Below are 144,179 nucleotides of genomic sequence, written 5' to 3' on the forward strand. Positions count from 1 at the left end.
AATGGCGTCGCTGCATAACCTACAACTCGCTCTATGCAAAATGTTTAGTTCGCTGGATCTGAGATTAAATGCTGCTATATGGACCGACTAAAGCTGTGTATCTGTATCCCATGCAGTGAAGCCTGCATGGTGGTGCCGTCTCCATAATCCGATTGTGTGCTGAGAACCATTGCCATGATGGCCAGTTTTCTCCATGCCATGCTTAAAGTCTTGTTTTCACCAAATTAATCGGTTAAAGGTGCCCTAGAATGATTTGAAACAATATTTTAAAATTTTCGCTGCTTATTTAACATGAAAACCTGTCAGTCACTCTAATTGACGGAGGTGTAGAATATATGCAGAATAGAGCATTAATCCTTATACTAAAGTGTTGCTATAAGTAGGCTATTATGGAAATCAGTTTTTGCAAACTTATTACATTGGGCTTTATTCAATTCTGAATCAAATAGATGTAAATAGCTGATGATTATTTTATTTAGTTTTAACAATTTCTTTTATTACTGACAATATACCAATATCAAACTCAAGTTCACTGATTTGTGGTACTTTATTTCATGCTTTAACACTTAAATTTTCAACTTCATTTTTACATAAGCAGTAGATGCATTCTCACTTGTTGAATGGTTATGTAACCTCATGGGGGACGCTGTCAGATGTCCTGTAAACAGCACATTCAGGGCTTTTCAGAGATAGCTTACCATTTGTTTTGAGGTTTCACCAGGAATTATCTAATTTAGCGCACTTATGGAAATATGATATTTTGTAATTATTTAAATTGTACATTTTTTTTTTTTTTTATAAGTTAACAATAATAACATTTGATTGTTACAAAACATTGATTTCATGACCACTAGATTACACCAGGGGCCCGTTCTTTGTAACTCGCTTAATACATCTGAGATGATTTGACAGATCCCAGATCTTTTAATCCCGATAACTGATCTCTGGCTAATTTGGTTCGTCAAACGAATTTGCGGATTGGATTAATATATCTGGATTAAATTATGTGAGATCACTGCTCGTGCCTGTGTTCCCTGATGATCAGCAATGCAGCGATTGGCTGGCGTCAAGACAACCTAATGAGATCATATGATTAAAAAAGCCACCTGGCAAAAAACTTGTCAAAGAAAAGAAAAAAAGAAGCTTTATAAGGAAAGACAAACCAACATAAAAGTTAGATAAATTAAATGTGCACTGTTTTGATGAACATGATTCCTAATTATTTATATTCACGATTTTATAATATTTGTACACACTTTACATTTTTATTTTAATGTTGTAATTTCATTTTTATTTTAATTTGAAGCAGATTTTTTATGTGACAATATTAATTAAAGTTTCTTAACAGTCAAGATCAAATTATCTGCATATCTTGCACTGCATTAAGCCATCCCATAATATCCGTCATCACTCACATTAATGCACGACAAAGATTAACTGCACATTTGGAAAAATAGATGCATTCAATATAAAAATAGATCTCTCTTCTATAATAATTGGTATGAAAACAACATTGTGTTAGTTAAACAACTTTTAAATTCAAACTGTATTTTATTATCTTATAGTGAATTTTTGGATAAATTTGGGTTTCCAGTTACACCAAAAGAGTATGCTGTTGTATTTGGTGCCATACCTCAACAAGTTATACAATTTGTAAGAGCATATGGAAGTGATTCTTCTGAGTCAGTAAATGTTCAAGACAGCATGTTTTAGGAGACAGTGACATTCTGAAACACAGTTGTATTAATGGATACTATAACAGGTGAAACAGTTTATTGTGGAACAGTGTATTTAGGAATATAAACTGGAATAAAGCTTGGTGTATTTGTGAAGCATACAAGTAAAAGAAGTTACATTTAAAATGTTACATGGTATATATCCATCTAAATTTTTTTTAGAGAGGTTTAATTTAGATATTGATTATTCATGAGATTTTTGTTCAATAGAAAAATAATCTATTATTCATCTCTTTTGTGATTATATATATATAGGCCTACACAAAGATTTTTTGGGTGGACATTGAATATTTCATTAGAAGGAAAACAAATGTTATATTTAAATTAAATCATTTTCATATATGTATATATTATTCCAATGAACGTGATAATAATAATTTCACCTTTATTGTACAACTTTTTATTATTTTGGGAAAATTTCATACACAAGAAGAAATGGTCAGGATCTAAGCCACATTTTATTCATTTTCTTCAGGAGACTAAGGACTATTGCACCAGTTTAAAGAATATTATGAATAAGACTTGTAATATTCTTAAAGAATATATTTTTTTAATTAATTTATCAAGGTTTGTATACTCTGGCATTTTTTTTGTTTCATTGTTTTTAATTTATTTTTTTATGTGTATTAATATATTTTCTCTGCTGTATTTAACATGTTTTTTTTCTGGCAATAAAAAAAAAAAAGATTAACTGCACAATGTAAACCTCCAATACATCTATAAAGTAATCACAATTCACAAATAAATCTCTCAATAAAATGACTCTGTCTATAGTATTATACACAAATTTTACGCAACATTAAAATATTATTTTCAAATAAACTTTTATATGTATAATTATTTTAAATTATTATTGCCCCAAGTTCAGTAATAACCTCTTGTAATAAAGTAGCAGTGGCTGGGACAGATTTTAAGTATCACCTCAAGATGCGATCTAATCCTGTTTACATGAAGTAAGCTCCCGAGCAGGTTTAAGCTGACGGACCTGTTGCTATGACAGCAAGTCCAGGGGCCTGTACCATGATGATAGATTAACAAACTCAGGGTTACAGGATTAGTTTTGAGTTGACAAAACCAAACCAATCTTTTCAGGCTTTGTTGGTACCATGATGCTGATCTTCAGCTTTCTGTGTCAATTCAGGCTTTAATCCTGAGTTAAGGTGACATCAGCAGTGAACAGCCAATCATACGCTGGGGATCACCGAGATTCACTTCTCACCAGAGAAGCAACAAGATTAATTCCGCTTTTCTGCAGAATATTACATTATTGAAATATATTAAGAATTTAAACAAACTTACACATCAAGAAGAAAATAGCTATTTATGAAAGAGGACAACTAAAAGAAAAAATATTATACGTCAATGCAAGTAAAAGTTATGAAGATAGTTTAGTTGATATAGAGAGAGAATTGAACATTTAGCTCAGTCAGCTTTTTAATAGATTTTTTAATAGCTTTGCTTATTTGTATGACTATATAGGCTATTAATATTAATTTTAACAAAGTGCCTATTAATTATAAATTTACTAAAATTATAAATGTGTAATTGATTAAGGGTATAATAATTACATAAATTATATCTAAATCATTCAACATTAATATTATTATAAATAAGCATTGTTAAAAGCCAGATGTTTTAGTCTTTAAAAACTATTTGCTATGTAGTGACCTTTAATTTGGAGTAGAAACAGGGGGAGTGGCTTTACTGCATCAGAAGTGTGTAACTTTACAACTTTACTCACAGCTGATTGGTCCAATTTCAGTTTGAGATCTCATATCCAGAACATAACCTGCCCTTAGCTGTGGAGCGCAAGTTACTATGGCGATGAACACAGCTAAAAGCCAAACCACTTTAATGGTACCTAAAACCCAGGATTGGCACAAACTAAGCTTCAACATATCTGGCTAGCCAGCTAAACCGGCTTCATGGTACAGGCCCCAGGATGAGCTTCGAAGAACCAAACAATCCGAGATCAAGCCAAATCGTCAACAATAAAATCCAGCTAACGGCCCCCTGGGGCCTGTACCATGATGGCAGTTTAACAAACTCAGGGTTACAGGATTAGTTTTGAGTTGACAAAACCAAACCATTGTATTAAAGCTTTGTTGGTCCCATGATGCTGATCATCAGCTTGCTCTGTCAACTCAGGCTTTGATCCTGAGTTCAGGAGTTTAGCTGTGACATCAGTAGTGAACAGCCAATCACACGCTGTGGAACTGAGATTCACTTCTCGCGAGACAAGCAGTGAGATTAATTTCTCTCTTCTGCAGAATATTATATGTTTGAAAAATATTAAGAATAAAAAAAATACACAGCAAGAAGAAAAGCTGTCTATGAAAGAGGACAATTTAAAGAAAAAATAGTATACGTCAATGCAAGTAAAAGTTATAAAATTAGTTTACTTGATATAGGGAAAATTGAACATGTAAGCTCAGTAAGCTTCTTTAAAAAAAAAAAAAAAAACTATTTTTAACAAAGTGCCCATTGATGATTGATTAACTAAAATGAGAAATGTGTAATTGATTAAGGGTATATTACATAAATTATATCTAAATCATTCATAATTATTTATTTTTTTATAAATAAGCATTGTTAAAAAAGCCAGACGCTTTAGTCTTTTGCTATGTAGTGACCTTTAAACATTTGCTATGTAGTGACCTTTAATTTGGAGCAGAAACAGGGGGAGTGACTTTATTGCATCAGAGGTGTGTCACTTTACTCACAGCTGATTGGCCCAATTTCAGTTTGAGATATCTTATCCAGAACATAACCTGCCCTGGAGCAGGTTAGCTGTGGAACCTAAGTTACCATGGCGAGGAACACAGCTAAAAGCCAAACCACTTTAATGGTACCTAAAACCCAGGATTGACACAAGCTAAGCTTAAACAAATCAGGCTAGCCAGCTAAACCAGCTTCATGGTACAGGCCCCTGGTGTCAACTTATGAAGACAGAACATATGAATAAAATAAAATAAAATTTTTATTTTTTATTTGTTTCTTATGCCTTAACAATAACATGAAAAAATACTAATTCAAAAGGCTTTGTTTTCCTGGGTCTTAGGAGGTTAAAATGCAAAGTAGGCTACTGAACATGAACAAAAGCTCTGTAAACAACACATTGTGTGTCCCATCAGGTAATCAAAAGTTTGCCGACTTGAACACTTGGGCCAAATACAGGAAATATGTCACGTTTATTATTTTAAACTTTGTTTATTGTTGTGTCAAAACTTATGGCCATCTCAGTTAAAATGCATTGAACTCTTTGCCAGCTTTAAATGGCAGGGTGGCTAACATTTTTTTTTTTTAATGAGCTATTCATTCCAAAAACGTTGGGACAGGTATAAGAGGCCGGAAAAGTTAAATGTACATATAAGGAACAGCTGGAGGATCAATTTGCAACTTATTAGGCCAATTGGCAACATGATTTGGTAAAAAAGAGCCTCTCAGAGTGGCAGTGTCTCTCAGAAGTCAGGATGGGCAGAGGATCCCCAATTCCCCCAATGCTGCGGCGAAAAAAAGTGGAGCAATATTAGAAAGGAGTTTGAAGTTATCATCATCTACAGTGCATAATATCATCCAAAGATTCTTAGAATCAGGAACAATCTCTGTGTGTAAGGGTCAAGGCCGGAAAACCATACTGGATGCCCGTGATCTTCGGGCACTGCATCACATACAGGAATGCTGCTGTAATGGAAATCACAACATGAGCTCAGGAATACTTCCAGAAAAACATTGTTGGTGAACACAATCCACCATGCTATTCGCTGTTACTGGCTACAACTCCATAGGTCAAAAAAGAAGCCATATTTAAACATGATCCAGAAGTGCAGGCGTTTTGTGCACAGGAAGATGTGTACAGTTGAATTGCCTTACTAGCAAGCCCTGGACAACCCTTTGACCAACAGGTAGAGGAAATAGTAGACAGGTAAAGGTAACTTAAAGATTGTATTACTTTTGGTATGTTCACCATCCAGAGGCTTATTTTAACGGATTTGTTGATATTTATTTATTTTTATCTCACTAAAGATACAAGAAATTCCTGACCTATCTACAGGGTCTTTACACTCGACATTAGAGCGTTGGGCTCTCAGTTATAGGGAAGACTTGCCAACACGTGGCAATCTAACAAATAAACAACTAGGCTGCAATGCGTGTTGTGAAAGACCATCAGGGGGCAGTAGTATTCTTTTACTTAAGCTTCCACATGAATCTGCCAGCGTCCTGACATAATTTAAGTAGGCCTATTAATGTATTATCAATATAACGTGTGTGTAGCACTCGAACATTTGCTTGTAAATAACATGTTTACATCTGCGGACTCACTGACTAAACAGATGGCTAGCTCTGTAGACAAGACTCGCATTGTGACTCGTGTAAACCTTCATAAAAATTAATTCAGAATGTGTACAGGCTAAAACAGACCTTCACTCTTTTTCAAGAGGTGGCAATATGCTCTTCGAGCTGGTTAACAACACAAAGCTTAATCTGGAATGAAGAATGGGGTCACAGACTTTAAGCCCATCGGCAAGGTTGCCAAATACTCTTTTCCCCTGCGGGAATTGACTACTTTTAACCTGTCGTCACCGGATAAAGGTTTAACATATTACATTATATTTGACTAAATGGCTGTATTGAAATGTTTTATAGAGCGGGAAAAGATAACTGACTGATGTTAAGTTTTGTGAAGGAGGGCCACCAGGAGCCTTTGAGTAATACTGCTACTGTTTTATATATAATATTTATATATAGAATTTGCAATATACACTAAATACAGTTTGTTCTTTTAGTAAGCTAAGTTTGCCGCATAGCTCTTTAAGTTATGAACATTTAGCTAGCTAACCTAAAAAATAAACAGATCTTTTATAACCATGTCAGATATTTTATTTATTTATTTATTTATCTTTCTGGACAAATATTCTCTGTAACATAGCCTAACAGGATAACATTTCAAAAACAAACAAAAAAGGGTGGTAGTGAGAGTTGATGTCAAATGATGTCGTTTTCTGAAAATGGTCTCAATGGAACTGGTGTCTTTTTTTGGGGAGTTGAGAGAGAACATACTGATGGGTGGAAGATGACTGCAGGGACATGGTAAATTAAGAAAAATGAATTCTCTTTATGGTCAAAATGTGTAAGTGTCATAAACTTTTGTTGATCAACAAGCTGTTTTTTTTTTAGATGACCCAAAAGCCTATGGGGAAATCCTTTTTTTTTCTGAGAGAACCTGTGATGCTAACTGCCAATTTGTCTGCAAAGTGACATTATACCTGCACCACTTTATTGGGCTAGTTTTGTTAAACAGACCTGGCAACCCTACCCATCAGGTCTGATTCAACAGGAGTCCTTGAAATGTGACGGGTCCTTTAAATCACACTTAAGCCACGAAATGAGCTAAATTTCATAAGCTACATGTAAGTACTCCTTAAAGAATCAAGCCATAATTTCAATATACATTTAGATTGAACACCGAGCCTCTGTTTTGACATCAAAATTAGTCTGTAAAAACATGCATGTGGTAAAAATAACAGGCCTGTGGTACAACACTCGTCTTATCAGGATGTGGGCTTGGCATCAGCAATGTGTGAAAGTAGAAGGGAAACTATTGGGGCGAGTGTTGTTGACACAGAAAGTGGTTTCTGTATGTTTAAACACTGTTTTTCCTTGATCAGAAAATACACCAGATGACTGCTCCAGGCACTATGGAGCTCCACAGAGGCAAGTATATTTAAAATGTTATTTTGAGACAATTTTTTCTTCAAACCGTTGTGAAACTTTGACATTAAATTGTTAATAATACAGTATTTTCTGCAGATTAGGTCATGATAGTATTGCATTAATGTGAACATAATTTTTATTTTAATGTATTTTTTATTCACTGCCGTTGAAGAATTGCAGTTTCCACAATAATGATAATAATAATCAGCACTGTTTTCAACATTGAGAATATAAGAAATGTTTCTTGAGCAGCAAATCATCATATCAGAAAGATTTCTGAAGTAATGAGTAGTGATGCTGAAAATACAGCTTTGAAATCACAGGAATAAATGCATTTTAAAATATATTATTATTTTATTTATTATGTTATTTTTATTTTTTATTAAATTTTATATATATTTTTAATAATATTTCACAAAAAGAAATTATGATTTTGTTTTTAAAAAAGAGACTTCTATATAAATCTTATCAACCGAACAGTAAAGTATATTAATATCTAAAAAGGCTAATGCTGATGTTGAATGTGAATCTATGCCAAAAATAAAATATTCTTATGACATATACCGCAAAATATAACATAAAATAACTGTGCATGTAGTAGCTCTTCAAGGTATTGCATCTAATATTTTGTATCTTGCAGTTAAATGTTTTCTGTAACAACACTTGAACAGACATCAGGATGTGGTTTTTATTGTAGATTTCCGGAACACTGAAACAGCCACAAGTCTTCTAACTTGCACGAAAACCTGTTGCAAACTGCTTTTAACATCTATGATTGTCAAGTTATAGATAATGATTTTCCTATTTTGTTTTTCCCCCCCAGCTTTTGCATTCCTTTGCCTAGTGTTTTCAGTGGGTAAGTGAACTACCTGTCCTTCAAGTACCTCTCATGGAGCACATTGTTTTTTTGTGCAGGCACATCGGCCCTATTAGAGAGCATCCGAACAAGCACTCTTTTGAGAGGAAAAACAAGCTTTAACTAAAATAGTAACCTCAGGCTGCTTCTGAATGAATTCAGAGTGGTAATCATAATAAGAAGAACACCGCACTGAACTTCTGCTTCACTCATCCATCTCAGGTGCGCAGAGTAATCACCGACTGACCTGCTATCTGGATGTTCTAACACACCACACACGTGAGGGTCCGTGCACTCACATCATTCTCCCCTCCATCTCCAGTGATGAAGACCTTTACCACCAAAGCTTATCGGAAGATGACTGCAGTAGTCTTCGAAAGATGAAGGAGAGGTGTGTGTGTGCATACAGCATATATTATATTGTTTTACTTTTATACTATTTTACTCACACTTTTATTAAAATATGTCAAAATTATTTAAAAAAATACAAATAAATAATTGATTCCTAGAACTATAACTTTCCCCAGAAATCCAACTTTGAAGATTTTGCTTGGATTGGAAGTCAGATCATCAAGGTACCAAAGATTTCTACCTTCTATAGGGCAGGTCACACCATCAATGATAACTAAAATTGATATATATATATATATATATATATATATATATATATATATATATATATATATATATATATATATATATATATATATATATATATATATATATATATATATATATATATATATATAAAAGCATCCACACCAACTCAGAATATTATTGTTTATAATAAGTGTGCTGCAGTTTAGTCATCTGACACTTTAAATTTGGGGGGATTTTGATTGGCTCTCAATGTTTATTTTTGCTCAATGTGTTTGTTAATTGTCAGTTGTCTATGCCTATACCATGAAGCCGTTTTAGCTGGCTAGCCAGATATGTTTAAGCTTAGTTTGCGCCAATCCTGAGTTTTAGGTACCAGTGAAGTGGTTTGGCTTTTAACTGTGTAGAGCGCAAAGGTACTACGACTAACCTGCTCCAGGGCAGGTTATGTTCTGGATAAGAGATCTCAAACTGAAATTGGACCAATCAGCTGTGAGTAAAGTGACACACCTCTGATGGAATAAAGCCACTCCCCCTGTTTCTATGTCAAATTAAAGGTCACCACACAGCAAATGGTTTTTAAAGACAAAAATGTCTGGCTTTTAACAATGCTTATTTATGAAATAATAATTTTGAATGAGTTGTATATAATTTATGTAATTATTATACCCTTAATCAATTACACATTTATCATTTTAGTTAATCAATCATTATTAGGCACTTTGTTAAAAAATTAAATAAATAGCCTGTATAAAGTCATACAAATAAGCTTTAAATCAATAAAAATAAAACTATTAAAAAAAGCTTACTGAGCTTAAATGTTCAATTTTCTCTATATTTTAACTAAACTAACTTTATAGCTTTTTACTTTCATTGACGTATAATATTGTTTCTTTAAGTTGTCCTCATTTATAGCCAGCTCTTCTTGCTGTGTAAATTTGTCAAAATTCTTAATATTTTTCAATCATGTAATATTCTGCAGAAGAGAGAAATTAATCTCACTGCTTCTCTCGTGAGAAGTGACTCTCAGTTTCACTGGTCCACAACGTGTGATTGGCTGTTCTCTACTGATGTCACAGCTAAACTCCTGAAATCAGGATCAAAGCCTGAGTTGAAAGAGAAAGCTGACAATCAGCATCATGGTACCAACAAAGCCTGAATACATTGGTTTGGTTTTGTCAACTCAAAACTAATCCTGTAACTCTGAGTTTGTTAAACTACCATCATGGTACAGGCCCGTGGTGAACTCATCTTTTCACTCTTTTTTTATTATGATTATAGTTATCGTTCTTGGTCTGAATGGGTCTTAAGATTTTTTTTTTTTTTGACCACTCTAAATGTATTTATTAAGAAAAACTCTTACTGACAGAATTGTTTTAATTAATTGCAGTGCATTGGATGAAATGGATGTCTCCGTGTATTCACAGTTCACATTAGCATCACCTGACACCAACTAAATTTGCTGTTGTTTAGGTTGGAGCTGATGTCTGCTAATGAGGGCAGTGTTGAGCATTTCGTTCAAACGGTATTGACGTACTTGAAGGACAAGAGTTTAGACGGTCTAGATGTGTCTTGGCTGGACAGCCCCACTTCTGACGTATCTAACAGAAGCAAAGAGCTGTTCACACATTTTCTGAAGGCAAGGACTACCATTTTCATACAAAACACCATTTAATGACTTTTGCTTTAAAAACAACAAATATATAAATCTTATTTTATTTATAATTTTCCATGTTGTCTGCAGAGTCTAAAACACAAGTTTGAAGAAGAAACAGATCCTCTGCTTCTGTCAGTGACTGTACTGGAGGCCACTGACCACAGTGCAGTCAGTTATGATGAACAAACACTTTCACAGTGAGTATTGTTCTTATGCATCAATCATATTGCACTTGTGCTCAGAGTTTTGTGTGTGTGTGTGTGCTTAATAGTTTCTTTCTTTTTAACAGGTATGTGGACTTCATCTCCATTCTGCCTGCTCATCTTGAAAAGGATGGACCATACATTGTAATTTGCTCACATTTATTACAATTTGCTATGATAATCATACATTTTTCGGGTTTATTATATATGGCATCCCACATGATGTAAACTAACAATAGGCCAAACACCATTTCTACCACTAAAGCATTTTCCAAGAGGAAAAATCATCGGTCTGTAACTCTTTTGTAGCATTTGTAATTCTTGTGAATTTTTGTATTAGGCCCTGGACTGTAAAACATTTCAAGTTGGTTAAACTTGGAAACGAAAGATCACCTGTGAACTTAACTTAAAAATGTTTACAGCTGATATTATGCGTTTTAGATGATCGGATGGTAGACGTAGACGAGGGGGACACACACCCATTTACCCCTGGTATTTTAATCTGTCTCTTGTCCACTTTCAACGACTTATGTCCTGATTTTTTTTTTTTTTTTTTTTTTTTTTTTTTTTTTTTTTGAGGGGAGTGTTCAATCCGACAAGCGGGATAAACGGTTGTTTTTCAAACTCCCTCTGCACGCAATTGGATAGTGCTACCACCAACCAGAGCAACATGAAGCGGAGCTAGTTGATAATTAAACTTTTGCCGAATCTGGTCGGCAAAACTCAGAAACACATCTTCCTTTCTTAAGAATGACTTCAGTGCTGTTCTTTTCTCAAAGAAAAGCTTAACTCCAAGTCTTCCAGAGTCACAGCCAAAGCTGATTCGAAAGACCGCCGTTCTCCAGCTTCTTTGTTTACAAGTAGCATGTGGAACCTCCGCAACTCTGCCGTCGCATGTTAAGCCCGCCCACCGACTCTATACACGATGTGATTGGCCTGACCAGAGTTTTTTTTTACCAGCCACAATTCAACAGAGAGTTGCTAAATGACACTCGCTGCAAATTAGATTTGCTGCCGCTAGTGTGAGTCTAGATCTAGGCTAATCTACGCAACAAAACCACCCCGTTTTCAAATACCTCTAGAAGTGGTCGAAAGTGGACAAGCTCAAAACAACCCTGTTTACACCTGTATTTAGTGTCATCCACTTGTGATCATATCGACCATAGCTCTGTTCCCTGTTAACTGGGTAGGACATTAGCATGTCAACTCTGTTTAACTCGTATTTCTTCTACTTTATAGAATAAAACAGTCCAACACTGGCAGGAACAGCAAGTTGACCTGCAAAAGCTCAATCTAGTCATGCCTGGTTTTCTCCGGAGGTCACGTCGAAGGCATCATCATAGACATCTTCCCAGACATGATGACTTGAATTCAGAGGAAGGAAAGAAGGATCACATCCATGTTTTGGGCTTATACATGGGTGTTCAGGTAGGCTATAACCATAGATGGCATTAGCTTAGAATGAATTATTAGCTGCCTCGGGGAGAGCTTAAGCGAAATGGTTTAACGATCTGAAACTCTTATCCTTTCAGGTGTGTCAGGCCATTAAAAGTGGACGAGAGCAGTTTATTACTTTACCAGTTCTTTCAGAAGAGCATAGTCTTTTCAAGGAGGTGAGTGAAGTATAGTTTTAAAGCAGTGACATAATGTAAAAGTTGTAAACTACTAGACAGATAATCAAAATATAAGTACAAGAAATTATATTGCATTTCTTATTGAGCAGGTGCTCCAGAATGGCTTTGGTGGTGTAGGGGTTGTCTTCATAGATCCAGACGTCTTCGCTAACTCCTTATGTGCAAACATTACTCAGGATGAATGGGCAATTTTTGAATCAAAAGTGATTATGTCACATCATGGGCGTGATGATCATCATCATCATCATCATGGAAGGGACCGTCACCACAGCCGCCAGCATCATCATCGCTCTTCCCATCTTCCTCATGGCTCTTCCCATCTTCCTCATGGTAGCCATGATATTGGTCACCATCACCACAGACATGGGCATCATCGCCATGAGCGTCATCATCGCCATGGTCATCGTCATCATCCTCACCATCACGCTCACTCTCACTCTCACCATCATCCAATAACTCAAAGCAACATGACCCGGGAAGAACGGCAAGGTGTAGAGTGAACTTGCATAGGATAATGAGATGCATGCAAATTTTGTGTTTGAACCTTGGCAAGTTTAAGGTTGAAGCAAAATAATACAAAACTAATACAATTTGTTTTAACTAGTATATCTATATGAATAATACAAAATTTACAATTTAAATATTACTTTTTCTGCATTACTGTAAAGAGAATGAGCATTTTTTTTTTAGCATTAATTATATCAATGACATTGCAATGGTAATGTAAAAAAAATTGTAGTGAGAATTTTTATGCACTGTAGAACTAAAAATTATATTTGCATTTCGAATAATTTTGTTTTGCATTATGGCAAGGTTTTGTTTGTTTTGCAAAAAAAGTTTTTCATGTTTTCAATAATTGCTTATTATCAGTGGTGGAAATAGCTGAGATCCATTGGGGGGACCCTAATTGGGTAGATAGCAGGACATTTTAAAACCAAAAATCCAGTTATATTTAAGTATGACATTTGCAGTGTTTGGAGGCTATTACGTAGGTAAAAAAATGGACATCATCTACATTTTTAACTAGAACTCCGTCCCTCTTTAAAAATCTGCTTCTTGGAAGCCCCCACCCATTTTCCAGCCCTGATTATTATGAGAACTTAACAGTGTAATCATTTGTGTGTGTGTGTGTGTTAAAAACAGATATTATGTTATTGTGTGTTAGAGAGCTTGATACCAGATCATTACAGCATAATGAAATAAATATGTAGCCCAAAAGTCTCAGAGGTTTCAATTTTTTTTCTCTTGGGCAATAATGCAAAGATGTAAGAGATTCATTTAGCCTACATGCTTGCGTCATTAAGCTCTACAGCTAATTGTAATTGACAGAAATGACAGTTTCACCAACAGCTTTTTAAAAACAGGTCTGGATGAACCACACTACAGATCGAGCTCTTGAGGGCGACTGGCTTCTGCGCTCAGGACTGGTAGGTGAAGGCATGGCTGGCCCAATGGCGGTGAGATCTGCTTTAGTTTATGCATGAGTAGATTTATGAGGCTATTACTTGGACGTCCTGGGGTATATCACACAAACACACACACACCTGGTTCTCCAGCTGCCTGTGGCTCAGAAGTGCAGTGGCACAGTGGGTATGTACAAGGATCCTGCTGTTTCAGGCTTTAATTGGGAGCATTTGGAGACTCATGTAAATTACAGGCCATTCTCTCCTTGTGTGAGAACATGTTCCTTAATGTCTATCTCAGCATCACAGGCTGATGATTGTCATTTAGCATATTTTAGAGAAGACTGTGTTTGTGTTTATGCACATTGCACCTTTAAAAAAATAGTGGATTTATTGGTAAATCTATACAATTTGAGTGTGACTAATTTGATTAATATTTTCTCCCATAAAACCAATTTTGCTCTTTATTTTATTTTCATGAATTAAGGAAGGGTTGGAACACCAGAGGCAAAATATCGTAATTTTAAAAAAATAAAATTAGATGGTGTTTTTTTAAGATAAATAAAGGTTTTTGTTTGTTTTGTTTGTTTGTTTTACACTGATCACAGAAATCAAAAGGCAAGTGTTTTATTATTTAGCCTACATTATCAATTCATTTTAGATTTTTTTTTTTTTTTGCACATTTGTTAAAGAGGTGATGGATTGAGAAATCAACTTTCCCTTAAGCTTTTGATTTATAAAAGGTCATGGTAATATAGGAATATCATCTAAGTTTCAGAGCTGAAAACTTCCTTGTTAGTCAAAGAAAAGCTTTTCTAGACACCAGGCCCATAAAATGATCATCTATACATCATTGCACAACGAAACTAGCCTAGAAATCTAGACGCACCCTAAGCAAATTTAATCTGCTGCAAGTGTCTAGGAACTCTCAATACCCTTCTGAGCTGTATTCCCCTCACTCTGGATGGGCCAATCACATCGTGTATAGAGTCGGTGGGCGGGGCCATAATGACGACGGCCGAGTTGCGTTTTGCGTGCTTCTGTTGTGTAGTAAACAACACAGAAACTGGCGAACGGCGGTGGTCTTTCGAATCAGCTTTGACCGCGACTCTGGAAGACTTGGAGTCAAGCTTTTCTCTGAGGAAAGAACAAAGGACGGCACTGGAGTCATTCTTAAGAAGGGAAGATGTGTTCGGAGTTTTGCTGACCCGGATACGGCGAATGTTTAATCTATCAACAAGCTCTGTTTCACCTTCGTTGCTCTGGTTGGTGTAGCGCTATCCTATCGCGTGCAGAGGGAGTTTGAAAGACAACCGTTTATCCCGCCCCTCGGATTGAGCCCTGTCTATGGTGAGTTTCCAGACCAAACATCTTGATGTGGGTCTGGCTTGTCAGGCTACAGCGAAACATGCCTCTACAGAATAATGCAGCCTTCATGTGCTATCGGAATTATCGTAAATGCCAGTAAAAACTGCACATGAACCCCCTCTGATGTCGTGTTTACCAGTGGTAAGTTTGGAAATAATTTTGATACCCAAGTTCCCAAGATATAGGCGTGGGCCGCGTGGCATAACCGTTAAAAATGGCATATGGGAGACGAATTTCTGCTGTGGCAGGTGTTATTCGTTTTTTTCCCCGCAAAGTTTTATTGTCTTGTCTTGTCGTTAAAGTAGCACATATTTACATAAATTGATAATCATTTGAAGCATATTGTGTATTTTAAACACATTGAAAATCGCATAGTTGACCATTATTGCAGAATAGTGAGCAAGTTATCTAGATAGTGTCGTACTATACAAGTATGGTTGAAAACTATTTACATTTTAGTCTTTAAGCAGCCTTACTGTGTCTACATTATGCCTTTATTGTGAATGTGATTATAAACAATATGCTTTCGTGTTGTGCTGCTAGCGTTTGATTCTATGATTTTCTGGGACCGGGGAATGACTGAAATGGTTATAGTGTTAAAATAAAAATTTCCCAAGACGCACAAATGAACCACCGGGATGAACCTGGCGTCCTCCATTCTTTCCGACAACAAACATGAACATGAACATGAACACAACAAGCTCATAATCACGACTTCTGAAGTGTGAAGTAGGAAACTTCTGATAGCACGTGTAATTCAGTGCTCTGCCCACCGACTCATGGAGCTTTTCAAAGCTCTAGCCAGTAACAGTAAACGTGTGGAAGAAGATAGCAAGATATTGTGGAAGAACACAGTCGCTGCATTTAAAGGTGCACTATGTAATATTTTTGCAGTAAAATATCCAAAAACCACTAGGCCAGTGTTATATATTTTGTTCAGTTGAGTACTTGCAATATCCCAAATGTTTCCAACTATTTGTAAATTGTGAGAAAATTGCTATTTTAACCAAGGACGTTTCAGCATAGCGTTTGAGCGAGTCGCCTGTCAATTGCGTCATATCTGCGTTACCCTCGGTTTTATTCTGCAGAAGCACTTTTCTCTTAGCAGTGTGAACAAGTCACAGCAGCGCCGAGCGAACACACAGAGTAACGGCATAACAATTTTAAACACACTTAAATGTATCTAATATGATAAACATAGCTGCTTTACCTTATAATCATGACCGGAAAAAGCGGAAGTGCGTGCACCCGGGGACTGTGTCCTGTCCCGTCATAAAAAAATCCTGGTACTCGCGAGCCGTGTGTTTGTATAACAATCGCTCCAGCGGCTGTGCTCAGCTCCAAAACACTCGGTCCTGCTCTGCTTTACACTACAGTAACGTTAATAAACGCATCCATCAACATGATTTCTGCCCGAGTCCTATTTTCCACTGGCTGTGAGGTGAAGACCACATGTCTCAAGATACTGCGCTCACACTTGGCATCATCAAACTACACATTTGTTTTGAAGAGGCGCCCTACAGTGGACGGAAAGTTGCATAGTGCACCTTTAAGCTTCCTTCGGATCATAATATTAGGAATGTGTGATGCTTCATTTATTTTTAATGAAGTTTTAGCTCACGTGGGGAAGACATTCGTGTGTTTGCTTCATTTCACTGCAGAATCGTTTGTAAACAAGCCTCAAGTGCTGGATTTGCAGACATATTGAGATTAAAATACAACTTATATGGGATCCGACTTATATGGGATCCGACAGGAATGGTGCAACACACTTATGTGAGTAATATGTTTTTATAGGTGATAGTATTGCTATGTTATAGATTGTTTTGATTATGTGTACCCAGGGCTGTGTGTTTTTTTTTCCGACAGGCTCCGAAAACATAAGCCTATCGGCTAGCCGATGAATCTCAAATAGTGAAATAATATTCCTTTTTTTTTTCTGTTCACTCTTGACTTGACATTTGAAGGGCGCGGTTCGTGCTTATATCCACCAATCGGTGGGCCATGTAATACAAAACTAATATTCCAATAATTCGCAGATGGATGATAAATAAATCCTTGTGTTTGTTTGATAAAGACGTTTATGAGCCCTGTGATCGAGCCGCTTTCAAATCCCTCCGTCATGCGAACTGAACTGACAGGGGAGCTGAAGCTTATTAAATATGAAAATCTTATCCAATCCTGGCCTTGGACGTTAGTCTCCAGTGTGTCACTCCCATCAAAACCCAGCATTCAGAAGAGAGCCTCAAAACCAGTGTAGAAAATAACCTATTACTTATTAGTTATGATGTTTTTGAATGTTAAAACTACAAAAACGTCAGTAGTTGGTGTCAGACAACAGTATAAAACATAAAATAGCCAGTTCATGACATTTTTAAACCTTGGGAAAACAAAATGAGTACAGGGACATGGTGATGGAAAAAAATATGAGATGGGAGAATTTTTTTTAAATGCTTTTGCGCTTAGTCGCAAAATGTTTTGTTCACCCAAGAAACTTTGCACTCGCTCGCAAAGAACACAAATGTTTTGTAAGTATACGTTTTGTATCTATATTTATCCAATTTCCATCCATTTATCCATCCTTCCATTTGTATCCATCCATCCATGTCAGATGAAGGTGACAAGAAATTGTGCAGGCATGATAAAATAAAATGAAAATGTGCAAAACAATTTAGATTCAAACCATTTAATATTATTTAATTGACTATTCAATTATGCCTTTTATTTTGAGTTTCTAGTTGACATCTTTTTCATAACGGAAAAGCGACACATTTGTCATGATACTTGACAATAACCCTGCAGTACAGCTTGCCTTTAACAGTTTAATGTAAATTATTTCCCCTCATTTATCTCGTCTGCATGACATATTTGACTCAAAATGTCTTTAAAAAAGTTACAAGATTATAAATCAATATCCAAGCGTGAGCAAATGATCCATATCCTACTTTTCACAGCTATTAAATTAAAGTTCATGCCAGGACACTGTGAAATAGCAAAAGCAGGCAACAATTTAACTTCTGAACCATTTGTCCATTTTCTGTCAAGTGAATTAGAGAAGGGGAAATTGGAAACACAAGATAATTGTCTTTTGGAGAACGTTTTTGCCTTGTGTCATTTTAAAAAGATACAGTATAGCTCCAATGAGTGTTTGAAGTTTATTAATCTATAAAACTCATACGCAAGGCTGAAAACAAACCAACAGAACTGAGATATGTTCCTCTCTGTCCTTTTTATTAAAATGGAAATTCTAATTTGTAGCACCCTAACAAGCAGCTGACCATTACAGCATAAACAAACCACTTCAATTTAGCCAGACTTGCAGATGACACATAGAAACAAATCTCAAACAGCCTTTGGACAGTGATCAACTAGTGTGATTCATCTTAAAGATCTTCTGCTGACACAATCTATTGTTTACAGAATATGGTGCTATAAATCTTTGCGCAGCGCTGGCCATTACAAACCAACTCTGGACATTGCTGGTCACTGTTGGCTAATATTATAATTTATGTCGTCCATTGTCTCACTCCACTGGGCTGATTGCAAATAAATGTTCCATAAATGGTATTAGTAATTTAGGCCTAAAATTGCAAAGCCTCTGCATTTGGTCAGAGGATTCTTAATTACTTAAAGTCCACTTCAGCAACTGGGCCATGCATCATATAGCACACAATTAAATCTGTTGTCTGTTTGCTCCAATATGAGAAATTATGAGTTGATCCTGTAACAACATTCCTCTTTAAAAAATATAGTCCCAAACCAACTCATAAGTTATCCATAAAATCAGAGGGAAATGATAGGAGAAAAACAATGTAGAAGCACCTAACCCTTAGACTGGGTAAACCCAGCCTGATCTGCCGGTGATTTGATTTCGCCCGGCAACTCAGTCTGGAAACCCATTTCTACTGCTTCTGTTACACTTTTGCGGTAACCAATCACAGACTGGCTTATCCACCTGGTGGGTGGGTTTAACATGATGACAGATAGAGAAACAATGGGTCGTTGCCTGTTGATCACACCTCTTCTGGTCTGGTTGGTTGAAGGACTATCCAATTGCGTTATTCGAATAATGCCAGTTGATCACGCCTCTTGTGCAGTAGAAAATACAGAGCAGATTCCAGACCATTGTTCAATCTTAAATTTAGCTTGGTCTGGTGATAGCCAGACAACCTAACACTGGTTGTAAGTCAAAACTTTTAAACTTTGTCCTTCAAATCTGATTGGTTGATTGGAATGTTGTTGCAAGAACAAAGATGTTGATCCAGGGGCATGTTGTACTTTGTGAATTCATTGTGATTCATGTTCACCAGCAAAAACACACAATACAAGTTTGTCTACAAGGTCTTTTTAAAGGAAGTGTATGTAAGATTGTGACCAAAACTGGTACTGCATTCACTTTCAAATGACTGTAGAGCGGTGTGCAGAGCTGGCAACCCGGATGCCGAAACACTACTGACTTTGTGATGGGTAGAGAGGTGGAGGGTGGAGCTTCAGGCCAAAACACAACATGTCAACATCAACATCAGTTAATCTCTCAACATTAGTTGAGAGATAAAACAACAACTTTTAAATGACAATATCCTGGTACTTCTACCCAAAAAAGATGTCCACATACAGCCAGTTAATAAAAATAAATAAATCTAAATATTCAAAATAAATACATTAAAACTACATAACCTAAAATGGAAATGTAACTGAAATTAGGCCAATATATTGGGCGAGATAAATTCTCTTTGTATTATTTTTAATGTTCTCTCTCCTAATCCTGTACAGCGTGACCAGGTGATGATTAATATTATTATTAATAAACTTAATGAACTCATTAATTTGTTCCTGGACTATACCTAGAACGTAATGTTTCTGCATTCAAGTAGATTGGAATTGGTGGCGTTTTCAAGATGGCTGGAGAGACTGACTTACCTTAAAGCAGGGCTGGGGAACGTTGATCCTAGAGGGCCACTCTCTTGCAGAGTTTAGCGCCAACCCTGAAAGAAAAACACTCACCTGCCTTTCACTTTAGTAATCCTGAAGACCTTGATTAGATTCAGGGCTGGAGCTAACCTCTGCAAGAGAGTGGCCCTCTAGGATCAACGTTCCCCAGCCCTGCTTTAAGGTAAGTCAGTCTCTCCAGCCATCTTGAAAACGCCACCAATTCCAATTTTGAATGCAGAAACATTACGTTCTAGGTATAGTCTGTTCAGGGTTATAGCATACTTTGATATTTCACACCTTTTTTTTTCCACACCTTTTTTACACGTAACAAATTCTCTACAAAGTGCCATCTGCCTGATTATGCACAGTGTCTCTGCCTTGACCTTTTAAAAAAAAAAAAACCTTTCAGCTTAGATCTAAAGAATGACGTTAAGAGAAATCCCTGAGAAAAGAACCCATCATCAGAGAAAAAAGAGCTGGCTTGGGGTCTTTTTAAATGTCGTTTTTTCAGTTGAGCTGAAATGATTGGCAGATGTTAGTGATATCTTCTTGTAATTAATGCACAGTCTAGCCCGGGCTTTGTTCATTGGCCGGACAGAAATTTAAACGGACTGTGTAAAGCTGTAAACAGGCTCCCGAGGGATCTCATTATGAACTATATGAAGAGGTCAATGCACACTCTGTCGCCTCCACGCATGTTAATATTGTAACATGCTTGTAGGTGCTGAGTGGTTGATTATGTAGTGGGGTGATTTCCATTATTACATTGACTCCAAAAACAGGGCTAATCAGTGCGGTTAGCCGTGTGTTTGTGTGAATAATAGCATAGCTGTTTGATGCTAACCAGCGTGATTCTGCTTTGGTGTGTGTGCCTGCATGTGTTCCCATCAGCAAATCTGACCAGCACGCTTATCTTACACATGCACACACATATGGTATCCACTATTACTGCCAATCACAGCTCTATCTCATTATATCGTTCAGCTTATATTTTGTGGTTGGCTGGATCCAATAGAACGCAGTGAGCACAGGAGGCAATGGAGGTGACACGGTGAGCCATGCAGCTATTTACTTTAGAAATGATTTCAGCTGCATCACGTGTGGTCATGGCGATGGATTCTGTGGACCACAATCTGTTCTACTAAAACTAACTAGTCAGAAACACCATCAAGTAATCAATAAAAGTTCATTTTCTCTGACCTTTAGGCCCGGTAATGAGGCAGTCATTTGAGTGCTATAGTGTTAAGTTATGTTAACCAGCAGTAGCAGAATATTTAGCTAAATTGCAAAATTTAATCATGCTTTTTTCATTCACCAAACAAGTTAAATTTGAATGAATTTAATAGAGCGCAGCAAGCACATAGGCAATACGTATATCAAAGACTCCTTTAAAAGGGACTTATATATGTATGTGTATATATACAGGTCCTTCTCAAAAAATTAGCATATTTGATAAAAGTTCATTATTTTCCATAATGTAATGATAAAAATTAAACTTTCATATAGTTTAGATTCATTGCACACCAACTGAAATATTTCAGGTCTTTTGTTGTTTCATTACTGATGATGTTGGCATACAGCTCATGAAAAACCAAAATTCCTGTCTCAAAAAATTAGCATATCATGAAAAGGTTCTCTAAACGAGCTATTAACCTAATCATCTGAATCAACTAATTAACTCTAAACACCTGCAAAAGATTCCTGAGGCTTTTAAAAACTCCCAGCCTGGTTCATTACTCAAAACCGCAATCACGGGTAAGACTGCAGACCTGACTGCTGTCCAGAAGGCCATCATTGACACCTTCAAGCGAGAGGGTAAGACACAGAAAGAAATTTCTGAATGAATAGGCTGTTCCCAGAGTGCTGTATCAAGGCACCTCAGTGGGAAGTCTGTGGGAAGGAAAAAGTGTGGCAAAAAACACTGCACAACGAGAAGAGGTGACCGGACCCTGAGGAAGATTGTGGAGAAGGACCGATTCCAGACCTTGGGGGACCTGCGGAAGCAGTGGACTGAGTCTGGAGTAGAAACATCCAGAGCCACCGTGCACAGGCGTGTGCAGGAAATGGGCTACAGGTGCCGCATTCCCCAGGTCAAGCCACTTTGGGCTACAGAGAAGCAGCACTGGAGTGGTCCAAAGTGCTTTTTTCGGATGAAAGCAAATTTTGCATGTCATTCGGAAATCAAGGTGCCAGAGTCTGGAGGAAGACTGGGGAGAAGGAAATGCCAAAATGCCTGAAGTCCAGTGTCAAGTACCCACAGTCAGTGATGGTCTGGGGTGCCATGTCAGCAGCTGGTGTTGGTCCACTGTGTTTTATCAAGAGCAGGGTCAATGCAGCTAGATATCAGGAGATTTTGGAGCACTTCATGCTTCCATCTGCTGAAAAGCTTTATGGAGATGAAGATTTCGTTTTTCAGCACGACCTGGCACCTGCTCACAGTGCCAAAACCACTGGTAAATGATTTACTGACCATGGTATTACTGTGCTCAATTGGCCTGCCAACTCTCCTGACCTGAACCCCATAGAGAATCTGTGGGATATTGTGAAGAGAGAGTTGAGAGACCCAAGACCCAACACTCTGAATGAGCTTAAGGCCGCTATCGAAGCATCCTGGGCCTCCATAACACCTCAGCAGTGCCACAGGCTGATCGCCTCCATGCCACGCCGCATTGAAGCAGTCATTTCTGCAAAAGGATTCCCGACCAAGTATTGAGTGCATAACTGAACATAATTATTTGAAGGTTGACTTTTTTTTAATTAAAAACACTTTTCTTTTATTGGTTGGATGAAATATGCTAATTTTTAGAGATTTAGAGATTTTGAGGTTTTCATGAGCTATATGCCAAAATCATCAGTATTAAAACAACAAAAGACCTGACATATTTCAGTTGGTGTGCAATGAACCTAAAATATATGAAAGTTTAATTTTTGTCATTACAGTGTGGAAAATAATGAACTTTTATCACATATGCTTTTTTTTAAGAAGGACCTATGTGTGTGTGTGTGTGTGTGTGTGTGTGTGTGTGTGTGTGTGTGTGTGTGTGTGTGTGTGTGTGTGTGTGTGTGTGTGTGTGTCAGTACACTGTAAAAATATTGTTGCTTTAACTTAAAATAAGTAACCTGGTTGCCTTCATTTTGAGTTTATTAAAATAAAAAATGTGAGTAGATACAATGAAGGAAATTGGGTTAATAAATAGAAACTCATAATAAATAATAATAAAAAACAAATTACCCAACATGCTTACAAAATCTTTTAATAATATTTGAATAAAGGTTGTTGATTCTCAAATTTTTTTATTGTATTAACTAAAAAATTAAGGCAACCAGGTAACTTTTAAAATATGTATATGAAAATACTTTAAAAAAAGCATATTTAAATATTCATAAAATCATGTTTTACACAGGTCAAAATGAGTAACCATAAGAAAGCTTCTGGCAGTCATGATTAAAAAAAAAATCATAATATAAAAAACGCTAAAACAAAACACGACTTGTTTGAAAATGTGAAATTTATTAAGTTGTGTATTCAAAGTGAGTGGAAAGTATTAATATTTGTCAGGCTACTCCAGAGCCAAAAAGAGTTTGTGAAAATGAATTTAATAAAACCAATACAAATATTACATTTCTAAACCGTTGTACCAACTCTTATCATATTAGGCTTTCTTGTTTGTTCCTTATTTGAACTTATATTTATATTTAAAAATCGACTTGGCCTTTTCCATTTAATAAGAGTGAATTAAATTCCAGCGCTACAGTGTAAGAATAGATCAAATAATTATGTTCTGCAGCGTCTAGACCACTGGAGGGCACTGTGGTTCTGTAAAGGTAACCTGGATATCTTGTTGAGAAACGCGCTTTGAAATCTTTCATGAAGAGGCTTTGTATCCTGAAGGAATTACCGCCATAAACTTAGGAAACATACGGTTTAAAAAGTTTGCTTTTAAATCACAGATGTAATCTCAATAGTATACGGGTGTGCGCGAGATGGCTTACAGGCGGCATCTGTCTGTGTTAAATGCACGTGGGTTCCCGAGAGATGTCAAAAATGCAAATACAAATCAGGTAAAATCATCTAATGACAGGAAACATTTGATCGCTTTGGTGCATTTTGGACACGAGGAGTAGGGATGATCTAAGTGAGGGGACTCGGGAGGGGTACAATGAAGCACAGGTGTTTGAAAGGCCCTTTTATCTTGTGAAAGTACGAAAGTACACAACTATCCCCTGAGGTGCGTGTGTGTGTGTGTGTGTTTTAACAACAATCACACTCGGGTGTAGGCAGGGGAGACCGAGGAGGGTTGTAACATGGGATCAGTTGGAAGGACACTGAGAGGTCAGAAAATAGCTGTGGTAACGTCATTAATATCACACAGTCCCATATCTTCTTTTTGAGCTCACAGGATTGTATGTGATTGAGCAAATCTGTAGATTTTATGAGCAAAAAGTGCTTTTCAAGTAAGAAAGTAAAAATTTTCATCAAGATTTTTTTTTTAATTGTATACAACTATTCAACTTAGCTACACGGAAGTAGCAAATTAGTTTAATTGATTGTTTTATGCTAACTTCAAACCCACATGCTAAAACGGTTAGTTTTTAGGGGTGAGTAGCCTAGTTGTAACAAATTATTATAAATGTTACAACCAACCTAAGATGATTCCAATGACCGTTATCAATCACAACTCACAAGTTTTTTTTTATTGTGTATTGAGGGATTTATTCAGTAAATGTTTCCATCATAGATTATCTTCTTATCAGATCAAAAATATCTGCCTCAATTGAACTCACTATTTGTTCACATTATATGCATCTTGATGTTTCCACACCCAGCGTTTTTTATGCAATATATCAAAATTCCCATAAAAATAGGTGGAAACATTGTGACTGAACCCTTATGTAACAGGAATACACAAACACTCAGGCAGTAGTGGGGTAGGTTGTAACAACAGAAATCGTTCTATTTGACATTAACTCACATAATCTGTGATTGTGTTGTACATGTCCAATTGAGTTATGTAGCAGACAAATATGGCTACCATGTAATGGTATCCAAAAAAGCATGAGCAAGAAGCACTTCCCTAAAATATAAACAATATAAAACTGTTTATGACAAAATAAGTTTGACCGAATTGACCATATGCATGGCTACTTCCTGGTTATTGATAAGCTAGCTGCTAAATTAATGCTAGGCCTGACTATCAATTGACTACATTTTTTTACAATTTATTGTGCACTAGTTCGATTCAGTGAACAAAATGGGAGTTTTCACAAGTGTGCCGGAATCAGTGAGCTTCTGTAAGTGATTATAAAGGGAGGGAGAGTGTGGGGCTGGTGTCAGTGTAATTCACAATACAAAAGTTATTGTTTTTCATGAGACTTTGTAAGTACTTCATACTTCACCTTGACAATTTTTTTTTCCCCCTAGTGATGTTATATTGTTTAATATTTATTCAAAAGCAAAATGTGTGGAAAAATGTTACTGGAAATGGCTAATATGAATTCCAAGCAACCAAGTGAGGGGTAACACATTTGCCCACAGACATCACTTTTTAATTTTGTATTATGAATCAGATGTGCTTGTATCGCTCACAGCTTTTTTTATTGAGGTGGAAACTTTATAAAGGAAAGAAATTGCACACAGACAGAAACATTCAGGAGCTGCTTTTCAACCTCTGTCCCGTGAGATTTATAAATAAAACACTCTGAAAGCTACATTTCTCAGCAATAAGGTGATAACTTTGCTGTAGTCAAACAACAAGATTCCCTATTAGGATACTATTAGGGTCTACCATGTTCATAGTAAAGCAATCACTGACAATTATTTTGGTTGGGAATTATTGTAGACACAGATATCGGATACCAGACGTGTCTAAAATGAATGTAAACACTAAACAGGCTAATGCACAGATCTGTCACATCATGCCTGTGTCACGTGAGCAAACATTTTTTGGGGGTCCACATTTACCTGCAGTCTGAACATCGACTTTTATATCACATGAGGCTACGAGAGAGGATTTATGAATGGCAGTGAAGAGATGTAACTGACGCTGGTTGGTCACATGATAATGATAACATAGCGAATGTACTATGTTCAGATTACATTCATATTAAACACACTCATATTAAATAGAACATACTTTTTTATCAGCCGTGAAGTAATCTGAATGAGTACCCACTCATGAGAGTATGCGTTTTTGGATGCAGCCGTAGAGAGAGGTAATGGATGTTGGTCGTGTTTCATTTTATGAATGTTATGATGAATGTTATGTTGTTGTATTTTTTTTAAACTATAATTTATATTTTTTGTATATTAAAGACTCTCCCTTTTGAAGAGTGTGCCTTCAAAATTTGAGGGAGGGCTGTGAATGAGCATTTTACTTGTATGTATTGAACGAATACGCCCAAAGACTTTAGATATAGGAAGACGGTGCACTCTGATCACTTATGAATGGTAAAAAGTGCAACACCTGAGATGACGAATAAAAGCCCCAAATTCGAAATAAAAGAGCCAATCGTTGGTCGGTAAAGTCATTGCATCACTGCAGTTGCCGTTAGAAGTTCTGGTTGCTATAGAGCTAGGCAGGGTTCTGAGATGCGCGGTTATAGGAGGGCTGCGCATTAGCGTTGTACATGCTGAAAAATTCAGGTTTTCTTTGTCAGGATTTGAGCGTTTTGAAACAAAATATGAAGCTGTTGTCAGATTTCATTGATGATTGCAAATATGAAGTTTAATCATAAGCTTGATGAACAGTTTTGGAGAATTTGATGTTTCCCCATTCAAAGAGATAGGAGCTGCACTTGCATGTCTGAGAGGCGTTTCAAAGATGGCCGCCGAGTTAAACGACATGTTTTCAAGGGACTTTGATATGCCCCCCTTCACTGAATGAGTTGGTATTTTGATTCAAAGGGGCAATAAACGAAACATGTTAATGAACTGGGAGTTGTTCATTCGTCGACTGAACTGTAGGAAGTTCCTTTCCCTTTCTGAACTGTAGAATTAGTTCCTTCTGTACTTCCTACAGTAGGGCTGTAGGAAGTCACTGAATCATTCATTCAACCGATTCATAACTCGCATAACAAACTCAACATGAACAGCATATGTCGAGTTTGTTATGCGAGTTATGAATCGGTTGATTGAATGATTCAGTGACTAATGTACAAGAAATTAAAGAAAGAAAGAAAGAGGACTGGCCAAAGAACAAACAAATCAATGAATGAAAAAATCTTTTTTGGTGAATGGGTTTAAAAGATTTCCATCTGAAATTAATCAAAATAATATTCTCCAGAACTAAACCAGATGTTGCCAACCTTTTTAAACCGAGGAACTCTCCACCCTCTTGTCCAACCCAAGAACAACATAACATTAAAAGGCAAGAGATTATTTGATGACTAGATATAATAACTTTTATTAATAATATTGGCAAATCACACAAAACAACATTTAGAAATATTTACTGTATAGATAGAAATTTCAGCATGTCTTACATTTGCTTATACAGCATATCTGTCAATTCAGCCCCCGGTTGAAAAACCATTGGCTGAATTAAGAGTATGTCCATTGATCATCCTCGAGAAGAACATTGATTTGATGTCCATCTGTTAGAACTTTATCGTAGAGATCGTACAGTATTTGACATTAGGTTTGCTAATGGAAAGAGCATGCTGTTAAAACACATTCAAGTCAGTGCAGATGCCATATTTTTTATGTGACGTGACAGACAGAAGTACAGTCTGTTCAATGTTGTTCCGATGCGAACCTGACACACTTTAAATATGTCTTTTCTGTCATCAAAACACATTAATTTAAATGTGCCAGATATGATGCTTAATTGGATAAAAGGCATTGCACTTTTTTAAATGTTCCCATTAGCATGTCATGCAATGCAAAAATGCCTACATACGACATCTTATTCAAAGTTTGGATGAGACTTGTGAGAATGCATGGATGAGTCTGTTATGCCATGTGTGTCTCCATCTGTTATCATGCGTGTGTGAGAGAGACAGAATTCATTTTTTGACATTTATATGTGTGACTGAGGGACAAACAAAAATAGTACGTGTCAGAGAGAGTGGTGATATACTCATGTTGTTATGTGTTTTTTTTCTTCTTTTCTGACAGAGCCCATCTGCACCAAGCCATTGTCTTCATTGCGCCGTAAAGATGAGTTCTCGGCTGCTTGCTGTGTCATGGCATTTCAAAACCATCAGAAAATCACTACCGATCAGAGAGGAACAGGAAGACAGACATGTCAGATCTAATGTAAGATATGCATTATGTCTCACACAACATATTTTGTTAGCTCAGGTTGCGTTCTTGCATTACAAACAACTGGACGGAACATAATGGACGTTTATAAGCACATTGCCTCCCGGACACTGCATGCTAGAGATGTTTATCCCACCCCAGATTCATCATGATTGGTCCATTGTTGTACAACCAATATTGAGCCGCAGTTTTTATTTGTTTTTACTTGACCCTGCAAGTAAATGCTGCAAAATGCAGCAAGATTTTAACCTTGCAGTGATATGATGATGCTCCTTGTGCAGATTCTGTAACTATTTCGAAATGGCTTATGTTTCCTATTAGCGGTCATTTAATGACTGTTCAATCAATTTGGGTTATGGTAAAATTCTTAAGGGTTATGCATGTTTAGATCTGGCATATTCACAATACAAGAAATAACCAGCAAAAAAGGGCATAAAGAGATTTGAGGGTTTTTTTCTCTGCACAATAAAAGTCAGGAGCGTCCAATTTCATTTGGACCCCAGCGTTCTTCCTTTGTGTTCTGTAGAGCAAAAAAAGAACAGCATAATAAAATTGGTCCTGAAAAGTCTGCATACGCATTTGGTTTTAACTCCTTGGAGCGATAATGAAAGGTGTCTTGACAGCCCCAGTTACTTCCTATTTTTACTGTATGGAAATAAGTAGCTTGGTTATTCTGTTGAATAACCCATTTTTGTTCCATAAAGTAAAGTAAAACATACAATAATTGTGTGTGCTCTATTCCTTTAAAAAAAGTCAAATATTTGCAGCTAGTCTTTAATGACAACAATGTCATTACTGATGATTAAGTGGTGGTTCAGAATCTACCAATCCACGAGGTCTCGCTGATGGAGCTCTTAGGCCCTGTTTACACCTGGTATTAAGATGCATTTTGGTCAATCAGATCACAAGCAGACAATGCTAAATACAGGCATAAATAAGGTCTAAAACTTTTTGAGCGTGTCCACTTCTGACGTGTCCACTTCTGCCAGAGGTAGCCAAAAACACATTCGACTGGATTGCTTTTGTGGTGTAAACAATGTGACTGAATGTGTTTGAACAACCACAATAGACCGCCTACTCTACGCCTACTGACTAAATGCATAAACATAATTTGAAGCGCACTAGCCAGGCGGGATTTAAACTTTGTCGGTTGATGACCCAAGTCTGGTTTAGATATGAAAAACTTACCAAGCACGATGTTCTCTCAGGTTCCTGTTTTCTAACACACTCATGGCGTTCGGCTGGTCTCGTGGCTCTCAGTGCAGAAATGAAAGCTGATGCTCTCTGTGCTTTTCCGTCATCTCTGGGCTCGTTCATATGTAAATTCGTTTCAGCTTATTTTGTCCGTTAGATCGAAAGATCTGAAAAAGCCATGCATTTACATGTCCAATAGACCCTCTTCTCGAAGAAATCAGGACAGAAGTGGTTGAAAGTGGACAAAAGAGACAGGAATGCCTCTTCTTGTGATCCGATCGACCAAAATGCATCTTAATACCAGGTGTAAACGGGGCCTTAAAGTTTCAGTATGTGGCCTTTTGGCCTAGCGGTGTTTTGAATATACAACACCTCCCCTCGCCGGCACTATAATTTGTTTAGATGTTGATTTATGAACTAATTGCCTATAATTGCTGCTTAGCACCACTATTAATCCATGATGTGTGGTTCCAGGAGCACATTAGCCTGGATTTATATAATGAAGTAATTAGTTCAATTATAGAAGAAATAAAAGGAAGGAAAAAGGATGAGGACGAGAAAGGGGCATGTTTTTTTTTTAGAAGAAGAGAAGCACTTAAATGATAAAAAAGAGGATCCCAGTGTGTGCGAGGGATACTTTGCTTGCGTGTGAGCTCATTTCCTGCTGCATTGCTCATCTTGGTGAATTAGTTCCTTCTGTACTTCATTCCAAACCATTCCGCGCGCTCTCCCATGTGTTTTCTTTGCCATACTCGCCCAGTCTATCCTGTCTCTCCGAGGTTGCCGTACAGACTGCATTGTCTGCAGGCATTGTCATTGTTATTAGCCTTGTGGATTGCTTCAGGGGGTATGTGCAAGCTCAGGGGAGAAGGAGCCAGGCTGGATAATTAGTTTTTCCTCAATGCCAGACGAGCGCGCCGCCACTGTCGCGGACTGGAAACAGGAAGTGCTAAGATTGTCAAGGCAACAGCAGCCAGGCTGCATTCCAGCGCAGCCTTCCCTACACACCATCAAATCACTGACAGGACAATGGCAGCGGTCTCGATGGAGGTAACAGATTGCTGTCATTATGTTCTGTCAGGTGCTTTATTGCAGAAATGTCTTTATGAGAGGCAGTGAGAACTGTCTGCGTTGAAGGTGTCAGCATGTGCGGCTGTCTAACTGTAGTTTAAATAGCACACTAGATGAGATAACAGCCAATAAGAAGACACTTTGAGACAAGTAGCATGGGTCATACATAATCAGCCATCAAAGGCACGTTTAATAATGAATTTCATACCGATGAACACGCCTTCATTATTGTCCTGGACATCCATTACTCCGGTCTGCGTGTGTCCTCTGGGTGACGTTTCTCAGATGATGTCACACACTGAGGAGGGGACAGTGACGGGGTTGATGCCCAGACCTGGATTTGGTTCTGTTGCCATGGGATACATATATGCTAATAAGCAAGATGGCCACACTCATGAGGAGTGAGCTGACAAATCCAAACAGGAGGCCGTAAAGTAGAGGCCGTGCTCTGTTTAGCAGATGGGGCTGATAAGGTGTCACTGGTTGCCTTTTCACCACCAAGTCCATGTCTTTCCAGGTGAACCCTCTGGCTGTTAAGCAATCAGTGACAAGAGTTGTTAGCATGAGTCATTGTTTTTCAGATAAGATACAGTTGCTTACAGACAACTATAATCAATAATAGTTCTTAAGCTGACAGATTAGATAATGATATTGTGTTTAAAATATTGTTTATTGTAAAATGCATTGCAATTTTTATAATTTTTAGAGGGTTTAACAATAAGTTAAACCAGGGCCAGTGTCAGTGTGAACAAGTCCAGTTGCACAGTCAGGCTGATGTTTGCGTTCATTGATCATACTGTAAATGTGCCTTGAAGATTTAAAAATATTTTTTTTCTGTGATGTATTGAACGTAAATGGGTTGGTGTATAATCTGCTGATGTAAAATTTCACTGAGGTCAAGTTATGTAGTTGTCGGAACGGTGGAAATGATTCATAAGGGTTTTGGAATATCAGTTTAGCGAGGGTTGAAAAATGTTAAACAAATCATAGTATGTTATTGGTTTCTGGTAATTTTTTTTATTTGTGATTGCAAATTGTCATTGCAATTTGTTTTTGCAAAAAATCTTTCCTAGTGGCAAATATCAATTACTGTGTAATTAAAAAAATGAAGTAGATTTAAATTGAATTATAAATGAAATATTAAATAAAATTAAGAGAAATAGATTACTATATTTATCATCAAATGTACATTTTCTGTGTCTAAAAAGACAGAAATAACACTTTTATATATACACTTTGTATACCACCATTGAAAAGTTTGGGGTCAGTATGTTTAAAAAAAACTATTAATACTTTTATTCAGCAAGGAGACATTGACGCATTCTGATCAAAAAGCCAGTAAAGATTTTTAAATAAATTCTAATTCAACAAATGCTGTTCTTTTGAATTTTCTATTCGTCAAAATTGATCACAGTTTTATCAGAAATGTTGAGCAGCAACTGTTTTTAACATTGATAAGAATAAATGTTTCTTGAGCAGCAAATCATCATATTAGAATGAATTTTGAAGGATCATGTGACACTGAAGACTGGAGTAATGAAGCTGAATAAATTACATTTTATAATATATAATAAAATAGAAAAACAGTTATTTTAAATCGTAATTATATTACTGTTTTCAAACTGTATTTTTGATTAAAACAAAACTGTAGCCTTTCTCAAGCTTCTTTTACAAACATTACGAATCACCATGGCCTGGTTTCACAGAAAGGGCTTAGATTAAGCCAGGATTAGGCCTTAGCTTAATTAGCACAATTAAGTAGCTTTAATAAACATGCCTTAGGACAAAACGCCTTGTGTACACCTTGAGACAAAACAATGGTTGTGACACATTTTAAGATATGTCAGTGCAAGTTGCTTTCAATTAAAACAACAAACAAATATATAGTTATTTAAAAAAAAACTATAATGGTGAGGCAAGTTCAGCAGAAACTGATTCTAATCAGCCAAACTAGTTTATGTTTATTCATCAACAACACCTAATCAGTGCTCAGAAACTTCTATACCATGAAGCCGGTTTAGCTGGCTAACCAGATATGTTTAAGCTTAGTTTGTGCCAATGCTGGGTTTTAGGTACCAGTAAAGTGGTTTGGCATTTAGCAGTGTCCATCTCCATAGTAACTTACGCTCTACGGCTAACCTGCTCCAGGGCAGGTTATGTTCTGGATAAGAGATCTCAAACTGAAATTGGACCAATCAGCTGTGAGTAAAGTGACACACCTCTGATGCAATAAAGCCACAACCCCCGTTTCTATGTCAAATTAAAGGTCACTACACAGAACGTTTTTTAAAGACTAAAGCTTCTGGCTTTTAACAATGTAATTTAAAATAATAATAATTTTGAATGATTTAGATATAATTTCTGTAATTATTATACCTGTAATCAATTACACATGTATCATTTTAATCAACCATAGTACGATTTTTCTTTAAGTTGTCCTCATTTATAGACAGCTCTTCTTGCTGTGTAAATTTGTCTAAATTCTTAATGTTTTTCAATCATGTAATATTCTGCAGAAGAGAGAAATTAATCTCACTGCTTCTCTCGTGAGAAGTGACTCTCAGTTTCACTGGTCCACAGCGTGTGATTGGCTGTTCACTTCTGATGTCACGCTCACAGCTAAACTCCTTAACTCAGGATCAAAGCCTGAGTTGACAGAGAAAGCTGACGATCAGAGGCCTGTTGCATGAAGCTAGCTGAACAAACTCTGAGTTTCAGAGTAGGTTTAGAGTTGACAAATCAAGATAAATCCAAACTGGTTTAGATCAAGTTCAACCCTTTCTCAAAGCTCAGTATAGACTTTCTCTGTCAATTCAGGTTAAATCCAGAGTTTGCGATTAACTCTGAAGCGTGTGCACCTGAAAGTGTGACACATGTGACATGTGCGGCAAACAGCCAATCACGGTGTCGGTTTGATTCACTTCTCTTCTGAAGATTGAGAGATTGTTGTGAAAATGATTATGAAATGAAATGTGTTTTTCAAGGCAGGAATAAACACTGCTGCTGCGGCGAGAGTTTGAGATTGCATGCAGCTGAAAGAATATCTGACTATATCAATTATGTGAATCAAGGAAATATTTGGCTACTTGTCAATTAATATAATATTTATATGAACATATTATATGAATTAAAAGTGATTATAATTCATATAATATAAATATAATAAATAATTAGCACCAAAAGATGCAAAATATTTCAAAAGTTTGTTCATTATAAACGACTTTAGTTTGAACCGAGAGATACAGGGTGTGTGGCTTTATTGCATCTTTACTTTCAGCTGGTCCAGATTGGGTTTGCGATCTCTAACCAAGAATAAAACCGGCTCCAGAGCAGGTTAGCTGTGTATTGTCAGTTACCATGGTGATGAACACTGATAAAAACCAATCCACCTTCTTGAGCCTGAAAAAACCCGAATTTGCTCAAACTAATCTCGAACTTACCTGGGTAACAACTGAAACCAGCTTCATACAACAGGCCACAGCATCATGGGACCAACAAAGCCTGAATAGATTGGTTTTGTTTTGTCAACTCGAAACTAATCATGTAACCCTGAGTTTGTTAAACTACTATAGAGAAACAAGCCCTAGGGATATCCAAACCTGCTCCTGGAGGGCCACTGTCCTGCAGAGTTTATGTCTAGTAAGACCTTGATTAGCTGGTTCAGGTCACAGGTGTGTTTAATTGGGTTTGGAGCTAAACTCCAGTTATTTAATTGACAGTGGCCCTCCAGGAGCAGGATTGGTCACCTCTGTTCTAGGCTAACACTATAAAGCTACGTTCAGACTGTCATTCCAAATCCGATTTTTGTGCATATCAGATTGAAATTTGATCAGATTTAGCTAGTGTGAACAGCCAAAAATCACATGAAATGCGATCCTATTCAAATCACATTTCTGGAAATTAGTTTCTGTCTGACCGGCCTGGTCTGATTTGGTGTGGTTTATGTGAGTTTTTTTCAAGCCATGTGAACCGTTAACTGTAAACTTCAGATGCTTTTTTTTAGGAAACATGCTGAAAGTCGCTTCAGAAACAAAGCTGTGTTGTTTTTAAACCAACGGAGATGACAGCGCGGAAAAAAGCAGCTTATACCAGCCTCACTGCCTCAGAGGACGCAGTAGTCCAGCGCGTTGGCTACACATTTCCATGCTGTAAAACTAAAAGAAGACAACATCTCTATTGCAGAACCCTCCATGTTATGGTTTTTGTTATAGTTGGTTTTGGCTTATGCCTGCAAAACCAATGGAAAAAGAGCAGCATGGACACACAAATCAGATCTGAAAAGTTGCGATACACAATGCGGACGTCAACAATTTTAGATCAGATTCCAATCGGATACACAAATGATTGGATTTGGACCAACAGTGTGAACGTAGCCTAAGAGGACCTCAGGGGGAAAAAACTCGTATAATATTAATGTATTAATGTCCTTGCATAATATCATATTTAATGGCTTAGAAATAGAGACCCAATAATATCTTTCTATAATTTGTCAATCTGCCGAAGCGTCTCACCCTCTTTTGCAGAATACTGCAGCACCGCCTCATGGTTCACATGAACATCATGATCTTCTGGTTGTTGCTTCTCCATTTGGCTAACAAGTTCATGGTAGCCTTCCACATATCTCTGCAGAGCAAGTGTTTTGTCCTGGTTGATGTTCTTACCCACCTCTGTTAGATAAAAACACATGCATTACTTCTAGTCCATTTGTGACCGTTGTCTTCCTCATATGGTTATAACATGAATTAACTTCATTGCTTGATGACAATTATGATGGAGGCAGCACTAGCAGCTGTTTATTTGTGTCATTCGTTTCATATTCGTACAAGACACAAACAATTCTTGCTGCACATTAAGAAATCAAAAAGAGAGTAATAGCCTTCATGAACGCCTTGAAATGAGATTAACTAAGTGTGCAGGGCCCAATAAATGTAGTATGTATAATGAAGCAAGAACAACTGAAGACGACACACATGCCAGAACATAAGTATGCTATTTATTCAAGGGGCTGTCGCTGAGTGGCTACTGCTCATCATAGCCCATTTACAGGCCGGCAATTAAAGCTCTCGTAATTGCCGCATTGTGCATGTCCCATACGCATCGGTTTTTGTGTTTGCAGAGGAATCATTTTTATTTTCTGCAATGCACTGCTTTGACTGAAGGATGTTCTTGGGTTGTTTAGCCTGTCATCCCCCCCCCCTTCTTTTCTGTTTATCCCTTTCTCCCTTTAACGGAGATGATGAAAGGAACAGATGGCGTGTAGTGAATCTGGTGTCAGCTCCAGCGAGCCTGCTGTCATATCGTTTGCACCTTCTCATATCTGATGCCATTCGGCTGTGGAGTCGCCTGTTCGCCGGACCACAATCACTGCCAGAGGAGTGACAGGGTGCAAAGTGCGTTCCATCAGAAATGTATAAAAATAACATTATGCATTCTGCTGAGTTTCATCTTTTGGTGTGCAAGATGAATTACTGAATTAGCTTGGTGCTCGTTGCATCAGTGGTGTGCAAAAACAAAATAATAGAAAATGGGAAAACTTTTATAAAGTGGCAAACTTCATCGTTGGCAAATCAGTATCATGTTCGCTGAGGTTTTGTAGGGGTCCTTAAATGTGAAGTATGTAGTGTTAAAATTAGGGCTGCCCCATAATAGTTGATCAAATGTTAGTTGACAAGATGATAGCCTGGTCCGACCAGACTCTTGTACATTTCATTTTTACAGAGAGTCTGGCTGCTCTCCATTGACAAGCGTTAACTTCCTTAAAGTCAGGTACTCTGTTGAAGTTTGAAACTGGATCTGGGGTGGATCTATCCGGTTAAAATTTGACCTGAGAAATTCACCGGATATACCGCTAACCCAGATGACGTACTGAAGGAAAATTAAAATTGAGCGGAAGTATGAAGGAGGGCGGAGCCAGGCTAACAATATGAGGCTCATGTTCAAAGGCTCATGTGATGATCCATATATTCACATATCATTAATCAACCTCAATCATGGCTTTTCATTTGAAACATGCCAGTATTAGTTTGGCCGCTTATCGCTAATGTTAACGCTAAATTTAATGAACTTCTGCTCCCGTCAGTTCAGTTCGCATGACGGAGGGGTTGTTTTGACAGTGGCAACCGGAATGATTCTCTTGATCACAGGGCCTGTAAACGTCTTTATCAAACAAACACAATGATTTATTTCTCATCCACCCGCCATTATTTGGAATATTATTTTTGTATTACATGGCCCGCCCGATTGGTGGATATAAGTGCGAACTGCGCGCATTTGAACGTTATTCTGTAGAGGCAGAACATTCTAAAATCGATCGTTTTCTGGGCCTGGTGTCTAATAAAGACTAAAAATGAAGTTTTCAGCTCTGAAACTTCCAGGATATTCTTATATTACCATGACCTTTTGTATATCAAAAGCTCAAGGGAGAGTTTAATTCATGACCCCTTTAAAAGAATGACATTTAGTTGAGTATAATTTTTTTTAGATGGGCAGCATTAGTTAAAATAATTTCTTCTATACCCGTTTAGTTTGTAGAGGGATCATTCTAAAAGTTCCTTTGAAATCTGATATTATTACAAGAATAATCTGTATTTATTTATTTTTATTTAATGTTAATTCTGGACGATTTCAAGTAACAATAACTCTCATAAAGATAATTTTTAATGACAAATCAGCTCGACAAAACAGTTGTCTATCAGACAGCATTAAATATATATATAGTGGTAACGATATGTTGTGCATCTTTTACTCAATAGTGTACAAAATATTTTAGTTTGACTGAGTGTGGTGGTGCAGTTCCTGTATGTGTCACTAGCCACATTTCCATTAAATACGTACATTTTGAAAAAATATATCGCAAGAACGGTTATATGCTCTCATGAGTGGGTTTTTCAAAACATTTTTACCATTTTTTTTGACAAAACATTGGATCGGAAACCATTTTGCGCATTTACAGGTCACCTAGCGTACGTAAAAGTAACAGATGATGATTCTGAATCAGCAATTCCTAGTTCAAGGGGCTTTACTTTCCATTAATGGTTGGATAACACGCTTACGTTTTCTTAGATTAAAAATAATGGCTAGTGCGGTGACTGTGAATATACATAACCTTATCAACGTCCGTCACAATGATTTTTGGAATGACTTATTGCGAGAGGAAAAAAATCACGTTTTAGTCGCATAACATTGGTTAACAGAAATGCCGTCATTCCGCAATAGATTTTTCCTGTAATCTGAAATCTGTAATGGAAACCAGGCTAGTGTTTTTGTGTGCAACTGACCTATGGCTATGTCAGTCCTGCCGATCTGTTGCAGTGCACGAGACAGCCTGTCGTAGTATATCTGCTTGCCGTGAATCTGGAGCCAGTCCTTCAGCGCTGAGCGGCAGGGGGGCTTCTGCTCTGACAATCACATACACATGCACAATATCAAACATGCTCCAGACAGGCAGAAGGAAAGCAGCCAGCAGTAGAAGCAACAGCTCTTCAGTTGTTCAGGCAATTAAACAATTCACTCATGTCCCACTACCTCGATAGATTTCATTTCTGATGAAAAGGGATTATTTCAACAATTCATCTGGTTGAAATGTCTCTCGAGTGGACCTCTCAATGGCAGACTGATGTGTGCAGTGGAGATAAACAAATACATTTGGCTGCTTGTGACCTCTTCATTTACTGCAGGATGTGTCATGTCACACATCGCACTGCGGGGATTCATTAGCATAAAACAAATAAGTATCAATTTATTAGAGCCGGTTGAAACTATTTAAAGCAGCCACGTTTGTCTATCATGCTTACCTGTGTTTCTGCGCCTTCTTGACTGCAGTAACTGGTTCCTTTTAGCAGATAGTCGATCCAAGTGTTGGAAGATGTTCTCCTCAGGTTGAGACATGGCCGAGATGAGCTCCTCACACTCACGGTCTGTCAGTAGCTCCACCAGACGCTCCAGCTGGTGAGGTCCAACGTCCTCGGCCACTGTGGCAGAAAAGGAAAAATCAGACACATTTCAATATGGTTATTTGCACTTGAAAGTAGTAATTTAGTTTAACATGACCATTTGTAAATTATATATTTTTTGATTGACTAATCGTTCTGTGTGTGAATGAGTAACCACGCCTCCACCAATTTTTTTGATATGTAAATGTGCACGGTTATATTCTAATGTACACTTGGTTATGAATCGTGAATTGAATCGTGACATATGAATTGGTTGTCTTTTTGAAATGTTTTTGAGATGTTTTCAGAACTTTGGGGTCACTCAGTAGATATTATTTTATTAGGTACTAGTTATTAGATCTGCTTCGCGTGGGGTGGTTCTTCGCCTCTACGCCGTGCATTAAAATCCTTTAATGCATGGCTAGCCGTGGATTATCCCTTACTTATTACACGGCTCTGTGAAATACTTGATTCTGATTGGTCAATCGCGCATTCCAGCGGTATGTTATTTCCAGGTAACACCCGCTCATCCGTAGCCTGACGTGGTCATACTCAATTCTAGTCAGAATATGCCTGACCTAAAAATTTTGTGGGTGAGGCTAAGTTCGGCTGGCATCCAGGCTAGCTCATCCGGGTACTACGAGTTATCTTGACCGGTACTACTTCTATGCTTAACGGTGGCGCCATCTTGTGGCTGTTAAATACTTAAACAGCCATGGCTACAATGGAAGACTTCAAGGCGGGTTTCCTTTATAAAGTTTTAAATATGGATATTTTTCTTACACAAACGCATCGATTCGAATCAGAAGGTTCTAATAACCCATTGGAGCCACGTGGAGCACGTTATTTGAAGGACAGCCGCATTTTTTACGAACTTCAAAAACAGCTACAACTACTGCTGGGATTAACGTTAGCCTGGACTTTTTAAATATAACTGATTGTATTCGTCTGAATGAAGAATGTCATATACACCTATAATGACTTGAGGGTGAGTAAATCATAGGTTTGGTTTCATTTTGGGGTGAACTAACCATTTCAGCATATTTTTAACATTTAGCAGCAATAGATAAAGGCTAAAAGCAGTTTGGAACTGTTTTTCTTTGCGGAAGAGCTAATAAAATATTTAATCTCAAGACAATATTTTGTGTCTAATTTTTTTGAGACTAGTAGCCGTGTAATAAGCGGGATAATGTACACCCAGCCGGTTGTTAAGCAGAATAAACCCCTTCAGAGTGATGCAAGAGGGTCCTGATCACTCTGTCTGGGTTTATTCTGCGATAACAACCGGCTGGGTGTACATTATCCCTTACATATATATTTTTAAAAAGAAGTCTCTTATTCTCACCAAGGCTGCATTTATTTGATCAAAAATTCAATAAAATATTAATATTGTGAAATATTATTTACAGTTTTAACTCTTTTATTGTGTTTTAAAATGTAATTCATGTTTCAGCTTCAGTACTCCAGTCTTCAGTGTCACATCATCCTTCAGAAATCATTCTAATATCATGATTTGCTGCTCTGATATTTTGTGTGGGAACCGTGACAGTTTACTTCAGGATTCAAAATATATGATGGGAGGAAAAATTATATCTTGATGCTTTTGTATTCTCGAAAATGTTTTACATTTCCCCAAAGAACACAAAAAGTATTGCGAGTGAATGCAATATTTCTTGGAGGAATAATTTTTCCTCCCATCTCCATAGAATCCAGATTACAAATCATTTGCTCACAAATTATTTGCTGTCAATTTCAGTTGAAACATTCTTGCTAAATAAGAGTAATTTCAATCTTTCTAAACAAAAAACAAAAAATCCAATCTACTCCAAACGTATGAATGATTTAGATATATGATTACGAGAGAGAATAAGTAGCATACTGAGTAAGTATGCTGGACATTTCTATAGTCAATTTTTAATTTTTCTTATTAGTTAAAGAAACTTTATTTTCTTGTGTGTTTCTTATTTGCATTTCAATGGATCAGTTAATGTAGAGGTGCAGTGCAGTAATAATTTGTCATGTAACGTGTTTCTCCCTTCAATACACACACACACACACACACACACACACACACACACACACACACACACACACACACACACACACACACACACACACACACACACACACACACACACACACAGACACAAATTTGTGCCTGTACCACCAAGTGTACCTGTATCACACTTGACAGTGTTTATGGCAGCTGTTATGACGGCAGCTGATACCATCCTTTGAAGAATCTATAGAACAGCTGTGAATATCATGGGAAAGGCAGACGCGTGACATTGTGGGGAAGAGCTGTAATCAATTAATGGGGATGTGTGATAGGAGACGCATTTCCCTCTCTATCACTGTCACCTTCAGTGAATAAGCCACCCTCTCATGTCAGTACCGCACCGCAGGTGGATCAGTCACGCAGAACTTTGTGTCTATTTGTTATTTGCATCTGCTGTAAGCCATTTCCACTCACCTGTATCGTCAGAGACACTTGGGCTGAAGAAAAGGAGGAGGAAGAAGCTGAGCACCAATACTCGCATTGTAACTGAAATCCTTGAGATGGCAGTTACATCTGTGGGTCTGGCTTTATTTTCAAATTGTCCGGAATCACGAGTCATCATGTGTGGAATTTGAAACTAAACAGTCTGTTCTGTTCTGTGGACTAATGGCTCTATTTGGCCGGTTTTTACTGCAGGAACAGCCAGTGCTGGGGGCTATGATCACTGCGGCCTAAAATAGTCCTCAGCAAGAATGCCTTCTGTTTCTCCTTATTCTCATTCACTTTGTTTCTTCTCCTTGAGGATGTAAATTAATAAACACCATGATTGGGAATGTAGCATCAAGCAATATTTTCAGCAAAAAGATTAATATTTGCTTTAGACATGACACATTTTTCACAGTATTTTTTACAGAATGCTGTTACATTAACTAATAGTACTGACGTTATTACAATCTTGCTCATCCCGATAAATATCAAACATGTTTGATATGATCGGGGCAAGCCCGATTTGATTGAGAGCAGATCGGGAGGTGCAAGATTTGATCTGTGAACGCCTCACATTAACAGATAATCTGCGCCGAACATCTGAACCGATCGAGTCCTGGAAAAAAAAAATTCTCTAAGTCTCGGGAGGGGAAAATCGGGCATGCACAGTATGCGAAAAAATTCAATAATGAAATACAAAAGTAGTGTATTGCATACTTTTATTTTAGAAGTGTTGCAATATGAACAAAAGTGCAATAACATATGGTTTGCAAACACTTTAAACAAATAAGGTGCTTTTTACAGCAGTTAAAAGTTTGTAACAGTTACAATATTTCTTGTAAATATCAACTTAAACATTACTTTAATCAAATTAAATATAAACCAAAACTATTTGCCACTGCCAGGGCATTAAAGTTTTGTTAGGTTTAGTATTTTTTTTAAAACAGGTTATGTCTAGAGCCTCAAGCATAACATTATAACATGTTGGTGCATGCTGGGCAGTCACAAATTTCACAATTTGATTTGATATTTATTAACTTCAGGCCTATACATAGCAAATTGTATGTACTGTACAATGTGTGGGGGGATTTTTTGGTGGTATACATATATTAATTCTGAAGCAATATTCTCATCAGTGTTCTATCAGCTTTTAGGCCCACTTAAATCTGCATATTTGTGATATTCACCCCAGGGTGTTATTTAATTTTATAAAGGCCTTTTTGTTATCTTTCATGTTAAATTCTTAATAATAGTAAAGACACTATAGGCTGTTACCAATCAAATTAAATAATTTAAACTGCAAAAAATACAGCTGCAATAAATAATGTTATAAGATTGATGTTCTAAATAAAAACATGCAATCATACTTTTAAACATGAAACTAAACCGCTAATAGGGGGCAGCAAGTAATCGTCTTAATGAGTGACTCATCGAGTCGTTCATTCAAATGATTCATTCAAAACGCTGAAACATTTAGTAACAAAACACCGTGCTGACTATTTTTGTAGGCGAAATCATGGGTGAAATAGAATAAAAGTAGTTTGGGTCAAAAAATGTAAGTAACTTGATATTAATTAGGCTACTTGTTTATTGAACTACAACCATTCATGCTACACAATTCACGATTGTAAAGTCGACTTGTGTTATTAACAATATCATACATCATAAATATCAATAACTACGAAAAGCTCAGTTTTACCCCAGTATGTTTCTTCTGTGAGTTTATATTGCTGCTCACTTGTTTTGATTTCTCCACGAATGTCTCTCACAAAGAGACAGGCAGCGTGAGTCTAAACGCGACTTTGTTAGGCAGAGATACACTCCATTAGCAATTGCTGTTTACATTAAATATAAAAAAATAAAAATCTGAATCATTCTCCTGTTTTGGATATTTTAATATTTTATTTGTCTCAGACAAAGAATGTCAAGCCATTGGCTTACAAACAGCTGTATTCTCTGTATGTGTATTCAGAGGCAGTGAGCAACAGGCTTTCAATATAATAATAATAATAATGCCCAGCCCTAATATATATGTTTTTTTTATATATATATATATATATATATATATATATATATATATATATATATATATATATATATATATATATATATATATATATATATATTAGGGCCAGGACTCGATTAAAAAAATTAATCTAATTAATTAGAGGCTTTGTAATTAATTAATCGAAATTAATCGCATTTTAATTGCATATAAATATTTGACCTGGAACAATGAGAAGTAACTTTTCACATGGATTTTTAGTATTCCATTGAATAATGACTGAATACATAAGCTTAATCAACAAAATATTATTTATTTATTTCAGTCCAGCAGACCAGCGCAATGTTTGCCATTAAGTGTAGCAAAAGCATATTTGTGATATTTGGGGCTCGATGTGCTGCGGTGATACGCAGATTCCTTGTTGTATAGCTTGCACACAACCATGCTCTTGTCGACACTTCCAGCCTTTAGTTTTTTTTAAACAAAATTTCCCATCCACGGGGCCAAGCAAAGCGGTCTCATCAGCTTCTTCGTTCATGTGTTGTTGTCGTGACTCGTGAGGTGAGCGCTAGTTGGTGTTCCAGTATAATCGGTCCGTCGAAACTCATTCATTGAAAAACGTTCCGCGGTGCAAAAATAAGTGTGGGTAAAATTATGTGTAGCAAAGTTCGATAGTATGAGGAAGGAAGAGGACACGGGGTCGGCTAGACGGTTGATGCTTGTTTATTAACTCAAAACTTTCAATAACACACACTGCGGTGTGGATTCATATAAACACACGATCACTTCCGGGTCGGCACTTCCGGCTTCCGGTAACTCAGTCTCTGGGTGTGTTTGGCATCAACCGTCCGAACTCTCTCTCTCCCGCTGCAGACCTCGCTGAACCACGCCCCCCTTGCCACATACCCCCACCGCCCGACTCAGGCCGGGGAGCCGTCCGGCCTGCAGCCCCCCCCCCCCCCCCCCCCATTTCTGGAGAGGAAATCGGCCACAGCCATCTGAGCACCCGGCCTGTGGACCACCTTGAACTTAAACGGCTGAAGAGCTAGATACCAACGGGTGATCCGCGCGTTGGTATCCTTCATGCGGTGGAGCCATTGGAGAGGAGCGTGGTCCGAACAGAGAGTGAACTCCCGCCCCAGGAGGTAATAGCGGAGAGTGAGAACGGCCCATCTGATGGCCAAACACTCCTTCTCTATGGTGCTGTACTTAGCTTCCCTCTTGGAGAGCTTACGGCTAATGTACAGCACCGGCCGCTCTCCCCCCTCCACCTCCTGGGCCAGGACTGCGCCCAGCCCCCTGTCCGACGCGTCAGTCTGCAACAAGAAAGGGAGAGAAAAGTCAGGGGAGTGTAAAAGCGGCCCGCCACATAGAGCAGCCTTCACTTGGGTAAAAGCCTGTTGACACAGCTCCTTCCACTGGACCGTATCTGGTAGCCCCTTTCTAGTAAGATCAGTCAAAGGGCTGGTGAGGTCCGAATAATTTGGTATAAACCGTCTATAATATCCCGCCAGCCCCAAGAACTGTCTTACCTCCTTTTTGGTCTTGGGCCTCGGACAGGTTGCAATTGCGGCAGTCTTATCAATTTGGGGACGCACCTGCCCATGACCCAAGTGGAAGCCCAGATACCTTACTTCCACCCGCCCAATCGCACACTTCTTCGGATTGGCCGTGAGCCCCGCTCTCCTCAGCGACCTCAGGACCGCCCTCACATGCTGCATATGCCGCTGCCAATCGTGACTATAAATCACTATGTCATCCAGGTACGCAGCAGCATATGCAGCATGGGGACGCAAAATCCTATCCATGAGTCGCTGGAAGGTTGCAGGCGCCCCGAACAAGCCGAAAGGAAGCGTGACAAATTGGTGTAATCCAAACGGCGTGGTGAAAGCTGTTTTTTCTTTGGACAATGGAGACAAGGGGATCTGCCAATAGCCCTTTGTTAAGTCCAGTGTCGAATAAAATCGAGCCGTGCCTAACCGATCAAGCAACTCGTCAACCCACGGCATTGGATACGCGTCGAATTTCGACACCGCGTTCACCTTGCGGTAGTCCACACAGAACCTGACCGAGCCGTCTGTTTTGGGGACCAAAACTATCGGGCTCGCCCAGTCACTGTTGGACTCCTCGATTACTCCCATGTCGAGCATTGCGCCTAATTCTTCCTGAACTACTTTTTTCTTGTGTTCAGGCAAGCGATACGGCCGGCTGCGAACTACCACGCCCGGCTCGGTCTCGATATGGTGCTGAATCAAGTCGGTACGTCCCGGTAGGGGCGAGAACACGTCAGCGAACTCCGCCTGCAATTTCGATAAATCAGTGAGTTGTAACGGTGAGAGGTGATCTCCCCCAGGGGCCAGCGCTACTGATTGCGCTTTAATGCTCGCCTCTGGCCCGAGATCATCCTCTCCCCCGATCACCGTTGCCAACAACACTGATTCCACCTCATTCCATTTTTTTAGCAGGTTGAGGTGGTATATTTGACGTGCCCCGTTCCTATCGGATCGTATCACTTCATAATCGAGCTCCCCTATCTGTCGTGCGACCTCAAACGGCCCCTGCCACTTTGACATTAATTTTGAGCTCGACGTCGGGAGTAGAACGAGCACTTTCTCTCCCGGTGTGAATTTGCGTAGTTTAGTACCCCTGTTATATGACCGGCTCTGGCGGTCCTGGGCTTGCAACAAATTCTCCCTAGATAGCCGCCCCAAGGTGTGGAGTTTTGTTCGCAAGTCCATGACGTACTGAATTTCGTTTTTGGCCAAAGAAGGCCCCTCCTCCCAAGTTTCTCGTAGGACGTCCAGCACCCCCCGTGGCTGCCGACCGTAGAGAAGCTCGAAGGGGGAAAACCCCGTGGAGGCTTGCGGGACCTCTCGCACAGCAAATAAGAGGGGTTCTAACCACCGATCCCAATTTTTGGCGTCTTCCTGTACGAATTTACGGATCATGGATTTAAGAGTGCGATTAAATCGTTCGACCAAGCCGTCTGTTTGTGGGTGATAGACGCTGGTTCGAATGGATTTAATGCCCAATAATCCGTACAATTCGCTTAACGTGCGTGACATAAACGCCGTGCCTTGATCAGTGAGGATTTCCTTCAGAATCCCCACCCGGGAGATTAAACGAAACAGGGCGTCCGCAACACTCTTCGCCGAGATGTTGCGGAGAGCCACTGCTTCCGGATATCGTGTTGCGTAGTCCACGATAACTAGCGCAAAACGATGCCCGCGTGCGGATCGCTCTAATGGCCCGATGAGGTCCATCGCAACTCTCTCGAAGGGGACCTGCATTAATGAAAGGGGGCGCAATGGCGCTTTTGGGGCGGCCAGTGGATTCACCAACTGACATTCCAGACAAGACGCGCACCACCTGCGCACATTGTCATGAATGCCTGGCCAAAAAAATCGGGTCATTAAACGATTCAGCGTGGCCGCCTGTCCCAGGTGGCCCGCCATTGGGTTAGAATGAGCCGCCTGGAAAAGCATTTCCCAGCGGCTCTTTGGTACTAACAGCTGGGTTGTATCTACCTTTGTCTGAGTGTCTTGGGTCACTCGATACAACCGATCCTTGATTATGGCAAAATATGGATACGAGACAGGCAAGGCAGGTTGGAGAGACTGACCGTCAATCGATCGGACCTGTTGGAAGGCATTTTTGAGGGTCTCATCTTGTGACTGCTCCAGCGGAAAGTCATCGCGGTCCGAGAGAATCAGTCTCTCGATCCCGCTCGGTTCCGCTGAAGCTGTCCCCAAGGGTCCCGTCTCAGTCTCCCCAAGCTGCACTCGCGCCGCCCCCCTCCTCGCCTTCTTCTCCCAAGCGGCATCCGCGCATAACGACCCCAATAACGCCGAAAAGGCGGGCCAATTTGTCCCCAGAATTAGCGGATGCCGGAGGTGTGGACTAACCGCCACCTCTATACTATGCTTTTTCCCCCGAAACTGTATCGTGACCGGGACAACCGGGTATTCCACCACATCCCCGTGCACACACCGCACCTTAACCATGCGGCTTGTATCCAATGCCCCAGGCTGCATCAGGCTTTGATGGATCGAGGTTTGGTTACATCCTGAATCCACCAAGGCCTGATATGTACCCCCCTTGATACTCACAGGAATTTGGTACTCTCCTGCCTGATCGGGGGTGGTCCGCTGGACGTTCGGGATCCGGATCATTGTTCCGATGTCCATCATCGGACACCGGTCCACAAAATGATCCGGATCGCCGCACCGCCAGCAGGCCAGCCCAGGCCTACCCGCCGCCCCGGTTGATGAGTTGATGACATCCGCAAATGGCGAGGCGGAGGGCGTTGTCATGGCGGCGGCGCTGTCCTACTTCCTTCCCGGGTTTCGGCACCAGTGTAGCAAAGTTCGATAGTATGAGGAAGGAAGAGGACACGGGTTCGGCTAGACGGTTGATGCTTGTTTATTAACTCAAAACTTTCAATAACACACACTGCGGTGTGGATTCATATAAACACACGATCACTTCCGGGTCGGCGCTTCCGGTAACTCAGTCTCTGGGTGTGTTTGGCATCAACCGTCCGAACTCTCTCTCTCCCGCTGCAGACCTCGCTGAACCACGCCCCACTTGCCACATTATGTTAGTTATTTTTTTGCGTAATTAATTTATATATAATATATATATATATATATATATATATATATATATATATATATATATATATATATATATACATACACACACATATACCTCTTATCTTTGAATGGCTGAGTGCTCTCCACTCATGTTAATTATCTGAACATGCTACTCCCGAACTTTGTTAATAAAACATCATATGTATACCTCAGATATTTAGTAATTCACTAGCCTGACGTGGTTATACTCAATTCTAGTCAGAATATGAGTCTGAAACTGCTCTATTGGGCTGTGGTTATAGGGTGTTTTTCAACCGAACCAGGAAAGACATCAATTGGATAGACCAACAACCAATCAGAGCAACGAAGCGACGCATTGTCAAATGTCAACATAGTTGTGGGCGGGGCTAAGTTCGGCTGCCATCCAGGCTAGTAATTCAGTACCCTCTTCCTCATTTATTTCTTTAAAGTTAGACATCAACTTTCTTATTATTCCTCATTCCTCAATCAATTAATTATAAACAATAAAACAAGACAAAATTATAAAATTATAAAATGTGTGTAACAGAAGTATATTTTTTCTGTAAAGCAATAATTGAGTCTTTGATGACTGAATAAGTGCATTTTTATTATTATACACATCATTGTGTATAATGTCTGATACACAATGATGAAGTGAAATTTCACTCATAGTTACCGTAGACAACAAAAGAATATAAAGTATCATCAGCAAATCTTGAAATGGCTCAGCGATTTATTGCAGATTCACTGTTACTTGATGGTGGATCTGGTGAAGCTGACAGCGATCAACATATACATTTTAAACATTTTGAAAATGATAGTTTTGATAATATTTTTGCAATGGCGAATAGGAACCAGATGCTGAATGTACTGGGAGATGAGCTCTGTCAAGGACAGTGATTATAGCATAAAACATCTGCTTAAATTTAACCTCTCCATGCTCCAAATGGTGTCAAAATATGATAGATTTTTTATTCTTCTGTAATTGTTACTCTAATATTAGGAGAGTTTTATATCATCATGACAGGTAGAGATCCAGCCGTGTTATATATATATATTCTAATATGTAATAATGATTGGCAAACATTCATGGATGGGTTAACGTTGTGCAGTTATATCAGATTTTAGTAAAATATAGTTCTTTGAACAATATCTGAGATCAAGCGTTCTTGTTGAATGCTTTAAAATGCTGTTTGAATTTAATGAGGATATTGAACTATTTAACTGTGGTGTTTGGCAAACTGTCTGGCAGGAAAACCAAAAATCACAGCAAATTAAGTCACTGTAATTCAAACATTGCCTTGATGCAGTTCCAGCTTTTAAAAATGCGATGCCAACATGGTTCACATCAATGCAAAATAGCAAAGCACAGTGTTGTGCCCCAAATTTGTTGCACATTGTTCTTAGATTACTTACTACACAGACCTTTTCAACAGGATTTTTCCCCCTATATATATTTTTGATTTCAAGGACCTCAAAATATGATGACCTTAAAAAAATATTCTTTAATTAATTTTTTCCACAGACCCTCTTGTGGCCATCTTGGTGTCTGGAATACTTCATTTTGATTGGCCTTTCGTTGCATTCAGTATTCCGATAGCTCTCTAGCTGTGGTCTCTTTAAGTAAGCTAACTTACTACAAGTAACCAACCCAAATCAGTATTGCATGTCCATTGCATGTCCATCCATCCATGTATCCTTTTTATTTCTATATTACATTTATGCATTTGGTAAACACTTATTAAAAGCGACTTAACATTTCACTTAAAGTATACATTTGATCAGTTCATGCATTCCTTTGGGAATCGAACCTGGCACTGGTAGCGTATGGCTCTACAGTGTAAGCTACAAGAACGTAAAAATGCATAATTATGTTTATACAATTTTTAACACAAATGGATTGGCAGGTTTTATGTAATTTAGAATGTATAGTTACCCTGTCATTATCACAAAATAAACCCCTTCAGTGTGATGGAAGACCTCTTTGCTTTGCATCAAGGTTTAATTTTTGATAATGACCAGCCTAACACTATCTCTTACATAACTCTCTTTAACAGCATAAAAAGCAAAATGTTCAAACATGACCAATTATTTGAGATGTATATAATAGCATTGTTTCATATAAAGTGCTTTACATTTTGCTGAACCATTTTTCAGTGCTGTTATCTAGATTTAGACCTTAATTTGAGGCCTATAAAAAGGTTTGATCATGTCAAAACATGATTTAAGAAACAAGAGTGTTTCGTTGTACATGAGAAGCCACAGGCGTAACCTTAAGGCAAAACTTAATTTGCATTTATTTTTCATTTTCGAGGAACATGTCTTTCCACAAGGGGAATCAACCAAACAGCTAAAAAAGTTTTTTGCATTGAATGTTGATGAATTTTAAAGCCCTCTTGCAGCACACTTGCATTGCTTTGAACTTGCTTCACCTCTGCTTGGTTTTGTGTGAAATCATTCCAAGATTAACATCATCTCATCCTCACCGCATGAATGCAAAGAGCAGGTCACATATTTGGAGCACATTTGGTGGACTAATTGAAATTCATAAAGCACAACATTCATACTACAAATGCCAGGGCAGCGAGTAAGGGCTTGTTTTATTATAGTAGTTTATTGTCAGGATTAAGCAATTCACACAAACACATTTTGTAAAGTGAGTTTATTAGTGCGGGTTGAGGGCTGAACCAGCATACATAAACACATCCTCGCAGGCTTTGTGAATCTTGCGTGTGTGGGTGTGTGTGTACTTAGCCCGCCTCGGCTCTCTTGACAACAGCAAATGAACAAACATGCCATGTTTTGCAGAGCGAGCTAAAGGGCAGGGTGAGGTACATTGCTTTACATAGATGTTTAGATATGCTGAACTTAAAAGCGTTCCCTGCATAATAGGACAGCCGGGGCTTAACATTCACACCGTTTTGCACACAACTTTCAGTACCTGCATTAATCCGTGCAAGCATTAAGACCATGGCAAATTATACTACAACTGACAACTAGTCAAGCATGCTTTCTAAAAGCCACATGTACTCTTGATATTTGTTTCACCTCGTATATGTGCTGTTTTATCCCCCCTCTTACACACAATACAGGCCTTGGCAGGTTGTGGAAGGTGATGAGGTCATTCCATGTCTCCTACACTTCACACCACTGAAATCTGATTGGACAGCTACACAGACTCCGGTGGAATGAAGGATAGAATTCACAGAGCAGATAAAACATCTTCACGGCTTCCGCAGCACTTATGTACCTGTATGAAGTATGACAAAACATAAGCACGCTGTGAATAAACGAATCACAGGGATTACAGATCATTCAAAACGCTGTACTCATTCTTACTGCAAAAGTTGCAATTCTAAATCTAACTGATTATTTGTTGTGCTGGTTCAGGATGTTCCATTTTCAAGGCTGTTGCTGCAATGAGAGAGTTAGGGCATGTATCCTGTGACTTGGCCTCTCCCTTCAGCGAGCCCAAACCTGTCTCTCCCTCCGTGCCTGTAGGTCATACAGGCACGAGGCCTGTTTGTTTTGCCAACCACAAAAAAACGTGCATTTAGACTCCCAACACAGTGTAACTCAACCCTAACACCCCCCCCCCCCCATCCCATGATTGTGTGCTTGATAGGAGATTTTCCAAGTGTATTGATACTGATCTGTATTGATGTACTCTCCTTCATGCACACAATCATCATGTATTTTCATATGTATCTATGTATTGTTCATACATATTTTAAACTTAGTTAAAAAGTACTTTTTTTTTTAGATATTTTTACATCATTGTAGTCAAGAAGATTACTGAAAAACTTTAGGTTCACTTGGAAAAAAAAAATCTCTATATATCACAATATTTATAATACAATACAAATGGCTGTTTCTATTATAAATTGGCAATGTCTGTTATAAATGTTACCCACCTTGATTTTGTCCACACACTCACCTTGTTCATGATGTTAGATCCAGCTTGGCGCTAAACAATCAACAGACATTGTTTTCTGTCAAAAAATAAAAAGGCCTAAACCTTTAAGTTGAAGATCTTGAACGTTTTTAGTTGGTCCCAATGTGCGCGTGAGTCCCATCGTGATGAGCAGCAGTGTGATCCTCTTTCTCAGGTCTGTCTTTATTTGCCTACCTGCTTCAGGTAGTGCTGCTACACCAGCAGCCAGCGACCAATGGGAATTGGCCTTTTTTTGTAAACCGCACCCCTCCGTATCATAAATCTGAGCCACACCTAGTGCCACTAACTCACTAAGTGTAATGTTATTTTACAGTTTAAGTTTGATGCTTTAATTTAATAGATATTTTACAGCACACTACTTATCTGCTGATTTATCTCTAATACATTTATAACAATTAGCGTTTGTTGTTTATTAGTTGGTTTTTGAATACGTGTTCAGTCTTTTTTACCGTGGTAAAATCATGCTGCATACGCTAGTGATTTCCCCATCTTTTTAACAGTACCTGTACCTGTGCTGACATGAAAATGAGCACCAGAATTTGGTTTTTATGACTGTAACTTCCTTAAACATTGTATCACAAAATCATGTTTAAAACAGCATGTTTTTTTGTTTTTAACAATGCGCCATGAGCTCAAGTCTGAACAGGAGCAGGAATGCCCCACCCCTCCTGTTGATTTCTATAGGCATTTGAAACAAGACAATGGGCATGTAGGAAGCAGCGGGGGTTTGACTGATTACAGATCTGATGGAATTCCTGAGGTCTAATTCTCACAATCACCTGGGAATATGATTTCATGTGGCATATTTTGAGAGCTGTTTATTTTGCAGGATTTTGTCTCGCTCATCGTAATCTGTTACATTTTTAAGCTGATATGATAAAGTTAATTTTGGCCGCTTCTGGAAATTGTGTGTCAATAAAAAGTGTACTAAGACACATGCCTGTAATAGGCAAACTTTGCAAAGGCCTGCAAAATTGTTGGCACTCAATATTTTGACCTAGTCCATGCTATATAGTGCAGTTTGACACCACCTTTGAGGTGTTGCAGAATGTCGGTTGGCTAGTTCCTGTTTTGGCTAAAGCTAGGTTCATGTTTAACGTCTCCCACTTCTAGAAAGCAAATCAAAGTTATTGGACGTATTTCACTTAGATGTTCTGAGGCAATTTTTGTACATTATGTATCTGTGCAAGGAGTCTGCAGAGCTGTCTGAGCATGTAGTGACCACCCATTCTTTCTTTTTTAGTGTCTTCTCAACTCCAGGAACTCTACACCAGAGGGGGAGGTTTGAAATCCTGTCAGATAAGATCTCTCTGCAGGTGTGTCACTCTCAGCACCGTCTCTGTGAATGTCTCCAAACACTTACGAGCATAATCACCTATGAGTTTGTCCTTTTTATTCAGCAAGGATGCGTTCAATTGATCAAACGTGACAGTAAAGACAATTATAATCTTACAAAAGAGTTTCAAATTAATGTTTTAAACACACCATCAAAGAATACTGAAAAAACAACAATACAATACTGAATCCACAAAAATCTTAAGCAGTACTTAAGCAAATCAGCATTCATTACATTTTAAAATGTATTAACATTTAAAACTCTTTTAAACTATTTAAATGTTTTACTGTGTTTTTAACAGTAAATTAAATGCTGCTTTGGTGAGCATAAGGGACTTGGAGTCTGTGACAAGTCTAAATAAATAATGAAAAATGTTCCTATTTCCTATTAGACTTTTGTTTCCCACTGTTTGTTCTAAAGACCACTGCAGCATTCTTAAAGCTTAAAAGGCAAGCACCTGGTCACAACCCTAAGAAACAGAAAAAAAACATAAAACAAAGAAAAAGGCCTCTCTCAAAAAAAAAAAAAAAAAAAAAAAAAAAATTCAGTAGTTTAACTGACCCAAGTCAAACTCTGGGGATAACAAAAGCTGTGTCAGTGGAGGTTAAAGGCAAACATCCTCCCTTCTATGTGAGGGTGAAGTCTTTGTGCCCAAGTGTTTGTCCAAACAATCAGCTGCAGAAATCACTCACTCTGTCTGCATCTTGAATCTTATATACATGCTAGAATGGATACCATGCTACCGGAGTGAAAATATGTTATGTTTATACATATAGTTTCTAAATGACAAAAACAAACAAATGATCACACTACTTACATTAGTCATCTACTGTAGTTAAATTTTTTGGAGTGGTAGATGAAGTAATCACAATGGGGGTACCTGAGTAAAAGTACAAATACCCTAATAAAATAATACTCCATTTTAATTTTATTTTAGAAAAAATACTAGGTACTCAGTTTTTGATGTACTTAAGTTTTAAAAGTAAAAAGTGCTGATTATGAATGTTTGAACTGAATGTTTATTTATTGCGCAATTTTATATTCTCCCACACGTGGGTGAGTGTTCTGGGCTTATGTATACAGATTTAATAAACAGGTCAAATTAGCGTGAGAGCGCAATTTAAAAAAAAAACTCTGATGGGAGTGGAAAGTTGTGCACGGGCTCTTCTGACTACACAGATCACAGATGCGGAATCATTTCCACAATGTCCAACACAATCTACCAGTTAGTGTCTGGTTTAAGACATGATGTTTTTGGGCAGTAAATAACGGCGCAAACACCAGTACATTGAGGAGTGCAAACCTTTGTAAATCACCTTGCATGATTCATTTAAATACTTTCCTCCCAAAAATGAAGCGTCTGAAAGGGAAGGGAACTCCTACAAATGCATATGCAATAAGATCAGCCGTAAAAATAAACCTGTCCACTTCTTCTCAGTGCTAATTTTTCACTTTGTGTCTTTGGTAAATCCTGACAGTAGTTTTCTGCAATAAAAACGATTCAGTTCACAAATTAATCATTCAGAGTGATTTGTCAACCAGTTTAAAGGTTGATTTAAAAGAATCAGCTCGTTCATGAATCAGACAGGTTATTACTTCTCAGAGCAGGTGACAATTTCTTCAGTTCAAATTTATGAGGAATGACATGATTTTTTTATGAAATTTTGTGGAGTAAAAAAAATAAATAAAAGAATATTATGCTTTGGAATGTAGTGAAGTAAAAGTAAAAGTTTCCCAAAATAAAAATACTCTGAAAAATGTACTTAAGTTACTGTCCACCACTGACTTTGGAGACAGAGGGCCCTATTTTAACGATCTGAATTCTGAAACGCTTGCACCATGCCAGATGATGGAATTTGCGAGCGGAAAGACTGATCCTTCTCCAAAGAGGAATTAATTTATTTATATTTAAAAATGTTTGTGTGCTTCTGCGCATCCCTGCGTGTGTAACAAGCAGAGTGTACACATGTTGTGCACCCACCTTTTGGTGCATATTTCTAATGCTTTCTTTACAACAACAAAAAAAATGTTTTTTCAGTTGCCTCAGAATAGCAAAACGCCAACAATGTGCCTGAACACACCTCATTTTCAGACCTGGATGCCCATGGGCGAACAGATTCACGCAAAATCATTTGCTATTTAAACAACATGGTGCTGGACGTGAAATTGATTACTGCGTCAGGATGAAACTAGCAAAGAAACAACACTTGGATTGCAGGTGTATGATAGAGCCCAGAGTATGTCATTTCTACAGCTCATAGATATTACATTGACATTAACATACATTTAGGTTAAACCATATATTTCATGATGCAATGGGACACTGCTGTGGCACTCAGGAAGAGATGCCCTATTGGTCAACAACCAAAAAAGTTTACATAAATTTTTACCTAAATACTTTTAATGACCCTAATGATGTATTTTATTTTATTTTTTCATTTTTGAAAAAAAAAAAAAAAACGTTTGTAATCGATGCGTGAACGTTTCTGTGGTGACAGTTTGTTACCTTGAGTAATTTGATTATTGATTGAATTTTTAATTAAATCAAAGAACATTACAGGTTCATTTAGATTAAAAGAGACAATTTAATGATGGGATGAAACAGCAGTAGACTCAGAACAGCTTTATTGGCAGTTCAATGAGATTATGGTCTGGCACTGGGGAAGATATGGCCTATAGGTCAACAAACCAAGCATATGGAATATACATGGCTGTATTACTTTGAAACTTCAGGTCAGTGCAGAGTTATGCTTCTCTGACCACCATCAAATAGACACACACACACACACACACACACACACACACACACACACACACACACACACAATGGTGCTGGGTTACAGTACCCTCTTCCCTGTAGGCGGCAAATCTGTCTCAACGCGCCTAGGAATGTATTCATTCTTTCTTTCTTTCCCTATTTGTGTGTGTGTGTGTGTGTGTGTGTGTGTGTGTGTGTGAAACTCCAGAGAAAGCTAGATCTACCTCAGAATCTACCTTTACTTTTTTCTGTCTCCCATGAGAGCATGAATACTGATGGGTTTAAAGACTCAAATGCATCCCGTTTCCCCCACATCTGACTCATGCGTGCAGGAATGCAGCTGTATTGTGGTTCTCTGCTCTGCTCATGCAAAAAAAACTTCTGCTTGCACACTATGACATGAAAGCCATGATTAGAAAATATCCCTTGACACCTAAAACAAGTCCATGCGCTTCACCATAAAACATTCTTTTAGACAAATTAACCTGTAATTCTTGGCAAAGATGGTTCAGATTAAATGTAATAGTTATATAACTTTTAAGGAAGGTGGGAGTTTCCTTAAAGGTTATGTATGCTCTATACTGTGCTCTGTGTTCATCTCTCTCCATTGCTGATGGGAATGCGGCTCTTCGTTGCCCCGAGTCTGTTCTGACTTGCCCAAGCTGGAATGCGGCAGCCATCTAATGTACTTTTATGTTCAAGCAAATTGAGAATGAAGAGTAGCATTATTTTTTACGGAATACATTTTACATTACCGGTTTGGATGCAAATTCGAGGCTTCGCCATTGGAATACGAATAGGCTTTATTTGCTCAGTGCTGACTCTGAATTTGTTTTGTCTGAGAGCAAGTGTGTGTGTGTTAGTGTGTGTGTGGAGATGGATGAGATTTGTTTGCATGGTGCAATCGTTCAGTCACGTTCCAGGAAGACCGTTAGTTACAGTAGGTTGTATTTCCAGAACATTAAATACAAGGTTTCACAGCATCAGTCTTTTATAGATGGGAAAATATGATTCTCTTTCCTCTTGTTTTGTTGTAAATTTTTCACAAATTGCGACAAACAAAAGAGTTGGTGTTGTAGATATTATTCTAGTGGACTGTGGTACATTATTTATCATTTTTGGACTGCAGACATTCCAAACTTTCCCTCTAAAATTCATGCTGCATACAGGCCTCATTTACACATTAATGCACGCGTCTCCAGTGTGATTAGATAGAGGTTTGTTAATTGAAAACTTGTTAAAAACATTGATTGATAAAATCTAAATGCTTTCTGTCATTTCCTGCTTTTCTGTTGAAACACTTTTTGTACAGAAAATTATTGTAAATTACAATGTTTCTTTGGGGGAAAAAAAGATTCCAAATGTAATTCAGTGAAATAATTAGATATTGTTGATTAAATAATGGAGAAGAGCACAGTGACTTGCTTTTTTACATTGCGAGTGGAGAATAAAAATAAAATGCAACCCGCAACAGTGCTTGCACATTCATCAAAGTGATATACAGTCAAACCAAAATTTGACGCCTTCAACAATTTTTCATATTAGCACAGTTTATTCGTTTAGTTTAGAAAATGGTAATAAAATATGACAGGAACTGAAGAGTTAAACTGTGTCAGAGAAAAATTCATCTTGATAATGTCAGATAACTTTGATGGAAAGGTATGTAATGGATTAAAATCAACCAATCAGCTGTCAGCTGTTAGATTTAAGTACACAATTGGATAATGAATGAATGAGGCATTTTTATAAAGCACTTTCATATCTACTACTGTACACTCAAAGCGCTTTACACTTAATTTCTATATAATGTGGTATTTTATAGATGAGACCAATTTAACAGTTACCAAGCAATGCTTAATTTTTGTTCAGTCTGTGGTGTAAACGGCTTTTTAAAGAAAAAACACAGCAAAACATGGTCAGGTCAAAGTGTCTGAATAATTTTGCTCCCAAATAATTTTTACATTTTACTGGTAGTCAAATGCATGACAAATGTTCTGTATAATGTCACAGTTTACTTTATTTAGCTAGCCTCAATTACATAAATGAACTATATTGTCCTGCACCCACTAGTAAAAAATTATGTGTTTCAGTGTGACTGTATATGATTATTTGCAGCGTAACCTCAATACGTATTACTTGCGTAGCTGAATGCAGAAAACAAAAGCGCATTTGGTCAGAATCAATCCCGGACCGCCACCAAATTTGCTTTCAGTGATTCGATCACAGTGTGTCTGTTAATGTATTCAAGCGTAATCCGCTCATTATTTAATCACCTTAACGCACGTTATTGCATCGTTTCTACGCTTGTATACGTGCCGTGTAGTAATGTGCCTTTTCTTGCTTTCTTTCATGGAGGAACTCGTTGAATGCATATGTATTTTCCATCCCGCCACCTCGTGTGTTTTGTGAAAATGCTGTGAGCATCTCATGTGCACGGTCCCCTTCATTAGACATGAGAAACCAGTGCTTTTCCGCCTCTCTTCCTGACACGCTGTAATTAAAAGCTGGGTAATAATAGTGGAGGGCTGGCATCCCAGCGGGCCATCATGAAAATGCTTTTTTCTCTCAGCCTCACTTTTGGCCCAATCAACACATTAGTACCATCTCACTGACTCCCCGGTTCACTGCGGGTGCTTCAGGCCATCAGCAAACTCCTAAAGTCAACTAGTTCTGGTTGCCACGGTCTGTCCTGAGTGGAGACTGACATATTTTTTTTGCGGAGAAGGTGAGCTAGTTTAGACATTTTTGCTTGATTTATCCACCTGCCGTCGAGAGTGGCAGATATTTATAGGAGTCTGAGTGCGTTGAAGGGTTGACGACCAGGCGTCCCCAATGCGAGGTAGAATGACTTGCCAAAAGCACTCCACCCACTTTTAGAGTTGTCTTCTGTGAGCTTGTGCATGCCTGTTCCGTGAGCTAAATTCCTGGTGTTCTGTAAAACTCTTTGGAACCTTCGTCACCGTCACTATGGTAACGTAAACCTTGCCAAGGAAAGAACAGCTGGAGGGCCTGATTAGAACAGAGTGCAGCCCTCCATGGACGAGACTGTGCACGCTTCACACAGGTTGCAGGTTGAAGCGCTGTCCTCACAAATGCAGCTTTGCTCAGAGCCACAGGAATTCGTGGGCTTTGTTTAATTCCACGTTCATGTGAAGGAGAATATTTTAACAGCATCTTCACATCCTAGGGTGTATTGCATAATTAAATCCAGAATTTATTGCTTTTTCACTGCTAGAAGCTAAAGCACACAAGTTAAGAAGAAAAGTTCTGATCGGGGACAACCGTGTGGGAGCTGGACAGCCAGAACTGACCCGAGTAGAAAGAAAGCCAAGTGCCTTGTGGGGAAGGACAGAAAGTAATTCTGCAGAATAGGATTCGAACACCATGAAGTCGATAATCACAGTTTGATCCTGAAGCCTTCCTGAAGTTCTTTTTGCGAATATATGCTCTTTGATTTTCTAAATGTTCTCAGTTATGAGCCGAGAGCAAGATCAACCGCAGTGTTCTTGGCATACACTTGACACAAAATATTAAAGAGCTGAAACAATTATAATATTTAAAGAACATTTTTTAATGTTAAAATGCTTTCTCAGCTTGAGAATCAGAAAACCTCCAGTAGACTGTCGATTTCCTCTGAAATGTGTAAACATAGGAACTTTAGTAGTTATTATGGCTCAAAAAGTCTTTCGGTGAGCGAATTAAACATTACGTTTTTGCAGAAATGACTGATTTTACCTTTAAACAGCTTGAATTGTTCTTAGCTTATCTGTCTGCTTTGCACTGAAAGAGACTACAAATGTAATGAGATTTAATAAGAACAAAAACTAAGCAGGCGTAAGGATTTAATTTCGTATTTTAGTTCTCAGAACTGTTCATCAGAGGTAATTTTTTTGAAGTTTTCAATCAGTTTAATCTATTGTTCCTTTTGTAGTAACGGACAGAAAGGGAATTAAAGTTTTGTTGGAGTTCTAAAGTTTTGTCAGACCTTTTCATTGACTGACCTTATTTTTTTGTGCCCAACACCTGCCAGTGCCTCATAATACTCTCATATCTTTTCATTTCACTGGTACCTGCAGAAATAATGAGGCTCTGATTAGGGTGCTGAGCATGATTAAACAGAGCCCTGTGAACGTACAAAAAAGGGTCAATGGAAAGGGGACTGTGTAGATAGTTGGGATCTCTGACTTTTTTAGTTAATGGGTTATTAGTTCATTATTTACTCACCCTCAAGTTGTTCCAAACCCGTATGTAGAAGAAGAACCTGTACACAGAAGATATATATTCTTCAGTAGAAGAAAATAAAAACAAGGTTTGGAACAACTTGAGGGTAAGTAAATGGCAGATTTTCCATTTTTGGGTGAACTATCCCTTTACAGTAACTTTACATTGTGTAAACATGTATTTTCATTGATTGATTGCCACTTAGTTCTTAAAAGAATGTGTTTACCCTTTAGCCTTTTACTTCAATAGAAGACAGACATGTTGCAAACTGTAGCACCCACCAAAACATGCAAGGAAGCTGAGTTGTTTGTGAGAATACTTATCCAGCCAATTATTTTCACCCACGATCCTAAAGCAGAACTGAAAAACGATGTGTCAGTCACACAGATTTTATAGGGTCGAAGTGAGATATAATGCCTCACTGCACGAATGCTAAAAGACCACCAGAAAGAAAAAATGTCACACTCATCTATGGTAATATGTGAACACCGCAGACGGCTGATATGATACTAAAATAAAACTAGTGCTAATATAAAAGGAAAAAAGAAAGGTGTGAAGAAAAATCCACAGAAATGATCATTTCCGTTGAAGGTCGGCTTAAAAAAACAGCTATAGTTACTTTAGTGCGAAGGGATCAGTTTCAAAAGAAGCACTGCTATAGATGTGACCACATAGGGGGAGCAAGTCTTGGGTGATGTTCATAAAGAATTCCTGAAACATTCCTTGTCCAGGTGTGTAAAACTACCTTTTATGGCCACGTTCGGCATTATTACTAGTTCCAGGATGCAATTGGAGTGAGCTCTGGATTATATAGTGTGCTTTAACAGGAACCCCAGTGGACCTAGAAAAGTGACTTCTGCGATATCTGTGTTATGGGATTATCTGTCTAATCCTGTCAGAGCTTCAACCAAGTTTACTTCACCAGTAATTTAAGAAGAGATGAGCCCAGATCAGCCCTCAAAGTCTACCCCCCCACCCCCCCATGCTTTCTCTCCCATCCTATTCCCATTTTCTAACACATCACTCAAGTTTGAAAAAAAAAAACATTTTTTTCCCCAAGCGTAGCGTATGCTTTACAAGTTCACTATGAAAGGTTGCTTTTTAAAGATCAGAAAAATATGTTACATGTGTCATGTATCTAAGAGGATCATTTAAATTGTATGCTTGTTCATTTACATTTTACAGCCCACAGCTGGGATATGGGACTCAAGCTGTGTGTCACGGAAGAATCAATGAACAAAAGGGGTATTATCATACCGTCTTAAATGAACGCTTGTTTGAATTGTTATACGGATGCTTGATCTGATTTTAGTCTTCTTGAAACAACCTTTCAGCAGCTGTTGTTTGTGACATGTTACATATGAGGAATGTTCATTTTTAGAGCTTTTTGTTTTAGCCTTTGTTTTTATCTATTGGCAAAAATATTCTTTTAATTTAGCCATTTTTTGTCAACTCTTAAGCTTAAGGGTTAGTTTACTCAAAAATGAAATTCTGTCACTAATTACTCACCTTAAGACTTTCATCTTAAGATTTAGGATTTAATTAAGATTTTTTTAATGAAATCTTAGCGATTTGTGCCCCTCCATTGACAGCTACGCAACTACCACTTTGACGCTTAAAAAATTTCATAAAGAGATTGTGAAGCTAATCCAGATGAATTGATTGTTTTAGTCCAGTTTTTCTAAAGAGTCTTGATCTCTTTATTCACTGAACAGATTGAATTTAAGCTTTTATTCATATCTAAACATTCATCAATTCTCATCAGTTGTGGTAAATGGAAGCTCGACGTGCAAGAGGTTGTTCTTGAGCATCAAGCTCTAAACTGCTTAATTCATATGGATTCTTTTTTCGGTCTCTATGAACTTATTGAAGCATCAAAGTGGTAGTTGCTTAGTTGTTAATGGAGTACAGAAGTGGCTCAGATTTGTGTTCCGAAGATAACACATAAGTTAACATAAGTTTGGAACAACAAGGGTGAGTAAAAGATGACAGAATTAAAGGAGTAGTTCACTTTAAAAAGAAAATGATACCATGATACTAACCCTCTAGCCATCCTACAGTAGGTGTATATGACTTTCTTCTTTCTGATGAACACAATCAATTTATATTAATAAATATCCTGACGCTTCAAAGCTTTGTAATGCCAGTGACGAGGTCCATTGAGTTTTAAGCTAAAAAAAATGCATCCATTCATAATAAAAGCACTCCACACAGCTACAGGGGGGGTTAACAAAGGCCTTTTGAAGTGATTTGATGGGGTTAGTAAGTATTTATTTGATTGAAAATACAAAAAAAAGTTCAAAATAAGTTAAATAAATGTTCTATTTTAAAATTGTATTTATTCATGTGACGAAAGCTGGTTCTTTGATAAATATTAAATTCAAATGAACCTTATTTGAAATGGAAATCTTTGTAATTTTGTAAATGTTTTACAGTCTCTTTTAATCTATTGAATGCATCCTTGCTAAATAAAAGTATGAGGCTTAAGTAAAAAGAGCTTTAGTTTACTAGTGTTTATTCCTTGTTCAGCTTTAGCTTGCATTTAGTTATCTTGTTGTTCTCTCCATATTTTCAACATTTTAATTACATGTAATTTTTTCATCTTGTCTTTATTATCGTTGAAAACATTTTGGGAGGGAATTTGACACTGCAAATTAACATGTCACACTCGGTAGCACCCTTTTTCATTATAGACTCAAATTATCTATTAATTCTAGATTTGATAGAGGAATGAAATGATTTAGCATCACGGAGTACAATGGAGAATAAAACTCTGAAGGTCAGTCGAGCTAAATTGATGGTTTTTAATCTTTTTCAGTCTATTTTTGAATTGTTCCTTATCTGCATGAAACATTAGCTTCAGAGTGAGGCTGTGAAAATATGATCCTCCAGCCCCTGGCTTAACATATTTATTTCATGCCAAAGGTTGGATAAAGCTGGCGGGAAAAGTAAATTATGAATCTACCTCTGTTTTATTTTTTATTTTTTTTTGTGGTAGCAAACTCAATGCTTTATCTGGGAAAGGAGTGACAAAGCCAGCAGACGTACAGTCTCCCACACTAGATTTATCACCACGGAAAAGATATGTATAGAGAGAGATGCATATTTTCCATTTCAGAAGTAGATAAGAGAAGCTTGCTTCCTGTGTTTGCCGTGATGGAAAGCTGACAGCCATACCTTGTCTAAAATTACCTTCTCTGCTGTTGAACTGGCACTTTAAAATGACACATGCTCTGATCTCTAGTAGTACATTCAGACCTGTAACTGTCTTGTGATGCTTTACATGAGTTAGTGCATATATATCCACTATCTGCGTCCAACGTGTATGATTTTATTTGATGAGTAGAATGTTCTAGAATATTGATACATTTATTTTCTTGGGGTGCAAAATGGTGATGCCACCTTTGACAGGGTTATCATTTTCCGTCTGCTTTAATAGCCGTGAGCATTTAATAAAACATCCCCACAATATATACGTTTTGAGGGGTGGAGACATTTCCTGGGAGTGAGAGAGTTTCTGCGGCAGGCCCATTGCTGATGGGGATTTAAATGGCTAATGCAATCTGCCTCTAAAATGGAGGCCTGTCCCTGGGCAGACAGTTCAGACGTGTCTATGACAAGAAATGACTGGGATATTACAAACGCCCGTGAACCAGAACCAGCATCCTCCATTTAGCGAGGCAGCGAGCTGGGCAATGAGTGACGGGTGGAAATGTTGACACGAGCCTTCCGAATGGCCTTTTGAACAAATTAGTTTGGGGCGACATAATTGACACAATAAGGCGGCTTATAGCAGGAATAAATATTTGCTGTGGTAAATATCTTTGACTGATGTTGATTATGGTTCTTTACAACATTTGAATTGAGGCCGGTACATCTTTTTGTTTTTGATTTGAATTTAAAGCAATGAAACAATTTTTGAAAGTTTGGCAACTGAAAGTACAATACCTATCAATACCAATACCTACCTATTTTAATGAGATGCAGCTAAATTGAAGCCATTTATCCAATTTTTTCAATGATGTACATAATGGCAAAAAAACAAAAAAACAAAAAAACATTCTTATTATTCAATCCCAAATGTGCTTGTCCGAACAGCACGAGTTGTCAAACAAGTATTGAGTTGTCATTTCCGTGAGATCAAGCACTTAAGTACGGTGGCCAACAGAGCTCAATGTGCTGTGCTGCAACTGAAGAAAACACATGCAACACATCATCAGTTTAAAGTGTCAAACATCATAAGGTTAACATGCTGTAAATACTCACAATGAAACCAAATACAGAAATGCGCTGTAAATACTCACAACTCAACCAAATACAGAAACATGCTTCAAATACTCACAATACAACCAAACACAGAAACACGCTGCAAATACTCCCAACTAAACCAAACACAGAAACACACTGCAAATACTCCCAACTCAACCAAATACAGAAACACACTGCAAATACTCACAACTCAACCAAATACAGAAACACGTTGCAAAAACTCACAACTCAACCAAATACAGAAACATGCTGTACATACTCACAACACAACCAAATACAGAAACACTGCAAATATTCACAACTCAACCAAACACAGAAACACACTGCAAATACTCCCAACTCAACCAAATACAGAAACACACTGCAAATACTCCCAACTCAACCAAATACAGAAACACACTGCAAATACTCACAACTCAACCAAATACAGAAACACACTGCAAATACTCACAACTCAACCAAATACAGAAACACGTTGCAAAAACTCACAACTCAACCAAATACAGAAACATGCTGTACATACTCACAACACAACCAAATACAGAAACACTGCAAATATTCACAACTCAACCAAACACAGAAACACACTGCAAATACTCCCAACTCAACCAAATACAGAAACACACTGCAAATACTCCCAACTCAACCAAATACAGAAACACACTGCAAATACTCACAACTCAACCAAATACAGAAACACGCTGCAAATACTCCCAACTCAACCAAACACAGAAACACACTGCAAATACTCCCAACTCAACCAAATACAGAAACACACTGCAAATACTCACAACTCAACCAAATACAGAAACACGTTGCAAAAACTCACAACTCAACCAAATACAGAAACATGCTGTACATACTCACAACACAACCAAATACAGAAACAATGCAAATATTCCCAACTCAACCAAATACAGAAACATGCTGCAAATACTCACAACACAACCAAACACAGAAACACACTAAAAATACTCACAATGCAACCAAATACAGAAACGTACTGTAAATTCTCACAATGCAACCAAATATAGAAACACACTGCAAATACTCACAACGCAACCAAATACAGAAACATGCTGCAAATACTCACAACGCAACCAAATACAGAAAGACTGCAAATACACACAACCAAATATAGAAACACGCTGCAAATACTCACAACAAAACCAAACACAGAAACATGTTGTACATACTCACAACACAACCAAATACAAACTCTAAAAATACTCACACTGCAACCAAATACATAATCATACTGTAAATACTCACAATGCAACCAAATACATAATCGTACTGTAAATACTCACAATGCAACCAAATACAGAAACACGCTGCAAATGCTCACAACGCAACCAAACACAGAAACATGCTGTACATACTCACAACACATCCAAATACAGAAACACTGCAAATACTCACAACAACCAAATAAAGAAACATGTTGTAAAACTCACAACACAACCCCATACAGAAACACTGCAAATACTCACGACAACCAAATACAGAAACATACTTTAAATACTCACAACGCACCAAATACAGAAACACTGCAAATACTCACAACAACCAAATACAGAAACATGCTGCAAATACTCACAACACAACCAAATACAGAAACACCCAGCAAATACTCAAAACGCAAAAAAAGAAACATGCTGTAAATACTCACATTGCAACCAAATACAGAAACATGCTGTAAATACTCACATTGCAACCAAATACAGAAACATGCTGTAAATACTCAACACAACCAAACACAGAAACACTCTGTAAATACTCACAACACAACCAAACACAGAAACACTCTGTAAATACTCACAATGCACAATGTGCGCTGAAATTAATTAAAAAAGAATATCCATTTTTCAATTAAAATGTGATGCCTATATTCACTTGTAACATTTAAAACGACTGATTTTAGTTTTGAATGTTTCATTTTAAAACCATTTAGACAAAATAGTATATCATTTTAATATCACCAATTTACTGGTCATCCACAATGACATAAATATCAAATAAAAATCAGCTTATCCGTACCATCAGTATCAGCCAGAATTGTAATATCAGTGCATCGCTACTGCACCATATACATACAGTATACAAAGAGATACAAATCAAGTCTGAATCCACCATGAAATAACGGTTATCAACTGATATTAATTGCAACTGTGTTTCTCATAACTGTGACTGTATTTCACAGTTGTGACTTTAATTCTTGTAAAATGCAAATATGTCTCACAATTATGGTTTTATAACACATGAATGATTTTATTTCTTGTATTTGTGGCTATAACTATAAGTTGTGATTCTTATATGATATTGTGAATATCAGTATTTTTTCAGTTATTGCGCATACTCATGTTTTTACTTTTGCAGTTGTTGTCATTTAAAGTTAATCTTTAAAAACACGAATAATTGAATAACACTTAAATGTAATCTTTTAAAAATCTCAAAATGAATATCCATCCATTTTATACTGAATATTATAATAATGTGATGCCTAAATGCCTAAAACAATTGCTTTTAGTTTTTTATTTTAAATTTATTTAGATTAAAAATAATAATCGGCTTATCAGTTTAGGACAGAATTGTATAATTAGTGCATCCATACCGCTCCAGTATATGCAAGTTTTAGTAAATCATATCAAAATCCATTCTAAAGTACACTAAGAAAGAGAGAATTTTGTTGAATTTCTTCCTCATATCTTGCACCATAATGGAATTTTCCGTGAGGTAGCAGAACAGAGCAGGGAGATCTGGAATGTGAGCAGGATGAGACTTGCCTTCTTTACTTTGGAATCCAACCTGCGAGAACTGATTCTGTTTAACAGCGTCTGACTGAGCCGCACCTCTTCTAAGGGGTCGGAGACCTCACAGCCCTATTTCAGGTTTCATTAGAGTCCTAATTATCTGTCCTCCTAATTACACCACCCCAGATTTTAAACCAAAGCTCATTTGTGTCATAGTGAGACGATTAACACAATGTTGAAGAATGTTGAACAAATCCCAGAACAACATTTCTCATTCTAACCTCGCGCTCCAGACAGCATTTGATGGAAGATAGTCCCGTATATGTCACTCAAAGCTCTTCATTATCATGATAATAATTGTAGAACATCATCTTTGAATATCACAAAAACACGAATCCCTCATTACACAGATAAACACAGCGGAGGATGTGCAGAGTGTTTATTTAATGATCAAACCTCGTAGATGCATGTAATCTTAAGCTGAGACAAGGAAAATTAATAATAGAGGAGAATTTAGAGTAAATGCACGTGCAGAAAAGAGTGCGCGTTTGGATTGCTTGGAACGTGGAAAAGACCATTAAAGTTTTTCTCCTGAATTTCAAACAAACAGCAGTTCACAGTTTTCCAGCTGTACTTTTGTACCCGCAATAATACAAAGATTGATGCAGGTTTATAGCGATTCAGACCACCTATGGTCATTGTGCGCAGTGCAGAGGTGGCACATGAGACGCTGGTTTATTGTTATGGGGCCAGGGTTCAGGCTGCTATGTCACCGGTCTGGACTGAGGAATAACACTCGATACGTCTCCGGCTTTGTTCACAGCCTGGAGCTCTAATGAAAGTTCAGGGCTCGTCAGCTCATTCAATCTCTGTCAGAGACGGCAGATCTTTCCAACAGTAATGGAGAAGAATTTAAATGTAATAGGAATAGAGTCTGTTTAAGCTAAGCTTTTTGCTTTAGCTATTATCCGTTCATTGCCATTATTGGAGAAAAGGGCCAGAGATCGGCTTTGTATTACAATTTAGGGATTCCGAGAGGCTGCTAAAATGGACACTGATGTCTTTTTTCTTTACTCTTTAAACATAAAGAAATGTAGCAAATAGTTTTTTTTTCCTCCATCTACTAAAGGTCAAATTGTGTTTGTAATAGATATATTTCCACATTATTTCTTTATTGTTAATTAGAATTGATTCATGACAGGGGATTGCTATGACATTACTTGTTTTGAATGTCTCAAAAGAAGCTCTGATCCCAGAAGAGCTCACTTTGCTTTGCAGAAAGTGCCAGAATGTTGTGTTTTGTGATTGACGTGAGCTTGCAGTTCAGTCAGAGTGAGTCACAGTAGCGCCATCTCTTGGTGTGCTTCTGAAATTGCGCTGCAGATAATTAGTGGGGTTGTAACAAAATAATAGACAATTTGCATATCTTTCCTTTTTTACTATGTAGATAGACTATGCTTTGTAGGATTATGCAGATACAGATACATTTCTTAATTCACTCTTTGTATTCCTCATCAACTAGTTTCTTAGGGACATGTCATTAATATCCTATGGAAACCAGAACCTCAGAGTATATTAAATAAATAAAGATAATTGTGACTATATCTGACTTTTCTCAATATATATATATATATATATATATATATATATATATATATATATATATATATATATATATATATATATATATATATATATATATATATATATATGTTGCAATTGTTATTTAATATCCCGTAATTGCTACTGTGTATTTCTGTGACTTGAATTCTTGTAAAATGATTTTATAATTCTTGATTTTATTTATTGTATTCGTGGCTATAATTTAGAGTCGTACTTTTTATATGATATTGCGACTGTATCTCGCATTTGTGATTTTTCTTGTAATTGTGGATTAATATCTCACTATTGTGACGTTAATTCTCATAATTACAGATTTATATATCATAATTGTAATTTTAGATCAATGAATTGCAGTTTATATTTCAAAAAGGCGACTATTTCTCATAATTGCAACCCCCCCCCCAAAAAATCATGTTTATTTCAACAACACCCCCCCCCCCAATTACCATTGGGGAAACCATTATGGAAGATGGGCTTCCATAATAAATAATAAACCATATTACTAGGCGAGCTTGTTGTTCTGAGAACATAATCTGCTAAGTCTCCATGCTTCTAAGGACTGAGCATCAGTCAGGCAAATTAGCTACGACTAACAATGTTTATATAAATACTGTGTGAATGAACATGACTTTTTCCGAATGACAGGCAAATGGCAGTGAGCTGCTTTCCTCCACTCGTAATAAAAAACAAAAATTACGAGTTAACGAGCAGAGATGAATTCTCTCCTCGCTGGTTGCCATAGCTTCAGAGCTGAAGGATTTCTCATGTCAGGGATGTTTCATAATGTGGAGTCTGGTCTAATTAGAAACAGATAATTTCTGTTGTACTAATTGTAGTCTTTAGTAATTAGTGAAGGAGTTACTTTAGAGACAGTTGCTCAAAGATTTGTTTAATATGGTGCCCATTAACAAACTTGAAAGCAGAGTTTCTAATTAACAACTTTACAGCTTCTAATTCAAGTGCTGTCTGTGGTATCTGATATATAGTATTCGCCTGCAGTCTTTCCCATCAAGCTTGCAGGTAATCAGCAACATTAGTTCTGCTGTGCGCAGCGCTTTAATTGAACTATCTATTGTGCTAAGGAGATTTTTGTGAGTTTGGTTATTGTGCCTTAGCTTTCTCTCTCTCACTTGAGCGAAATATATCTGCTATATAATAAACAACATAATGTGTTACATGTGATCAATTAGTGGCTGCCCACTTGTCTGTAAATATGCTAAATGCAATTTAAACCAGAGCAGTGCTATACTAAATATGTGAATATATATATATATATATATATATATATATATATATATATATATATATATATATATATATATATATATATATATATATATATATATATATATAAAAAAACTGGTTTAAATTGCAATATATATATATATATAATAAATAATAAATAAATATAAATAAATACTGCATTTCATCCTTTTTTATGTTGCTTCCGATCACATTTCAGATCCAGTTCATTCATCACACTATGAAATATCAAGTTGAGCATGTTACATCATACAGACATCATGTTCAAAAAGACTTCCTTACTAAATAGTAGGTATAAAGAGAATGCCAGATGAGTAGTATATTATCCAGGTTAAAAGGCAAAGCCAAGATGGCAGATACATTATGTAAGCATGTATAAGTGCTTAGAAAAAACATTCAAACTTTTGGAGTCAGTGAGAATTAATTAATTAATTAATTTATTTATTTTGTTGTTGTTGTTGAAAGAAATGTATCATTTTATTCAGCCTGGGCAAATTAATTGATCAAAAGTGACAGTGAAACTTTTAAATTATGTTTTTATTAAACAAGGTTTGGGAGAAGCTTGTTCAGATAATTGACAGATGGAGAGTACTCAGCTAATCAACAAAAGAAGTGTGTGTGTGTCTATGTATATATATAATTCGTTTAATTCTTTGTCATAAATACAGTTTAAATAATATGATGCGTTAGCAATTCAAGACGGTTTTCCATCCACAGTAAAATATTTCTTCTGCGTTTGTTTTCAAACTTCAAATAAAGATTCAAACAGTAATGAATCAGCGGATTGATTCCTGATTCGGATCGCGTGTCAAACTGCTGAACTCACGTGACATTTGCGATCCGAATCATGAATCAATCCGCTGATTCATTACCGTTTGAATCTTTATTTGAGATTTGAAAACAAACGCGGAAGAGAAGACAATGCTGAATAAAGTCCTAGTTTTTGTTATTTTTCGACCAAAATGTATTTCCGATGTTTCAAGATATTCTAACTAACTAACTGATGTCACATGGACTACTTTGATGATGTTTTTATTAGCTTTCTTTAATATCTTAAACTGTGTTCCGAAGATGAACGGAGGTCGGGTGTGAAACAACATTAGTCATTAATAACACGCGTTTAATTTTTGGGTGAACTAACCCTTTAAAAGTGTGTCCACCAGCTGACAGAAATCCTCCACTAAACCATGGATCATTTTTCATATTATCGGCAATAATGAAAATTATAAATGTAGATCTTCTTTAAAGTTATTTTACACCGAAAATATAATTTAAAAAATAGATAAAATATATAAAAATAGTGTTTAAAAAATTACACTTTTTTTTGTTTTGTTTTTTTGTTCATACCTTCATAGAGTCGCCCCTGTTCTTCAGGTTTTTGCAAATGAAGTAGAAAATGTACATACTGGGCACAGTACACACGGCATAATATATCGTGGTAGTATTTCGTTTTGCACATACGTCAGGACACTATCATCATACCTTAGCACTGCACACTGTCTGTGTGATTAGATCCTACACTAGTCTGCACTTCCTCCTGCTCTATTTATTGCTCTCAGCTTGCCTTCAGCTTGCCGTCTTCGGTGGTTAAGCTCAGAGAAACTCAGCCAGCACGCCCCCAAAAACACCAGAGGAGATTAGCCTCCATTTACTCCTCAATCAGCTCCCACTTTGTTCGGACTCTGACATGTAATTTGATTTCATCTTTGCCTCACGCTGGCGAGTTTGCACCTGAAGCCTGCCTCCAATTAAGATGGAGGTGCCGGGGATGCGTCGAGCAAGCAGACTGAGAATTATGGGATTTCGCAGCGTGTTCCAGCTTGGCTAAAACCTCTTCCTCTCTACAATTATCAGAAAAGACTGCCGCCACCTTGTTCATCTGCTTGATAGTGGCACTTTTCAGCGCACAGTGTTAATGAGAGCACATGAATAAAGAATAAGATGGATGCCACTCACTAATCCTGACCAAAAAAAAAGTAATCAGCTATTCAGGAGCGAGAGGGAGACAGAGAGAGAATCTCTTGATTGCTCTTGCCTGCAATCAACAAAAACACAGAGATGCCAGTGAGTCAGATATTGAGTGATTGTTCTGGACCTGCTCCTAATGAGAGAATTTTTTTCCCTCTCTGTAGGAAACTGAGAGATGCCAGAACAAAAGAGGGAGGATGTGTTGTTAAGACCACTTAGCTGAAGAGTTGCCGCATGTGTTAAAAATGTTGATGTTTTCTTTCACGGCGTATCTAATGAAGTAGTGAGCTAATCTGATCTAGAAGATTTTTCTTTTGCATATTTTGACACCGTAAAAGCCTGCATGTACCAGTTTCAGTTCTTTAATTAGAAAAAAGGTCTCTCTGTGAGATATAGCAGTCACTCATGATGCCTGTCATATCACTAATATCACTCTGACTGATAAACCCTGGTGGGCTACAGGGACTTTGCCAGTTTCTAAAACTCTGGGAGATGGCTTGTGCACATCCTAGGGTAAGAGTATAGAGTAAATATCATTTGAAATGAAATATCAAATTATAATCGAGTTCTCTCAAGTCATATAACCATGTTTCAGTGCATCTCTTTCTTTCTGTAGGTTATAGTTATGACAAGAGGTGGCGACAAGTCTATCTTTATGTGTGAATCTTTGAGTCATTCACTTAATTTTTGAGATTCTTTTTGAGTGATTCACTAAATCATTCGCTGAATGATGTATTTTTAGCTTAATTCAGGAACTAAACTAGCCTGGATGCCAGCCGAACTTAGCCCCGCCCACAACATTTGATCCGTCATTGAGCAACTATGCTCGAAACAGAGCTGTTCGAACCAATCAACTTGTCAGGGCAGGCTTTATATGATGATGGACAGATGATCAACAGTAACTTATGAGTATAACGACGTCAGGCTAGAACTGAACATCTCTATATTGTTTTTTGTTTTTTTGCGTGGTGACACATTACTGTTGATTTTGCTGTAAAAAAAAAAATGTTGACACGCAATATTATATTTAAAATATTATATTTAAACTTAACATTAGAATTTATTTTTAATACAATACATTTATATTAATCTACATTTAGTTGTTATATATGTGTGTGTGTATATGTGTGTGTGTTAATGTATGTATTTAGATTGCAATTGTGTGTGTGTGTGTGTGTATATATATATATATATATATATATATATATATATATATATACACATACACACAAAGTTAACTTGCGATTAATCTCAATTTAATCACACATTTTTATCAGTTGTAAATCTATCTTAAATTAAGTTAGATTTAATTTTAATTTAATTAATTTAATTTACTTTTTAATACTCTAATCAACATGTGTATGGAGAAATATGCATGATTTATGCAAATTTACATTTATTACTAGTGAAACCATCCTTAGGATATTCAATAATAATCAATAATACAACATGAACAGTAGACATCTGTCAAAGATCATAGATGTTTTTCAAAGAACTTGTTCATGTCTCTTAAAGGGTTAGTTCACCCAAAAATGAAATTTATGTCATTAATGACTCACCCTAATGACGTTCCACACCCGTAAGACCTCCGTTCATCTTCAGAACACAGTTTAAGATATTTTATTTTATATTTAGTCCGAGAGCGTATCCATGTGTATGCACACTATACTGTCCATGTCCAGAAAGGGAATAAAAACATCATCAAAGTAGTCCATATGTGACATCAGTTAGTTAGTTAGAATCTCTTAAAGCATCGAAAAAAAATTTTGGTCCAAAAATAACACAAACTACAACTTTATTCAGCATTGTCTTCTCTTCCGCGTTTGTTTTCAAACCTCAAATAAAGATTCAAACGGTAATGAATCAGCGGATTGATTTATGATTCGGATCGCGTGTCAAACTGCCAAACTGCTAAAAATCACATGACATTGGCGAGCCGAATCATGAATCAATATAACCAAACTGAATTAGCTTGTGCTGTTACACATAAATATATTTAGCTCATACATGTGCTAAAGTTGAGTACCAAATATTGCCAAGTCAAATGTTCTCACAAAACATTTCAATGCAAAGTATAAGAAGTACACTAGACAAGCATGCCCATCAAGTTGAGATATCTTGCCAAATGTCACTCTTGACCATGAAGAACATAAAAGGATGACTTGAATGCGCTAAAATTCATTTGGATAGCCGTGTGAAGTTCTGTAATAATGTTTTATGGAGTGATATGACCACACTGGAACTTTTTGGACCATGGTTCAGCAGTATGTCTGGTGCAAAAAAGGGAAAGCTGAGCAGGAGATCACCATCTCTATGGTCAAATACGAAGGTGGTCCAGGCTTGTATGGGACTGCTTTGCTGTTGCAGAAAGTGGAAATCTTGACTGTATGAAGGGCATCATGATTCATGAATTCTTAAAAGTTTCAAGACATTTTGGCAAAGATGCTGATGCCTGAAGACTGAAGCTTGATGATCAATGGACTTTCCTGAAGGACATCTGTCCCAAAGTATCCAGATCTATGATGCTTGGTTCTGGGATCAGTCTTAGAATGTTCTTGAGTGGCCTGTATAATCTTAAGATCTAAATTTCCTTGAAAATATTTGGTGGAATTTGACAAAAGCAATGGCGACGTGAAAATCAAAGATTAACAGTGATCTGGAAGCTTTTTCAAACGAGGAATGGGCCAAGATTGCATTAGAGAGGCGACAAGCTTCTAAGCGCTTACAGGCAGCGTTTATCAGAGGTTATAGAGAAAAAAAGATTCTGCTTTTGGGGTTCAATCATTTTGAACACAAATGTTTACAAATGTTTGTTTTTGATTCTGAGAACGTAAAGTTGATAAGAAATCAAATGTGTACTAATAAACTTTCTATAATAGTTTACTGATTGAATTGTTTTACTAAAATGTTCTTGGCAATTGGGTTAACACTTTTGATTTGCGCGCGCGTTTGCGTGTGTGTGTGTGTGTGTGTGTGTGTGTGTGTGTGTGTGTGTGTGTGAATTTATTTTATTTTTTATATATAATATTATTTTATTATAATATTGTAATATTGTGTATACGTTCCCTATTCAATTGTAGTGAGTACAGTTACACAAACTCTTATTTGCTCTTAAAGGATTTATGAGTGGTGGTGCAACCTCCTTGAAAGCTTCGCCTCACGTTCCAAGAGCTGCTTTAAGGGACAGTTAGTTCCGGGTTGCTGTCCTTTTTGGTGTGTGAAGAGCAGGATTATGTTTCCTATCTATACTGTGAAGGAAGGACAAAATGAGGTACCTTTCTGGCACTTGATGCTTTCCCCATGACTTTTTGCAAGCACTGCAGAAAATTGGATTCTCTGCAACTTTTGAAAGGTACAAATGCTATACGTGCTCTGGGTTTGCCTCATAAGACCAGAGAGAGAGAGAGAGAGAGAGAGAGTGAGAGAGAGTGAGTTCTTAGGAGGTGTTTTCCCCAGGCTGCGGGAGACACATAAAAACGAATGATGGCAATATTAGCTCGGCAACCGGGCTGATGTTATTGCGTTTTTATGCGCCTGGGGAAATCACCTTGTCTGTGGCAGCAGAAAATGATTATTGAGAGCTAATAGGGTGAAATGTTTAATATAAAGGATAGAACAGACGAAATCATTCACTGCTCCGCGGGGAGCAAATTAAGAAGGGGAGATTGTGAAGGTGTGCGACAATGCGGTAGAAAGATGGTGCTTATTACTGCGGTGGTAGTTGGATGTTGCACCCTTACAGGAGCACAAAGCACAGAGCAGCACTTCAAAGATCGGACGGCCATGTCCCTCAATTCCTTTGTTAGGGAAAAAAAGCCAGGAATTCTCATAGTTAGGCTTGTTTACAGGTGAATTTGATGTTATTGTTTCTATCCCTTGAGAACCTGCAGAGGTCAGAAAGTTTCTTTTAAAACGATGAAGCCATTTTATCACAAAAACAAGCATGTGAGGCAAATATAATTTTTAATGGCTTATATCTCCCATAATAATGCTCCATTACAAGCCTATTCCAAATAATGTGCCTGTAAATATATAGACAAACATCTGTTTCAGTAAGAGAGCTGCTTCAAATAGCACATATAGAACTCCGCTAATGGAATCGTTCATCTGTTTGCCACCTGTGCTTCCCACCTTCACGTTCTCTTTTTTCTGCTGTTGCTTATTTTCTGCCATGGCCATATTTTTGGTTCATTTTTGTCTTGCTATTTTCTCTATGTGAAGGTCTCATACTGAAATCTATTACTTTTTTCATGCTTTTCCATCTCAGACGACTGGATGTGGTCTTGTCATCTTGGTCAATCTACTGTACTTTTTTCTCTCTATCTTTCTTATATTTCTAGAGTTCTATATCCATTTCATATTGCATGATGCAGTGAAAGATTTTACTGCCAAATCTTTACACCTGTGCTCTCAATATGGGTATCTTTTCTTCTTCTTTACAGAAGAAAAACAGACCGGAATGAAACCCCTTTTCTGTAAGGCAGGTACTTTGATCTTGTGAAATGATGCTTTTATTCAGAAAAGTTCCGAAATGAGCATTCAGTTAGCATATACTGAGCACTATGTAAGGAAGTAGCAATTTTATAGACTTTTATTCAAAGTAACTAAAAAATGGATCATTAAAACGTTGCTAAATGCTGCCTCAAATAATTTGCTGACCTATACGTTTTCCATCCATTGTTTTCTCAGACAGTGCTCTTTAAAATCTTGTTTGTTTCCCATTTCTTAATCCTGTTTATTTTTTTTCTCAACAGAACATCAATATTACAACATAGGTTACATTGGCACCAATGTAAGGTGGTTAATAAATTAATGTAATTTTTATTTACAGTTTAATCCAGGTCAGAGAGTAGTTCACAGTAGAAACTTTAGGGACAGGGACAGTTGTAGAAACGTTAGGGACAGGTTAAGTTTATGCACATTTCAAATGAGGTTGTTCTCTTTTCAGTTGAATATGAGAAGCGTTTTTTAAGCATCACTTATTTTATAATTATGGGGCTTGCACCGTCCCTGGAAATGTGCACAGGCCTGGAAATCAGTCAAATTTAAAAAAAAAAATAAACAATTCTGTAGTCAGTTACTTTTAGTTATACCCAGTTAATGCTAGAAATACTTTTTGTGACTGCAATCTCTCTCTCTCTCTCTCTCTCTCTCTCTCTCTCTCTCTCTCTCTCTCTCTCTCTCTCTCTCTCTCTCACACACACATATGTATATATGTGTGTGTGTGTGTGTATATATATATATATATATATATATATATATATATATATATATATATATATATACACACACATACAGGTCCTTCTCAAAAAATTAGCATATTGTGATAAAGTTCATTGTTTTCCATTATGTAATGATAAAAATTAACCTTTATATATTTTAGATTTGTTGCACACCAACTGAAATATTTCAGGTCAGGAGAGTTAGCAGGCCAATTGAGCACAGTATTACCATGGTCAGTAAACCATTACTGTGGTTATATATATACCAGTGGTTTTGGCACTGTGAGCAGGTGCCAGGTCGTGCTGAAAAACAAAATCTTCATCTCCATAAAGCTTTTCAGCAGATGGAAGCATGAAGTGCTCCAAAATCTCCTGATAGCTAGCTGCATTGACCCTGCCCTTGATAAAACACAGTGGACCAACACCAGCAGCTGACATGGCACCCCAGACCATCACTGACTGTGGGTACTTGACACTGGACTTCAGGCATTTTGGCATTTCCTTCTCCCCAGTCTTCCTCCAGACTCTGACGCCTTGATTTCCGAATGACATGCAAAATTTGCTTTCATCCGAAAAAAGTACTTTGGACCGCTGAGCAACAGTCCAGTGCTGCTTCTCTGTAGCCCAAAGTGGCTTGACCTGGGGAATGCGGCACCTGTAGCCCATTTCCTGCACACGCCTGTGCACGGTGGCTCTGGATGTTTCTACTCCAGACTCAGTCCACTGCTTCCGCAGGTCCCGCAAGGTCTGGAATCGGTCCTTCTCCACAATCTTCCTCAGGGTCCGGTCACCTCTTCTCGTTGTGCAGCGTTTTTTGCCACACTTTTTCCTTCCCACAGACTTCCCACTGAGGTGCCTTGATACAGCACTCTGGGAACAGCCTATTCGTTCAGAAATTTCTTTCGGTGTCTTACCCTCTCGCTTGAGGGTGTCAATGATGGCCTTCTGGACAGCAGTCAGGTCGGCAGTCTTACCCATGATTGCGGTTTTGAGTAATGAACCAGGCTGGGAGTTTTTAAAAGCCTCAGGAATCTTTTGCAGGTGTTTAGATTTAATTAGTTGATTCAGATGATCAGGTTAATAGCTCGTTTAGAGAACCTTTTCATGATATGCTAATTTTTTGAGATAGGAATTTGGGGTTTTCATGAGCTGTATGCCAAAATCATCAGTATTAAAACAATAAAAGACCTGAAATATTTCAGTTGGTGTGCAATGAATCTAAACTATATGAAAGTTTAATTTTTATCATTACATTGTGGAAAATAATTAACTTTATCACAATATGCACATTTTTGAGAAGTACCCGTGTATGTATGTGTGTGTATGTATATATATATATATATATATATATATATATATATAATATGTATATATATATATATAATATGTATATATATATATATATATATATATATATATATATATATATATATATATATATATATATATATATATACATACATATACACACACACACACATTTTTCACGCCCAATTTTTCAGTTTTTGATTTGTTAAAAAAATTTCGTTCCACTTCATGATTGTTTCCCACTTGTTGTTAATTCTTCACAAAAAAATACAATTTTATTTCTTTATGTATATTTTATCAATTTATATTGATTATATATTCATTAAAAGAACACTAGTCCAAACTTACTTTTTTTTTTAAGGGGAAAAACAGCAGATTAAACTTCTTTTTAAAGGGGGGGTGAAATGCTGTTTCATGCATACTGATCTTTTTACACTGTTAAAGACTTGGATTCCCATACTAAACATGGACAAAGTTTCAAAAGTTAAGGTGGACGTTTGATGGGAGTATTTCTTTGTCAAAAATACTACTTCCGGTTAGTCATAAGTTTCGGCAAGTTTTTTGCGATCATGCGTCCCCTTTGACGTTAATGGGGGCGGAATTTCCTTGTATGGGCCTTACGGACAATTCTACCGGAAGAGCGTGAGAGAGGGAGAGGGAGAGAGAGAGAGCGAAAGCAACAGCCTACCCCCATCAAAGCGCTGGCTCATAGGCTGCTGCACAGGTGATGTGCACAATTACAATGTCACCAAAAAAGTGCGTTTTTGGTTGCCAGACCAAGACAGTCCTGCACAGATTCCCCAAAAACCCCGCGTTAAGGCAACAGTGGATGGAATTTGCTTTTCCGGATCAGCAACTGAGTTGCGCGAATGTTTATATCTGTTCGCTGCATTTCGGTGCCGACTGTTTCGTAAACAAGGCCCAGCTCGACACAGGATTTTCCGATCGCCTAATGCTGAAGGATGGAGCAGTCCCAACGATAAAGGTCCCAACGTTAGAACCGCAGGCTGTGAGTAAGACTGATTCAAATGTCTGTGTTTTTGCCTATGCTCATCAAGTAGCCCAAACATGATCACGTATAGTTAATTGATCAATGGAGCATGCGATGTGTAGTGCGTGTACATTTGTTTAGCTGGCCACTATATGTGTAACTTTATGTTTGTGTATTGTAAAAGCACTCCAAACAACAATACACAAAGAGGGGGGAAATATGTTGAACTAAATAAGCGCGCTTCTTCATTTAAATGCGCTACTATTCCGTGTCTTTCTATGTAAACACTAACTTAGCCTGCCGTGCAAAACCAGTCCGCTTACTAACGTTACAATTGTCTAAACCACGCGTAAATACACGTGCACAACTGCACTTCCCACATGTACACCTTCAAAGACAAAAATACGACGATATAATTCAAGTATAAATATGTAAATAACACAAGCCGCTAAGCATATTATATAGTTAGTGTATAACTTGTACCACATACAGACGTCCTGCTCTAGTCGTTTTTGCTGCTGCTCCTGTTCAACTGCAGCCTCTGGGTCTGATTCCGGATCATAGATGTATGGCTGTATCTGATTAAAAGCCATATTTTTATTTTGAATAAAGTTTTTTTCCCGCTGTTAGGGATGACACAGATTTACGACGCACTCGACTCAACACAATAGCAGCAGCGAGCACACGTCATTATTTAGCTCCGCTCACACGACACGCCCCCACCCGCTCGGCTTTTTTCGGAAAGACTCGGAACAGCGTATCTTTCTTATATAATTATAAAAAAAATAAAGACTTTTCGGAGATATGCAGGATGCAATGCTACTCTATAGGTACTCAAGATTGACATGACACTGACTGAAACTGAGTGTTTCACCCCCCCTTTAATGTCATAGTTTAGCCCAATCAGTTCTTACCACTTCTTGAGCGCATTTTACTAAAAGTCACACTGATTGAGGAAATCACCAGTTCATTCCTGTGGGCTGTATTTGAAAGCTTGTCTGAGTTGCCAACCTAGAGGGATAGAGTTTAGCGAAGCTTGGCGAAAAGGTCAATTGCGAGGCTTGACCCATGAGTTTAAAAAAAAAAATAATAGTATGGCAAAATATCTAAAGAGTTGCTGCAATAAATGCGGAAGATTGTCAATAGAGCGAGGTTTGTGTTCAGGGAAGGAGGAGACAGGAACTGGCGAATGTTGACATAAACTTTAATCATAAAATAAACAATGCGGCAGCCCATCGTGGACGATATAATACAATTCCAACATAAATGTCTCAGGCATGGTCTTCTCTTGTCCTTTACTGTCGTCACTCTTCCTTTTATCCTTATGGAGCTCCTCCGTAGGACTCGAGACCGGTGTGATGCTCAATAACACTTTCTGCCTTCTGCCTCGCCATGCTTGCCACATTCTATGTCCAAAGAAATTCTAGAGTCCTGTATTGATCTGCTGTAGAACTTGATGAAAGCCACCTGGAAGAGGGGAAAAGCAGATCCTGATCCCACAAGGTAAATCTGGCTGCAGAGCTCCAAGAACTACAAAAGCAACTAAAAACACATATAATTTCTCACATTGACAGATACTTCCGTTTTTATAAGGGAAAGATCTCTATAATTTCATGTTCTCCACCTAATATAGCTAAATAGGTCAATAACAAAGGTGACCTGCAGTGATGCTTTTAGAAAACGTCTGACAAAATACGGCATACATAAAAGATGTGTTGCCATCAATTTCAGCTTCTGTAATTTGCCTGTTCTGAAATTCAAATGTCATGTTCTTAGGTCCACGCTCAAGCATCGCATCTTATGTTTTAATGCATCGGTGCAGTCTCCTCCTGCATCTGTCCCATGGCGGATCTCATTCTTGTTGACCTTCTGTGGGAGATGCCCTCTGTCCTTCTCCCGGGGAGTGAGGTAGGAGAAGTGAGGAATTGGAGGGAGGGATGCATAATCTGCAGGTCTCAGGGGACGTTCTGCAGGTGTGCTCATCTGCTGCCTTCGGAAAAGAGAGAGCGAGAGAGCGCGACAGAGAGACCCAATTTCCCCCTCTCCTTCAGTGAAGGGCAGCCAAGAAGTCTCCAGAAAAAGTGCAGGAGGTGGAAATATGGATTGGCTTGGATAATGTTGAGCGCAGCCCGCATTATCACAATGGTATGGATAAACATGTGCAGAATAATTCCGCCTGTCCTTTTACAAAAAGGGCATGGAAAGTCAATTGATTGTAAAGCGTGTCGCTGTCAAAGTCTATATTGACGCATATCTGTATTCACCTGTCATGACTGGCCACTTGTAGGTTGTGGAGTCAACAATTGTATGTTCACCATATGCTACATCGACATTCATTCCATGTAACACCCGAGACTTCATCAGTAGTTCATAGTGAATGAAAAGGCGAGTAAGCTCTGTATTTGCTTCTTGAACCCTGGTGCTCTGTCCCTGAGGGCCTGTGTTCGTACCCTGGGTCATACAAAGCCAGAGGTGTGAAGTCAGAGCTGAGTGGTGAAATCAAGGATGAACCGCAGTATGAGGTCATTCCACTTATTCTCAGTTAGTCTCTGCCTCTCAGGTACACACAGTACCTGTCATAACAGATTCATTCCCATGTCAACTATGCTGTATTGGACATCAACCACAGGTATTCTTTTGCAGGAGCTTGTTGACATGGTGTGATGATTTTTATGGCATGAAACATGTTGTAGACTTTTGTAGGAATTCGTTTTCTTGAAGTCCTCTGTTTTTGCTATCATCATTTTTTACATTTTATGTCACCATTTTCTGCTCTAAATCTTGCCTTTCTACTAAGCACAAACCAGCAGTTCGTTCCTAACGTCCTAATGTATTGAACGTCTGACCACAAATTGGATGTCCTGTTGCTAATAAAAGCGTCATTCCATTTTGACAGCGAATCCGTTTTCTACGGCTAAAAATGATCTCGATGGAAAGCGCTTGTGCTTTAAGTGCAGGTGTGCATCATGCTTCATCGTGGACACGCTATTTGCTTTTGTGGATTTCAGATATATTTTCTTCAGTATTCATCTTTTTTATGTTGTACAAATGTCATATGTTACACATGTATGTTGGCGGAGACAAGTCATTTATAACATTTTCCGTCTTTCTTGTATTGGATTGCAGTATCTGACAGGAAGTGTATTGGGTCTTCACCTTTATTGGTAGTTCCTGATTTCATCACTGCTCATTAGCATATTTAAACACTGCTTAAGTATTGGTTGCTATTGCTTATATACTCATGCAGGTCTCATTAAAAATTAAATTAAATATCAGTCATTTTATGGATGTAAATCTATGCACAAGAAAGTGTCACACTAAAACTTTAAATTAAGAATTCTGTTTTTTTAGTTTGGAAGCATTGATATGCTATAAATATGGCCATTGTTCTGTTAATGTGTTTTTGGTTCAGACTTCAATTCAGTGAAATGTCCTTTGTCCCAGTTTTGCATCTCAATATACGTCTAGATCGACAGAGCAAAAAAAAGTATGAAAGTAAATATTCTCGTGTGGATCAGGATCTCTGTGATTTGACTGGGTCATTAATTTTTTTTTTTTTTAAGTTTTTGTTTCCTTCGTGCCTTTTTATCCATCTTTTACAAAGAGTGGAGGCTGCTTTGGAGTGCTTTAATAGTATTTTTGGTGCGTGGTCATATCGCTATACTCCATACAACTATACAGTTAAAAAAAGCTGAACACCATCAGAAGAGTTACATTTTTTTTTAATTAGATGGAGATGGATAGCAGCAGGAAGTAAGGAACATTCTTCTGTTTATAATATATCACACAGCTAGACCTATAACGACAAGATATTTCCAAGCAATAACCTATTTAAAATAGTGCACAATCAAAGTAAGGTGGTTCACATCCAGGAGAAGTTGAGTAAAATCACAGGCTTCACTTATCCCGTGCAAATGCGCCTGTTAATGTGCTTTTGGGTTAGATAATATACAGTGACAGTTTCCCATTTTTGCATCTTAGTATATGATCTAATTGCATTGTATACAGTATGTCTGCATTTTGACTGGTATGCTGTTATTACAAAAGAGCAAGGAAACTCCTGTTTTCCATTTTAAAATGTGCAGTTGAAATCTTATTATTCCAGTTATTCAAGCCCTGCTTCTCACTAAAGTGATCAGGCTCAAGGACAAAGTTCCACCCTAATGTATTAATCCTATTCATTAACGGTGTTCAGTGATGACGACCGGAATATTTTTAGAAATTTAACGAAACTATACACAGCCACTGAGCTAATAATATTATAATATAATGAGTAATATAAAGCATAATAGTATAATACATCATGACAAAAATCAATACTTTTTTTATGCATGCTTATATAAATAATGTTTAAATGATCATGTAATGGCATTTATTTTGCATTAAGTTTATGTATCTGTGTGTGTGTGTATATATTATATATATATATATATATATATATATATATATATATATATAATTAGTAATACATTTTAATTGTTATAAAACACACACTTTTGCACATGTTTCTTGCAGATCATCCTTTGGGGTGTTACAGTATGTCCCTTGAAGCCCCACTGAGTGTCATGACCTGCAGCATGTACCCAAGGTGAGTGTGATTGTGGTTGGGGGCTGTAACTTTACACAGACCCTCTACCCGGAACAATTTGTCTCTTTTTTTCCCCCCATAGACCCAAGCAGATGGCCAGACTCATAGAAGGAAAAAAAACCTGACATACTTTTGATGAGAGGACAAAAAGGGAAAGTGCAAAGCAAACAGTTAAGTGCATATTATAGATAAGCTCTGTATTTGAACTTTATTATGTTAACCTTCTAATTTACAGTATATTGATTGCCACCGACCTCTATGTGAGTCTTTCACTTTTTATAATTCACAATCTAGTGTATTCGGAGTGATTTATTGCTTTATAATGGAGTTGAAGTGCCCATCTTAGCTAAAGACAAATCAAATGCAACACACTGATATTTACTGCATAGAACTTCTTACATTTTGCAGTCATTGACTTATGATTCACTCCATTTAACTGCTAGAAATTTATATATAAGAGCTGGAAGCTATGCTGTATGTGAAATCAGCCTTTGAAACATGTAAGTCTGGAATTACAGCCCTTCGTTTCAAAGCCAGAGCGTTATAAACCACATCCGCCGTGGCACGAGGTTAATGAGAGGAGTTTGAAAATGGTTTATGGAAGATTTTATCTGGCAAATACACAAACGCACACACGAAAAGGGATCTAGAGGAAAAATAGTCTGCCCTGGGGTCTAAGCACACTCAATCAATAGCCCACTGAGAACCTGTGGCCAGAGGAATAGCTCTCGCTGTCTCATCCTTAGGGTTTTCATTCTCGTATTCTGTAGCCTGCCTCACCCTACGTTCGCAGAAACGCGCACACACATCTCGGCGTCGTCCATATGGCTTGAGAATCTACGAGAGCCTCTCGGTACCGGGATGCCGCGCAAGACCGTGACGGCCAAAGCCTCTTCCTGCATCTCCCCCGAGGCTTGTGGAGACGGGCCTTCTTAAGCAATTGCAGGAGTGGGACGAGACACCGGTCGTATCGGGGGGGAAGCTGCAGCCAAGAATGTGTAATGCTTCCATAATGCCATCGAACTGGCGTCTTCATAAATGTCTGGTCCCCTGAGACACTACGAGCGCTGTGTGTTTTGTAAGTGAATATGTGTGTGTGTGGGCTACATGAATAAATGCATGTCCAGATCCACATGAAGAGCGTGGTCTGTTTGCTCATTACGTATGCGCCGTCGCAGGCTGGGCTGTCCTCAGGAGATGAAAGTTTGTAAACATGAATAATAATTAGGCTCAGGTCTTTGGGCAGGTAATCTGCCTGCAAACTCCGCCGGTATGTTGCGTTCATTTACTATTCATTCGGTTTCGGGGGTAGAACAGCATTTGCATTTGGTGAGAACAGAGACACGGGTAACGTTTGATCTGCATTTGGGCCAAACAGGCTCAATCTCTTTTCTAATAGGATTTGAAGCGGATTAAACGTGAGAACGCCGGCTACGCAAGTAAAGCGACACTGTTGTCCTATGCGAACATTATAATGACTTGTAATGTCCCGCAACAAGGTTTGATAGTAAAGACCACTGTTCTGATTGAAAGATGCTTCCCTCCACATAAAGGTGAAAGGCATCTGAAGTGAAAAAGAGGTTTTTGTCCTTCAACATTTTGAGTCCTGAGGAGCATAAAGTGCCTGAGAGCTTTGCGTGAGTGACGTGCCGTAGGATGCCGCACTTCGTTCAGACAGCCGCGGAGCATCGCAGGAGAAGCTAAATTAGAACTCCAGGGCTTCCAGGTTTAATGGAGGGCGGCTGGCGAGCTGACAAGTGAGGGCTTATTGACACATCGATATGGCGCTGATGATTAATTAAGAACGCCGCGTGTGTTATCTGTCTCGGCTGAGATGTCCAATCTGGAGGTGACATTGGAACAGGAGTCCTACTTTTTCCTTCTCTCATCCACCACTTTCCTTCGGTACACAGCAGCCAATATAGGTAAACAAACCTCTGCCCTCCCTTCTCCACCCCTCCTTTCTCCTCCATTTTACTGATAGGCCTAAGACTTTAATCCGGATCCAGTGACAAACTTATCCCCAGTCAATACGGTAAAGAGAACCTCCTATGAGGGATGTGCGCTCTGCTGAAAAGCTTGGCAGAAGAGGAAACATCCTGCATCTAAAGTATTACTCACCCTTCAAGGAGAGGGCACTCGATAACGATTTTAGAGTTTGGCTTTGCAAACACTGCTCTTTTCAAACACAATCCAGTCTGCGAGGTGATTTTTTTCACCACCGCGGTGCATCCTACAAATGAAACATCATATTAGCATTTACCATCAAAACTGAATCATCTTCAATTGCGTCTAAGACAGTTGGAGTTTTCTAATGCATCCGAAGATTGATGTCTTCCCCAAGACATAGTGCGATTTCTCTAACCCAATGGAACATTAGCCGTACTAAGTCACGTCGAGGATCTCTAGCTTAATGCCATACCTTCAGGATGCTAATCTGTCTTTGTTAGTCTGCCACGTGGTAACTCTCTACAGGCAAGTTTAAGACTGATCACCTGCCTTTTCTCCATCTAACTCTGCTCTGCATACTACTGTACCGCAGCACTCTGTAATTGTCACAGATGCCTCTTTTGGCTAGTCAACCAGTCTTGTGTTACGTGTAACTGCGGTATGGTGGTGATTCGACATGGATAGTGCTGTATGTGTGTGCAAGAAACTGTAAATATTCAGTCATGGATATTTAGGGAGCTTGATGTTATCCATGTCCATTGCTAGTCTCTCAGGTTAAATAAGATAATATTTGAAATAATTTCCCCCTGATACATTATTATGGACTACTAGTGCTATTTACTGTAAAAAAAGAAAAGAAAATAATAAAAGGTATCAATTAAAAAATAATAACTTAAATACATTTTCTAAACTGATAAAACTAGCAAAAGTTACAGTTCGATGTCCTTATTTATGTTTTTAAAGGTGTAGTGTGTAGTGTTTATGAGGATCATTTTACAGAAATGCAATATAATATACATAACTATGTTTTCAGTGGTGTATAAAGATCTTACATAATGAACTGTTATGTTTTTATTAGCTTAGACTGAGCCCTTGCAATCTTCATACCCTTAAAGTGAAGTCACCATTTTGTGTAGCCCTAAATGGACAAATGCTCTGCTGAGCGCTAGCTACTCTCTGCTGTCTCAGACAACGACATCTTTGTCCTGTGCTGGCCACCGTAGCTTCTCTATGTGATTCCTACGGGAGGGGTGAGTGGTGGGCGGTTGCAGTTTGCAACCTCACCACTATAGCACTTTGAGATTTGTTAAAAATGTAAAGTGCAATACAAATAAAATGTATTATTATTATTATTAGATGCCGCTAAATCTGACACAGTTCACCTTTAAAATGTAGTTAAAAAGTTTCTCAATATATTTACTCTTGTTTTAATTGTCTATTTTTTTCAATTCATTAACTCATAATTTATTGTTACATTTGTTTTAATAAAGTGGTGCAGGTATGGTGTCACCAACTGGCAGTTAGCATCACACTGGTTCCCTCGACAAAAACCAGATAGGATTTTTCCATAGGCTTTTGGATTATCGCAGAAAACAAGCTCTGTTGTCAACAAAATTTTATGATGCTTAAACATTTTGTCCACCAAAATAATTTTCACAAATGAACAGATTTTTTTTTCTTTAAGCCTAAATGCACACTGCAAAAATGCTTTTCTTACTTAGTATTTTTGTCTTGTTTCTAGTGCAAACATCTAAAAATTCTTACAACAAGAAGTATTTACTAGACAAGCAAAAGTATTTGTCTTGTTTTTTGGGGAAAAAACCCTCCTCAAAATTAAATAAGTTTTTGCTTAAAATAAGCAAAATAATCTGCAAATTGGGGTGAGCAAAATGTGTGAGCAAAAAAAGTTTATTTTTCCTAACCCAGTGGCAGATTATTTTGCTTATTTTAAGCAAAAACTCTCTTATTTTTGAGTTATGTTTTCCCAAATCAAGACAATAATTTTTACTTGTCTAGTAAAAGTTTCTTAATATAAGAATGTTTCGATATTTTGACTAGAAAAAAGACAAAAATACTAAGTAAGAAAAGCATTTTTTGCAGTGCAGTTGCCAGAAGTGAAAAGCTAAAGTTAGGCTATAAGACTGCCTTTTTTTAAGACCCATAACTGCTTAACAAATCGCGAGTCGGGTAATACTGATGTATTTTATGCCATAGAATAAAACATGAAAATATCTTGAGCTTGTATTAAGCGCAATCCTTATTTCAGCCATTTAACCTAAATGTACGGTGGCCCAGTAGTGCAGCCGTACTAAATAAAACCGCAACATAATAAATTTGCCACAACACAACGGAATCACCACAACACACCGGAAATGAGCCACAACACAACGGAATCACCACAACACAACGAAATCACCACAACACACCGAAATCACCACAACACAACGGAAACGAGCCACAACACACCGAAATCACCACGACACAACGGAAACGAGCCACAACACAACGGAAACGAGCGATCAACACAACGAAATCACCACAACACAACGGAAACGAGCCACAACACAACGGAAACGAGCCACACCACAACGGAATCACCACAACACACCGGAAATGAGCCACAACACAACGAAATCACCACAACACAACGGAAACGAGCGATCAACACAACGAAATCACCACAACACAACGGAAACGAGCCACAACACAACGGAAACGAGCCACACCACAACGGAATCACCACAACACACCGGAAATGAGCCACAACACAACGGAAACGAGCCACAACACACCGAAATCACCACGACACAACGGAAACGAGCCACAACACAACGGAATCACCACAACACAACGGAAACGAGCCACAACACAACGGAAACGAGCCACAACACAACGGAAACGAGCCACAACGGAAACGAGCCACAACACAACGGAAACGAGCCACAACACAACGGAATCACCACAACACACCGGAAATGAGGCACAACACAACGGAATCACCACAACACAACGGAAACGAGCCACAACACAACGGAAACGAGCCACAACACAACGGAAACGAGCCACAACACAACGGAATCACCACAACACAACGGAAACGAGCCACAACACAACGGAATCAGCACAACACAACGGAATCACCACAACACAACGGAAACGAGCCACAACACAACGGAATCAACACAGCACAACGGAATCACCACAACACAACGGAAACGAGCCACAACACACCGAAATCACCACAACACAATGGAAACGAGCCACAACACAACGGAATCACCACAACACAACGGAAACGAGCCACAACACACCGAAATCGCCACAACACAACGGAAACGAGCCACAACACAACGGAATCACCACAACACAACGGAAACGAGCCACAACACAACGGAATCAACACAGCACAACGGAATCACCACAACACAACGAAAACGAGCCACAACACAACGGAATCACCACAACACAACGGAAACGAGCCACAACACAACGGAATCACCACAACACAACGGAATCACCACAACACAACGAAATCACCACAACACAACGGAATCACCACAACACAACGGAAACGAGCCACAACACAACGGAATCACCACAACACAATGGAAACGAGCCACAACACAACGGAATCACCACAACACAACGAAAACGAGCCACAACACAACGGAATCACCACAACACAACGGAAACGAGCCACAACACAACGGAATCAACACAACACAACGGAATCACCACAACACAACGAAATCACCACAACACAACGGAATCACCACAACACAACGGAAACGAGCCACAACACAACGAAATCACCACAACACAACGGAAACGAGCCACAACACAACGGAATCACCACAACACAACGGAAACGAGCCACAACACAACGGAATCACCACAACACAACGGAAACGAGCCACAACACAACGGAATCAACACAGCACAACGGAATCACCACAACACAACGGAAACGAGCCACAACACAACGGAATCACCACAACACAACGGAAACGAGCCACAACACAACGGAATCACCACAACACAACGGAATCACCACAACACAACGGAAACGAGCCACAACACAACGGAATCACCACAACACAACGGAAACGAGCCACAACACAACGGAATCAACACAGCACAACGGAATCACCACAACACAACGGAAACGAGCCACAACACAACGGAATCACCACAACACAACGGAAACGAGCCACAACACAACGGAATCAACACAACACAACGGAATCACCACAACACAACGGAAACGAGCCACAACACAACGGAATCACCACAACACAACGGAAACGAGCCACAACACAACGGAATCACCACAACACAACGGAAACGAGCCACAACACAACGGAATCACCACAACACAACGGAAACGAGCCACAACACAACGGAATCACCACAACACAACGGAAACGAGCCACAACACAACGGAATCACCACAACACAACGGAAATGAGTTACAACACACCAAAATCACCACAACACAACAGAAACGAGCCACAACACAACGGAATCACCACTGCACAATGGAAACGAGCCACAACACAACGGAAACGAGCCACAACACAACGGAATCAACACAGCACGACGGAATCGCCACAACACAATGGAATCAACACAGCACGACGGAATCGCCACAACACAACGGAAACGAGTCACAACACAACGGAATCAACACAGCACGACGGAATCGCCACAACACAACGGAATCACCACAACACAACGGAATCACCACAACACAACGGAAACGAGCCACCACACAACGAAATCACCACAACACATCGGAAACGAGTCACAACACACCGAAATCACCACAACACAATGGAAACGAGCCACAACACAACGGAATCACCACAACACAACGGAAACGAGCCACAACACAACGGAATCACCACAACACAACAGAAACGAGCCACAACACAACGGAATTGCCACAACACAGCGGAATCGAGCCACAACACGAAATCACCACAACACAACGGAAACGAGCCACCGCACAATGGAAATGAGCCACAACACAAGGGAAACGAGCCACAACACAACGGAAACGAGCCACCGCACAAGGGAAACGAGCCACAACACAACGAAATCACCACAACACAACGGAATTGCCACAAAACAGCGAAATCACCACAACACAACGGAATTGCCACCACACAAGGGAAACGAGCCACAACACAACGAAATCACCACAGCACAACGGAATTGCCACAACACAACGAAATTACCCCAACACAACGGAATTGCCACAACACAACGGAAACGAGCCACAACACAACGGAATCCACACAACGGAAACGAGCCACAACACAACAAAATCACCACAACACAATGAAATCACCACAGCACGACGGAATCGCCACAACACAACGGAATCACCACAACACAACGGAAACGAGCCACACCACAACGGAATCACCACAACACAACGGAAACAAGCCACAACACAATGAAATCACCACAACACAACGGAGACGAGCCACAACACAACAGAATCACCACAACACAACGAAATCACCACAACACAACGGAAACGAGCCACAACACAACGGAAACGAGCCACAACACAACAGAATCACCACAACACAACGAAATCACCACAACACAACGGAAACGAGCCACAACACAATGAAATCACCACAGCACGAGGGAAACGAGCCACAACACAACGAAATCACCACAACACAACGGAAACGAGCCACAACACAACAAAATCACCACAACACAACGGAAACGAGCCACAACACAACGAAATCACCACAACACAAAGGAAACGAGCCACAACACAACGGAATCACCACAACACAACGGAAACGAGCCACAACACAACGAAATCACCACAACACAACGGAATCACCACAACACAACGGAAACGAGCCACAACACAACGAAATCACCACAACACAACGGAATCACCACAACACAACGGAAACGAGCCACAACACGAAATCACCACAACACAATAGAATCGCCACAACACAACGGAAAGGAGCCACAACACAATCCGTTGTGTTGTGCCTTTTGTCCGTTGTGTTGTGGCAATTCTGTTGTGTTGTGGTTTAATTTAGTACGGCTGCACTACTGGGCCACCGTATAAATGTCATTCAAAAAAATCCATTGACTTTGGGACGTCAATTGACTTTCCATTAACTTCCCATTGAATTGTATATTTTCTCCTTTTTTCCAAATGTTTTTATTCATAATTTACAATATTTGAAACAATATTTAATTTACAATATTTGACACATAGCATTTATATTTACAGAAAATATGAGTAATGCAAAGTTTGAAGTAAGTTGTTTAGGATTTGTTTAAAGCAACAGCTATTTGCCAGAAGGGAAGGTAGATTATCTGCTTTCGCCCATGTGAACTTGTCAACCCAATCATTTCGAATGCACCTCTGGGGTGAAAAAAAACTTCTCCAGGTTCACCAATGTCGTTGGTTAGTCACAAGCCAATCCCGAATAATCATACCTTAATTCAGAGAGCACACAGAGTTGAGCTTTGCTGTTCAGCACAGGATTGTTTGTCTCCTCTGAAAACAGTTTTCACGCTTGTTTCCAGTACCTTGGGTACACCGTCCACACATATATAGTGCACACATTCTCTTATACACTTAGGTCTGACCCCGCTGACCCGTATCCGAAGAAGCGTGACTTCCCGCAATAACAAGGATCATTGTCTACTTCCAGTGTTTCACAGTGGGACTTGTCCCTGTAATATTGCCTGTATTTGAACACCCTGCCCTTGCCATTCACTCCATCTTCAATCCCCACAGGTTATTACGCACCAAAGCTATCTGAAGCAGCTTATTCCCCAAGAGCTTGATCGCATGATCAAATGCTAGATTGAAGAAAGTGGAATATATATACACAGAAGTAGCCATAATCCCCGTCGTCTTTGAGCAAATCCAATTGTAGTCGCAGATAGGTAGAGTGAGCTAAAATTTGATTGAGGCCCACAAGTGGCATGGCAGACTTAATGCAATGTGACATTGTTATGAGTGGCGCCTTCGCACCTCTCCCTGTGATGTAATCTGAGCACCACCGAAATGAGAAAGGGAGGCTTTGTCAGTGCCCATGTGCTCAGTCTATATGAGGAAATGGAAAATGCATGACAACATCATTTCTCCTCATAACTGACTATTTGATTACAGAGAGTATGAGATATAGACACTCTATCAGATGATAGAATTAGAATCGCCCCCTTCATTGAAAAAGCTCATTGCTGTGGAGAAATCGTCACTGTCTTGTTTCTTATCTGTATATTGAGAGTAAAAAATACAATTAATTGTGTGAATCTGCAAATAATTAACACCATCCTTTACAATTGTTAGAAAAGGGCAAGCCTGGTTCACACAAGGATGACTATGCACTAATTTGATTTCACATGTGCCGTTGAAGATGCATTAATCTTTCGTAGCCCATCGCTCACCCCAGAGCTAGTGAAGCAGGAGAGAGAGAGAGAGAGAGAGAGAGAGAGAGAGAGAGAGAGAGAGAGAGAGAGAGAGAGAGAGAGAGAGCAAAGGGTTAGCAGATAGGGGGGTTCAAGTACGTGCCCCCCATGTTAAGTATATTTCCATGCCAGCAGACATACTTCCAGAGGGCAAGTAGTGTGAACGCAAACCAATGTCACAAGCCGGCTTTTACATTTAAGGTTTACTTTTCCTCTTTTTTATATTCTATGTACTTTCACAGTTTTTTTGCACCTCTATGCTCATGCAGTCTTTATCATTTGTACTATGGGTTACCCAGTGTAACTAGGAGTATATTTCTATTTAGTGATTCCATTTGCCATGACCATATTTTGACTTTTTTCCTGTTTCAGCTTAACAGACTGAGCAGACTGAGAGTTTTCAGTTTTCAAAGAGGTGAAGTTAAAGTTAAAGAGGTGATCATATTATTTTATAGATTTTGTGTAAATAAGGAATCTTTGTACTCATGAGCCTAAACCATATCAATGGGGGCTTTCGCACCGGAAATAATGGTGGAAATACCTGCTTTTTGGTGTTTTCACACCTCAGGAACTGGGAATGATCCTCATCATTCCCATATAACTGGGAATTATAGCCTATATATTTACTCCATGAACTCTACTAACATGGAAAACAGATGGACCTCTCAACCTTTTATGGTAAAGAGAAAATCCAACTCAACTTTAGAGGGACCAAACGAAACATGTAATTATACTCAGCAAGCAATTTTGGACAACATTTACACAGCAAACGCTAATACATTTTTATACACTGTCTACTTTGTATAAGAGTTGTATCTAATAACATATTAGAAAGGACTGTTAAACATATGGAAGGCAGAGAATGGGAGCACTGTGTTCTTAGGCTCTGGCATTCTCCATCAAAAAAAGTCACAACATCACTTCAAAGTTCCTACTGGTGTTGCGAATGCAATCAGGAAAATGGTCCTTGGCGAACAATAAGTTCTTTGGAACCACCCTGTGGCTAGTTCATATAATTAAGTTCCTAGAATATGCTTATGCTGTTGTCTGTTTGTCTAGATTCAATAAATAGGGGCTGGATGGGTTTTAGAAATTATTTCCACGAGAACATGCACATTATGCACTGCTACAACACACTTTTTTTACACTTATTTCGCTACCAGAAAGTTTACTGAATTGTTATAAGGGTGAAGCAGGGCTGAGGCTACCATCACCTTATGAGTAAGGGGTTAACTGCCTCACTGAATGTACAGTTTCATTGGTAGAGTAAGAAGAGAAACTTTCAGCCTTGTTGCACCACATTTGAGAATTCAACCCAGCCGCCTAGAACGGTAAACGCTTTTATTGCTTTCATATAATTTGGGTTTCAGTTGCAAGTTGCATTTGAATGGGTCAGGGTTCAGGAACACAATGTGGCGAAACTTTAGCTTGGTGTTTGAAGGTTGAAACTGAACAGTGACACGTCTGTCTTTGGTTACAGATCACTGGAAGTCTTGTTTGTGAGAAATGATGATACCCCACGGGTCAGATTGGAGGCAACTGTACTCGCCAAGATAACAACCACAGTCAGGTTATCAAAAGAAAAGTTCCAGCATTAGGGCTTCTCTTCATGTCCTGTTTTGAAGGGAATAAAATAATCCCCAGGGGATTAATATGCTCAGTGCTTGGTGAGGTGTGTTTTCTTACTTTATGTCTCAAGCCAAACATACTCCCTTCCCTTGGTTGTCCTCGTTCATCAGCCTTCCGAAATTGTTCCTTGGACACCTAGCACTGAAGGTTTTGGGATCCATTTGAGGACGTCTGCTGTGAAGGCATCAAAGAGACATCTGCAAAGTCTACAACTGGCCCCCGTACTCTCCTGGCTTTCAAAGGCGTATGATAAGGGGATGGAAATATGAAAATGCACTTGGCAGGGGGTGGTGAGGATGCAATTTCCACCCTGCCTATTTCTCTCGGCCTGCGTAGAGGAAAGAGTTTCAGTCCTCTGAAGTTCCTGCATCAGGTCTCAGAGAGGCTTCTGTAGTTAGAAGTTGATAGAGCAGGCCTCAAACGCAGGAGGAGGTTTAAATTAATGTTATATGTGGCCTTTCATGTTTCTGAGGTTTGGTGGAACTGCATGGACTATGTAATGCGCTTACACATTTTCTGTTCTGTGGCATAGGATAAATGTCAGGATTTCAACTACCGGTCATAATATATACAATTTTGGGGGTTTGTTTATGTGGATTTATTGGGATAGATGTATGGATGGAATTGAAACTTCCTAACTAATGGCAATGACTCGGGAGTACTTGAAGGGTATTTCAATCAAAGAAGGATTACACTGAAAAGCATGTTGATAAATGTAAACACAAGAAACTAATTAAAGCAGGGGCTTGTGGTATTGTGGTGAACATGGCTCTTACCTTTCTAGAGTGCCTGTTTGCATTTTCATTTTTTTTGTAATATTGGGCTGAAGTCGCACCAAGTCAAGTGGCATTCGTCTGACTACCAATTTCAAGCTGAAGTCATCAGGCTATACCAACCCTTGTAGAGTATTTCTCGGTGGAGGGATGCCTCCAGGAGGGCATGCTGCATATCAGCATTTCTTCAGTCACATGAAGGGCCACTGAGAGGTTAATTTGAGAGCCAAATGCATGAAGGACGGATAGCTGCGGCAGAATTTGATTAGCTTTTCCCGCTCAGTAAATAAGTGAATTAATGGCAGCCATTGTCCTTGAGATTTATTTTCTGAAAGAGGAAATGAACCCTGAGCATGAGGGCGTGCAGTTGCTGAGGTGGGTGGGTGGGTGGGGGTCCATGTCCGAAGTATGATCACATATTGGAGACCTCTTATTATTCAGCGTTGGCAGCAGAGCCTTTGGGTGCACTAGAGCAGCCTTTCTCAAAGTGGGTGCCGCGGCACACTGGGGTGCCCCGTGACTGTTTCAGGGGTGCCGCCAAAAAATTACGTTGGCTAAAAATAAATAATAATAATAATCTGAAATTTCATATATAGAATATATTTGAATTTACATAAATACATTCTTCTTCTTTTTAACCCTTTCGCACGTATGATCACACATTCACGCATGTGATTAGAACGGTCAGTGCATCACGTTCATTCAAATGTGCTTTCGCGTTGGCTTACACTGAGCCAGAGACAGGCGCGCTCAGAGCTGTCATATATCACAACTTTTCAGTGTTTTCAGCCACATAATGATTATTTTAGGTTTCAAACGTATACGTACTAAAAAAACAATACATTTAGAGTTAGTTAAATACACAATGATGAAAAATGAAGAGGCAATAATAATCATTTCCATTATAATTAGTTTTATTCATATCAGATACACATTGTGTAAGTAACTTTAAAGTTTACTCTATTCTTATGCCAGTTCACCTGCCACTTACTTTTATGTATTTTGGGAGAAGTGGATGAATTCACATCTTGTAACTTAAATCTAACAGATCCGATTTTCTGAACTGCGCCTGCGGCGGCGATGGCGGCGCCCCTCGTGCATACAGCTCAACTAACGCGATCATTATAAGTTGTTTAAACGACAAAACACTGCCACTTGTATATATTTGACAATCGGAATATCAGATATTTCAGGCCATATCTAAAAAAATTGTGAATATTTTGAATAAAAAAGGAAAAATGACATAAAAGCAGATCATCATTCATTCTTTGTTGTTGCTGCGGTGTGTGTCACGTGACAAGCAATGACGCGTCACCATGGAAACCATAAAGTGACACATTAATAACGGTCACTTTGAAAAACTCACGCTGGGGGGTCAGCCAGAATGTTTTAAATTTACGTGTGAAAGGGTTAAACATATTAGCGGATTATACTTTGTTCATTACTGTCCTGTCTAAATAAACAGGACATTTGCATTTATATTTTAAACTGGGGGTGCCTTGAAATTGTATGCACTTTTGAAAGGTGCCCTGACTGAAAAAAGTTTGAGAAAGGCTGCACTAGAGCACTGAGGTTTAGGGATTATATTACGATTCAAAATGAGCTGGTTGATTACATTTAGCTTAGACTTGCTAAAGCAGCAAAAACATGTTCTGATTTGACACCCTCAAATAAACACTGAAAGTAAAGCTGTTTACATGAAGGATTGGTGATTTAATAACTGCAAGGTTAAAAACAAAAAAGGTTTCTGTCTGTCTGTCTGTCTGTCTGTCTGTCTGTCTGTCTATCCATCTATCTATCTATCTATCTATCTATCTATCTATCTATCTATCTATCTATCTATCTTAATCACATACACTTGGCATAACATGGTATAACATGATGACGGGTGAAGTGAATAACACTGATTATCTCTTCATCAAGTGGGTGGGATATATTAGGCAGCAAGTGAAAATTTTTTCCTTAAAAGTTGATGTGTTAGAAGCAGGAAAAATGGGCAAGGATTTGAGCGAGTTTGACAAGGGCCAAATTGTGATGGCCAAATAGTCAGAGCATCTCCAAAACTGCAGCTCTAGTGGGATGTTCCCGGTCTTTTTGTAATTTCTATTTAATGCTTTTATGGGTAATTTCTCAGCCAAAGTTGATGTGCAAGTTTGTTGTGTATTTGCAAAGCTACAAAAAAGGTCAATAATTATGACATTCTGTGATCGTTTATGTTTTTCAACCCATTCTATCTGATGAGTTCAAAATCAGCATAGTCATTTTCGTAATCATTTCATCACCTGTAAGAAAGGATGACCAACAGTCAAAGGCTGTTTAGCTGAGGCTGATGTTCGCTTGGCATGGTTTAACACCTCTTTGTCACGTTCTCTGGCTCTAGAAGGTACAAAATTGTAATCTTAAAAGCTTTGTAGGCAATTAAGGTTTTAGTTACATATGGGACTTAAGCATATCCGACTATATTTGCTAATATTATTACTTAACTCTACTAATATTTGTTCTGGCTGAGTGAGAGACTCTCATACTTGTGGCGGTGTTCAGCAGGCTTTGGTGAGGATAATTCCTCATCTCGCAGCTTCCCTTTGAGGTGGATTTCAACGCCTGGATGTGCACATGCTGTGGACTTCATCTATGGGTTGAGCTGTATAGCAATCATTCTCGCCTGGTGTCTAAATTTAGAAGCGTGGCCACCGGTCATTCTTTATGCACTGGCTAGAAAATTAACTCCATTTCTTTTAGCTTTGTGGTGTGTATTTAAATTAGAGTCTATTTGCATATTTCCTCTGAGAGGAAAATGGCTTTCGATGCTGATCTTGATTAATGAACTCTCATCAGGCAGATTAATATATATTCTGTCACACTTTAAGGACTGTGTTACAGCAATTAGCTCGGGCTTGATTTGGCTCTCGTTCTCGTTCAGCCTTCAGACGATTTCAAGCTCGCAAACATACACTTCTGTGAGGACATTTAGAAATTTTATGGTGATATTTTCAGAACGGTTAAAGCATGCAGTCTAATCAGCCAAGGAGCTCTTAAGATGAGACTCACGCTAGCCAAAAGCGTTCTCCACTTTAGAAATGCTAAAGTGAAGCTTTGTGCTCACGTTCAGTATATTAATGCCTCTTGAAGTAATTGTGTATGCCATTAACGAAGTGGATTTGCTATCGGGAAATGCATGCATGCATGCGCTCACTTGGCACAACACCTCATTAATAACTGTTGTTGTTTTATTTCCCCCCGCTGCCATTGCGGAGGGGCAGAACGTAGTGCCAGGGTGAATTGGAGATGACAGGGAGATAAATTTCTCTGACTTTCTGTTTCCCATTCAAATTAAAGATACACCCTCTGGTCCTCTAGAATGCAAACTCAATCATATGGCTTGTCCTTTGTCTCATAGGAGAACGTAGCATCTATGACCTTTAAACTCACAACTCAAACAGAAGGGAATGGCTGTCAGGTGAGTAAAGTTTTTGGCACTGGGGACAAAATGTAGGCCACAATAAATGCCTCTGCTCAAAGACGCATGCATATACAGTAAATAGCATCTTATTCTTGAATGTGTTTATATCCATGATGGATGTATGAGGACTACGGAGGCTCAAACACCTGTCAGCTAGAGGAAGGTGGTCGTGAGTGATCGTCTTTAGTCACACGTATTTCCTCTGCAACACTCCAGAACAGCTTAATCAGCACAATCTTGAAAGCAGGAATTCATCACTCATTACTTTGCTGGCTATCAGCAATTAGCAGTGGGAGGGAGATGATCCTGCTTCCAGAGGCCAGGATCAATCCGTCCATCTGTGCTCCACTACCGAGGGCAAGTTTAGCCCTCATGTTTCCTGCATGATGGATGTGTGGAGCTGCACTGTGTTACTGGAAATGTGGCCTATCGAATATTGTGCCTGGAATATTGTTTGTGAATGTTTAGAAAACAGAATTGATTGATTGATTGGTTGTTTAAGGTGGACGTCAATGGCTTGGTGTTTTTTTTTTCTTCCTGTTATCAATAAAAGTGTAGTTACCCCAGCTAGAGGTCTTCACAGAGGAACCGGGACACGTAAAGGTGCGGGTCTGTATTTTAAACTGGTCGTCCGGGTCAGGTCTCAATCTATTACTTCAGGTCCCTGGTGTGTTTGACATTGGGTGTAATGCCAAAGTCGATCGTATACCCGGTCAGTCAGCGCTGTGCATCTAAATCTACGTTTACTGCTTTGAGACGCTTTCAACACAATAGCTGCGTGGGCTTGTGGCTCTTTAGCTCCGCTCACACGATACGCCTCTAGACGCTCGGTTTTATACTGAAAGACTCTGAACAGCTTATCTTTCTGTTATAATTATAAACTAAAGACCTTTCAAAGATATTCAGGATGCATTACTACTCTATATGTACTCAAGATTGACATGATATTGACTGCACTGTAAAAAAAATATTGTTGGTTTAACTTAAAAAAGTAAGTAACTTGGTTGCCTTCATTTTGAGTTTTAATTAAACCAAGAAAATTGGTTTAAAAAATAGAAACTAAAAATAGTATTTTATCTGAACCAAATAAAAATGTGATAAATCATGAAAATAGCACAATTTGGCATGTTTCACTGCATCATCAGAAATAAAACACACACAATTACCCAATATGCAAACAAAATAATCTTTAATAATTTCAATAATATTTGAATAAAGGTTGTTGATTCTCAAAAATGTTCATTGTATTAACTCAAAATTTTAATTAGTAAAACTTTAATTAATTAACTTTTAATTGCAGTGAAAAATAATTTTTTTAAGCATTTTACAGTGTGTGTGTGTGTGTGTGTGTGTGTGTGTGTGTGTGTGTGTGTGTGTGTGTGTGTTTGTGTTTGTGTTTGTGTGTGTTAAAGATCAAAAGGGCAAACAGTCCGAAGTTACCTTATTATGCGAGTTGACTTGAGTTAAGATGCCAAAAATAAAGCAAAACTGCGGTCAAGTTTGTCATCCGTAACTGTGACAGCAAGTAGACTTTTAAAAACTGGAATAATGAGTGGATTAAACATGCTTTTTAAATAGGCAAGAGAGGAATAGCATGGATGGAACTTTCTTGGCAAGGAAGATTATATGCTTCACAGTGGGGGAGAAGGTTACTGATGTTAAGAAAGGCAAAAGTTTTAGTTTCACAACTTGTTCATAGCAATTTGCTGTGGAATATGTGCCGATCAGGTCCAGTCGGGTCTGTGTCTTCCCGGCCCGGTTCAAGTCCAGCTTTCAAATAATAGATGGGTCTGCATCGGGTGTGCATCGGTTCTAATAGATGGGTCTGCACTGGTAGTACATTTATGGATTTCTTTTATGGCAGTTCTGCACTCGATTCCAACTTTCAAATAATAGGTGGGTCCAGTTTGTTCCAAGTATTTCAAAATCTTAAACATGAAACAAACCATGAACAAAACTAGGCTATGAACAGACCTAACAAATGAAAACATGGAACGCAAACATACGTCAATATACGACAAAATAACATGGAAAACAAAAGGGCTTAAATATAGGACTATGGGGATGATGTGACAAAAACAACCAATGAAAAAGACACATCGGAGAAAACAATATTTTAAAGTTCACAATATTACTGTTTTGACTATTTTCAATCAAATAAATGCTGCCTGGGTGAGCATAAGAGACTTCATTCAAAAACATAAAACATCATACCGATCCCAAACTTTTGAACTTTCGCATATGTACAGTATTTACATATATCCAAAAAACATACTATACATTTTGTTTACTATGTTAGTGACACTGTGCTCTTGAATTTCATTTACTCAAGCCCTGAACTATTGCTCAAGCAATATGAACTGTTTTCTAGCTTCAAATGAAACCCGATTAGGGAATTCAGCATGGGGACTATATGACAGTAACAAAAACTCTGTAAAGGAAGATAAATCCTGGGTTTTACCTGAGGTTATTTCTTCTTCCCTTCTCTTACAGAAGTTAATAAACTCTGGTCAATAGCAGTCAGACACCTAACACTAGATAGGGGCGAAGGGAAGGAAAGGAACTCCAGTAATCCTGCTCTTCTATTGTTTCTTTATTGTTCTGTGCCTCATGCCTTTCAGTGGTGGAAGCATAAACTGCCCTTAATAAGAAGCTAATCTCATCAACTGGAAAGAGAGAAACATTATTTTCTGCTCCTGCATGAGGAATGTTTCTTCTGTGCTCCTAATTACACGGAATGAAATAATGCTGTGATATGGCACAGAATTTTATTGTGGCAATAATTCCTGGCCCGATGGCATGTACTGTATATGAACAGACTAGGAGAATGTATCGTTGCTGAATCTAAGGTTTTGCATCTGCTGTTGTCCTTTATGGAGTTGTTCTTGAGACATGACTGTTATATCGGAGGTAAAGAAGTGTGGCATTGTGGGTCAAAAGAGACCTCTCCTCCACCTTTTCTCTGATGATTTTGTGAAGTGTCATCAAAGTCACTGGCTCAACACTTCAGAATATAGTTGCCAGGTTTTCGTTCATTTGCCTTTGCTCCTTTGTGCGTTTAGTTTTTTTCATCCTTTGATCCAGAGTGGTGAATTTTTCTTCCTTTGATCCGGAGTGGCGACATTTTAACCATACCAAAACAAAATTATTCAAAGGATACTGATAGCATGTAATAACTTGTCTTCACTAGCAGAAAAATAAATAAAAAATGTGATTAGGCCACAGACTAAATGCTGTAGGTAATCACAGCATGCTGATAGACAGCCATATTGCATAGCTACTCATGTGATTGCATTTATACAACAATTTGACTGCAGAAGGTGGTAAATAAATAAAAAGCAACACCGGAGTGTCTATAAAAACCCTCTTTTGTGCGGAACAACTTGCTTCCGCCACGGATTCCAATCTCAAGTTGACAGTTTAACAAATGAGCCCAAGCATATTTTACTAATTCTAAAACATTACTTTAGAACTAACGAGTCGTTTCACTGAAGCTTATATTATTATGTAGAATAGAGAATATTGGAGAGAGATTGACTTAAACTAAAGACTTAAACGTAAACTAAAGCAAAAAAAAAAACAGTAAGGGCCAGCTGCAAATTCCCGAAGGACTGGCCGAGATGAAGCTGCTCTCTGCGGTTGCATGAGTGCTCAAGGCCGCTGACGGCTTTCATTTACAAAAGCTTTTAAGCAAATTGTAAGACAGTTGCTGTGTTTATATACAAGTCACATCACATATAAACGCATCACAAAAAAATGCTTAACTTCGAATATCGCACGACTCTTAGCCAACCCGATGCGAGAATCAGAAAGTTGTGTGTGAGTGTATATATATACACATATATGCATATACAGGATCCAGTTTTCAGTATTAACTAACTGCTAATTAGCATGCATATTACTAGGATATTGGCTATTCATTAGTACTTAAAAATCACACATTAATGCCTTATTCTACATGACCATATTCTATATCCCTTAATCCTACCCAATACCTAAACTGAACAGCTACCTAAGTAACTATTAATAAGCAGTAATTAGGAGTTTAGTGAATGCAAAAGTCATAGGTAATGTGTTAATAGTTTTAATAATTTATATACATTTTAAATTAATAATTTAATAGTGAGAATTGGACCCCAAACAAAGTGTGATTATAAATATACGCTAAAAAGTGATACGTGTGTGTGTGTGTGTGTGTGTGTGTGTGTGTGTGTGTGTGTGTGTGTGTGTGTGTGTGTGTGTGTGTGTGTGTGTGTGTGTGTGTGTGTGTGTGAGTGAGTGTGTGTGTGTGTGTGTGTGTGGGTGTGGGTGTGGGTGTGTATATATATATATATATATATATACACACACACAAATAAAAAAAATAAAAAAATACAAAAGATTAAAAAAGATATAAAAAAGATAACTAATTACTAAATTAATAAAATGAAGAAAAAAAACTGATAATAAAAAACGAATGTACTTTATTTCATTTAAAACTAATTTGATCATAATTATATAAAAATAATAATAACGGATTTCTATGATTGCCTAAATGATTGTTTTTGATGATAATATCTAAAATTTTATTATAAATGTTTTTCCAACGCAAGATACTTGTATACACAGAGAATGCCTGTAATCTGAGATATTTGGCCACCCTGGGTCACATGACGTCATTCTCATTGAAAACTGAATTTGCTTGTTATAAATTGGTGGGAGACTTGATAACCTTTAGAGAAAAATCATGTTTATGAGAAATGATATGTAGTATATTAATAGTGAGGAAAATAAGTTATTGAACACCCTGCCATTTTGCAAGTTCTCCCAATTATAAATCATGGAGGGGTCTCTTTTTTGTATGATTTGCAGCTGTATCATACAGATAAATAGTTAGAAAATCATATATTGTGTTTTTTGGATTTTCTTTTTAGATTATGCCTCTCACTGTGGACATGCACCTACGATGACAATTTCAGACCCCTCCATGATTTCTAAGAGTGGGAGAACTTGCAAAATAGCAGGGTGTTCAAATACTTATTTCCCTCATTGTGTGTGTGTGTGTGTGTGTGTGTGTGTGTGTGTGTGTGTGTGTGTGTGTGTGTGTGTGTGTGTGTGTGTGTGTGTGTGTGTGTGTGTGTGTGTGTGTGTGTGTGTGTGTGTGTGTGTGTGTGTGTGTGTGTGTGTGTGTGTGTGTGTGTGTGTGTGTGTGTGTGTGTGTGTGTGTGTGTGTGTACATGTTTTTCTAGCCTGGTGGGGACTTCAACCTGAATGCACACAGACTCATGGGGACTTGTGTCACTGTGGGGACCTAAATTGAGGTCTCCATGGGTACAAAAGCTTATAAATCATGCAGAATGAGTTCTTTTGAAAATGTAGAAAGTTTCCTGTGATGGGTAGGTTTAGGGGTAGGAGCAGTGTAGGAGGACAGAATATATGTTTTTTACAGTATACAAACCATTACGTCTATGGTGAGTCCCCAGACAGATAGCACACCAGGTGTGTGTGTGTGTGTGTGTGTGTGTGTGTGTCTGTGTGTGTGTGTGTGTGTGTGTGTGTGTGTGTGTGTGTGTGTGTGTGTGTGTGTGTGTGTGTGAATTTTTGGTTTATTTGTTTTAAATAATTAAATGCGGCTGGGTTGTATGAAGCTTTAATTTTATTTATCTATATGATGAAGAATGTAATATAATTGATATGAAGATGCGCTAATAACGCTCCCACCCCCCACCTATCAGCAGGTATAAAACCATTTTCCTAGAACTTGGGTGATTGGCTCAAAACATAATGTCTGTAGGATGAGCACAGATGACAGTGCGTGCCAGTTGAGCGAGCACCACTGCGATGACTGCGAATGCTAACGGATACCTCTCCAGGTATTATTATTAGACCTCCCTGAGAGGCAATCCAAGTGTGTTTGTTTATTTTCCACGTCTCTACACAAGACTAGAATACCAAATGTAGATTTTAAACCAATCAAGCACTTCGTATCTGCATGTTGTTACAGCCTTGGGCTCTTATGTTTGCTGTATTCTCTGTATGGTAAATTATTCCTTTGTTTACAATTGGATCCTGCTTGGCTTATAGTCATCTATCTTCGGCACCTTATTGCACTTATTTGCAATGTGATAACAACTTAAGCTCCATTTTCATAGCTTTAACTAGACCTGTTGGGAATATGTTTGTTCTCAGTGCCTTGTCTGGAAGATGTCCTCATCACTGCAACTCCATATTGCTGTCACGTAAAAGCTTGGCAATATGATTATTCCGTATGAATTATACCATGCAGTATCTCTCCGAGTAAATGATTGGGGAGGCAAAATTAGTTCCTCAAGGTAATTGAAGCCTCCCGACTAAGAAGCGTTAGATAAATTAGCCAAAGTCTTAGATCGTTTTCTCCTTTTCTAATGCCTGAGTGTATCACTTTGCTAAACCCTTGACAACAATCTAGGGGAGGAGAAAGTTTAGGAAGGCAATTGGCTAGAGCGTCTGCAGACTGCTGACGGCTTCAAAGAGAGACCCTGAGCAATTTTACAATTCACTCTGCACCATTGTTTTGAGTTATTATTCTGTTACCCCACTTCTGCAAATGTTAACTAACCGAGAATCGCGTTTCAGTTGCAAATGTATTAGGCCGTTTGACTTTCCAGTGAGAGATCATATGCTAATCATCCTTGAAAAAATCCTGCTTAAAGCACAGCCAGTCGTCCCCAGGGAGATTCAGAGGCAGACTTTAAACAACGATAATATTGCTGAAAAGAGCAGCAGAACACATTTAACTCATTATGGAAATGCTAAGTTTTAAATTGGAGTTGTTGTTTTTTTGAGTGGGCGAGACTGGAAGAGGAAGACGGTTTCTAATGTATGCTCAGTTTGAGGGGTCGGGGGTGTTTAGTTGTAACTGTGGTGAACATATTATCATCTAAATCAGCGTTTATGTATAATGGCAATATTCCATGTTTTAAAAAAAGCCATTTAAGTGCCATTTGTCTGTGATTGGAATCGCTCTCACTTTACTCACTGGCTCACTTAAAGTGTTTCTGACACTCTCACTTTTCAAACTGTTCTCTGTAGTCTCTTTGTGATTTAGATCCATTTAGAATACACACTATAATAAGGATTTTTTTCTCATTGGCATCTATTACTACAATTCTTGCTGGTGCTAATATCATAATCCTAATGTGTCCTTGAAACGGAAAAAGTTGTATGTGCACTTTTAGAAGGGAGGAAAATGGCCCACAACTGCACTGAAAATCATTAGCTATGTTTACATGAACACTGTTTGCTAACAAGTTTTTTTCGTTTGATGAACATTTACCATCCAGACTTGATATTTATCTATTTTGGGTCCTTATTAGAAGAAGATGAGGATATGAAATATTATGCCATGCTGCTTATATTTATCAAGCAGAAACTAATAACTCCCTTTCCCGTGATCAAACCAGTCGACTGTGGATGAGAGTCCAAAACAAGAACTGGTGGGATTTGGTCCTGCTCCACTTCCTGAGTGGAAAGAGAATTTTAGAATGACAGGACACTCATTTTTGATACTTTATTCAACAGGAAAAACATCTTGTTCTGTGCGCCGTACGCCATTACGCTATTTCTTCATCACTGCACATGCGATGTATTCTCTGGTTTTTGATCTGATCAAGTAATGTCACATTTATTTATATAGCGCTTTTTACAATGCAGATTGTTTTAAAGCAGCTTCACGGTTAAACAGGAAAATAATGCACCAGAATTTGTTTCGGCTGTACAGCCGCTCTGGAGAAAACAGTGATGTCATCAGCTCATTTCAATTATCATATAGTATCAATGCGAGCAGATCAGTAATATAGTTGAAAATGTTGTGTCCCCAACTGAGCAAGACAGTTAGTGATAGAGATAGTGATATGCTAATGCTCTAATGTCAAAATATTAATAAAAAAAATTAATTAACCTTGCCATAGTTAAATAACAAGAGTTCAGTACATGGACATCAAATAAAGTGAGTCTCAAACACCATTGCCACCTCCTTCATATGTAAATCTTGTTTGTGAAAAACAAGTGATTCTCAACATAACAGCAACTGTGTTCAATTGTTCTATGTTCTTTGTCAGCCAGAATTGTGCAGCCGAATCAGCAGGAGTTCATGTAAACTAGCGTCACGCGAGGTTAGTGAAAACGGTAGATTATGGAAATAAATGTTATGATCCAGGCTGTGCAGGGAACGTGAGGACTTTTCATTCTTTTATTCTCACAGATAAAAATGTCAACAGTCATTGATGTTTATTTACAATCGGATAGCGCAACAATTTCATTCAAAATCATTCACCACGGACAGTTTTTCTAACCTGGGACAATATCCAACAGGATTCACTCAGCGTCTAAACCGGAAGAAAGGGCCGATTCCAACCATATTCCTGCAAACAGTAAGCAGTGATTTTATCCACTTCTTGACTGTCGAACCCATTTCTGATTAAATTGAAAGTTTCTTAGTAAGACAACATTAGATATAATATCCCCTGTGTTGTCTAGATCCAACGCAAGATCTTAGTACAATTGGAAACTCCAAGTAGCTCACATAACAGTATGTACATAACGATCCCTTTTGACGGATTGAAATCTAAATTAGCCTAATTTCATCATCAACACAACTCAGAAGCTAACTACATTTACTACTACTGTTTGCTTAGATCGCTCACTCGATCGTTGTAACTAACGCCACCTTCTTCACCATCTAAGTTGAACGAAATTTATTTGACAAGGCTTCTAGTCAATTTAAAAAAAAAAAAAAATTTTTTTTGAGAACTGAAGTATGATTATTTTGCAGCGGGTGAGTAGTAAACATGACACTGACTATTTTGAGTGGCTTCTACATTACTTTATTTGGCTAAATAAATCGACTTTTAAATCAGTACTTTACTGTCAAACTGTAACGTTACTGTACAAACAACATATTTAAGCATATTCAAAGCTAAGAAGCTTTCATTGTAAAATCATGGTATAGACGGATGGTATAGATCTGTTAGCTGTCATTGAGCAGTGCAGTGAAACAGCCAATCAGAGCAGAGCTCTGCATTAATATTCATGACCCTTCCAAATAAGGCAAAAACAGAGCATTACATCCTAGGGACAATTTTTGGGGTTGTAAATGGACCTGTAAAACCATATCTGGGCAATTTTTGACCTTAAATAAGCCACATACCTAAATATAATATCTAAATACTCTATTTAGATATCAGAGAACAATTTAAAATATTGTTTCAAATCACTCAATCAATTCAGGGCACCTTTAATTGATCATTGTTGCAGTTGGTCTAACACTCCCAGCCATATCTTATTGGATTCTTTGAGCTTGGCCCTGTTATTTGCCGCTCACATCTATATTTTCAGTTGATGTTGTTACATGTGACTTTTTTTTATCCTGATTGTGCTATAGTCCGATTAATTAGGATTATTAGGGTCCTTGTTTTGCAGCTGTTGAATTAATCGGTCCATGTTGGAAAGGTGGACTTGTGGCGACTTTTCTGCAAAAGTATATTACTTGCGGAAGATGTCCAATGAGCGGGGCTCAGTTGAGACCTTTTTTGGTTTTGTTCTTGATGTCTCATATTTTTATACATGGTAGCTACATTTGTCTACTACAACTCACTTGGACGTGTACTACACAATCACAGATTATGTTAATATCAAATAAAAAGAGTTCCATTGTTATAACCTACCCCACTACAGTGGTGATTTGTAATACTAGCTGGGGATAGCATAAAAAATGCTAATAATAAGCTATTATGATATAGAGCTAAAATTTTGACTGACTGCAAAATCTCTCCCATAAATCTGCGGTCTACTATATTGATGTGTTATCCCTACCACTTTGTCTCCATAGTAACAAGAAAACCTCTTAACGTCCACAAACTTTGAGTTCTTCGTGCCGAGGAAGGTGATCCCTCTTGCTGCGGTTTCAAAGGAAGCGGACCTTTGATGGATGTTTGTTCATCTGCCCTGTTTTGTTCCTCCGCTTGTACTCATTCATCTGCTGGCGAAAATGAAGAAGCTGTCGCCGTTCAGACGCCATTAATTTTTCATGAAAATATCAATTATGTCCTGTAATAGAGAGTTCGCATGCGCCGCCCAGGAGGGATCGGCCATCCTCCATGCAATCATCCCAAATTTGGCCTTGTGCTCCGCTTATACCCTTCATCCCCAGCTCCCTCCACCCTGAGAGCCGTACTCTCCTAATTAGTCACCAGGAGGAGAGGGGGCTCTATTAGGACCAGTGATGAATCATTATCTTCCGTAATTGGCCCTCCAGTCCCCCAGGGGGTGCCCTGCTCCAGACTGCCCAGCTGGAGGAGCCCATCCTGCCACGGCATGAAACTGCAGCTGGAGAGTGAGCCAAACTTCTTCTTCTCTTTTTTCTTCTTTTTTTTCACTGCAAAGCCTTCATTAATAATCCTGAACCTCAGCTCATACTAATAGGTTCATATTAATCATTGTTTGGGTGATGCGGTTCTGTAATTGAGAGCCGCCTTAAGAAGATTAATTTGGTGTAATATTCATCACAGAGGGGAAGAGAGTTATTGGTATTCATTATGATGGTGATGTTGCCACAGCAATTTTGCAAAGGCGGGTAAAGCTTTGTGAATGCAGCCTTGCAAAATGATAAACAACTCATTTATGATTCTGTATTACTCTGCAACAACAGTTTGGATACATTTCCATATAGTGAGTGAGAGAAGTTTTTTCTTTGTTGGAACAAAAGTTGAGTTTTGGCACCGGTTCGATTTATAGTGATGTAGGTTTATAAACTGGATTATTTTCCTACTCTCAAAAAAATATTTAGGACTAAATTTAAGATTTATGTATTTGAATAGCATATCATTTGAATTGCAGTTTTAACATAAACCAGCTAATGAAGAAAAGGGTGTGAGACACTGTGATTTCAATAAATTTTGGCATATTTATTATTAACTATTTGATTTTATTTAAAGCTGCTGTCCGTAACTTTTTTGGCTTAGAAATTATCCCAAATACATTTTTGAGCAAGTACATAACCAGCCAGTGTTCAAAACTATCTGCTTACCGTAGTTCGATTTACAACAGTAAGCTTGTAATAATGTTTTTAATTCCAGTGGTACTGGTGGACTTCCACGGGAAACTCATTGCGTCACATCTGTACACATAAAGGTGTCCTGGTTAGCAGGCTATATCGCGTGTGAGGGTGTTGTAGGTGGATAATTGTAGCCTTTTCTCACATCGCTTGATATAATTAAACTTATCAATTTGATGGCGGATCCAAAAAGGTTCAAACGACAATCACCAGTGACAACTGGAGAGCCACTTGCTGTAAAATGCAAAAGTCTTTGGACTTCAGAGTGGCTACTGAAAAGAGACTTCAACTGGGACCATGTGAAAACAAGGGTTTTTTCTGCTTTTTTTCTGCTCGACTTATACAGTTCATACAGTTACAGAGTTTTCTTTGTTGTGCCTTTCTCGTTTTGCTATGTGCATTATTGTCAATATCAATTATTGTGTGCTAGCTGTGATGGAGCAATTAACCTCTACTCCACATCAATGTATTTGTATATGATGATTAAAAATTAGACTGCACAGAAATGGAAACTAAACTACGGGTAACTTAGCCCTAATACGCATTAAATGCAGTCACACTATGCTGATGTTAACGTTAACAATTTGAAAAAGTATAATTTGCACGATTTGATGTGAAATGATAAACGATCGTTATTAATCATCGCGATTTATTGCAATGCTTTTCCCCCCTTAATTGGTCAGAACAAAAGTGGATGTTAGCCACTTGTTCAGATGACATTCTTATGTCGGTCATACTTTCAAACAGTAGAGTCTGTGGATTCTGAAAGAATCACAGTACCACATCGGCGCGGTGACTGACAGCTGCACATTCTCCTCTAAACATTGGATTCGATGAACACGATGTAGGATAGTGAAGCGATGGGTCGTTGCCCGATGACCACGCCTTTTGTGTTCTTATTGCTTGAAGGACTATCCAATTGCGTACAGAGTAATTTGAATAATGCCCGTTGATCACGCCTCTTGTGCAGTAGAAAATACAGAGCAGACTCCCCAGACCAATGTTCAATCTTAAAGGACAACTCCGGTGAAATATTATCCTAAGGGTAATTAACAGATGGTTACCAAGTAGATCGTTCTCTGGGATGTGTTTTCATGAAAATCGAATGTAAAGAGTTTTATCTCTAAAAACAGATTAGCTTATATAACGCTTGTCTATGGGGCACAGAGTAGTAAAATTAAATCGCTAGTTAATACCACTAACAAGGCTCAGAATAGTCACACTAACACGGTAGCATAATGCTTTGGTTTGCTACATGCAAACCAAAGCATTGAGAACTTTGTAAGTGAACAAACAGTTTAATAAGAAGATACTTTGTAAAGACAGTCCATTACACGTGTACAGACAGAAGCCATCTTGGAAAAAAGTCTCGAAGAGTCGAGCTACAAATGCTGTGCTTTTTTACATTTTTCTTTGAACCTTTATTTAACCAGGCAAGTTACTTAAAGGGGTACTTCAGCGCTGGGAAGATGAATCTGTATTTAAACTGGGTCATTAAAGGGGGGGTGAAACACTCAGTTTCAGTCAGTGTCATGTCAATCTTGAGTACCTATAGAGTAGCATTGCATCCTGCATATCACCGAAAAGTCTTTATTTTTTTTATAATTATATAAGAAAGATGCGCTGTTCCGAGTCTTTCCGAAAAAAGCCGAGCGGGTGGGGGCGTATCGTGTGAGCGGAGCTAAATAATGACGTGTGCGCGCCGCTGCTATTGTGTTGAGTGCGTTGTAAAGCTGTGTCATCCCTAACAGCGGGAAAAAAACTTTATTCAAAATAAAAATATGGCTTTTAATCAGATACAGCCATACATCTATGATCCGGAATCAGACCCAGAGGCTGCAGTTGAACAGGAGCAGCAGCAAAAACGACTAGAGCAGGACGTCTCTATGTGGTACAAGTTATACACTAACTATATAATATGCTTAGCGGCTTGTGTTATTTACATATTTATACTTGAATTATATCGTCATATTTTTGTCTTTGAAGGTGTACATGTGGGAAGTGCAGTTGTGCACGTGTGTTTGTGTGTTTACGCGTGGTTTGTGTAGACAGTAAGCGGACTGGTTTTGCACGGCAGGTTAAGTTAGTGTTTACATAGAAAGACACGGAATAGTAGCGCATTTGAATGAAGAAGCGTGCTTATTTAGTTCAACATATTTCCCCACTCTTTGTGTATTGTTGTTTGGAGTGCTTTTACAATACACAAACATAAAGTTACACATATAGTGGCCAGCTAAACAAATGTACACGCACTACACATCGCATGCTCCATTGATCAATTAACTATACGTGATCATGTTTGGGCTACTTGATGAGCATAGGCAAAAACACAGACATTTGAAGCAGTCTTACTCACCGCCTGCGGTTCTAACGTTGGGACTGCTCCATCATTCAGCATTAGGCGATCGGGAAAATCCGGCGTCGAACTGGGCCTTGTTTATGAAACAGTCGGCACCGAAATGCAGCGAACAGATATAAACATTCGCGCAACTCAGTTGCTGATCCGGAAAAGCAAATTACATTCACTGTTGCCTTAACGCGGGGTTTTTGGGGAATCTGTGCAGGACTGTCTTGGTCTGGCAACCAAAAATGCACTTTTTTGGTGACATTGTTATGTGCACATCACCTGTCCAGCATCCTACAAGCCAGCGCCTGTTACTTTCGCTCTCTCCCTCTCTCTCTCTCTCTCTCTCACGCGCTTCCGGTAGAATTGTCCGTAAGGCCCATACAAGGAAATTCCGCCCCCATTAACGTCAAAGGGGACGCATGATCTCAAAAAACTTGCCGAAACTTATGACTAACCGGAAGTAGTATTTTTGACAAAGAAATACTCCCATCAAACGTCCACCTTAACTTTTGAAACTTTGTCTATGTTTAGTATGGGATTCCAAGTCTTTAACAGTGTAAAAAGATCAGTATGCATGAAACAGCATTTCACCCCCCCCCTTTAATATAGTAGAATGTGACATTCTTTTTTTATTTGGTGCTTTCTAGACTGAGAAAAGACAGAAAATGTATTTTTGTCTCATGGGGATGAAAGACAACAATTCCCAGAATGCTTTGCTGCCCTACGAGGCCACTCCCAAAGCCACCGCTACTGAATCACTGGATCCCTTTCCCACCGCTTCATCTTCATAAAATCAGTTCAGTTAAAGAACAGACACTACAATTAAAAACTGAATGTGTCTGTTCAATATAATGTGATTTAGCCGCTGAGGGAGTGTCACAGCACAAACGCTGCAGGAGTCACATTGACAGTCATGGATGTGCTTGTGATGAGAGCTGAGGTAAACGCGACTGCGCTCGTGCCATAGATTCTCAGCGCGTGTTCATTCTGGCACGTTTTCAGTTCATGCCTTTGGAAGCTTAACTTTCATAGGAATGATAGCACTATTTACATGAGTGCCTGAGGCTGCAGCTGCGAGCTGAGCTGTGAGTGTGATCTCCATCCCCCATGCGCGGGTTGAAAACATGTGGAAATGGCTCCCTCTGTTGGCTGTAGTCTTTAGCCCCTGGCCAAAAATCCCCCCTGACGCAAATTGACGATATTTGCGTCATCGGATGATTTTTTCCAGAAATATAATGCATAAATCTCTTGTCTCAGGGGGATATGAGGGGGGAAAGCACAATCATTTGAATATACTCCAGGGTTTCCACTGATACAAAGCCATATGCTAATCGCTGAAGTAACTTAACTGAACATGAAGAAGTTCTTATTTTTAACAACAGCCTGGCAGGAGAATTAGATCTCCTGACAGACATACAAACATATGCTGCAGTACATATACATATAAAAAATTCATGTAAAACATTTACATTTTGTAATAAAAACACCCCTTGATAGTTTTTTGAACGCTGAAATTGAAATATATGATTCCAATTTCATGGTTCAAAAATGTGCTAAGTGATGAACTGTGACTTGGAATCTCATATGGTCCATTGTTCCCAGAAGAAAGCACTGATTGCAACATAGAAAATAAATAAATACAAATAAAAATGTCCCTTTAATTAGATATCACAAACTTAATTCCTATCGACCAGCTCACTTAGCACAGCGTTCGTGGCTCGAGTCATCGAGACTTTTTTCCAAGATGGCTGCTGTCCATATACGCGTAATGGACTGTCTTTATAAAGTATCTTCTTATTAAACTGTTTGTACACTTACAAAGTTCTCAATGCTTTGGTTTGCATGTAGAGACCCTCATTTTACTACCGTGTTAGTGTGAGGTTATTTTGAGCCTTGTTAGTGGTATTAACTAGTGATTTCACTTTTGATTTTACTACTCTGTGCCCCATAGACAAGCGTTATAAACTAATCTGTTTTTAGAGATAAAACTCTTTACATTTGATTTTCATGAAAACACATCCCAGAGAACGATCTACTCGGTAACCATGTGTTAATCACCCCTAGTTGTCCTTTAAATTGAGCTTGTTCTGGTGAAAGCCAAACAAGCACTAACCTGACACACTTTTTATTGATTTAACCTGTACTGTACCATTTATATACGCACAGTAAAGGCTAAATACTATGGAAGCCTATAACTTTATATATTTAATTATATCAGAGTGTGACTTTTAAAGCTCAAAACTATGTTTCTCATCATTTACATATTTTTTTCCACAATTGCTACTATTTTTCACAGTTTCAACCTGATTTCTCATAATGTGACTTTTTTTTAAAAACTATCTCACCATTACTTTTTTATTTATTTACTCTGAGGCAGATGATGGCTTTCATAGGAAACATCAAACCTAAAACGGAACAAACTGAATTTTCACACTGCCTACAAATATTCGCACATATTTGGATTTTCCAGTGTTTGTTGAAGAAGCCGTAGAGAACTGCTCGTCTGTCTTCAAAAGAAGACAAGTCTGCAAATTAAGTCAACAACTTAAAACTGCATCTTCATGGATGAGAGACCAGGGAAGCTCTTGGCTCTCGTGCTCGGCAGCAGAATGAAGATGTCACTTGTGACAAACAGGCTACTGTTGTGAGCTCTCAGCCCATCACTTACATTGTCAGTGTGTGTGTGTGTTCATATACATCCATGTGCTTGTATACACAGAGAATGCCTGTAATCTGAGATATATGGCCACCCTGGGTCACATCAGGTCTGTTTCTATCTATCTATCTATCTATCTATCTATCTATCTATCTATCTATCTATCTATCTATCTATCTATCTATCTATCTATCTATCTATCTATCTATCTATCTATCTGTCTATCTGTCTGTCTGTCTGTCTGTCTGTCTGTCTGTCTGTCATTCTAGCTGTCCGTCTGTCTATCTGTTTGTCTGTCATTCTATCTATCTATCTGTCTGTCATTCTATGTCTCTGTGTTTCTGTCGTTTTATCTGTCTAACGTTTAACTTTCTGTTGTTCTATTATCATCTGTCTGTCTGTCGACATCCATCCATCCATCCATCCATCCATCCATCCATCCATCCATCCATCCATCCATCCATCCATCCATCCATCCATCCATCCATCCATCCATCTCTCTCACCCCCCCAGAGTTTTGTGGATCTTGCTAAGCCATTTTCTTTCCACCACTTATCTTAAGTAACTTTCTTCATTGACTGTGATGGCAAGGACAAATGTTCACCCCTTCTCTACATTCTTTTTTTCAGTCTACATTTCTGAAGCCCTGGTGGGGATTACTGAAACAATAACCGGTAGATTTCCTCTCCAGCATTGCTTAAAAAGAATAACCAACTTTGAAATTCCAGCTATGATAAATGGGATCTGTCAAAATTAGAGTAGTGTGTGATTTTATGTTTGCATTCATTTTTCATGAATTATGCAGTTTTGCATATTACTGAGAGAATTTTGACGTGGTTTTGGAAACACTGTAGCTTTAGGCATCTTGTCTATGTTGGCCCTTCTTAGTGACTTTGTTTTTGTATTTGTTTCTAACTAAGACTTGGTTTTCAGCGGGAACTGAGATGTAGTCCAGCACAGCCTCAAAAATCAGATGAAAATGTTACGAGACTGTTTAGTATAAATACAATTTTAATTTTGGTCATTTTTTTTCCCTGTGAAGAAAATCACATTTGTTTTTTATATGTCTGTGTTCTTTTTTGTATTCTTTAAGACAAACCATGTGCAAATTCATAAGTCAATATGCTCAGCATATTCTCTTTAAAATAGTTGAGAACCAAAGATTCAAACGGTAATGAATCAGCTGATTGATTCATTATTCGGATCGCCAATGTCACGTGATTTCAGCAGTTTGACACGCCATCCAAATCTTGAATCAATCCGCTGATTCATGACCGTTTGAATCTTTATTTGAGGTTTGAACACAAACGCGGAAGACAATGCTGAATAAAGTCGTAGTTTTTGCTATTTTTGGACCAAAATGTATTTTCGATGCTTCGAGATTCTAACTAACTAACTGATGTCACATATGGACTACTTTGATGATGTTTTTATTCACTTTCTGGACATGGACAGTATAGTGCATACACTTGGATACGCTCTCAGACTAAATATAAAATATCTTAAACTGTGTTGTGAAGATGAACGGAGGTCTTACGGGTGTGGAACGACATTAGGGTGAGTCATTAATGACATACAGTTCATTTTTGGGTGAACTAACCCTTTAATTGTACTGTTAGATTTTGATTTGATTTTCTTATGACCATGACTAGTCATACATTCAGAGCTACAATTGAAACTGTTGCTGATTGCTGGCAGCCACTGAGAGGATATTGTTTTCCGTTCGCCGTTTTTCACTGCTTCTCTGCTGTTTTTGTTTGAATTGTTGTGGTTGCCTCTGGTTTGAAGGACATTTGATGTTGCTCACTGCAGCTGCTCTCTCGTCTGGTTTCCCTGGGGCTTGAACTGCATGGTGGCTGAGGTTGCCGGTTGATTGGAGGTGTTTGCATCGGGCTAGTGTCATCAGTATTCGGCATAATGCTGAGATGTTCCGCTTCTCGGCTGCTGAGTCTCGGCTGCGTCTGGCTTCCGTCTTGCATTGCAGCCATGGAACGGCTTGGACTTCTGCGCCAACCCCGGTGTGTCCACAGAAGTGCCCAGAAAAGTTTGTTTGCAACCTGCATGGTGCTGCAGCGATCCCCTCCATCTGGTCTTCAGCAGCAGCTGCGCGTCAATCCTCGGCGAAGTCATGAGGACACTGCCGAATTGGGAATGGGAATATGTAGCAATAGAGGGAATGCACGTGACATCACTGTTAGCTGGAGTGACTACAAAAAGACTGAGAGGCAGCATTGGTTTACAGCGTGAATGCAGCAAAAACACATAAAACCAGGCCCGGCACCAGAGGGGGGTAGGGGAGGCTTGTCCACGGACCCCATGGACATGGACTTGATAATACTCTGGAAGTGCAGACATTGTGAAAATAAGAGATTCATTGTAAATATACCAGCTTCACTGCGGAACTTTGTGAGATTGCGTTTATTGAATGAGTGACAGCTTTTAGTGATTATAAAGGGAGCACTCTTTGCATGGGCAATATAATTATTATTTATTTTTTATTAATAGGTCTATAATGTATTAAGAATTTGAATAAAACTTTTGTTTTCCATTCGTGACAAGCAGCCACATACACCCTTCAATACACTGACCCATCCACATATACATGCGGGATTCACTCGAAAAATGTGATGACTGATCAGTTAGAAATAGGAAAACATGATTCCTGGCTGCTTGTCATTATCCATGGATCACTGAATCTGTGGTAAGTTGTAAGGACCACTATATCGAGCCCAACCTTTAGTTTAAACTGATAATCGTTTGCTCAACTCGTGTTTTCCTCTAGTAACTCCAGTCACGCAGCAGCTCTTCTGCCACTCAGCCCCGGCTGAGGGGGCGTGTTCCGACGGGAAAGTGACATCGATGCATTCCCTCTATAAAGCCTCTAGCGCTGGGAGAAATATAAAACATGGAGTTGACCACAGTGTACTGTGGACCTTACAGAGACTTCCACCATCAGCTTTTTTGTGTTGATTGTTTGTATTATATATTTTTACTTTTTATTCTTTTCTTTGTCATTTTTCCCTTTTCCACTTTGAGATTTTTCAGAATGAAAAGTGCGTTATAAATAAAATCTATTATTATTATTATTATTATTTTGTTCTCAAAATTGATGTGTTAGAGGCAGAAAAAATGGGCAAGTGTAAGGATTTGAGCAATTTGGGCCATTGATGCAAAGGCTGCCCCATGTGGTCCGATCAAACAGATTAGCTACTGTAGCTCAGATTGCTCAAGAAGTTAATGCTGGTTCTGATAGAAAGGTTTTTGTAAAGGAGTTTGTTGCATATAGGGCTGCATAACCACAGACTCAAGGTGGTCTGATGATTCCAATTTTATTTTACATCATGTGGATGTACTAGTCTTTGTATGTATGTATGTATATATATATATATATATATATATATATATATATATATATATATATATATATATATATAAATTCATTACATTTATATAGAGCTTTTCAAGGCATTTAAAGTGCTTTACATAGAAGGGGGAATCTCCTCAACCACCACCAAAATGCAGCATCCACATGGATGATGCGATGGCAGCCATTTTGCGCCAGAACACTCATCACACACCAGCTGATTGGTGGAGAGGAGACTGAGTGATGAAGCCAATCAGGATATGGGGATGATTTCTAGGTCATGATGGACAGAGGCCAGTGGGCAAATTTGGCCAAGATGCCGGGGTTACACCCCTACTCTTTTATCGAAGGACATCTTGGGATTTTTAATGACCACAGAGAGTCAGGACCTCGGTTTAACGTCTCATCCGAAAGACGGTGCTCATTGACAGTATAGTGTCCCCATCACTAAACTGGGGTGTTAGGACCCACACAGACCACAGGGTGAGCACCCCCTTCTGGCCTCACTAACACCTCTAGTGTATCAACTCTTCTGTTTATTTCTATATATATAGATATATATATAGAGAGAGAGAGAGAGAGAGAGAAAGAGAGAGAGAGAAATGAATATATATATATATATATATATATATATATATATATATATATATATATATATATATATATATATATATATATATATATATATATATATATATATATATACATATATATATATATATATTCTAAAACCCACACAATGTGAATCACAATGTCTTCCAACTGCTAGTTTTAACACTAAGACCAAGACCACCCCGTCCCAATGTCCCTCACAGCACCACAGCCAGAGCACATTCATTTTAGAAATTACTGATGGCCTTTGGCAGGCTTGTCCGGATTAGGTGATCTCTCAAGGGAGTGTCTGAGCCCTGCTCAGCGTCGAACCGCTATTACGGAAAATCTGGACTCATCCATGCGTTTCTGTTTATTTCCATCTTTTTTTACTGGCTGGTTTGCTGCTTGTTTCAATAGAAAGCATGTATGCTTCTCTATAATGGCATTTAAGAAACCATTAGTGGGAAGAAAATTGCAATAAATTAGGAGTTATTCAGTAATGAGCTCATGAGTGAAGCATGCTGGAGTTCTTATTAATGACGGCTGGTCGCAGACACTTAATTCAAAAACATTAGCTCTAATTCATTTGTTAATATTTATTAGAGTAGGCTCTGAAACAGGAATGGTTTAGACGATGGATTTGTAATTAGGCTTGGGCTGAAAATGACTCCAAGTGACTTTCTGGCTCACTGGCAACTCCTCACCAAGTTCATAAATGAACCTCGGCTCCTCTGCTGAGCTCTGGGGTCAGTGAGAGGGAACAGGGGAACTGACCTAGATCAGCCCCCTGCAGATGTAGTAATGTTCAATATCAAAACACGACTGGATGAAAGAGATGAACATAATTAGAGCTGGAATTAAAAAGCAGCTTCAATTAGAGCAGGGCTGTAATGTATTGTTGACTGAACCCCTTGAATTGTATGACACATGGCAGGCATTTTTTCTTGCCACTGTAAAAACAAAAAACAAAACAAAAAAATATTATAAAAATGTACAACGTGTCCTCGTTCAAAACTTTAAGGTCGTAAAATGATTTAATGTTTTAATCCATCACACAGCATTGTTTTGAAAGTTCGGTAAGCAAGCTCGCAAAATATACGTCATAAAAGCCGACCAATCAGGTTGTCACAATATCCCTATGCCTTTGGTTCGGTATCTTTAGATTTGCTGTTAAAAATGGCAGTGTGAACACTAGGTGGACCAGGACTATATGTTTTGTTTTGTTTTTTTGGTCCGGACCAAATTAACCGAACTACAAGTGTGAACGCACCCTAAAAGTCATATTTTAGGCCTCAGCAGTATAACAGCGCTCATCAATGTTAAAATGATTGAGATGACCAATTAAATCAAAGTAGGCGGAGTTTACCAGCACAGCCAGCAGCAGAGCACAAATTCCAGTGTGAAGCATCAGTTTAACTTGTGTTTTGCGACAGAAATGTTAAATGATTTCATATATTTTCTCAAATATGGCTGTTTGAAATTGTGTGATGAGACAAGAAATGTTTCCCGTTTTTGACATTTGCAGATAGTTCAAAATGATTATATCCCAACTAGAAATAAACCTAGAATATCTTTCGCTGTTCTGTTTCTAAGTTTTATACAAAAATTGGTCCCCCCCCCCCTCAATGTTCAAGACATGGTTACGACCTTGGCTTAAGGTCCCCAGAAGTCTAGGACCGGGACTGATAGAATGGATCATCTAAAGTGGATCATTGAAATAAAGCGTTTCTGATCCTAAACAACTTTATAAATACATATATATATATATATATATATATATATATATATATATATATATATATATATATATATATATATATATATATATATATATATATATATATATATATATATATATATATATATATATATATATATATATATATAAATCAAAAGAATGAGTTCCTAACCAGCAGTGAGAAACAGATACAATGATAACACTAACAGAAAGAGAATGCAAGAGACGAAAGCTGTGGTTACGTGATCGAGTGCTCTGGAGGCGGAGAGAGCGGCACTGCCCTGCTCAGTGACAGTCACAGCGCTTGCTGTGGGGCTTCTGTCTGTCCCCTCAGACATTCAGGGGTGAAGGAAAGAGCGGAGAGGGGAAGGGGACTAATCACTCCAGGGGTGGCAGCCCTAGAGGAGGGCCGGCGACGAGCAGTCATTCCCATGTGGCTCAGGCCCATCAGCACAGTCAAAGTGAGGAGCACAGGGGGCACTTGTCTCCTCTAATCACGCCACATCCTCTGATAAAACCACGCACCGTGTCCGCCACTCGCTAGGCTCACACGCTAGAGGAGATGCAGACCACGGCTGCGGTTTGTTTGTTCTCCTGTTTACATTGGCTGGTTATTTTCTTGTTTGAAAAGTAGAACACTACTTAATGTTAATGTTATAACCGAAGTATGGTGATCTGTGAACACTTTGTGACAAAACAGTGATACATACACTGTTAGTTTAGATTTAGTTTATTATAATAATACTGACCTCTTTCTATAGGAAATGAGCCATAAGAATTAAACTACAAATGTAAAGAAATAGCAAAAATTACGTTTTGACTATTTAATTCTAATAAAATCAATACCTTATAGGACTGCCATGCACATATTCTGTTATGAATGGAAGGGACAAAGAAATAAGTTCCTACACTGTAAAAAAATTATTTAGAAAAAAGTTACCTGGTTGCCTTAAAATTTTGAGTTCATTGAAATTAAAAATTAGAGTTAATACAATGAACATTTTGTTGAGATTCGACAACCTTTATTAAAATATTATTAAAAGATTTTGTAAGCATATTGGGTAATTGTGTGTGTTTTATTTTTGATTACGCAGTGAAACATGCCAAATAGTGCTTTTTTCATGATTTATCAAATGTGGTTCAGATACAATAATATTTTGAGTTTCTATTTATTAAACTAATTTCCTTCATTGTATCAACTCAAATTTTCAATTTCAATAAACTCAAAATTTTAAGGCGACCAGGTTACTTACTTTTTTAAATTAAACCAACAAAAATGTTGTGCAGTGTATGGGGAAAATGTCTTGCACATACTAAATATGAATTATAGTATTAACTTGAACTTAATATGTAAAATATAACATTCAAATGTTTTCTTATGTTGAACCTAATATTCAAAAGGTCAAAACACTTATTTTAAAATATAAAATTCCCCTTTTTTAGTTTTTGATTACCATGGTCTATTCAGTATGTAAACATATAATTGATTACAATTGTCTTTTTCAATCATAAACCATATGCTTGCAGTAGCTTCATTTTTAGATTGACAAATAAATACAAAATATACAAAATAAATGTATAAACTGGCCTTGTAATTTGTGCTTTTCAGCAAATGAAGAGCAATATAAATTGCACTTTTACCATTTTTTATGATTCCCCTTGAGTAAATGTGTTGGAAAGAAAGTTTCTGATTCTCGATATAAGCACTGTTGTTTTCTATCTAGGCGGAAAGGCCTCGTGAATACGACACATCTCTTGCACTGTTGAACTTCAGTGCTCATCAAACTTTTTCGCATGAATTGTTCTCTCATGACTCTCATCGCTTTATCTGCCCTAATAGGAAGTGTGTGTAAATAAGCACAGTAATCATTGTTTCTGCAGCCATAAACCCGTGAAGCGGCGAAGAGCGTGACTCCATCCTAACAGTAATCTTGGTGAGTAATCGTCAGAGGGCGAATTTATTTTTATTATACTCATAGCAAATCAGATTGATATGTTTTATCTCTTATTTTCCAGATGAACTTTATGAAGCCTCAACAATGTTTTTTATTTCATTCCATTTTTTAATTGTTTATGTTCCATGAAAACAAATAAGATAAAATTGTATGAAGCGTACACTAATGTCTTTTCTAATTAGTGTTGCATTCTCACATAATTCGTTTTCATCAGCCAATGATTTCCTTTCAAAGGCACTAGCATTTATGCTGCTTTTAGCTGCCAGCCAGTCTACTAAACAGCTACAATTGAATCATCAAATCAGACTAAATGACTGAGCATTAATGCTATTGTTTTAAGTGAATCATAATTAGCGTTTTGGCTAATTGTGTCTGCAGGGGAAACATGGGGTTAAAAGAGGCAAAGACCATTTCGTTTGGATTTAACTCTCATTCCACAAAGGCACAAATCAGTGTAGCTTCATAGTCAGCAAGATAATTACTTATCTCTTAAGAAAATAAGGACTCGAGGGCTTTCCCCCCCATCACCCTCTCTCCCACACTCAAACATTTAGCATGTCTGTAGTCCTTAAGAAATACCACTCTGCCCTTGGTTTCATGCCAGTCTGTAATGATTATGACGGAATGTGTGGAGCTATGCCGCCTTATTCCTGGATGTAACCTGGTGTGAAGGGCACTGACCAAACAAATATGGAAGCTTATGCTGCTCATTAGCGAAGCATTAGATGCCTGAAGCTCTTTAACTCGAAGGGAATCTCTAAATTGGAGTCATTCAGAGCCTGTAAAATACCAGTACTATTTACCACAATAACAGAGTATCAGATCATCAAAAGTGCCTAGAATGACACAAAACAACTTTAGTGTTTTTAATTCAAGTTTAATCTTTATTGATTTATTTTATTAAATGTCTTAAGTTTCTTCATAAGGCACTCTTTTATTGGCAACAAACCAAATTTGTCACTTTAATAGATCTGATATTGCAATATTATTAACAATTATATATATATAATATTATAAATTATAAATGAATAAATATTGTCTCCATAGATTTGTTGTGAATATATATTTGTGTACATAAATAAGTGTATATATATATATATATGTGTGTTATATACACCGATCACATATAACATCATGACCTAATCCTCGTTTTGTTGGTCTCCCTTTTCCATGTTCGGACACATGGAGGAACTTTGTTTAAAGTTTTTTTTTTTTTTCTGAAGCACGATCAGTGTAGAATTCAACAGCTTAGATACGGTGCGTATTCCCTTCCTCTGCTTGTGAAAAAGTTCCTTGCTTCTGGGTCATGTGTCTGAACGGCGGATCTCCGTCATATTTTAGCGCATACGTCATGGTGCTTTGTGAGTTCACGTCCGAGGTGGAAGACACTAACTTGGTGGATAAAGTCGTTTTTTTTTTTTTGCCCACAAAAACTATTCTCGTCGCTTCGTAAAATTACTGTAGAACCACTGCAGTGAGATGGACTTTGTAACTACGTTTTTAGTGCCTTTTATGGGACTTGTAAATGTACTGAATTTCAATGGAGGCCTATCTGAAGCCTTTCTCAGCCATTAGCTTTCAACAAAAATATCTTCATTTGTGTTCCGAAGATGAATGAAGTTCTTACGGGTGTCGAACAACATGAGGGTGAGTAATTAATAATATATTTTTCATTTTTGTGTGGACTAACCCTTTAATACATTGCTTTTATTAAGAAATGTTTTTTTTTTTTTCCTTAAAAGATCAAAATGTTCTTGTTTCTCAATGACAGTCCATTCTGAACAGCAAAAAAAAAATTGTAAAGTTCATTTCTGAGGTAGTTGGTACCAGGCGAGGGTCTCCTTTGTCATCCTAAATAGATGTCTCAGCGCTCCGCTCTGCCTTTTCTACAGATCAGAAGAAAAACAGTAATGAAAAGTGAACAAATGAAATCAAATAAAACAGGGTCACACATCACTATAAGGGCACCAAATGGTCACTGGCATGGAAGTAATTTTTTTTCTTGTGTTTCTGCAGAAAAATGGGAAAAAGCCATCAGCTCTAGACTCACAAAAAGAGGGGGGGAAAGCAAGTTGTTATTTTGCCCGAAGCACAGCTAACTGCATCCAAAAAAAAAAAGAAAGAAAAAAAGTACGGTCTGCACAGAGCGCTGTGTGACACAGGAAAGCCAGTTATTTTAATAAAAAAGGACAGTTCTTTTGTGGAAAAGTGCTGAGCCGTTTGCATTCTGCGCAGGCAGAAAAATGTTTAAATATAACCTGATTTTTATTCTATCTGATATGTGGTTATGTGCGTGTGAGGGTGTGCTGGTACTTTAAGAGCATGGAAATCAGGGTCTCCTTCAAGTGATCTCCTGGGAGTTCAGCTGAGTTTGAAGTACAAATGCTGAATTTATTTAACCTCTTGACAAATATGCATATATCTTCCATTCTTTGCGCCTCATCTCCATAAAAATTCATCTTAAAGACATCAGGAAGTGTTTTTAATTAATTTTACCATCAAATTAAACACGTTTGTGTTCTTATGGACAAGTTGGTTATTGTTTAAAATTACATTATTTATTAAGATTCCTTATGTGGCACTTACATTTCAGGAAAAGATTGGTGTGTTTTCTACATGCTCTATGATAAAGTGCTGGATATCTCTGTTATCTGTGTGGATGTGTGAAAATAATCACTCATGATGGGTCCATGTTTCACAATAACGTGCACCGACAGTTGGCGATGACAGGCTTTGAACCAAATCATAGAAATTGCGTTACCAGAAATCATGCAGGACACGGAAACCTCTTAAATTGGCTGTTGTAATCGAATTGCAACATTTAAAGATCCTTGTTTCTGTGAAAAACGGCAAACACATGGGCTGTTGAATCCTGTGTTTCTTCAATTATATTGTTTAATGCATAATATTATTTACATTTTGCATAATCTAATAATGACAGAGCTGGGGTTATTGTATTCCTTTTTTGTTTTTTTGCTCATTTATTCAGAAATTGTTTAGCCTGAAGCCTTGAATTGTCAGTTATTACCTGTGTCGATATGATCTACAACTTAAGTCAGATATAAATAATCGATAAGCACATGAAGGTTGAAAAAATATATACAAATTGTGTTTTAGTTTAATATCTTACTCTACTTGACTGAGGTTAAGCATGTACAGGTCCTTCTCAAAAAAATAGCATATTGTGATAAAGTTCATTATTTTCCATAATGTAATGGTAAAATTAAACTTTCATATATTTTAGATTCATTGAAAGCCATTAATTTCACCAACTGAAATATTTCAGGTCTTTTATTATTTTAATACTGATGATTTTGGCATACAGCTCATGAAAACCCAAAATTCCTATCTTAAAATAATTAGCATATCATGAAAAGTTTCTCTAAACGAGCTATTAACCTAATCATCTAAATCAACTAATTAACTCTAAACACCTGCAAAAGATTCCTGAGGCTTTTAAAAACTCCCAGCCTGGTTCATTACTCAAAACCGCAATCATGGGTAAGACTGCCGACCTGACTGCTGTCCAGAAGGCCATCATTGACACCCTCAAGCGAGAGGGTAAGACACAGAAAGAAATTTCTGAACGAATAGGCTGTTCCCAGACTGCTGTATCAAGGCACCTCAGTGGGAAGTCTGTGGGAAGGAAAAAGTGTGGCAAAAAACGCTGCACAACGAGAAGGTGACCGGACCCTGAGGAAGATTGTGGAGAAGGACTGATTCCAGACCTTGCGGGACCTGCGGAAGCAGTGGACTGAGTCTGGAGTAGAAACATCCAGAGCCACCGTGCACAGGCGTGTGCAGGAAATGGGCTACAGGTGCCGCATTCCCCAGGTCAAGCCACTTTGGGCTACAGAGAAGCAGCACTGGACTGTTGCTCAGTGGTCCAAAGTGCTTTTTTTAGATGAAAGCAAATTTTGCATGTCATTCGGAAATCAAGGTGCGAGAGTCTGGAGGAAGACTGGGGAGAAGGAAATTCCAAAATGCCTGAAGTCCAGTGTCAAGTACCCACAGTCAGTGATGGTCTGGGGTGCCATGTCAGCTGCTGGTGTTGGTCCACTGTGTTTTATCAAGGGCAGGGTCAATGCAGCTAGCTATCAGGAGATTTTGGAGCACTTCATGCTTCCATCTGCTGAAAAGCTTTATGGAGATGAAGATTTCGTTTTTCAGCACGACCTGGCACCTGCTCACAGTGCCAAAACCACTGGTAAATGGTTTAACTGGCCATGGTATTAATGTGCTCAATTGGCCTGCCAACTCTCCTGACCTGAACCCCATAGAGAATCTGTGGGATATTGTGAAGAGAGAGTTGAGAGACCCAAGACCCAACACTCTGGATGAGCTTAAGGCCGCTATCGAAGCATCCTGGGCCTCCATAACACCTCAGCAGTGCCACAGGCTGATCGCCTCCATGCCACGCCGCATTGAAGCAGTCATTTCTGCAAAAGGATTCCCGACCAAGTATTGAGTGCATAACTGAACATAATTATTTGAAGGTTGACTTTTTTTGTATTAAAAACACACTTCTTTTATTGGTTGGATGAAATACGCTAATTTTTTGAGATTGTTCATGAGCTGTATGCCAAAATCATCAGTATTAAAACAATTAAAGACCTGAAATATTTCAGTTGGTGCACAATGAATCTAAAATATATGAAAGTTTAATTTGTATCATTACATTATGGAAAATAATGAACTTTATTACAATATACTAATTTTTTGAGAAGGACCTGTATATATGCATATATACTGTATGTATATGTATGTCTGTATATATGTACTCTTTTTTTCCACTGTCTGTTTTGAGCATATTAGTAACTGTCACTTGCCTGTCCTGTCTTGTGTGCATATGTGGGTTTTGTTATTCTGAGCATGTGCTCATGTAATTGTCTGATCCCTCCCCCCTTGTTATCTGATTAGTGTTTGATTTCTCCCACCTGTTCCCTCTTGATTTCTTCCCTTTATAAGCTCCTTGTGTTTGTCAGTCTGTGTTAGATCCTTGTTATGTCTACGTCTTCCGTTTCCCCGTGAGTTCCCTCTTGGTATGTTTTTGAGTTATGTTACAGTTCTGATTATGTGTTTTTCCCCCTTGTGGGTTTTTGTTTTGTATTTATGTTTATTTTCATAATAAATCACATTTTTGCGCATCTGAGTCTTCACCTTAGTTTTCTTATGTTGTGACATGACAGTAACAAAAACTAAATATTGGTCTTTGATATCATGGATTTTTATTTTAATGGCATTTGAGTTTTCCATCCAAATCTCTCTCTTTTGCTTGATTTGTTCAGTTGTCAAAGTACATAATGCAGACTTGTTATATTACTAGTTTGTCAAATTTTAATACTCTTCAATTATAGTTATAGCTGTGTAAGGGTACTTTTTTTTTAAAGAACATGAAATATGACCTAGCTTTTAAAGTGAGCTTTGTCTTTCTGAATAATATCCTTTTAAGGATATTAAAGGTTATCAGCTTATAATTCAGTTATTGACTTTTTAAATGAAAAACCAATGGGAACAGAAGTTTTTATGGATTTAGATTGGTTTAGAGCCAAAAAAGTCTGGCTTAAATCTTTAGGAAATAATGCCCTATATATCAGCGGTTCTTGACGGGTAGGTTGTTTGGTGTTTCTTGTCTTACAATAGGCTAATACGCCGGGCCACTGCTATTTAAGTGTTTATTTTGTGTGTTTCAGGAAGGGAGGTCCTTCTGGATCTAAAGCTGTGCCCAGACAAACATTCATCAGCTCCCATTCTCCAAGGACAGGATGATACACTCGAAAGCCAATTAGGTGCATTGAGCAGACCGTAAACCGTGAGTAAAAGTGTGTTTACTTCTCACCTTTGCTCCAGCAATGTAAATAGTCTCAGATACCAGCCCGCACCAGCAGACCCACAAGATGAATCGCACCTCGCCTTCATCTTCAGCCTTTTTTAATGTTCATCCGGATCTACTGAACGCTCCGCTCTCTTTCTCTTCCCTTCCCATTGAAATATTGCTTTTTCCCGAGCCGTAGCTCTCCCCTCAGAATTGAACAAATGAAGAGTCAGCATTCGCAGGTTAATACAATATCAAAGTATGACAAATTGTTCAAAGGCAGGCCAGGCCGAAACGCATCTGCATAAAAGCTGACTGGCAGTAGACCGGCGGCTTTTTGATACTATATCTCCAGACTGACAATCCCGGTAGACTTTAATGCATTTTTTTGCATAGCATTATCACATTCTTTTTGTCATTTTTTTCCCATGCTCACAGATGAAATTTGGCCCAATTATATAGGTTTTTGTAAAGAGGGAAGAAGGTAACCTGGTATGAACTTTGGTCTGTGGTTGTGTGATATTTCCTGCCCTGTAGCACAAAAGTAAAGATGCATAAGATGTTTCTCTCAGTAGCTTTGTAGGGAATAACGTCATCGTGTGACATTGAAAAACAGACCCCGTGGGTTGAAATGTTGATGTATTAAAGTAGATAGAGCAGTTAGCGTAGCCCTAAGAGAAGAAAATAGCTACAAGGCTTTTCAAAACCTGCTGCACATGGTGTCATGTGGGGCATCTTACCCCGTCTTATCTCTGGGGTTGACACGTGTGACTTCTAATCGATTTGTCACTAATGTGAGCAGATGGTTTAATCCCGAACCCCCAGATTTTTAAATCACAATATTTGAATAAAGTTTTATGTTTGGATCTCACTAATCACTTTATCATGATGATTGGATATTTTATGTCTATAGAAAAAGTCTTTCTTATGCCTTTTTTATTATTGTGCACAGGATTTTATATTATTTTTCCTATTAATTATTATATTTATGGATAGTATGTATTTTATATCATTATTATAATATACATAGTATGTTTTTTATATCATTATTATAATATATATATATATATATATATATATATATATATATATATATATATATATATATATATATATATATATATAATGTGATGTGTGATATTAATTATTACAGCGTAATAAAAAAGTTCAGTTCTTATAAAAAATATACATATGTAATTTTAGAATGCAGATTATTAACTGAAAATTATATATAAAATATAATGTGCACATTAATATATAAGATCTAAGAAAAATATTATAACTGATTATTTTTGATTATGCTTTTACGATAATATATATTAGTTTCAGATCTTTTATGACAATTACAGTTATATAGAAAACTATAAATAAATATTGTGTGTGTGTGTGTGTGTGTGTGTGTGTGTTTACATAATATATGTTTGTGCTGTGTAAAATTATTATGACTATATAGTTACACACACATGCATGTATATATTTCAGAAAAACAATGTTATATGTATATATAAAATATTTATATTTATAGGTAATAAATAGAAACAGTACACACATGCAAATATTTCTTACATATACACATGAAGGAGTGTGCATTTATATATATAAAAACAATTATACACCGTATACACACACGTCTATTATGTAAAAAAAAAAACTTTCATTTGGATGCAATTTGCCCAGCACTAATACACACGTGCACACACACACTATGTCTATGTGGTTTACAGGGACTCTCCATAGGCGTAATGGATTTTATACTGTGCAAACCGTATTTTCTATCCCCTTACACTGCCCCTAAACCTACCCATCACAGGAAACATTCTGCATTTTTACTTTCTCAAAAAAACATTTGAAATGTCCTCATAAACCACATTTATAGTGTAATACCAGTGTAATACCCATGTAGTTATACAAATTTGTGTCCTCATAAACCACATAAACAGGCACACACACACACACGTATATGTTGTCATCATCATAATCATATATCACTTTTAATATCACAACTTAAAAAGAACTAATAAGAAAAAATACACAAGACCTGAACTTTTTTAAATATGCACTCTTAAAAATTCCTGATGTCATAGACGAACCATTTTTGGTTTTTCAAAGAGCCTTTCCGTGAACATTTCTTGGAAAGCAAAGATTTTTTTCTTATTGTTGAGAACCTTTTAATGATCAAAATAACCCTTTTCCACTATAAAGAACCCTTTGTGCTATGGAAAGGTCCAATGGATGTTGAAGGTTCTTCACAGAACCATTGATTCCAATAAAGAACCTTTATTTTTAAGAGTGTGCTGGTACCACCATAATCACATATCGCATTATTGCTTTTTTATTGTTTATTACAGTTTCATTTGCAAAATGCTTATGTATGACTATTATTATGATCATATTTTTCACTAATTCTCTCTAATTGATTCCAGGAGATCCTACAGCACATACTGTGGCTGATAAGGCCAATTAGAGCTCATTTTTGCCAAGACCCCAGTGTCATCCACTGTTATTGAACGCTACGACGGCAGGTGACAAGGTGAGTAATATCAGGCTGCTGTAAGCCACCAGGGAGGGGGTCTCACACAATGTCTCCCCCAGAGAGTCGTCCTGCTCCCCTAAGCTGCACCGCAGGCTCTGTTAAATGTCAGACATCTCCACGGTAGAAGCCTTAATATCAGACAGCGGGACCAGGACAAAAGATCAACTTGGAGTGCTATGAAAGGATAATAACTATTGTAGCTAAAAATGCTTGCTTTTCGGCTCTAATGAGACGGAGAGTACAGCTTTAAAGCTCACGGTTAAGGCCTAATTAATCATTCTTCGTGGCAGTCTCCCGCGGATATCCATTAGAGTTTTATTTCAGAAGCCACCATGCCTTCAATGGCACTCCAATTGTTTTGGAGGGTTTTATATTAACCTGAGTGTAGATTGATTGCTCGGGGTATGAATAGAAAGCATGCGGAGACGGGTAATGCTCTGCCATTGTTCGATACGGTGCACACAAAAGTCTTATACGAGTCACACGGGGTTGTGCATCTACTTTGAGCTCATTGTGACTATATCATGGCTGTGTTTGTTGTCTGACATTTTGAAGCCATATATTTCTGCATCAGCTAGCTGAGGTTCCCCTCTGATACTCCGATATGAAACTAAGCACCCGGTTGTCGTCTGCTAGGTGAGAAACGCCACTGAACGGAGCTCACGGCCTCTGTCACATCAAGCGGCCACCACCGAGCTCCCTTGACAAGATCATTCTGGCATAAATTAAAAGCGCCGAACGTAAACAGTCTGTTAATTTTCCCCGCTGGCCTGTGGAGGAGATCTCCATCACGGCTGGATGTTCAGCCTCTAGCTGTGCCGAGGGTGGAAATGGCCAAGAGAGGCGACCGCCCCCGCCGTGTTCGCTACGGGAGGGATGCATACAGATTTAGTTTGCTTAATGAAGGCTAATTGTTTGCGAGGGGATGACAAACACTCGGCCGCGCTGTGTTGTCTAATATGAGCAGGTTCCATGAGTTCAGCTGTCATTCTGTGCTTACCGCTCACAGCGATGTCCTCTCCCTGCCCGCTCGTCTCTGCAGCCCGTCGCACATGGTTTGTAGTTGGTTGTACTGCTCTATGACCTTTCTAATTAGAACAGAAGGATAAAACAAGACCTGCGATGTGGCAGTTATAGGCCTTAGTTCAAAGTGAGGCTCAAATACTGTAATGTTTATATAATTTATTTATTATTTTTGGCATGGCACATTATCCTGCTGAAAGTAGCCATCAGAAGATATAACATCTTCTGATGGCTACTTTCAGCAGGATAATGTGCCATGTGTGATAATGAAGATAACGATTTTGAGGAACAACCAATTTTTTGGAGATTGGAAATGGATGCTTTTGAGTGGTAAGTTTAGTCTTTATTTTCAGTAAGACCTGCAAAACATAACGTCAGTATTATAATTTCAGCCATCATGTGAACAAGCATTTAACATTACCTTTACATGTTAACTCGTATCGTCTGCAGTCACAACTTTGCTTTTAACATTTTAAAAACATTTTAATCACTGTATGCATCACCGTATGATTTTAAAATCTTCTTCACTTTGAGTCACAAACTCTAAACAGCGAACTGGGTAACGTTAGCTCACAAATATGTTGTTTGTACAGTACAGAAGCCTACAGGGTTTTTTGAGTGTTTTTTTTACAAATTGATGATGCCTTGTCAAATTACTACCGTTTCAACTAATGTGGTGGAGATGATGTTAGAAGGATTGAGTGAGCGATCTGTTAGCAACTAAACTAACATAGTTAGTTCCTGAGTTATGTGTTGTTGATGAAATATAGGCTAAATTATAATTATATTCGGCAAAAGGCATTGCTATATGTATCTATGGTTGTATTTTGTAGATTTGTATGACAAAACTGGCAGGAAATAATATTAACCTTTGACATTTGTATACATTTAGTATACATTTGTCATGTATACTACTTGGAGTTTCCTATTGTTACTATACTAGCATCTTGCCTTGGATCTAGACAACACGGGATATTATCGTTAATGTTGCCTCACTAAGAAACTTCCAGTTTAATCAGAAATTGTTTAGAGAGTCAATAAGTGGATACAATCACTTCTTACTGCTTGCGGGGATATAGTTTGAATTGCCGCTTCTCCAGTATCAGACGCTGAGTGAAGCCTGCTATTGTCCAGGTTAGAAAAACTGTCCGTGGTGAAATGGGCTGGGCAAACGAACAACTTTTCATTAAATTGTTGCGGTATCCGGTTCTAGATAAACATGTCTGTTGACAGTTTTGTTCAGTGGGAAGGCTATGAGAAGTCCCCATGTCCCCTGCACAGCCTGGAACATAACATCTATTTCCATTATCTGGCATTTTCGCTATCCTCGCGTGACGCATGTGCTGGCATATACAAATGTTGGGGGCGTACATATTAATGATCCCAGCGATTGCGTCACAATTGGTGTTATGTTGAGAATCGCCTGTTTTTCTGTGGTGTTTTTCACAAACAAGATTTACATGGAGGAAATAATGGTGTTTGAGACTCACTGTATGTGATGTCCATGTACTGAACTCTTGTTATTCAACTATGCCATTGTTAATTCAATTTTTCGAGAGATATAAACTAGAGGTCGACCGATAGTAGATTATACTGATAGCTAGGTTGGACCACGCTTGCCGATAACCAATTAATCGACCGATAGTTTTTAAAAAGATCCTAGATTAAAATAATAATAATAGTAGTAATAATAATAATAACAACAAATTAATCATATTTACATATGCAATTCTAAATTGCATATGTAAATATGAATATATTAAAATGAAAAGTTCTAACAAAAAAATCTACAGAAAATAACTAAAACATTAAAATATTACAAATAAATGTTTCTATAACCTAGAAACATGTAAGTGAATGTCAGGTAACAGACTGCAAGTCCCATTTGTTAACAAGGATTTATTAGCTTATTTAGCTAGCTTACATGAATGATATGCAATATAAATTTTACACCGTGTAATAATAGTTGAGCAATACAATTGTATCTTAATCATTCATGTTAGTCCATAGTGCATAAAAAAGGTTAACAAATGAAACTAACAATGACTAATACTTCTACAGCATTAATTAACCTTACTTAATGTTACAAATGGAATATTGGATATGAAGTATTATAATGGATTACTGTATTATATTAAGTGTTATTTCACAAAAATCCTTACAGTTTGCTTTTTTAGAACACTTGATGGTTTTCTTATCAAAATAACAAAATATGTATTGAAATCGAATGCGTTTCTGATGTGTTTATATTTCTGTTGGATGCATGACCATACAGTTTGGTTTCTTACATCACCTAGTAAGTTGTTACATCGCTTGAGGTAAATGTTACTGCTAATGTTAGCGTCCTCTCAGCCTCGACGAACAAAGTAAAGTACATACATCCTGCTGGTCTTTCGCTGCTAAAGCATCTAGTCACCAGAAAAATGACTTTTAATGATTTGGCAACATGTACTGAAGTGTTCTGTATTCATACCGTTTCCCTTTTGCAGTTTTAAACGCGCGTCAGATGTGTCCGCGCGCTCTGTGCAGCGTTCGGTGAAGCCCGCAGCCTCACGTGTCCTCAGGTGTTAATTTAACAGTGGTAGTTTTTAATTTGGCCTCTAGAGGCCGCTCTCGCTATATAATACCAGCAGACCCTTCTCAGAGCTCTCGTAGGCTACTGTGTAATGACGGCACCCTTCTCAGCCACTCCCAAAATAGACGCAAACCGGAAAAACTATCGGTATGAACTGCATTATGATTTTTGACGATAACCGATTGTTCCACCAATCGGCAATAGGTGCCGATTAATCGGCAAATCTGATGAATCGGTCGACCTCTAATAAAAACCTTTAAAGGTATAGTTTACCCAAAAAGGAAAATGTTATGAATTAAAATTAGATCTAATTGACATGGATTATACGAGCAACGGTTGGAGTTAAACATCTTAATTTGTGTTCCACTGAAGAAACAAACACACCTACACCTTGAATAACCTGGGGGTAAGCAGATACAAATCAAATTTTCTTTTTTGGGTGAACTATCCCTTTAAACAATGCAGGATGGATCCATGCTTTTATGTTGTTTACACCAAATTCTGACCACAGCTCAAGAAGCATTAGACCGGCCAACGTTTTTCAATCTTCTACTGTCCAATTTTGGTGAGTCTGTGCGACTTCTAGTCTCGGTTTCCTGTTCTTATCTGACAGGATTGACACCGGTGTGTCTTCTGCTGCTGTTGTCCATCTGCTTCAAAGTTTGACGTGTTGTGTGATCAGAAATGCTCTTCTGCGCACCTCGATTGTAGCGAGTGGATATTTGAGCAACTGTTGCCTTTCTATCAGCTCGAACCAGTCTGGCCAAGGCATTTTCACCCACTGAATTGCCGCTCACTGGATATTTTCTCTTTTTTTGGATCCTTTTATTTTCTCTGTGAACTTAGAGAAGGTTGTGTGTGAAAATCTCAGTAGATCAGCAGTTTCTGAAACCCTGTCTGGCATCAACAACCATGCCACGTTCAAAGTTACTTAAATCACCTTTCTTCCCCATTCTGATGCTCAGTTTGATCTTCAGCAGATCGTCTTGAGCATGTCTACATGCCTAAATGATTGGGTGGCTGCCACGTGATTGTTTGATTAGAAAGATTTGGCTGATTAGATATTATAATACAGTATTTAGATAAAATATAATTTCATTTACTCGACTGATGTGAAGGTCTTTGCCAAATGGTTTTGCAATTTTAAGCAATGTATTAGGTATTTTCTGAAAAACATACTCTGCTGATTTTGTTAATTTACAAAGTTTTTGGGTCAAACATTGACCTTTCAGTGCTTTAGAATCCAAGTTCAGGTACAGTACACTTTGGCTTAACACCCCAGACCTCATTCATGCAAATCCAATTCCTACGTACAGGAAGAAAACAGTCTTGAGCCATGGCATGGCTCACCTGGGTCTGCATCAAGCCGTGGGTTCAGGGGTTGGGTGGGCACGTGCCAATCAAATGCAGAATGCACTGTACATAATGTGAGGATAGAGGGTTAGGGACAACCCAAGAGCAGTCTGTTTACTGAACGGGTTGAAGGGTAATGTTTATCAGGCCTGAAGCTGTTTAATGAGTGGCATTAGCCACCTTTGTTTGCTTAACATAATCAGACTGAGGCTTTGATTACATGAGACAATGATTATTATACAGGAGCTGTTTGTTTGATTGCTTGTTTCTGGTGTTCTAACTATCAAATGCACACAAAGACAATGTAAAACAAAACTGCATTTGAAGATAATAAGACAATTAAAAATCATTCAAAAGTATTCACCTGGATTGGAAGGTTCACCTCATGTTTTTTGAAGAATAATGTAAACTTGGAAGACGTTTACTTTATCACGGTCCACAATCAATTTTATGTTACCTGAAAAATTGTAACCTTTTGTTAGTTACTCATTTACTATAAAATGTCCCCTCTGCCAGAGCTCTGAAATCTTAAAGGGTTACTTCAGCCATTAGCATATGGCTTTGTAGCAGTTGAAATCCTGGAGTATATTCCAATGATCGTGCTCCCCCCCTCCTATCCCCCCGAGACAAGAGATTTATGTATTTTATTTCTAGAAAAAAATCCTCTGATGACGCAAATATCGTCAATTTGTGTCATTGGAAGAATTTTTGGCCAGAGGCTAAAGACTACAGCCATTAGAGGGAGCTATTTTTGCATGTTTTTGGGGGGATCGCATTTACAGCGTTTGGCTCGGGCAGCTGCGGGGATTCATGTAAACAAAGTGAGCATTTCAACTTTTCAAATGAATTCCTATGAAAGTTTAGCTTCCAAAGGCATGAACTGAAAACCGGCCTGACTGAAACGCGCCGTGAACTTATGCCACGGGCACGATTACTTCAGCTTTCATCACGAGAGCTCATTCAGATAATCTTATTCCTGCAGCGTTTGTGCCATGACACTCACTCGGCGGCTCACTTACATTATATTGAACAGATGACACTTTCAGTTTTTAATTGTAGTGTCTGTTTTCTAACTGAACTGATTTTATGAAAATGAAAGCGGTGGGAAAGTGATCCAGTAATCCAGTAGCAGTGGCTTTGGCTGTGGCCTCGTAGTGCAGTGAAGCAAGTGCATCCTGGGAGTTGTTGTCTTTCATCCCCATGAGACAAGAATACATTTTCTGTCTTTTCTCAGAAGACACTAAATTCAAAAATTATTTCACATTTATACTACATTAATGACCCAGTTTAAATACAACGCTTAATTCTAAATCATTGAAGTAACCCTTTAAAGCTCTTGCACAAAGTACAGTCAAATCATGGTCAGATGCTCCAATGTGCCGAGTTTGAATGTACACAAATTTAATTGATTTGAGAGTTGTGGCAAAGAGGGTGAAAGAGGATTTACTTGAACTTACTTGGAACTTTTTCATTTCATTTAGCTTTAATTGTTTTTTAAATGTATTATGTCCCACACTCAATACTATAGTTTAACTTGAAAAGATTTTGGTAACGCATTAATTATGTGAACTTATTTTTATGATGTATGATACAAGATTTACTAAACAGGGCAAATTAGCGTGAGAGTGCAGTACCAAAAAATGGAAGATGAAAGTTCTGCGCGTAATTTACTGACGACAACGACGACACACAAATGAAAGAACACGGACACAGTCGGATCATTTCCATAACGACCACCGCAATCTACCGGGAGTAGCGCAAAATTAGCATCTGGTATATAACATGCTTTTTTGCGTGGTAAATAACGACGCAAACACCAGTAAATTGACTAGCACAAAACTTAGCAAATCAGCCTACATGATTCATTTAAATATTCCCCTTCCTTAAATGTAACGTCTGAAAGGGAAACTCCTGCAAATGCATATGCAATAAGATCCGCCACAAATAACCTTGCCCATGCCTTTTCAGTTAAATAGTTTTTTTTACTGCGTGTTTTTAGTAAATCCTCATGGCAAATGTTTACGCTGGTGCAAGCTGTTGGGTCAGATTTACCCTTAGGGTCAGATTTACCAAATGCCAAATTAGTGTGGCAGCAATCTAATAAAAGCTCAGATGGGCGTGGAATGATTTGCTGGAGATCTATTGACATTGTGAAAATTTAATGACATGTCAAGCACACAAAAACAGGAAAGACGTTTTTTTTTGGGTGGTAAATAATGGCTAATTTCTCACTGTGTGTCTCTAGTAAATCCTGACAGTATTAGGGTTTGCACTAGTAAATGCATATCTTCAGGCTGCCATTGTTTTTGTTGTTGTTGCTTTGCATGGAAAAGAGCATTCAAGACATTTAGCAAAACCCATTTTATATTCCACATGACAGAAAATCCGTTTTGAACTATTTAAGTTGAGTGAGAACAGAATTTTTACTTTTCAGTGAACTATTTATTGAATTCATCTTCCACATTTTATTGTCTTCTTTCTCTTTCTTCATGATTAATTTTGCTTATTTGCATCCTGTATTTTTTTTTTTTATTCCACAGTTTGTTTTGTTTATGAATATCATTCTGTTCTTATTTCCAATTAAATTGTCATGGCCCAAATAGTTCACAATCATTGTCTCGGTTCAGGCTTCTCAAGTGAAGGCATCTCTGCATAGTCGGTTGTTTTTCAAGGCTTTTGTGCATTCAGCCTCACAGTGCATGGCTCACCTCTTTACAGAAACAGGGGGAGCCATGCTATACCACTGAACCTAATTTTCAGCTGTGCTGAAACACAGGCACGTCGTTTGACTATGAACCTTAATTCGATTGCTCCCACACATCCTGAAAATTTGCAGCATTTCTCACTCTCGAGTGATACATAAAACGATTGAACTTCCATGCGGACTGCTAATTTAATCGCGGCATGTATGTTCTGCTTGCAAACGGCCCCCAAAATGTGCGCCTCTGTTAATAACAGTTGAGCGTATTGTGGATATTTACAGGTGTTTGATTGGCTGAGAGCTGAAGAGGCCAGGCAGAGCGCTGGAAATGGAAAATGAGAATCGTGATGGGTCGCTCACAGCTCTGTATTGTAAAAAACAAACTGCAGTATAGAGTTTGACAGGCATGGATACGTCGTCACATTGGACTTTGCATCTCACCAAGGATATTTCCTTTAAGAGGTTGGTGCTGAGCTATAAATGCATCCCTATATGACGTGTCACAAGGATGCAGCAAAACAATACATGTGATTTCCACAGAGAAGTGGCTGGATGAGAAGAGAGGCTGCAAATGCTCAGCGCTCCATGAATTTGTGTCATGCTTTTACTTGGGGGCTGTTGAGAAAAGAGCATGCACGTACACATTCATTATGTCTTAACACATGGGTAAGCTTCATCCCCCTTAAGAAAAGCTTTCTTTCTCCATTGTATGGAATGGCCAAAGTGGAGATGGGTGTTTGGGGCCAAACCCAGAGCTGCCAAGGATGTGTGTATTTGTGCTTGCATGAATTCGGCCCTTAGTTTAAGGACAGTGCACTTTTACAGGTTAAGATAGAGCCCATCTCTCCAAAAACATCATGCCATTATGGATTAGAGAACTTCTGTTTCGCCACAAGGGAAAAAGTGTTCCCACCACGCGCAATTACAATGAGCAAACAGCCTTGAGTCACAAGAGAAAGCAGGGGAGAGTGCAGAGCAGATGGTGCAGAGGAGTAGGATTGGGGGAAAGGAAACAATTACCATTCGGAATCAGTTGCATTAAAGAAGAAAAAAATTAAATAATTATTTTTTTCTTTCGGTTGCTTTAATGGGTGTTAAAAATAGAATGTTTCATCAATGTGTACGTAACTTTGTGCAACACTGCTATTGATTCTACAGTGTGAAACACAATGAGCAGTGTAGTCCAATTCCCACAATAATGCCTTTTTTTAAACCAGTTAATTTTTAGCGAATCACAACTATACTGAACCAGTGTAGTGAGCGACCAGTGTACACTGTAACAAAGTATTTTTCGAAGCAAAGAAAATTGGAGTATGCTTTACAATTACCATCATTTCATTAGCCTGGATGCCAGCCGAACTTAGCCCTGCCCACAACATTTTAGGTCAGGTGGTTCGTTCTGGCCTCGCTCTATAGAGGAGTAGTTATCCCCGAACAGAAACTGTTCGGACCAATGAAATCATCAGGGCGGGCTTTAGACGATGACGGACAGATGATAAACAGTAACGTAATCATGCACGTCATCAAATGCGCTTGGATTATATTTGTTCGAATCCTAAACGGAGAGCTTGTTTGTATATGCATTCACCTTCACAATTTCTCTCAAAGATGATGATCACGTTGGGTAAGTACTCTGTATCATTCAGTTCTTCTATTTTTTTACAACGCCAGCAAAGATTGTTTATTCCAGCTTGTGTGCAGACAGGGTTGCCAAGTTTTTACAACAAAACCCACCAACAACTAGCCCTAAACAAAAATGTTATGTTGGCAAGGTTGCCTGCTAAAATTCGCACTCATGGGTCTATATATCAGATAATAGTCGCTTAAACCCCGCGGACATAGAAAACAACCCATGGAAAAAAATGCGGACTTGGCAACACAGTGCAGTTGAACTCTGTTGACATTTGACAATGCGTCACTTCGTTGCTCTGATTGGTTGTTGGTCTATCCAATTGATGTCTTTCCTGGTTCGGTTGAAACACGCCCCATAATCACAGCCCAATGGAGCAGTTTCAGACTCCTGCTTTCTATAATTTCATATTTAACTCAATGTGCCATTTCTTTTTAATAATTATTCAATTCAGCAATTTCTAAGTGAAAATAGTTTCTATAACATTTTTCCAGTGAGAGCACAATTCCTGAATGAATTACTTTTATGAGCCATTTTTTTGTGATTCTAAATCATACAGTGCCACTAGTACAGTTGAACTCCTGAACAAATGATAAGTACAGGCAAAAGGTTTTCAGTGCATCAAAAACAGATGTAGTGCGATGTGCAATAATGACTCTTATGAGTTGGTTCTTTTTAGTAAATCATAATTATACAGCACCACCAAGCTAACGAATCAAAAGCATACAACCCCACCAGTACAATCAGACTCCAAAGCTAATGACTTGGATGTGTCAAATATTTTTAGTGAACCAAAATCATACAGCACCACCAGTACAATCTAACTCCCAAGATAATGATTCAGATGAGTCGACTCAAGCTAATGACTCAGGTGAGTCGAATATTTTTAGTGAATCAAAATCATACAGCACCACCAGTACAGTCGGACTCCCAAGCTAATGACTCAGATGAGTGGGATGTTTAAGTGAATCAAAATCATTGAGCTCCATCAGTACAGTCAGACACCCAGGCTAATGACTCAGATGAGTCGGATATGTTTAGTGAATCAAAAACATTCCGTGGGACTCCTGAAGAAATGACCTTTATAAGCCAGTTCGCTTTAGACATACGTCGCAACCTTTGCCGAATTATTGACTTTTATGAGATTAACTTTTAAAGGGCATTGTGCAGGAACACTCCGATCAACCTGTGTTGTCCACTAAATTAAAAGTCACTAATAGACTTTTTTTCCACAATGTGTAGATTAAAAACAGTTGTAAGTTAAATTAATGAATTATTAATATACATTTTCTGGTTTGTCATGTCTGTTCTGAAATGGCCTCATCCATTTGACTGCTACAGATGTGTATCTATATGTATATGCAAAAAGAAATATCCTTTTTTAATTATTTCTAACTGCACTAAAAGCACTAAAAGAATTAATGGAATCCCTACGGAACTGGATTTGGATCCGAATTATTAAAATCCTGAAAATTTCCAAAGATGGGGGAGTAATACAGAGACAAGTAAAAGAAAGAAAAAGCGAGATAAAGAGATCTCATCAGTGCTTAACTGGATCCACACCATGTAGAGTAAACATTATTATCTTAATAACGTTTTCAATTAGCTATAACCCTCATAACCAGATGGTAATGGAACACGAAAGCCAAAATTAATTAGAAAAATAATTTGTAATTACAAGATGATCTAAAAGCTCTTTCGGGTTCAGGCATGAGTGATGATGGTTGAGATCTGGCCTAATTTTTCCATCATATTCCCACCTTCGAGAGGCAATCTGTGTATATGAGTATGGGAATAATACTCCCAGTGTCAGTGATTTATTTGGTGTCTAGTTGTGTGTTGTTTCTCAAGTGGTGGGAAATGAAAGCGCTTTTCCATTTCCGCTCACTAATGGGCACATATCGGCTCATGGCTCATGTGTGTTGTGATGTAGTTATGGAACATTACTTTCGTCATTTAGTAGAATGTGATTTTGTGTGGTTTTTATGTCACATTAGGATGCTTTGTAGTGAGTGTCAGGAGAGAGATCGGGCGTTGTTGGTGTTGTATGCTCGGTTTACTATTACATTATCATCTCACTAACCTTTAAGAGGGATTTTTTTTAAATACAGAACTCAATTAACAACATATGTCATACCTGTAGTTCATATACACTACAGGTCAAACAATTGGAATGATTAGGATTTTGTTCATGTTTTTGAAAGAAGTCTCTTATGCTCACAAAGGTTTAATTCTGTCAGGATCACGATCATCAAAGATGACTGATTGACTATTAGCGTAATAGTTTGGATTGTTAGTATGGGTCTGTTCTGGGCAATAACCCCCTTAGGGCAAACAGAATAGAACCAATATAATGTATTGCAGATATAATTAAAAGGTTAGTTCACCCAAAAATGAGAATTCTGTCATTAATTACTTACCCTAATGTCGTTTGACACCCGTAAGACCTCCGTTCATCTTCGGAACACAAATGAAGATATTTTTGTTGAAATCCGATGGCTCAGACAGGCCTTCAGTGACACCAATGTCATTTCCTCTCTCAAGACCCATTAAAGCACTAAAGAAGGCGTTACAAAGCCCATCTCACTACAGTGATTCTACAACAATTTGATTAAGCGACGAGAATATTTTTTGTGCGCAAAAAGACTAAATAACGACTTATAGTGATGGGCCGAATTCAAAACAATGTTTGGAACGGTTATCGCGTGTCAAACCACCAAACTGCTGAAATCACGTGAGATTGGCGAATCGTGAATCGTGAATCAATATGCTGATTCAAAACCGTTTCTCGTCTATTCTCGTCACTTCATAAAATTATTATAGAATCACTGTAGTTGTAACGACGTCTTTAGTGCCTTTGGAGCTAAAGAGAGGAAATGACATTGATGTCAATGAAGGCCTTTCTGAGCCATCGGATTTCAACAAAAATATCTTCATTTGTGTTCCAAAGATGAACGGAGGTCTTACGGGTGTCGAAGACATTAGGGTGAGTAATTAATGACAGAATTTTCATTTTTGGGTGAACTTACCCTTTAAAGTTAATGTATTAATATATTAAATGTACAAAATAATTCAGGAATTTAAATCTGATTAAAGGGGAATACCAAATTCTGACTGGACGAGAGGAGGAGGATAAACGAGTTCTGGAGAAACGCTTGATTTTATTTGATGAAACGCAAAGTAAAAACTGTGATATTGTGAAATCTTTCTAATTGAATATAATTTTTAAAAAATGTAATGTATTCCTGTGATGCCCTAAGCTGATTCTTCATTGTCACATGATCCTTCGGAAATCATTTGAATATGCTGATGTGGTGCTCAGTTATCATCAATTATTAGTGGTGCTCGGTAATTAATAATGGCTCTTAGTATTGTAGAAAACTGTGATACATCATAGAAATAAATTACATTACAAAATATATTTAAAGCGTAAACTGTAATACTAATATTTTACAATATTAATGTTTTTTCTATATTTTTTTATCTGTCTTGATGAGCGTAACAGGCTTCTTTAAAAAACATAAATAATTATTCCAAACTGTTGACCTCTAGTATGTATAATGCATATAGCTCAGTTCCAAATGCATGTAGCAAATGTCCCAAAACATTCCTGCTCATTTTTAC

At 38.1% G+C, this 144,179-nt stretch overlaps 2 protein-coding genes and 1 long non-coding RNA gene across 4 annotated transcripts; 2 read left to right on the plus strand and 1 right to left on the minus strand.

The window, feature by feature from the left end:
* Positions 1-7,041: 7,041 nt before the first annotated feature.
* On the plus strand, positions 7,042-13,609 carry hrct1 (histidine rich carboxyl terminus 1). 2 transcript variants are annotated; one of them, XM_067447203.1, is made up of 11 exons: positions 7,042-7,147; positions 7,406-7,451; positions 8,275-8,307; positions 8,530-8,698; positions 8,835-8,882; positions 10,378-10,543; positions 10,649-10,758; positions 10,851-10,908; positions 12,004-12,192; positions 12,297-12,377; positions 12,488-13,609. In XM_067447203.1, the coding sequence occupies exons 2-11, from the start codon at positions 7,418-7,420 to the stop codon at positions 12,896-12,898; spliced, it is 1,299 nt and encodes a 432-aa protein (XP_067303304.1). In that variant the 5' UTR covers positions 7,042-7,147; positions 7,406-7,417; the 3' UTR covers positions 12,899-13,609. The 2 variants fall into 2 exon arrangements, with proteins under 2 accessions (XP_067303304.1, XP_067303302.1); XM_067447201.1 differs by lacking the exon at positions 7,042-7,147 and having other exon boundaries at positions 7,334-7,451.
* Positions 13,610-23,931: 10,322 nt separating this feature from the next.
* On the plus strand, positions 23,932-94,938 carry LOC137078494 (uncharacterized). Its single transcript, XR_010905307.1, has 6 exons — positions 23,932-24,163; positions 28,218-28,358; positions 52,865-52,937; positions 83,849-83,921; positions 84,004-84,091; positions 94,819-94,938. It is a non-coding gene; the product is annotated as an uncharacterized lncRNA (long non-coding RNA).
* Positions 30,699-41,139, minus strand: LOC137079113 (transmembrane and death domain protein 1-like). Its single transcript, XM_067447076.1, has 6 exons — positions 41,034-41,139; positions 38,423-38,599; positions 37,907-38,026; positions 35,141-35,296; positions 30,964-31,159; positions 30,699-30,738 (listed from the first exon to the last, which is right to left on the minus strand). Exons 1-6 carry the CDS (start codon positions 41,098-41,100, stop codon positions 30,699-30,701), a joined length of 756 nt encoding a protein of 251 aa, XP_067303177.1. The 5' UTR covers positions 41,101-41,139.
* Positions 94,939-144,179: the final 49,241 nt, after the last annotated feature.

This window comes from Pseudorasbora parva, chromosome 6, assembly GCF_024679245.1.
Source record: "Pseudorasbora parva isolate DD20220531a chromosome 6, ASM2467924v1, whole genome shotgun sequence".
NCBI classification, from domain to species: Eukaryota; Metazoa; Chordata; class Actinopteri; order Cypriniformes; family Gobionidae; genus Pseudorasbora; species Pseudorasbora parva.

Excerpts from the sequence above, each read along its gene's own strand:
- LOC137079113 (XM_067447076.1), bottom strand. The coding sequence starts at position 41,100 with ATGCGAGTATTGGTGCTCAGCTTCTTCCTCCTCCTTTTCTTCAGCCCA. Across the intron at positions 38,027-38,422 it reads AAGAAGGCGCAGAAACACAG|AGCAGAAGCCCCCCTGCCGC; the intron begins GTAAGCATGATA and ends TGTGATTGTCAG. Across the intron at positions 35,297-37,906 it reads CAGGACTGACATAGCCATAG|AGGTGGGTAAGAACATCAAC; the intron begins GTCAGTTGCACA and ends TTTATCTAACAG.
- hrct1 (XM_067447203.1), top strand. The coding sequence starts at position 7,418 with ATGACTGCTCCAGGCACTATGGAGCTCCACAGAG. Across the intron at positions 8,308-8,529 it reads TTGCCTAGTGTTTTCAGTGG|GTGCGCAGAGTAATCACCGA; the intron begins GTAAGTGAACTA and ends CATCCATCTCAG. Across the intron at positions 10,909-12,003 it reads AAAAGGATGGACCATACATT|AATAAAACAGTCCAACACTG; the intron begins GTAATTTGCTCA and ends TCTACTTTATAG.